Consider the following 144,179-nt stretch of genomic DNA (forward strand, 5'->3'; position numbering starts at 1 on the left):
ACGATTTAATGGCACCATTTGTGGCAGATGTCCCTTGACTAATGGGATGGAAGTTGTTGGGAAGAAATTTAAGCCAAGGAGGTTAGTGTGTCCCTTCAAAGCTTCCATTTTCTATTAGCTTGTTGGCACCTGCAGGGGATTCTGTGGTCTGGATTCTAGTAGCCCAGGAGGTGATAGGGAATAGAAAAAATGGGAAAAGACACCGGTTGAAGGCAAGTTGCTTATAGATCTGATGCTGTAACTACTGGAGCTTTTATAATGTAGCAGTTAAATGGTGACCAATCCTCACTGTTGCTGGTTTCCTCCTAGGGATGTGGGGTTCTGGGTAGCCTTCGGGAGTGTAAGGAAGAAAACCAATGAGGAAACTTTTTTTTTAATGTTTATTTATTTTTGAGAGAGAGAGAGAGAGAGAAACAGAGAGAGAGAGACAGCATGAACAAGGGAGGGGCAGAAAGAGGAAGACACAGAATCTGAGGCAGGCTCCAGGCTCTGAGCTGTCAGCACAGAGCCCAACACGGGGCTCGAACTCATGGCTGGAACTCATGAACCACAAGACCATGACACCATGACCTGAGCTGGAGTCTGACGCTTAGCCGACTGAGCCACCCAGGCACCCCCAATGAGAAAACTTTAATATAGCCTCTGCCTTCCCAACCCCATGGGAAATGTGGAAATCTGTTCTAGAACATTCTAAACTAAGAAACTGTAAATATATATGCATAATATAAAGGATACATGTGAAATTAACAGGTGAGTGATGTATTGATGAACGGTGTCTATATGAGCTGTATTGTTTTGTTTTTGGTGAGGTATAATTGACATACATTAGTTGCAGGTGTACAACGTGATTCAATATTTGTATATATTGCAAAATGATCACCACAGAAGTCCTTAACATCCAACACCATGTATACTGAGAGAGAGAAACAGAGAGAACAAAAACAGTGTTTTCTCAACTTATTTCACATTGAAATTCTTGATTCAAAGAATTCCTACCACATATATCAAAACAGGGTTTGGGAAATGCTGTACTCTGTTGCTTCCTTTGATTTAAATTTTTTTTTTTTTCAACGTTTTTTATTTATTTTTGGGACAGAGAGAGACAGAGCATGAACGGGGGAGGGGCAGAGAGAGAGGGAGACACAGAATCGGAAACATGCTCCAGGCTCCGAGCCATCAGCCCAGAGCCTGACGCAGGGCTCGAACTCACAGACCGCGAGATCGTGACCTGGCTGAAGTCGGACGCTTAACCGACTGCGCCACCCAGGCGCCCCCTTTGATTTAAAGTAATTCCCCTTAAGGTTTCGGGGCTAATAATGCTTTAATAATCTTTTCTGATTATAAAGATAATGCATATTCTCTTAAAAAATAAAAAACAGACAAAGGGATATAGAGCAATACAAACATCAGTAATAATATTTCTGCCCAGAAATAACCACTATTAATTTGGTGTATGTGCTTTCTCTTCTATTCTCTTTTCTCTCATGCTCTTCCTCCCTATACACCTAAACATTTAGCCCAATACTGGAATATCTTTTGTACCGTGTTATAACTTGCTTCATTTAACCATATATGGTAAAAGTTTTTCTGTATCGACAGAAATCTATTTTTCAATTATTAATGGTTAGATAATATATAATTAATAAAATTAACAATACTTTATGGGACTAACTTCCCATAATTTAAATTTAGCATTGCTCTAAAAATATATAAATATTCTCTGCTGAATACTCTTAATATATAAATCTTTGCATCATTGAACACTTGAATATTTCTTTCCTTAGGAAAAATTTCTACAAGTAGACTTATTGGCTCAAAGGGCATTCATATTTGAAGGCTTTAGATATTCATTTTGGAGCTAATATTTCCTCAGCAATATTATATGCTTAATTCTGGGGGAGGGGTTGTACATGAATTGCAATCATGAGTTTTATTGGATACAAATGGCCCTGCTCTGTGCTTTTTTTTTTTTTTTTTCCCCGAAGAGCAAACGTGCCTGCTAGCAGTAAATATTAAACAAAACCTCAGTTCTGCAATCTGGCACTCAATTGTTCATTTCTTCAACATAGCAGGGGGAAAAAGTGGTTTTGATAGTGTAACAAACACATTGATCTATTGAAGTACTACCACAGACATATTTAATTTCTGTGAAAATAATTGGGTCTGTAGGAATAATTATAGCTATCAAATTGTTTCTTCCAAAAAAGAAAGGAAAGGGGGTTTAAACCACTAACTATCAGAGTCATAGCTCTTTTGATCCTCAGGAAAAGAAGCACAAACCTTGCCCTCAAATGGGAGGGTGGGCAGGGAGGAAGAAAGGAAAGGGTAGTCGTTATGGTTCCACCTTCCCCCAGCACACAGAGGGTTGGCAGGATCTCAAGCTCCACTTATCTGTCAGCTGCCATAGCTCTTGGCCTCAGACTAGGAGCTAAGGGGGCATTGAGGTGGGGTCGTTGCTGAGAGGAGAGGCGGCGAACAGTTCTGTACCTTCTATGCTGCAAGGGCAAAAGCCACGTGACCCTCAGTTATCAGGTCCGTTAAGGCACTTTCACATGTTCTCCTGTGTAATCACCACAGCTAGGGAGTGAAGTTGGTACCACTGTATCCATTTTACAGAGGAGGAATGAGAATCAAAGAAAATAGATGTGGAAGTGGTTTGCCGTGGTTACAGAAGTTGTGGGAGAGCAGGAAATGGAGTTGGAAACCTGAGCCTGCCACTCCAAGCATATAATTTTCTGATAACTCACCTGTTCCCTATTATTTTTCCTGTTATCCGTTAATGACTCCCAGTGCCAAGTACTTTCACATGAATAATCACGTATATTGAAGCCTCAGAAAAGTCCTCTGAAATATATTTTAGAATCTGTATTTGTTTGCTAAAGCTGCTAGAATAAGGTACCACAAACTAAGTAGCCTAATGGCAGAAATGCCTTACAGTTCTGTAAGCCAAAAGTCTTAGATCACAGGGTCCAGCATGGCCATGCTCCCTCTGAAGGCTCCAGGGAAGGATCTCTTCCAGGCCTCTCACCTATTACCTACTTGGTTACAACCTTCAGGTAGTTTCTTGACTTGTGGCAGTAAGTTCCCAGTCTTCTCATGGGATCCTCCCTATGTGTATCTGTCTCCAATTCTTTCCTTTTCATAAGGACACCAGTCATGTTGGACTAGGGGCCGACCCTACTGCAGTATGGCCTTACCTAATTACACCTGCCACAACCCTACTTCCAAACAAGGTCATATTCTGAGGTACTGGAGGTTAGATCTTCAACATATGAATGGGGGTGGGGGGCAAGATTCAACCCATAACACCATCCCCGTTTTTCGTGTGACAAAAATGATTGATCTAAGTTTGCTGACCATGGAAGTGTCAGAGCCAAGATTTGGAGTCAGCTTTTCCGAATAGGAGCCCACAGCATTTTGCCATTAGATTCTCCTCCCCCCAAATAAATATGGATTAGATCAGAGCCAATGTGACTGAGACATAAACAATTGTCATGCAAATTGTACATTAGAAATGCAAATAAAATGTAATTACAGAGATGATTTAATCCCAGGCCAGCCTACTCTGTGGACTTGAAAGGGCAAAAGTCACAGGAGACTCCTGATTTGGAGCATACAGGGCTTTCAGACTCGTGAGTCTGCTGGGCAAGAAAATTAGATGACTAGAAGCTGGGAAGAGAAGAAACTGATTCTCTGGCCAGACTGGGGGCTAAGTGGGGCACAAAGAATGCACATGTGAGGACAGGTCTCCCCTGTGAGATTCATGGGTTGCACCCAGGTTGGCCAAAACACAAGGCTCAATTGTCCCAAGAGAGGCAATGATAGTGTAGGCCGGTTACTAGATTACTAGAGGTAGAGTGACCAATGCCTCGCTGGCTTGGGGCTGAGGGGTTGCCCAGAAGGGGATTTTCAGTGTTAAAACCTAGACAGTCCCAGGCAGAAAGGCATTGTTGTCAGTACTGGGGAGTGAAGCCTGAAAGGCTGTCATGAGCCTGATTCATTAGTTAAGTGGGGCCTCCTGGTTTAAGTACCACACTAGTGAGTCAACAATATGCTATAGGAATCCTTCCACTCCTGGTGGAAATCAGAATATTGTTAGATATCACCCCCAATCAGTATCCCCAGAAATACACAGTGCACTTACGTAATACTGCTTTCCCACTAGCTGAGTTGGCAGTGTTAGGAGACAGGGGTTCCACCAAAAGTGAAAATCATAGACAGGCTTTGGTCCTTTGTCGGTAACTGAAATATATCAAAGGCGAAGCCCACCCTCACTGAAGGACTTTTCTGTTTTACCCCCTTTGCTCCAATCGATGCTCTGGTCCCTCGTGTGAACAGGCAATGAGTGAAGAGAATTTCTTAAATTTTTCTGACTGAAAATTAACTAAAGCCCTTATTAAAAGTACAGATGCAGAGACAAATTTATTCAGAAGCTCCAGGGAAGAGCCTGAGAAGCTCTGTGTGTATGCATTTTAAAGCATATATATATGCTTAAACAAGCTCCCTGGGTGATTATTAAAAGTGGGCAAGCCTTGGGAACTCTTGCCTGGGAACCACACCAGTGGGAGACCACACACCCATCCTCTTCTCGGAAGAGAGCAGGAGATACCTCCTCCCAATTCCAGAGTCACAGAAGGGGTAGGAACTGGAAAATACTAGTTGCTGCTCAATTTGTCTGTGCCTGTTTCCAAAGGAATGTTTTATTTTTTTGTTTCCCAACAAGCACACCTAGGAAAGAGGGTGGATAGGATTTTTTTTCCCCCTAGAGTCTGGCTCTGTAGATCTTCATGATAGCAACGTTTTTGGCAACCCAAGAGAGCTAGGGAAGAAAATGGGGTGGTGTGATGTAGGATGTTACCAGAACCTCAGCACACGGCGGGATAGAGAGGCCTCATCCCTCTGAGTCGTGCTCTTATCTGTGTGGAGGACGAGGAGGGTTCCAGATTGTTAACCAGCAGCAGCTGGCAGCTTTATTGTTTTTTAATTAAATAACCCCCAGCCACACGAGCACACACCGATCCCCCACCTCCTCCTCCTCATGAAACCTCATTAAGCAAGAGGACTATAATTAAACCCGGAATCCACGGTTGACACTCCCACCATCAGTCTATCGCTTCTGCGACTGTCTGTGGGCAAAAAAGGCAGCTCTCTCCTCCACATTTTCTGGGCAGAGGGCGAATAACAGGGAGAGGCCATCTTTATCTGTCACTTAATGGGCAACTTGGCCCTTCCTTCAGGGCAACCAGATGTGCCTTTTGTCCTTAACCACCTCCACTGTGGATGGGTGCCCGTCAAATAAAGAAAGACATCTTCCCTCTTCCCTGGAGGGCCAATTTACCTCAAACAGGTGAGGGACTTTAATCCCAAGAGCAAAGGAATTTTCCTGATGTTACTTAGCTGTGCATTTGGGCCCAATGTCAGGACGACTTCCACATGATTGGAAGTGGTAGCAATCCGCATTTTATTTTTATTCATTTACTTTAATGTTTATTTATTTTTGAGAGAGAAAGAAACAGAGCACGAGCTGGGGAGGGGCAGAGACAGAGGGAGACACAGAATCCAAAGTAGGCTCCAGGCTCTGAGCTGCCAACACAGAGTCCGTTTTTAGGCACGAACCCACAAACTGTGAGATCATGACCTGAGCCAAAGTCGGAAGCTTAATGGACTGAGCCACCCAGGCGCCCTGAGTTCCAAACCTTTAGACCTCCAGCAAAATACTGTGGGCTTTGCAGCAGTTACTAAGTTAAATTAATGGAAATGTTTTCTTTAGTGTTCCTCCTTATTAATGGATAGTATCTCTATATCATTTGCTTTTTTAAAATTGTCATGATTATAAGGAGAAAAACCAGGAAAAACCAGCTATAGGGTGATGGAGTCTCTAAAAGAGAAAGAATATTAACACTAATATTAACACTAATAAAATATTAGTATATGTAGAGCATTTAAGGCTAAATTTATTTCTCAGCATGTTGAAGTTAAATTTGTGGGAAAAGAGGAAACAGAGTCACCCAGGCGCCCCGCCATCAGCATTTTAAATGTAAGGCTATTTATGTCTTACCAGGGGCATGTGGCTACAGATGAGGCTGATTTTCCTACCTTGCCCCTCCTTCTTTTCTGCTTCCCTCAATTCTTTGGCCCCATCCTGCACCTTAACCCTGCCCCAGCTCTGTCCTTCGTCTTGGTGAGCCGTCTTCTGTTTCTGAACTCCCTTTTGCCCAATTTCTAACTGCAAAGCCTATTAGTACGTGGTGGCTCTTCTCATTGATATCGGGAAACCTCCTTAACGTAGGAGCAGACTCCTTTCAAAAATCTCCTACTTGGGCAGAGGGTAAGGGAGGAAATGAGCACAGAAAGGCAGAGGTCTCTTCAGGTGTCATCTATCCTGAAAAGCTAAATTCCCCTCCCCGCCCCCAGCTTGAGCAAAGCTCTGGTAATCCGGTTTCCTATAAAGCCCCCAAACCCGGTGAAAACGAATTTATCATTTACATCATTTCTCTTTGTAGCTCTGACAATTCATATTACCCCAGAACCTGACATCTCCACTTTCCTCCAATTGATAAATAATCTCTTTTTGATTTCTGTAACTGAGAAACATCATAAGCCCAACATACAAAGGAAGATTCATTGGTCGTTTATTTCACATGTGAGCTCCTTGAAAAATTGAGTCTGCGTCACCATTTGGGCATTAATTCCTGACACGCCACTTATCATATTTTGATTGTTTCCAAGAGAACACCACATTTTAACTCTTTGGGAATAATTTAACTGATCAAACACATGGCATCTGGTTGTTATGGTAACTAAAGTTCTAAAAATAATATAAAGAAAAGACCACCTTTAATTGAAATCCCAAGAAGTTGTTATGGTAACTGGAATTTTAAAAGTAACTAGGTTAAACTACGTTTCATTTCATCTAGCACTTTACACAAACAAATTCTGATTAAAATATCAGGTTTAATTTAATCAGTTAATTAATGTCACTAAATGTCATTTATCTTATAACTCTCATTTACATTCACTGCTGAATTATCCAACTTGCTAATTTATAACCATTTTGCCTTCCATTTAACATTCTGGAACCTGGGGCAAAGTGTGTAGTGAGAGAGTGGAGGTAGGATTGGATATCAACCTAAATTCTGTTTCTGACTCTTATTAGCCTCCTGAACCATCCATTTCTTGATCTGTAAGGTGGGGATGATATTACGAGCCCTGCTTCTGCCACGTTATCCATATGGCTCAAATAAAACTATGTATGTGAACAGGTTTCAATATTTGAGAACCCACTATAATGGAGCCTGTTATTATATTATTTTGTTCGCACACGTTCCGGTTATCCAATTTTTAAAAAAGAAAATCATATGAAAATAAACTAGAAATGTTTACACTTACAGCACTGAGTACAGAATTTTAAGTCCAGTTAATTACAGAATGATATTTATCTTTTTCATCTCCCAGGTCAAAACTCTTAAGAATTGGAGGTTGTCTGGACGATGAGGAGGATGATATCCTTGCCCCGTCACTGATATCCCCTGTAGTGTCTTCAACAGAGGAGGTGCCCGAAAGCTACTTAATAAATTTATATTCATTCATGATGTGTTAGTACTGGATTCCACATGTATAAGGATTTGTGCTAAAATAAACTCTTACACCAGTCAAGTTATCCCTGTTTTGAGAAGGGACACAGATATGGAAACATGTTCTCAAACTTTAGGGTCCATGAGAGCAGAGGAATAGATCAAGTCTGTAGGAAGGTGGGTGGTGTTTATGGGTTTAACAAAACTAGATAAGATGGTAAACCTTAAAGAGTATGCACCAGGCCTGGGAGTGTGAAGGTCATTCTATTCATTGAGAGCAGCAGGGTTCTGGACCATTTTTGTCATCTGGCACTATAAGAGGCACGGGACCTAGTGTTTGAGACCTGGGAAAAAAAAATGTACTAGCTTCAAAAAGAAAACCGTAAAATTGAGTTTAATACACGTTTAAACATCTACAAAATGTAATGTTAGGCCAACTTCATTAATATCGTGTTTACTACTCCTAAATATTTCATTAGATTTAAAACAATTTGAAGGTTAAATTTTTCTGAATTTGCAAGAATCTCCAGCAATACAAATACAAAGTAATTGCCCAGAAATCATAGCCAATCTCAAATTAGCTCTCTGTAGCCAAATTATTTCACAAGCAAAATTACATTTTTTAGCCCCAAAGTAGGAGTATGTTACTATATTTGATGTGGTATAGAGTGGAATCTCCAGAAGCAAGAGTTCCAAGAGTCTATAAGGTTTTTAACAGGACAGGCAGTTCTTTTTAGGGTATAACTTAAGAACTTAAAAACAAGAGGAAATGACTAGCAAAACGATAAAGATATGGATGGGTATGTAGGTCAGAACAATGATAGTACAAGTATAATGAGGAGAAACAAAGATGTTGTAGAAAGATTAGTAAACTGAGACTAAGACCTGAGTTCTATTTCTGGCCCTATCTGGAGCTCAGTTTCACATGTGATTCAGCGCCATACGCAGCTATTATCTTCACCAGCGTTTTTCAAAAGTTCTTGCCCCTAAATGGCCAAAGGAATCTTGGAAGAAAAAAAAAAAAGCTGGCAATATCACAATTCCAGACTTGAAACCATATTACAAAGCTATAGTCATTGAAAGTTCTTTCAACTTCTTCAATCTGAAAGCTAGTAGCTGAGGTCATGTGGTGTCTTTCTCTGTTCTTCTCCCCTCCAGCCTTTGCCAACAGTTTTATGATTACCCAATCTCCTGTATTAAATCCCTATTTGAAAACCTGGAGTTAATTCTGTTTTTCTGACTGAGACCTGACTGATACACTATTATCATTACGGTTACCATTATTGCTAGAATTATCCCCCACTAGTCTTAGGAACAGGATCTTGTCTCATGCACCACAATATCCCTTGAACCAAGTATGGTCACGTGTGTAGAGAAGGCAATGTGCCTTTGTGCTGCTTCCTCCTTCTCCCTTCTTGGTCCAGGGAAGGATTCAATTGCATATCAATCTATATGAGTCAGGAAAGCATCTTCCTTCTCAATACAGAGTTCCAGTTAGCTACTACCAGTCAATAGGAAATGGCATTAAACATGAAATCTATTTGTCATTGGTGGAAAAAATTTTTTTGTTGTTGTTGAATGAATAAATTAATGCATAAATGTAAAACAACCTTTAGTTTAACTCTTTGCTCTTTTAAGGACAGACATATATCCTTAGCCTACTGCTGATAGCTGTGGATGCTTTTCAAAAGTAAGCAAAAGTAAGAATTAAGGTCCTGGAGAATCATGTACAAAGTTATTTTCTTGTTTTAATTCAAAAACAGAAAAGTAGAAAACAGTTAAAGAGATGGAAACTGTAAAAATAAGGTAACTGGCATTTATAAGAATGATGTGATTTATACAGTATCTTGCAAAAGTTATTTCCAGTCCTATCTGCATTTACATCTTTTGATGTCCCAAATATATAAATGTATCTTAGAATGAAGAAAAGACTTTGCCTTTGCTCTTTCTTAAAAACTGGAAACAGGATATCTATAAGGTGATACTTTAGTTGGTGGTTTATAAATGAGGCCTATTAACGCAATAGCTTTTAAAGTTTTTGTTTTTAATCATAGAATCCTTAAACCAGAAAAGTTCCCAACGGTTCTGAGGCTCTACCCTCTGCCTGCACCTAAATGTTCTCAGACTAATGATCATCATTTCTTCCCCTCAGTGACTTGCTTCAAAGTAGTCAATTTTTGTTTTACTTTTATCTTTAAAAAAAAAAAAAAAACTTTTTTCACCGTTTCCCTATAATTAGCATATATTTTTTTAATTGGCTTATGTTCCCTCTCTCAATTGGATTTTTCTTTTCACTGATTTTTAAAGGCTAGTTACCCAAATTTGAGTTGAACTTTACTCATCAAGCCGTCCTACCTCCACTATTTTTATAGGTAGGCCTCAAAGATCTGGGCAAAGGTAGTTAATTTCTATGTTGTTTTTATTACCTTTGTTATAAAAGACTCTGAATTATTGATATTGTATAGTTTTTGAAACATAATATTACCTCCTTTTGGGCTAAGATTACCTACAAGTGTATTGGCACTGGTAGAATGACTATGTTTTTAAAAGTAACTATCTTGTGATTTTCATTTTTGGCAATATTGTAGTTACTAGTATCAGACTTCCCCTCCCACACTAAACAACTAGAAAGCGAGACATATTTTTCAGTTATTTTCAGACACTCGAGAATCGACAGTACAGGATTGCACTCCATTATAGAAGACAAACAAAGTGACCCCAAGAATCACACTGACCTTCTATCTATAGGCACTTTCTGGACTGTGGCACAGGGAAGGGAAACCAGGCAGAGCACACTGGTCTTGCTAAGTTAAAAAGGCAGAGATTGGGGCACCTGGGTGGCTCAGTCGGTTAAGCGTCCGACTATAGCTCAGGTCATGATCTCGCAGTCCGTGAGTTTGAGCCCCGCGTTGGGCTCTGTGCTGACAGCTCAGAGCCTGGAGCCTGCTTCGGATTCTGTGTCTCCCTCTCTCTCTGACCCTCCCCTGTTCATGCTCTGTCTCTCTCTGTCTCAAAAATAAATAAACATTAAAAAAAAATTTAAAAAAAAAAGGCAGAGATTGAGGTTTGCACAGGCTGAGGCAGCTGGGATTTATGAGACACATTACTGGAAAAGAGAAGGACATGAAGAAAAACAGCTTTAAAAATCAGCAGCATCTCCACTATTATTCTCTAAGCTTTATTTATTTTTATTTCCTTATTTTTGAATGGTCGCTCTAAGGTTTATAATATGCATCCTTGACTTATTCTTAAAATAGGACAAAAGTAATATATACAAAGTAAAATGTATAATGACCAAATAGGGATTATCCCAGGATACATGTTTGATTTACTGTTTGAAAATCTGTTAACACAATTCACCATTTACAGAATAAAAAGGGGGAAAGGCAAACTCACAAGAGTGTCTCAACAGAAGTGGGAAAAAAAAGAATTTTGATAAAATTCAATACCACTTCATGATAAAACCTTTCAGCAAAGAGAAGAGAGAACTAGCTCAATCTGCCAAAAGGCATCTACAAAAGAAAAAAAAAAAAAGAGCAAGTATCATTCTTAGTGATGAAAAATAAAATGTCCCCTATATCAGTGATAAGACAAGGTTGTCTGCTTATCATAGCTTCTACTTAAGATTATACTGGAAGACTTAGCCGATGTAATATGACAATAAAAATAAAGGAAAAGGCACAGGTTAGAAAAAGAGAAGAAAAACTTGTTTATTTGCAGATTTTATATATAGAAAATCTTAAAGTAGCTGGGTAAAAAGCAACTGGAACTAATAAGTCAATTTATCTAGGTCACAGTATATAAGGTCAATATTAAGAATAAATCATATTTTTATATACAAGTGACAAAAAACTGAAAAAAAGAATTTAAAATGTACAATTAAAAATATCAAAGGGGGCATCTGGGTGGCTCAGTAGGTTGAGCCTCTGACTCTTGGTTAAGGCTCAGATGATGATCTCAGGGTTTGTGGGACCTAGCCCTGCATAGGGCTCCACACCGATGGCACAGAGCCTGCTTGGGATTCTCTCTCTCTCTCTTTCTCTCTCTCTCCTCTCTCTCTGCCCCTCCTCCCGCTCACATGTGCATGTGTGCGTGCAAGTGCTCTCTCTCAAAAAAAATAAACACTAAGAAAACAATATAAAAGAATAAATTACTGGCACTTACAAAAATCTGACCGAATCTCGTAAGTGGTATGCTGAGAGAAAGAATCCAGACACAAGACAATACACAATATATGATTTCATTGGTATGAAATTTTGGAAAAGTCAAAGTAATCCATAGTGACAAAGTTAGTGGTTGCCTGGGGCCAGGGTAGGGTGTGGGACACATATAAATTTTAGGGGGTGATGGAAATGTGTTATCCTGATTGTATTGGTTGTTAAATGAATGTATAAAACGGGTGTATTTGTTAATATGCATTAAATAATGCACTTAAATGGGTTTATTTTGGTGTATGTAAATTTTATCTCACTAAATTGATTTAACAAAAAGGAAATATTCTTATCCTGTTATCCTCCCCAATTCATTCCTTTTCAGCTTTAATTTCTGTATGAAAGCAATTATTTCATATATAGCTAATATACCTGTTTGAGGTAGGAAAAGTCATATCCATTATATACACATTACACGTGGGTATATATTATATATGAGCATATCTTTTGGGGAGCAAACTTCAATTCATCATTTTCTGTACTGTTGGATTTTCTTGTAATTTTTTAAGAGAAAAATACCACATTAATTTTGCCACATATAATTGAATACCTTCTACTAAAATTAATAAGACCGTGCAGGTCTTTTCCCCTCCTTTAAGGTGTAAGCATCCAGCAGCTATATTTTTATCACATGATTTTCTCCTTTTGATCGTATCTGATTGGCCTGACTTAGGTCTTTTCAATCAGTTATAGCCTAAAGGACAGGACCACAGGGTGGAACCATGATAGCTGAGAAGCCCCACTCCCATAGGTTGGAGGAGTTCTCTTAAAGGACATATAGAACTCCTTTTGACTTTTAAGAGATGGGTTTTCTAAAATTTTCTACATACCCAGAAAGGAACACCCCAAATTTCTGCCATTTCATTCCTCGATGGCGTAGAACACAAACACAATTCTAAAGATGCTTCTCCAGATAATTGTAAACACTTGCCAACAAGAAGTAACCCAAGGTGATACAAAGAGCAACATAGACACAGGACATGTCAATGTGCCACCATCTTCGAAAACCATGATCTCCCTGATATATGCATTTCTCCTGTACTTTGGTTGTCATTCCATCACTGTTTTCTTTAGTGAGGAAGTCAAAAAATTATATGAACACACTTTGTATACAATAGATAGTATGGAGAAAAGGAAGAGAAAAGATAGAGAGCAAGGGTAACTCCTGATCGAAAGAGGAAAGAGAAAAGGGAAAGTGGGTGGAATAATTAAATCTTTGGGCACTAGCAACAAGACACAGAAGTGGAAACTATAATTCTTGATGCTGCTGGCAAAACTAATGACCTCTCGTCTCTCTTTCCCACTCCATTGCCTTCTTACCTTTAGTCAAAACCTTATCTTACCTAGTTTCTTTCCTTGGAATTGTTCTGAGCCCTGAGAGACCCCTATTTATAGTTTTTTACCCCTGGGGATGATTTTAACATCCTAACAAAATCCCCAAATTCCATCAACATGGTATATAGGAGAAACATTTTTCTTAAGAGCCTGCGTCAATAATTTGAGGGAACAGTATATATTCCCATTAAAGAAAACTTTAATTAAAAAGGTCCTACAAATTAGTACTACAAAAGTACTACAAAATTACAAATGTTTATTGTAAAAAAAAGTCAGTGTAGAATTCTGTCAAAACAATCCTTACAGATAGAAATAAAAAGCAAACAATAAGAATGCAGCAAAACTCTCTTCAATCCCATCCCCCATCTTCCCCCTACAAGTAGACGGTAGCTACCATCAAGAGTTTAATGTAATTTCTTATAGGCCTTTTTTGATGCATACACAAATATGTGTATATATATATATATATATATATATATATATACACACACAAATACATGCATATATATATATATATATACACACAAATACATGCATATATATATACACACACAAATACATGCATATATATATATATATACACAAATACACGCATATATATATGTATATATATATACATGTGTATATAAGTATACACATGTATATATATATATACACATATATATATATGTATATATATATATGTGTATATATATATATATATGGGTGTGTGTGTGTGTGTGTGTGTGTCCCTTGGTAACATAGCAAAGGCTCAGGGCTGGTTGCTATTGCTGCCTTTGATATATGTTTACAAGCACTAAAATGGCCAAAGAGTAAACAGTGGGAGGTAAATGTGCATAAGAAAGCACTTGGTTAATTTGGTTAATCATAAGCTCTATCATAAGTATCCAGGCCCTGGCTACAGGGCATGCTAGAAGCTCCCAGCAGGGAAGAAGGAGGGAGCTAGTGATGGCGGAAATTAACTGATCATCACAACCCATTGAGTCTGATTCATGCTGTTGTCTATGTCTGAAGGGTGTGATTGGAGGGAGTGGGGTGGGAGCAGTTGTAGGTCCTTCAGGACAGCAGCTATTGTTGGTTTTAATTTTACTTTCCGGAGACGCACCAAGTATGATGCAAGAGACATTGAAAACATTAAAGAGACGTGGAGTGAGGGTCTCTGTCCATTTGGCTCGGGATCAGAATCTCATACTTGTTGGCCTGGGCTCTGGATTGCTTCACTTTGCCCAGTGGCCTGATGACACGAGAGAAGGCAGGTCCCAGCAAATAACAGGATAATGGAATCTAGAGATTTTGTAAATTCTTTTTTTTTTTTAAATTTTTTTAACATTTATTTATTTTTGAGACAGAGAGAGACAGAGCATGAACGGGGGAGGGTCAGAGAGAGGGAGACACAGAATCTGAAACAGGCTCCAGGCTCTGAGCTGTCAGCACAGAGCCCGACATGGGGCTCAAACTCACGGACCGCGAGATCGTGGCCTGAGCCGAAGTCGGCCGCTTAACCGACTGAGCCACCCAAGCGCCCCGAGATTTTGTAAATTCTTATTAAAGATTTTTAAAATAAATTTTAGGGGCGCTTGGGTGGCTCAGTCAGTTAAGCGTCCAACTTCAACTCAGGTCATGATCTCATGGCTTGTGTGTTTCAGCTCCACGTCAGGCTCTGTACCGACAGCTCAGAGCCTGGAGCCTGCTTCGCATTCTGTGTCTCCCTCTCTCTCTGCCCCTCCCCTGCTCGTGCTCTCTCTCTCTCTCAAAAATAAATACACATTTTTAAAATATTAAAAATAAATAAATAAAATAAAATTTGATTTTTAGAAAAGATTTCTAGGGGTGCCTGGGTGGCTCAGTTGATTAAGTGACCAACTCTTGATTTTGGCTCAGGTCAGGATCTCACAGTTGGCAGGATTGAGCCCTGCGTCCGGCTCTGCACTGACAGCTTGAAGCCTGCTTGGGAGTCTCTCTCTGCCCCTCCCCCCTCCTCTCTCCCTCAAAATAAATAAACATTTTTAAAAAAAGAATAGATTTCTAAATGTAGATTTACAGGAAGCTTTTGAAATAACAGAGTTTTCATATATCCCACACCTAGTTTTCTCTATTATTAACGTCTTTTATTTGTATGGTGTATTTGTCATGATTAATGAACCAGTATTGATATGTCATTATTAATTAAAGCCCATACTTTATTCAAATTTCCTTAGTTTTTGGCTAAAGTTCTTTTCTTGCTCTAGGATCCCATTCAGGATATCACATTACAGTTAGTCATCATGTCTCCTTAGACTCCTCTTGGCTGTGACAGTTTCTCAGACATTCTTTGTTTTTGGTGACCTTGACAGTCATGAGGAAATGACTGCTTAGTTATTTCATACAACGCCCTTCAGGTAGAATTGTCTGTCTGTTGTTTATCTTTTAGGGTTATGGGTTAAGGGGAGGAAGACCTCAAGAAGGTACCTTTCTCATCATGACTTAAGCACTGTTGATATTAACCCTGATGACCTCACTGAGGTAGTATTTGCCAGGTTTGTCCACCATAAAGTTACTCTCGCCTCCCTTTCTGTAATGTGCTCTTTTGTGGGAAGTCACTCTGCACAGCCCACCCTTAAATAATGGGACTTGTAATTCATGTCCTTGGAAGAAGATATGTACATACACTATTTGGAAATCTCTTGGGAGCATTGTCTCTTCTCTCATTAGTTATGATCTAATACTACTTTATTTATTTTGTTGCTCTAAAATCATTACAGTTTTGGCCATTAAGAACTCTTTTAGTTGGCTCCTTTATCTCTGACATTGTGCCATCATTATGTTTTTTGAGCACTTCCTTACCCCTGGCATTATAAGATGCTCCAGGCCCATCTTGTAGGTTTCCTTCCTCAGGCCTGGAATAAGCCATGTCTCCAAGGAGCTCTAGTTCTGTTTACTGGAGAATGGTATTAGAAATGGGTGCTACATATGCTTATTGCTACTGGGGTATCATAGTTTCTAGGTCCTGTCAGCTGACAGCAAAGAAATATATGTGTGTGTACTAACCCACGTGCATACACATATCTATAAATATTTCTCTCTCACTCGAGCCAAGGATGAATTCATATTGATGTCTCCAACTCTAATAGATTTCCACATGGATAATTCTAGCCTTCTCCCCTTGTTCTGTAAAATCACACTCACAGGTGGGAAACCTGGCCCCCATCATCTGCCATCCATTTACTTAATTGCTCAGTTTCAGTATACACGTACATTGTTGCATATTTCCATGGGCAACAACTTTATCAACTAGCATACAGTGCTAGCTTTGTGCAGTTCCATTTGTCTTACAGATTCCACTAATTTTCAGAGTTAGGTCAAACTATTACAGTACCATACAGAATGGTTTCCCCAAGCAAAAATCCCCCTGTGGCTCTCCTATTGAGCTCTTGCCCACCAACAACCTCAACCCTGCCATCCACAGATCTATTTATCTTCTCTATAGTTTAACCCTTTCCAGAATGTCACATAAATGGAATAACATAGTATACTGTCTTTTCAGACTGCCTTCTTTCACTTATGACATGCATTAAATGGTTCATCCACACCTTTGCATGATGTGATAGCTCATTCCTTTTGATCACTGAAAAGTGGTATTCTATTGTATGGATGTACCACAGTTTATCAATTGATCTTTTGGAGAATGTCTTGGTTACTTCTAGTTTGGGACAGTTATGAATAAAGCTGCTCTAAACACTTTCCTGGAGATTTTGGTGTGGGCATGATTTTCAATCTGTTGGATAAATATCTAGGAGCATAAATACTATATTGTATAGGAATAATACCTTCAGTTTGGAAGAAACAGCCAAACTATTTTCCAAAGTGGCTGTGCTTTTTTGATTCCTATCAGCAATGGATGAGAGTTTTTGTTGCTATGCATCCTCATCAGCAATTAGTGTTATTAGTTTGTTGTTGTTTGTTTTCTTTTCTTCCCCCCCCCCCTTTTTTTTTTTTTTTTTTTTTGCCATTTTGCCATAGGAATGTGCTGGTATTGCTTTGTTGTTTTAATTTAAATATCTCTAATGACAAATGATGTTGGACATCTTTTCATATGTTCACTGGCCATCTGTATGCCATTTGCGGTGAGGTGTCTGTTCAGATTTTTTCCCCATTTCTTTAAGTGGTTGTTTTCTTATTATTGAATGTAAGGATTTTTTGATATGTTTTGTATAGATGCCCTTTATCAGAAATGTGTCTTGCAAACATTTTTCTCCAAGTCTGCGGCTTTTTTTTCCCCATTCTGTCCATAATGTCTTTTACAGAGTAGAATTTTTTAATTTTAATAAAATCCAAAAGTATCAAAAGCCTGATTTTAATAAAGTACAAAGTTTTTCTTCATGAATTATGCTTTTGGTATTGTATTTAAAAACTTATCACCAAACCCAAGGTCATGTACATTTTCTCCTGTGTTTTCTTCTATAAGTTGTATACTTTTATATTTTACATTTAGCCTTATTAAAGTTTTAACTTGCTCATGAAATGAGTTTTTAGGCAGCTGGGCTTGTTGAAATGGTAATTTATTTAACACAAAGCATACTATTCTTTCTGTGCCTATTTTTCCTCTTCAAAAAAAAAAAAAAAATGGAGTAGAGCAGAAAAGACATGATTAGCCCACATGAAGACTGATGAGTTCCAAAAGAAGCTATATCTGTTCCGGATTTACAAATGGTACTATAATAATTTCTCATTACTTCTTACACATCTCCTATACTAATTAAGCTTGACTTAATACAAAAGATAACAGCTTATATACAAATCCCAAACTTTTCACCATTGACAGAAGATTGACAGAAGAACAGTGAGAAATATCACTAGGGTTGGTATTTGAAACAAGGACCTTTTCTTTGGAAGAAGGAACATTAGAGGCAGAGGAAGATTTCATATAATGAAATCATTATGGCCCTCAACATCGACCTAACCACCCCCAGATTAGGACATTCCTCTCATAGTCTCATCAGTTATACAGCACTTACTTTGCCTTTTCCTCCTTTGCAAACAAACAAAAACAACAAAAACCCCCCCAAAATAAAAAAAACCCAAAAGACAATAAATAAAATACATTTAAATCTATGACTTTTCTTCGAAATACTGCTTTCGCACATCCCATAAATTTTATGTACTACTCTTGTTAATTTCTAAATTTTCTGCAGCATTAATTTTCTCCTTGGCTCAATAATGACCTTACTTTTTAATCAGAATGTGGGCTATATACTTTTGAAATTTTTATTGCTGCATAATCCTTTTATTTATTTATTTTTGGTAGATGTTTTATTAGTATTGGAAATAAAGGTATATTCTCTGCTTGTGTGCTATAAAGTTTGATTTACATTTTTTATCACCCATCAGAAAGAGAAAGAGTTATTATTAAAGTGTCCCATTAGTACTGCACTTCTGTCCATTTGTTGTAATTTATAGCAGATTTCACTTTTGTATTTTGATATAATGCTACATGATGCATAAAATTTCATGACAGTTTTATATTCACTGTGAAATATACTTTGTGACAGTACATCTTCATTTCATTTAATATTTCTGCTTTAGTTTCTATCATATTTGTTATCGGTATTATGATTGTTTTTTATTGTTTTTGCTTGATATATTTGCCTACTTTCTAATCATTTAGTGCTTTTACTTAGTAATTTTGTCTCAGATGGGGCTTTAGAAAATGTCACATACATGGATATCTCTTTTCTTTTCATACAATCTAAAGATAATATTTTTTAATGAAGGAGATTTTCCCAATTGCATTTATAGGCTTAATAAATATATTTGGTTGTATTTTGCCATTTTATTTTGTGACTTCTATTATGTTTTCTTTCCTCCCCTCCTCTTCCTCATCTTCTCGTTCTCCTCTTCCTCATTCTGTCCAAGCTCCCTGTCCTCTTCCCTCTTTATTTTGTTTACTGTCTTTTACTATATGACTGTATTTTCTTTGCTTTCGTCATCTCTAATACTTTGGAAGAGATCTGTACTGTTTTTTTAAGCCACTAATAGTTACTTTAGTTTCAAAATCTACTTGAATACAGGAGTGGCCAATGTGTGATGTAATTCTCTTCCCTTCCAGTGGAGATAGCGTAAGTGGATTAGAGCACTTTCCCATTGAGTCTGGATATGACCTCAACAAAGCCCTCAGGCAGTCATTGCCAATTAACAAGAGTTGGAACAGTAAGCTGAAATCGTTTTGCCATCCTTGCTTTTTCCTATTGAATGAATTAAGCCAATGGTTCCCAACTGTTGCTGCACATTGGAAGCAGCTGAGGAGCTTTTAGTCGCACTCTGCACCAATTAAATGAAAATGCCTGAGGGTAGAAGCCAGGCATCAGTGTTTCATAAAGATCTCTAGCTGATTCCAATGCACAGCAAAATTTGACAACTACTGACTTTAAGCATAATTTTACTTTGCACCCCTCTTTTCTTCCCATTTGCCCATTATCAATGTAATTAAAGCTCTCTCCCTATCTCCCTCCCTTTTTCCCTTTCCTTGTCCCTTCTCTTTTTCCTTCAAACCATCCCATATCTTCTAGCTTAAAAATAAATTTTGAAATTGGCATCCACTTTTATAACCACACATAAAAAAATTAATTTGAATATCTCTCAGTTCTAATTTTTTTTTTTTTTTTTTTTAGCGTGTATTTATTTTTGAGAGACAGAGAGGGACTGTGCATGGTTGGGTTGGTTCTCAGTTTTTAGTACCTACAGTTTAGAATTTGGCTTTCTCAGATCTTTTAAGTCAGTTTTCACACATCTGTTTGTTTTCCAGTGTCAAAAGTTTACCATTATTTTCTTTTCTATCTTCTCTACCTATGTGGAGACATATGTGTGTGTATGTGTGTGTGTGTGTGTGTGTGTGTGTGTACAGTTTTATAAGGGCTTTGGGAGGAAGCAAAATGAGATGTTAATTCAAAGTTCCACCTTTGTCCCATTATGTTTTTAGATCTTTTGGGATGCCTGTCAATTCTGATGATTTGAATTTTTTTAAAAATTTTTTTTAATGTTTATTTATTTTTGAGACAGAGACAGACAGAGCATGAACAGGGGAGGGTCAGAGAGAGAGGGAGGCACAGAATCTGAAGCAGGCTCCAGGCTCTGAGCTGTCAGCACAGAGCCCCACGCGGGGCTCGAACTCACGGACCGCGAGATCATGACCTGAGCTGAAGTCGGACGCTGATGATTTGAATTTTAATCTCACCATTAATTTCAGCTTTCCATCTCCTTAAGCTTCTGAATTATGGTGGCCTGTCTTCTTGCACTTTTTTCAAGGATTCCCAGTGGTTTCCTGATGTTATCTTTTGAATCTCACAGATCATTTTCAGAGATAAGCTCCTTCTTTGAGTTAAATGTTTCATTTTTTTTTTTTTTTACAGTGGAGTTTTTTTTTTTTCATGAGTCTCATTTATGTTTATAGTGTTTTCATTCCTTCTAGAGCAAGGGTAAATATATCCAGACTTGGTGTTTATCAATGGACAGGGAGCTCCTATCCTACTCTTTGAATCCCGTTGGCCATGATTGGGTCACATGTCCAAGGGAGTCTGAGAGACCCAATCAATATCCAGCATTTTCAGCCCCTGGTGTGCGTACGGGTGATAGTAGAGAGGGGTGTTCGAAGCAAGGAAGAAGGTGACAAGGAATGACAAATAATAAGCAACAAATTGTACTTGTTCCCATTTAGTGATAATCTTGATTGTATTTTCTGTAAGTAAGCTGTGGATACTGACTAGCATAAATGCAAGTCTTTATGTGAGAAAGATGTGCATAGTTTCCATGCCTGGTATAGCCCTTCTTTTCCTGAGTGAGATCAATATGGACATTGTCAATCATATAATAAACCAATTTTGCCTCTGCTTTTGTGCTGGCTTCCAGAAAGCCCCAAGAAAAATTTATGTCCCACACTGGCAAGCATTATTTCTCACGGCATATGTTCTCTGAACTTATTTCACTTCCAGCTTCATTTGAACTTCCCCCACCCTTGATTTTTCCCCAATCCCTTCTCACGTAATCCTAGTTTATTTCATTTTAACCTATTGCATGTATTTTTGCTAGTACTCTTCTATCTTAGATCCTTTTGGAATGAGACCAAATCTAAATAACAATTAATTACCTACCGATGTTTTTATAGCCCGATATTAAATTATACTTGAGAATTGGGACTATGTTGGGCTGATCTTTATATCTCCTATATTTGCTCATATACGGCAATGCCCAATAATTGTTCCTGGAATTAGACTGATGCATCCCGAGGGCCATGTGAGTCCACCAGTTCTCTAAAGGTGGCCTGCCTTTTATTTTCTAAGAGATCTTAGGATTACAGGTATCAACCGGTTGATGTGTTCACAGACAGATAACTAGAAAGAAGTCATCCTTGTCCACATGGTTCAATGTGCGAATTCCTGGAATAGCTTGAGATTATCATCAGACAAGTGCTTCAAGGTATTGATCTGATTTGACTAAATAGCAGCTCAGCCAAGCCAGCACACAGATTTCAGAGTCACACTGGGCCACAACAGCTGGAGACAGGCGTAGGAAACTAGAAATTATTCAGTTGTAGCCCCTCCAAACCATGTTTGACATGCTATTTATCTTCTCCCGCTGAAACTCTCTCCTTCCAAATAAATGGGGGTGGGTGATAGCTTGGGGGTTGTTTGCCTTTCTCCTGAACAAACAAGTCTGAATTAGGAATTAGGAGCAGCGAGTCTAAAATGATGAACGCGCTTACCCTGGCATTACTTAGAAAATGGGAAAAATAAATTAGATTACTACTTGGAAAAACTCATTGGTTTGGAGAGCAGCAGGGACTTAATTGCAGGTCTACAGCAGCACAGCCCCAGTTTTCCTCAACGAAGCAAAGACCTTTCTCAGGGCAACAGGCAGAAAGTGGATCCCTTAGAGGGCTCTGTGATTTGTGGCAAGCCAGCAAGGACACAATCAGCTGGGTAGGATCTCAGATCGTCCCTTTGACTGACATGATGATACTCCATTTTTGTGCCCATGATTATTACCTGGCATCTTCTGTAACACGTTTCACCGTCTTGGAGAGCCTCGGGGCACATCTTTGTGTTCCGTGGGATATGTTAGGAGTGGCACGGTGAGAGAGCTTGAGAAGGGAGTGCAAGCATTTTTATTTCTTCCTCAGAATAAACAGGATGCTTTACTCCATCAACAGCTGTCCTTGATGTGGTACATTCTTCTGGAATAACACACAGCAACATAATGCAGTTTGCTTGAAATTCTAATTAAAATGAGGTACTTGTCTCCTGCCTCAGCCAAATGAAATTATGGAACAAGACTTGCAAGCACCAAGGACTCATTTCAACAGCGCAACTAGCCTGAAAAATAGGAATCCCGAACCAGTAAAGTCGGCTTTTCAGAATCATGGAACGTGAGGGGACTAGTGGTCCCGGCTAAAAGTGTGTGTGTGTGTGTGTGTGTGTGTGTGTGTGTGTGTGTGCCTGTGCATGACGGTGCACACAGGATAGAACGCTAAGGCCTCTAAAATTCACATAGCGGTGATAGAACACGTGTTAATATTGACATGCGATATAATACACCAGAAGCTTCCCATAATGCCAGCCTCCAGTTATATGGCACAGAATGACCTTTTAGGTAAAACCACCTTATAATTAGGTCCATTTGTTACTTTAGAAATGACTGCTCTGGCTGAGGTCCAAGGTCCACTGGTTGCATGTTGCCTCATCAATAAAATCCCAACATATTAATAAGGAATGGCATTCCATGTCTCCAGGGAGTTTTCTGTGGACCTCGGTATATTTTTAAACCAGACTGTGTCAGAAACTGAAAGGGAGACTGCAGGAATCCATGGTCACTCGCACCAGAGTGAATTTTTTTATGGACATGGCACAAATATCTTGCAATTTAGCTTACCAAAAATAATATGAACTGATATTACATTGCTGAGCGCTTTCTAAATGCCAAACACTGCGTACTATCCGCTGCTTCTCTAAAGAATCCCCTGACGTACAGTTATCGTTCTCACTTAAAAAGGGAGAAGCGCCTTCAGGAAAGGTGAGTAACCTGCTTAAGATCACCCAGGTAGTAGGTGGCAGACCCAGGATTTAATTCCGGCAGCCTGTTCCAGACCCTGGGCTCTTAGCTGTAAATACCACTACCCCTTATTTGCATAATACTTTGAGGGGGGGAGCACTCGTGCTTTACATTTTTGAGACATGTTTGATCTTTACATTGACTTTATGAGGTGGATTCTGAGACTAATCCCATTTTATTGGTGAGATGAAGGAAGTGTGCAGATACAACCTGCCAAGGTCATCCCCCTGGCAAATGGTAAGGCAGAGGGGGCCAGAGACTGTTTTCACTGGGTTGCTCTTCTCCTCTTTTCACTGTGCCGTTCCAAGCATCTAGCAAGGCTTCAGAGCACCTCTGCCAAAGGGCTTCTGCAGCTGCATCTTGTTGGTTTTGAATTGTATCTTTTTTAACACACACACACACACACACACACACACACACACACAAAGCCATTTTTTAAATAAAGGGGCGTCCCATAAGCATCCCTTTATATTTGCCTTGGTTTTTCTTTTTCAGATGGCAGCTGGAAGTTAAGAGAAACAAGTAAATAGGTGAGGTAAGGTTAAGGGCAATGGGGATATTACTGGACGTGGAGATTTGGAAACCGTTCCTCATCCATAAGCCCCAAATGATTTCTTTGCAATAAATGAGGAATCCTGCCTTAGCTGTGACTTGGGTTGATATGGCAGGTATTTCCATCTACATCTGAGTGATAGGGTGCAGGGACAGTTTTACTACAAGAGCTGAAAGCTGGGACTCAAATGAAGTAAATTAATTTAAAAATAGCTACTCTCGGGGCGTCTGGGTGGCTCAGTCGGTTGAGCGTCCGACTTCGGCTCAGGTCATGATCTCACGGTCTGTGGATTCGAGACCTGCGTCGGGCGCTATACTGACAGCTCAGAGCCTGGAGCCTGCTTCCAATCCTGTGTCTCCCTCTCTCTCTGCCCCTCCCCCACTCATGCTCTGTCTCACTCTGTCTCTCAAAAATAAATAAATGTAAAAAAAATTTTTTTAAATAACTATTCTCCTGGAAGACCCCCCAAATATGAAAGGCAACTGGTGCCAGCAATCACACCATAATACAAAGCCAAGAAGCCACAGAGGCAGTGGGAGGTGGTCCAGGGAAAGACGACATTCTTCGTGAAGCAGGAGTGATAAATTGGGTTGGACATCTACATCAGTGTGTGTTCAGCGAATGCCAGTTAATCTTAATATTAACCTGGGAACAAGTAATTAACACAGCATAACTCCTTGCATAAACCTCCACGTTATATAAAATATCCAGGAGTAAACGAGTGATGCTGTCTGCACTGAATTTACTTCTTGAGACTAAAGGGCAGATGCAGATCAAAGACTGAGGAAGCGAATACAATGAGCAGCTTTCCATGTTTTTAATAAGAAGGAGATAGAAACACTGATAAAATTCAAAACCAACAAAATGCGGCTCTTACGTATATAGATTCATCGGAGGTTTTTTGTTTGTTTGTTTTAATCTTAGATGTCACTTCTGTTTCTGGAAACTGCTGGTTACTGTTCCCTCAAGTAGTGCAATTCAGCTCATGTCTGAACTCATTAATAACCAAGCCTCAATGGACACCTACTGTGTGCTAAGTGCTTTTTACATATTATGACACTTATCTTCCCAAAGCCCTCAAGGATCCGTAACATTAGTCTCATTGCTTGTTCAAGGTGACTGAAGCTTAGTGGGGTTACCTAACATGCCCAAGGAACTAGGTGCTGGAACTGACGGAGACGAAAACTCAGCTCTGTTTATTTCCAAAGCGCAGCCTACTGTCTTTAAGGTAATACATTTGGAGAATACCCTGACCATGAAACTACAAAGCTCCCAGTGCAATTAGAGAGCCTTTGGGGAAGGCGAGTGGCCACAGTTATTAAAACTGTAAAAGTACTTTTAATCTACAAACACAATCTAAAAATATATTTGCATATGGGTTCCAGAATGTTCAGCGTTTGAAATTGGAAAATTAAAGTAAAATCTTAAATAATAGTCAGTAGGATAATATGTAAACAAATGATGATTCATCTTTAACATGGAGCGGTAGGAAGGCTGTTAAAGAGAATGGGGTAGTGCTATATGTACTGATGTAGAAAAAGAATCTTCAGATCATATTTAATGGCCAATCAAGTTGCAGAACAGTATGTATGGAATGATCCTACTCTTTTTAAAACTATGTACATATGTGCATGGGTATTATAAAATTATAAGGAAAGACCTGGAAGGAAGCATCTGTTTTCCTGGAAAGGATGTGAGAGTTTAGATAGAATGGAGAGGAGAATCACTAGGATGGCTTAGTCAGTGGAGTGTGCAACTCTTGATCTTGGGGTTGTGGGTTTGAGCCCCATGTTGGGTGTAGAGATTACTTAAAAATAAAATCTTTTCTTTTAATTAAATTTTTTTTAATTTTTAAATTTATTTTTGAGAGACAGAGACAGAGCATGAGCAGGGAAGGGGCAGATTGAGAGGGAGACACAGAATCTGAAATAGGCTCCAGGCGTTGAGCTGTCAGCACAGAGCCCGACGCGGGGCTAGAACTCACGAACCATGAAATCATGACCTGAGCCAAAATTGGACGCTTAACCGACTTAACCACCAGGCGCCCCAAAAATAAAATAAAAAACAACAACAACAACAAATAGAGGGGAAATAAAGGGAACTGTCAAATTTTGCTTTATAAATGTACACAAATGTTTGAAGCTTTTATAGGAGCAAGGACTCGTTATTTACTTACATAATTAAAAAAGAAGTAGATATTTCAGGAACTATAGTCATCTGGCAAAAGTGTGTTTGTGTTTTCATAAACTTTTAAGATATGTTAGTGCGCCAGATATTTTCTTTTTTTTACGATTTTTGTTGTTACATCCTTTCCACCCCTCCTCCCCAGGCTTTGGCCAATTTCTGCAATTTAAACACAGTCCAGCAATGGATGATGAATAATCATTTCAGATAAGAGTCTTGGTGTTGTTCTGTGACATGTTACGATGTAAGATCAACAAACACTAACAAAAATCAGCAAGTTTAGGTCCCCTGTTCAATAATTCCACAAACTGAATATCCCGATCCAGAACATTGTATTGAGGACTCTTTTGGCCCCCAACCCAGGCAAGTGGCAACTGACCCGTGTTTTGAGATGTCAGTGGATGAGTACTGAAAATACGAGTCCCTGAAAGGGACTGAAAATAGAGTACTGAAAATAGAGTCCCTGAAAGGATCCAGCTGATCTCCTCTGCAGAACCCCAAACAGAGAGGAGGTAGAGGGGCAGGACAGTTTTCCCACCCTGGGCATTCACAGAATCCATACCCGTGGGCATCCAGTACCTTGGGAAAGATTTACAGGATGACCTTGCCTTCCAGCCAGGGCAAATGTACCGTCTGGGCAGGTGGCAGCATTGAGGGCTGGTGTTAGAGGTAGATTCTATGTTAGATTGGAAGGTCGTGGGACTCAGAGATGCTTCTATCATTGCATTTACCAAAAAAAGGAAAGTGTGACATTTTCTCTCTAAATGGCTGATCCCAGATCTGTCTATAATGTTGCCCAAGTGACAATCCAAATTGACTAAAAGATAGTTGAAATTCTCAGGCAGCCTGGGCCACAGTCTCATTATTTTGATAGCACAGACATGGCCTTTAATAGCATGTTGTCATTGTTGTATTCGTCTCGGGAACATCAGATGATGATGGCTATTAGTTTGCATTTTTAAAAATATATCTGGCTATCTGACAAGGTTTATATACAGATTAAAATAATAACAAGAATTCAGGCTAGTGACTTGTCCTGCAATTGTCCAGAGCAAGATTATAACCTATGCTGACATTTCCCCCCCACGGTTAGTTCCTAAAGCTATGGTAAAAAACAAAAAAAAAACAAAAAAACAAAGAAAGAAAGAAAGAAAGAAAGAAAGAAAGAAAGAGAAAAAGAAAGAAAAAAAGAAAGAAAAGAAAAGAAAAAGAAAAAAAGAAAAAATCTGTAGTAATAGTTTCTTTTGTTTTTAAAATATGAAATCTTTAAATAAACAAATAGAATGTGGCATTTCAGATACAGTTCCACAATACATAAAGAGGCTTTTTTACCTTAGGAATAAAGACCTGGGTATGAAAATGTGTCACTCTTCTCAATTCTAACGTATCATGCTCATTGCCCCCAAATTTGGCTTTTGTTTGGTTTGCTAATAATATTTTCTTCTAATATGCAATATCAATTTGCCCGTCCTGTTTTACTTTATCCTGATATCCATGTAAGTATCACCTATTTAAAGTTATTATCTCCTGTAGAGCCCCCATCAGTAATGGTTTTACATTGCGTATTAGAAGGGAGCGTTTGAGCAAGAATGGGATGGAGAAAACAAGGCAGGCAGTGGTTATAGTTGTCATAAGAGGTGACTACATAGACAGGACCTCCCCTTGCTCTTGACAGTCTAGCGGATGTGGCCCAGGCCAGGGTAAGAAGGGAAGACCTAGGAAGACTTGTGGCAGGCAGTAAACCATGTGGGGACCAAGCAGTATCATAAACCAGGGTGCAAGGCAGGACATCCTCAATACTGCCTTGAACACAATCGCTGTCCTCTGCCAGTGAGGCCAGGGCCCCGTCTCTCTTATCTATTTTGTGCAGCATTCAATGGCATGCCATGCACCGGAGGTTTGTTAAAATACATAGGATGATGGTAAATACAGATTAAAATAAAGCGCCGAGAAGCCAAGCCTATTAACTCACCTTGAGGTCCCTGCCCTGATGGAGAAGCCAGGCAGAACAAATGGGCCTGTAACGCTCCAAGCCAAAAGCCCCCAGTGGGAAGACTTTGCGAGCAGCGTGTGTGGAGGAATTAACTACACACTTCCTTTAATGTTCATCAGAATTGAACACTGCTAATTCACAGCACTTCAGCATTTCAGGGCCCCTTAGAGTCTTTCCAATTATGCTAGTGGGGAGGTGACTGGCCCATCCACGGTCCCCGCGGTGAGACTGTGCGAGCAGAACTTAGCAACAGAGTCCTGGGGTTCCCGTGCGCCTGTCCTAATGAAGCCACATTGTTCACTCCACTCTTCGTCCACAACCCTGCACAGGCTCGGCGTTTCCCCCCTCTGCTTTCCCGTGCCCTTCCTGGAACGGAGAAGCGGAGCCGTCACGCCGCCAATTCTGGGAGCAGAGTGTGGGTAGCCTTATATCTGTAGTTAAAAAGCAATAAATCTTAGGTCAGGTAATGAATTCCATTTTGAGTAATCTCATTATGGACATCTATTCAGAGTCTATACAGCACAAGCAGAATGACTGGAAAACGCAGGGTAATGTGCTGGCTTTTTTCCCTGGGCCAAATTAACAGTGAAGGCCTTTAAAAGGATGCTTCATTTAGGCTCTCTTATTATCAGAAATATTATAGAAGCTGGAATTGGGGCCTGAGTGGAGTTGGACTGCTGAGATAACTCCCACTGTCGGATCAATGGCTGGCAGGATTCCACCGTGAAAGGAGCTCTGAGTGAGACAGGCTTCTTTCTAAGGCCCCAGTGCACAGTTTTCTGCTGAAGCCTAGGAGAAGAAGGGTTGAGCAGGGGGAAAAAAGTCTGGGGAGGTGTAAGTGGCAAGCGAATTTTCTGTGACTATCCTGCAGGCTCAGATAAGGTGGGCTGCACAGGATCTGCTTTCTTTTATTTTAATTTTTTTAATGTTTACTTTTGAGAGACACAGAGAGACAGAGCATGAGCAGGGGAGGGGCAGAGAGAGAGGGAGACACAGAATCCGGAGTGTGCTCCAGGCTCTGAGCTGTCAGCCCAGAGCCCGATGCAGGGCTCGAACCCACAAACTGTGAGATCATGACCTGAGCCGAAGTCAGACGCTTAACCGACTGAGCCACCCAGGCGTCCCAGGATCTGCTTTATTTAATTGACCTTAAATACAGTTATTAAATAGTTCTCAAGCCTCAGTTATGTCACCACTCCCTATTACCATCTAAATTAGTGCAGCTTTATCACCGTGAAATTTAAAGTGCTTTCCAAACCTTACATACCCATCACCTGAGGATCTTATTAAATTGCAGTTCTGATTCATGGATTAGCCTTGGGGTGAGGGCCAAGATTTGACATTTGTAATAAGCTTCCAGGCGATATCTGTGCACTGAGTCTATGTACCACACTTGGAGTAGCAAGGCTCCAGAATATTGGTTCTCAAACTTTGACTTACGTTAGAGTTACTGGAAGGGTTGGGGCACCTGGGTGGCTCTGTCAGTTAAGCGTCCTACTCTTGGTTTCAGCTCAGGTCATGATCTCGCAGTTGGTGAGTTGGAGCCCTGTGTCAGGTTCTGCACCGACAGCAGAGAGCCTGATTGGGATTCTCTCTCTCTCTCTCTCTCTCTCTCTCTCTCTCCCTCTCCCTCTCCCTCTCTCCCCCTCTCTCTCTGCCCCTCCCCTGCTCATGCTCTAAATACATACATACATGCATACATGCATAAGAATTGCCAAAAGCGTTTGTTAACACAGAGATTCTGGGCTCCACCCCTAGAGTTTCTGATTCAGTAGGTATGGAGTAGAGTGTGCGAATTTGCACTTCTCACAAACTTCCAGGTGACGCTTGATGCTCCTGGTCCTGGGGCCACACTTTGAAAACCACTGCTCTAAGGTAATTGTTCTCACACTTGACTGCACATACATATCATCTAATTTAAAATATGAAGATTTTAAAATGTCCTGATTCCCAGCTCTACCCCCAAACTAATGAAATTAGAATCCCTGACAATAGGATCCCAGCATGAAAAACTCTTTCAACTCCTTCAGTGATTTTTTTTAATTAAAAGAAATTTTTTTTTAATGTTTACTTATTTTTGAGAGAGAAACAGAATGTAAGCAGGGGAGGGGCAGAGAGAGAGGGAGACACAGAATCCGAAACAGGCTCCAGTCTCTGAGCCGTCAGCACAGAGCCCGATGCGGGGCTCGAACCCAAGGACGGCGAGATCATGACCTGAGCCCAAGTCGTACACTGGACTGAGCCAGCCAGGTGCCACAAACTCCTTCGGTGACCCTTAATGTAAATTGAGAATCGCTGCTCTAAAGCATGGCTTCCAGGATCACCTTTCTTCCAGTGTCCAGATAGGAAAACAAGACTATGTGCTCATCCCCACATTAGCTTTTTGTACTATTATATTTCAGAATTTAGACTTACTCCCTGAAATAAACTCCTATATCCACTGTCAAAATTCCATCTGTCTTTCATGGTTTATCTTGAACACCATGAAGGCAAGAAGCCTTCCTCTAGGCCCATGGCCAGCCGAGAGCTTCTTAATGTACTGCTTCCTAATTCCAGTCACGAACGAGATTCTCGCCTACCTCACCTCATCCCTCTTTTCTGTTCCCACAGCCCTCCTGGGAGCCTCTTTTGTAAAGCCTGTGCCTGCACTAGGGCTGTTTGTGTGGCCACTGGCTCTTCCCCACCAGTCTGCAAGCGCCTTGTGGATAGAAGAAGCTTTGCTCGTTCATCCGGCTCATCCTTCCCAAAGCTTTCGGTGCACGGGTCCCACCCTAGAGTCCCTCACTTAGTATCCACTGAGTTGTTCTGCATTTGTACCCCTGTGGCCCTTGACATATACATTCTCTCCCAATATTGTTACTTGTGTACTTGTCTTAATCTTATCTGCTAGGTATGCTCTTCCTGAGGGCAGGGAGGGTACCATGCTCGTCTTATTAGCACCACCCCCCCTCCCCCGCCCCGAAGTCACACACTTCTCTGAGTTCCTGCTGCTCAAAATGTGGTCCACAGATCAGCAACACCGGAATTGCCTGCTGCCTGTGGGGAATGCAGATTCTTGGGCCCCTGCTCAGAACGGCTGAGTTACAATCTGCATTTTAACGAGATCCCCAGGTAATAGGTGTGCACATGATAGTTTAAGAGGCACTGCCTCAGATGGTAAAATAGTAAAGTAATGAAGAGAATGGGTTCTGGACTCCACTTTTAGGCTTGGCATCTTGAGTGAGTTCCCTAAACTGCCCACACCATAGTTTCCCCATCTGTAAAATGAGAACAGTCTTCATCTCATAGAGATGCGGGAGCATTAGATCACGTAACATAAATAACTAAATAATGCCACGTAAGTCAACACTCGGTGCATTCTAAGCCCTTAATAATACAGTTTGAACTATTATTACTCAATTAAAACTGGTTAACTTTAATTGAATTTAAACTGCCACCCAGACTAGGTAAGAAAATGAAACACAATTCTGCACGGATTTCAGAAATACGACATGTAAAAGGTAATAAATAAAAAAAAAAAAAATTAAAAACCCTTTAGCAAGTGTTAAGGAGCATGTCAAATCATTCCTGTGTTGGACCTTAAGCAATTCGGTGGTTGGAGCCTTTAAAATTACCATCCCCCAAATTTCTGCTGTGTCACCAGGTTTTTCTGTACTGCGCAATTCTTTCAGGCCACCTTTCTCCTGCTCCTACCTAAAGAACAACTTGATAAGTGAATTTTGTTTCTCAGCCCCACACTGTTGCTGTGGCAATTACCTCAGCGGCCGTAAAACCTGCGCCTGGCTTGGCTGAAACATGTGCACACACTGCCCCCTAAGGGATCTAGTCTGTCATGACCCACAAAACCGAGAAAAAATCCAAAATCTGTTGGGCTGGGATTGTAGTCAGCTCAGAGGAAAACAGCGGAACCCTGGGTGCAGCTTTGGAGTTAACTACTAGCCGCTCTGTTAAGTAATAGTACTCTGTCCCAGTGTGGGGCCTCACGAGAATTCGTGAAATGGAATTTGATGTGTATGACCCGGGTTTGATTCCCTCAAATGTTAGGAATCAAGGCAGTTGACTGCCAATGACAGTCTAGAATGACAACCAACATTTGAAATGAAACCTTAACTATACTGTCTCTAGTGATAGGAAAATGATACTATACACCTATACAAATGATACTATACCCCAAACCTTAACTATTCTGTATCTAGTGATATGAAAGTGATTCTATATCCCATTTAAGCTGTTAGGAGAACAATAGGACAAAGTTAGCAAATGACTACTGAAAGGCCAGGCACTTGTGGTCCTCACTGAACAAGAGAGGTGAAGGGTCCTGCTCTCACGGAGCTGAAATTATAATTAATATCAGACAGCATCCACTCTTGTCTCCCTGCTGTCTCCTTCAGCTCAGGTGACCTTTCCTTGGTTCCAGGGAGGCACTGAATTGCCTTGGAATCAAAGACAAAGGCTGTGGTCACTCCAAAGGTGACTCACAGACAACCCTGCCTCTCTCCTGTGACCTAATAGGGATTTTTTTTCTTTTTTCTTTCTTTCCTTTGTTGTTTCTTGTCCCTTGCAGGATTTTGTTGCTTGTTTTGAGAGTTGTAAATAATTACGTTTTGGGGAAGGTGCTACATACAACACATCCTGGTACCCGATCCTTCTCTGGGCCCTCTGGTGGAGGACAGAGAAGGTCTATGAGGTTCCTTAGAGCAAGGGAGCTTTTACTATGAGGCACTCAGGAGAATCAAACTGGCTTCTGGTTATAGGAGGCTCCAAAAGTCAACGATGGTTTCAGTTCAAAGGTTCCATTTGAACCCACAAACTTAGTAATTTTTCCTCTGAAACTGTTGTCACTGTTCTCATTCTGCACTCACCTCCTGGTCTCCCAAACTGCCTCCTGATAATTCATAATTGATTCCTTCCCCATCACCATTTTGGAGACACGCTGGCCAGCACCCTTTGCTGTTGGTTTGCCCCGGTGATGGCTGGAGTCCCTTTGCCTCCAAAGTTGCAGTGACCACTGAACCCTTCCCTGGGCTGTTCCCGAGAGAGAGTGCACAAGCAGACAGTGAGATCTGAGGGGACATCATGCCGCCCAGCACTGCCTCACGTGTTCACATCCCCCCGGATGATCCTGCATATCTGCTTCCCTTTCCCTCCTGCTTGCTGGCTCTGGGACTGGGAAATCAGAGTGAAAGAACGTCTTCCACCGCAAAGTTCTCAGGTGTCGGTTACTGAATTTACACACCGTTCCCACCAACCAACCCCCCTGGATCGGTTCACTGCACGCTGTGTCCTGCTGTGCGTCGGGCTCTGCCTGCCCTGTTCTCTGTGGAATCTGCAGCACTGGAAGAGTGCTGGCCACATGGGAAGGCACACCATAAAGGAAACTTGTAGGCACATCGCCAGAGTACTGCCTGTGCATGAAGCACTGTTTATTTCTTATTTCAATCCATGTCGAGAACAAGCCCCATTTTGCAGCTGAGACACATGAGGCTTGCAGAAGCTAAGATCTGCTGTATGTCCCACAGTACTTAGTGAAGACAGAATTTACACCCAGGAGAAGAACTGCTGAGTAGACAACCCTTGCAGTGAGAGTCCTTATTCGATATGCTTCTGCCTCCTTGTTTGGTAAGTAAAACCAAGAGCGCAGTTCAATTGTTAGGAAATCTTCCAGTACTGGAGGAGTTAAGGACTGAATCAATAGTTATTTCTCATTTCTCCCATGTTTCGCTCTAGGGCTTAGGGTTCGGGCGTTTCTTCCCAACTCTGCCTCTAGAGCAGTGCAGCTCACCAGCAGCCTCCTTCTCGCTCCCAAAAGGCAGATGACATTAGCAGTGGCTTCTTAGCGTGAGACAGAATATACACTCTGCAGCAAACTGAGCGCCCCAGGAACCAGCGGCAGAAACAGCTCCACTACCAAATACTTTAAGTGCCTGTCAGCGGTTTCCTAACAAATGGGTTCGTTGAGACTCTCTCTCCTGCAGGTCAGCCACTGCGTGTCCACTCGAGGCTGCGAAAGGCCACGCTCCCGTACCCTCTTTCCTGCTCTGGAAAATGACACTGAAACCCATAATGAGCCTGGAGGAAGTCAACCAGACAGGAAATAAACCCACTTGGGTGCTTAGGCTCGTGGAAGAGTTTTGGAAGACCATCTGTCCCGCGGGAAGGTGCCTGTTTGATGCCATCGCGGCCACCAATTCTTTGCTCTCTTGTTGTTGGGAAAGGCAGGTGCAGATTGATTTCAAAATTAACTTTAAGCCACAAGGATAGGTAGGGCCTGGCACTGAGAAGCTGCTTTGACCAGGGCTGGTGGTGGTGATGTAAGAGGAGCTTTGGGCAGGATTTCCTGGGGCAGGAGCAGAGTCGATGGACTTATTTTTAGATAGTGTTGATATTTTTAGTGAAAGTCCACTAGCATCTCCATTGGGGGATGGAGGACTGGAGGGGGTGGGAGGATGGTTTCCTGGGGTTAGTCATTTCCTCTCCTATGTCACGGGAAGTGCCCAGTGATGGTAAACACTGCTGACATAATGGGAACTTACACGGCTGGTGTGTCAGAGCACACACGCTCCTTCCTGGTCCGTGCTCCAGGTGAGTGGAGGCTGCTTCCTGTTTTCAGCTCTAGGAGGAACTTCCAACTTCTGAGAGCTGTTCTGGAGAATAAATCACAAGGACCGCTGTGGTAAGCAGCCGGGACCAGACACCGGAAAGCGATTTGGTAGCAAGAATTGTTGGATGTGCCCTGGCAGCTCCCGGAACTGCTGAGTCATTGTGCCCTCCGTGAGGTGGATACGGAAGCCAAGTGGGTTTGATTCCAATGTCATAACGCGATCGTGATCGGAAACTTGCTTGCCAGCCAGAGACACCCTTAGTGCCTGGATTCGATCCATTCCTGAATTCCCTTAGCAGGTCCTGCCAATTTCACCTCTGAGACTTCTGAAGCTGGTTCCTCCACTCTACCTCTGTGATGTCTGTGATGTCATCAGCTCTTGCAAAGATTAGTAAAATCACCTGCTCTTCCTGACAGTGATCTCTTTCGTGTGGTTCCTCCTCCACGTTGCTGGTGGATGCAGCATTGGGAAACACAGAGCAGCTTTGTCAGTACCCTTCTTACCCCTTGTCCGTGGTAGACACTGGTAGACACTTCTAATCGGTCATGGCACTTTAACTGCTAAGCCCAGACGTGGGTGACCGCACGGTCTTTCTTAACATTGTCCTTCAAGTTTTCGTGACCAATCAATTGGAACTGGCATTTGACATAAAGTCAATTTGCCATCTTGGTGCCGGTGTTATCTTCCTAAAAACTAAATCCATTGTCTCTTCCCTGGTGTGAGACTTCTTCTGTCTCCCAAGTGCCTTCTTCAGACTCCCTGGCACGGTGCACAGGACCTTCCACCGGCTCTTCTGTCTTTCATCTTCTTGCCTCCCCTCTCCCAACTTCCCCTGGCCCCAGACGCAGACCCCAGGGAACTTCTTACTCTTTCCCAAATACACTTTGCTTTTGCATGACTCTTTCACTTCCACGGGCTGTTCTTGCTTTCTAGATTCTCCTTTTTCCTTTCTTCATTCTGCAAACTCTTACTTGTTTCCTCAAACCCTCAAAATTCCTCTTCTGTTATGTTTCCATGACTCCGCTCAGCAAAGCCAGTGCCCTCCTCTTCTGTGTTCTCATTGGCTTCTGTTTTTACTTCTATTAAAGAATTTGATATTGTGATATATCATGTGGTATATATGTTATAATGTACTATGGTTATAGTAATTATATTTGTTATAATTATGGTCAGATATTTGCTTATTTATTCAACACATCTATTGACAAACTTCTATGTGTTGTGTTAGTAATAGGTAAATTAATACACAGAATAGATGTTTAATGAGTTTATATTCAATGAATGGATAAATGATGGTATTTTACTGCTAATCTAATCTGTCTTTTGCCCTTGTATCTCTAGACTAGCTTTCTCTAAATTCCAGGAGTCTATGAGCAGGACTTATTTTTCCCTAAGTCCTAGAGAAACTTATGAAAATAAGTACTTAAAACAAATTTTTAATGTTTTATTTTTTTTGAGAGACAGAGAGAGCACGAGCAGGGGAATGACAGAGAGAGTGGGGGGAGACACAGAATCCAAAGCAGGCTCCAGGATCCGAGCTGTCCGCACAGAGCCAGATGCAGGGCTCAAACCCACAAACTGTGAGATCATGACCTGAGTTGAACTCAGACACTCAACAGACTGAGCCACCCAGGCACCCCTGAGAGTAAGTATTTTTACAACTTATTTTTACAAATATCAACCCAGATAAATCACTTTACATGAACATATATATGATTACACAATTTTAGTCATATCATTTTTTCCCCTTTTTTTTGCTTCCTTTTCCCTCCCCATTCCATCCTATAGTTGGCACCTTTACATTGACCAACCCAGCTTACTTGAGATTGGCCCCATTTTAGCAGTGAAAACCCCATATCCTCCAAAACCCTCAGTCCCAGGCAAACCAGGATGCTTGCTTATCCTCCTTCATCGTACCTTTATGTTTCTTCCCTAAGTAAGCAATTTTAGAAATGTGTGTTCTTCCATATTTTTCTCTGTATTAGTATAGTACTCTTATAATGGTCATTGTTATGGTATAAAATGAAGTTATATTCTATATTTTATTATATTCTGTATATCATATTTATTATATATTACATTATATTCATTATATTATACTGTACACTTTTCCTTATCCTAACTCACCCACTAACAAAACTGCAAAAAAGTTCAAGTCGACTGGTATAGCTCTGGGTCATCCTGTTTATTATTCTGTATTGTGAATATTCCATAATATTTTGCTCTTCGCTTACTGACGGACATTTATTTTGTTTCCAGCGTGCTTTTTTGAAACAATGATGATACACTTCTGTGCACATGCACATATCTTCATGTACTGGTGGTTTTATTTTTATGAGATAAATAATTTTCAAGAGTGGAATTGCTGAGTTGAATAGTAAGTGTAATTTCAATTTTTATAATTATTGCTAAATTGCTTTCCTAAACAGCTATAACACATCACATTTCTTTCATCATATGTAAGAATACCCTTTCCATCACATCCCCACCAGCCCACCATCACTTGGTGTGATAATTCTTACTAATTTGTCTGTCTGATGGTTATAAAATGGCATCTCATTGTTACTTTAATTTGCATTTCCCTGACTACTAGTGAATTTGAGCATTTAAAAAAATGCATTTGGCCATTTAAATGTGCTCTTCAGTGATTTGCCTATTTGTATCTTTTACCTACTTTTCTATGAGATTGTTTGACTTATTCTTGACAATTTTAAGAGGATTTTGTATGTTACAGATACCAACTCTTTTAAAATCCGTTACCTTTTTCCAGCTATATTTGCCTATGATTTTATTTATTATATCCTCTGTGATACAAATACTCTTGATTTTTATGTATTTAAATGTGCCCATCTTTTCTTATCTAGCTTCTGAATTCCTAGTCTTGGCTTGGCAGTTCTCCTCAACCAGTAGATTATATATGTAGTAACATATTTTCTTGAATTATTTTTGTTTTATTTTTTCCATTAAAGTTCCCTATTTTTATCTTACATCATCTGTTAGGCTTATCCCATTCACTGGGAGGCAGGTCATTTATAGACGTTCTCCTAGGTATCCAGAGCCCCAGCTGAGTCTGTTTGTCCAAGCCGCCTCCCTCCTTGTGCCCATTCCCACACCTCTTGCATTGAGCCTCAAACCCAAAGGCTAGTAGTATTCATTAAGATCTCTCAACACTGCAAAGAGCTCTACTCCAGGTTCTCTTCTGGGTAATAGTTCCTTTGGCCAGTCTCAGTCATATGCTTCTGAGTAGAGTTGACTCCATCCCCAGATCCAGGGGTGGAACAAAGGGCAATTCAGTACGTTGCATCGCTCTGGCCATATCATGACAGCTCAAGGAAGTATCCCCGTCATCATTAATGAGACAGATGAGGATATTTTTGCCAGGGCTTCTGGGAAATAGTAGTTTTTACCTTCTCTTCTTCCTGCTGGTAGTACATGGTACAGCATCTGGTAGAAAAGGATATAAAACCAGGATATGTTGGCAGCTACCCTGGTACCAACCAGCCTGATCACAGAGCCAAGGAAGCGGAGCCAAGAAATGGAAGGTGAGAAACTGGGTCCTGATCCCACTGTCTGAGCCCTTGGTCAAGCTCTGTAGAAATGGATCCTTTTGTTTAATTTCGTGAACCAGCAGATTTCCCTTGTTTAAAAAAGTTCTTTTAGATCAGTGTTCCCACCTCTTGCAACTAAGAGTTCTAATACATAAGACCTTTCTTCTCAGCTGTAGTCACTAAACGGGGCTTCTTAAGGAATTCTCCATATCATGTCCCCAATTACAATGCATGGGGGGGAGGGGTCTCAGCTTAATGCCACACCCACCTCAGGGACCAAACTGAGATATGTTTGTGTTTACACAAGGGCCCAGCTACACTTGAAGGATGAGGAAGCCAGGCATACACGCTTGGCCTGCTTTGGGGTGTGGAGTGATTTGAGGGGTAGCATGGGGTAGTCCCTAGTTCCCCATGTTGGAGTCTTCAGAGAGAGAAGGAACTATGTGTGAAAATGGAAATAATTCCTCCCTACAATTCTGTAAGACCACCCAGTATGTTTGGTACCCTCTACAACACATGACACAGTTACAGGGACCAATCCTGATGCTTCCAAAGTTCGAGACATTAGAGCATCTGAAAGAGGTAGGGGAAATAGGCACAGTGGAGACGAGATCTAATGGCGGCAACATCATTCTTCAGGAATCAGGAAGTGCTCAGTTGATCTTATCTGGATCTTATCTTGAGTACAGCAGAACTCAGCAGAACTGCTGGTGGTGCCGAAAGACTCAGCACCACCCAGCAGACCTAGGGCTGCCCGGCAGTGGAGGCTGGAGTGGAGAGGAGGAAAAAGCAGTGCGTGCTATATGATAACTCATCGGACTTCTTTCACGTGCATACGAGATACCTCCTGGAGACTCCATGAAAAACTCTGGATGGGGGTGAGGTGGTGAGTAAGGAGGGGCCTGAGGTCCTGTATTGGTAGACGGGAACAAGATCTTGCAAAAGAAGCAACGGCCATAAACAAGCTATAATAACAGGTCAAACGACATTGTGATTTTCCTGCTGTTTCTATCTTGCCTGTTTCTCTCCTGGCTTGCCTTCCTTAGTCACATTCTCCTTCCAGAACCCTACCCTCCCTGGGAGAAGGTCTCCCCTAACATCCACTAGGCAAGCCAAGCTTACCCTCTACATCCCCTAACATTTTTGGATAGTGCTCTTATTCTTAATGCTTTCCATGCATTCTGTAATTTGCTTATACATGTCTCTCCCACTATATTCTGAATACCTTGTGCTCACATTTCATTTTCCCTGAACTGACTACCATATAAATGTTTGTTGAATTACCAACTGGATAGTTCACACACACACACAAACACACACACGCACACATTATATATACAAAATAAATCTATTATATATATATATATTTTTTTTTTGTTTATCTAGGTCTGTCTTTGAGGTAGAACATATTTAGAGCCAGAGTTTCATTGAGCTGTTACTCCATTTCATTTGTAAGATTTTTGCGAGTCCAATATTGAACTTCTCTCGTTTCTGTTTTGCTGGAGAATCACAGTTTCTCTTGTTATTTTTCCAGACAAGAGGGGATGTGGCTAAAAACTGAGGGCCTCTGACTATGTTTTTTGATCTAGTGACCTTAATCTCCAATGCCAGAATTAATCTTTCTTTTGTGAGGACCACTTAAACTGAGAAAGAGTTAATACTCGTATTACTTCATGAACAAATTGCCTCATTCAGGAAGGAAAAGAAAGTTCTCCCAGAAAATTGAATGTCAGTGGATGATTCCCCCTCAGATCCATGGATTAGTGTGGGGGGGGGGGGAGGGCATCCGAGTGGAAAAAGTGTCGTGTCAATGTGTTTGAGGGCAAAGGCTTCTCTTTCACATCGCCTCAATTAAAGGCTTCATCACGAGCATCACATGAGGCGTGTCATATGCTGCCTCCCTCTCTTAAGCCTATTACGGAATTTTGTTTGTTAAATATTTGAGAGCTCTTTAGAATTAGGATACACGTACATCAGCGTTGACCAAATCCACGCTCACATTTTTCCCTTTCATCCGAAGCCCGGCAATTCAAAAATTCTTGAAGACGAGGAGGACCTTAAAATATTATCCCTTACTTCATGGCCTTTTGTCATAAAAAACAACTTTTATGCAGTGAAGATATACGGCCTATGTAAACTACGTAAACAGGTATTTTTTCTTAACAAGATTTGCAATTTATGACGCTCATTGAAAAAGATAAATATTAGGTTTAGCAAGCCAAGAGTGAAGTTACTGAATCTTTAAAAAGAAAGAGAGAGAGAGAGAGAGCAAGAGAGAGACCTTTGAGGTATGAGTGCTCATTTTCCTTGATCATTTAAATAGCCCTGGACACTTTGTAGAGACCTTTTAAATGCATTCTTCATCACTAATGACATTTTCATGAAAGCAGATATTTCTTATTTAACAGTCCATCTATTTCCTTAGCATGCTCTCCAGCTTCCATCACAAAAGGCCGAGGACAAATTTAAGTTTTCACAAGATGACTAATAAAATAATAGGCCTGATGGATAGCCCGGGACCTTGGATTTTTCTCTTAAGTTCACGGACTCAGAAATGCTAAGAACAGTGGCCAGAGGAAATGTCTGCCAGTTTTGAAATAGATGGGGGATCATGAATGCTCTAGGAGGAGCCACAGCTATTGATCCTCAGGGTTCTGAACATTTCGGGCAGAGTAAATGGCTTGGTGGCACTATCTTGGGTGTTTGAAAGCCACGGTCAGGGTGGCAGGTATGATCCTGGGCTGCTGTCTTGAGATGATGATGACACATGAAGAAAACAGGGCTTCCCTAAGGAGGGGGCAAAAGACAAGGTTCAGATGAACACAGAGCAGGCCCTTGGACTACAGGGTGCTCCCGGATGTTCGTAGGGCCGAGAAGGAACTATGTAACGTGTTTTCTAAATTGGATGATTTTTTTTTCCCCAAAATGCCTTTAATGTGCCAGGCGTTCATGTGTACACGTAAGAGTGGTTTCTCAGGTGCAGCGTCCTCTGAATCAGGGAGGTTCTCCAGTAAAACGCTTCAGTGGTCATTGGATGTTGGCACCAGGAACCCCCACCAGCCCCGAATGAACGGCCACCCCAATTTCTCACAAGGCATACTGCCCTGTGGAAGAAGAATGGCACGTTACCAGCTCCCTGGCATCTGAGCGGGTTCAGACATAAATCTCACCAGCAAGAGGAGATGAAAGTGAAAATAAAGTGTGAGGAATCAAAAGGAAGTCGCAGAACACATGGCAGATGTTGTGAGATTTGTCTAGCAAAACCCATGTGCCAAGCACATGATTGATGACATTAGCAAGAGAGGTTAATAGCTCTGGACGGTGCTGCTTGGGCTTTTGAAAAGTAAGCACAGAACAAACGCTAAGGCCGCAGCAGGAATGGCCCAACTGAAGCAAGTGGGGTTTTCACAACAAATAGCATGTCATCTGCTTACATAACATGGATGGTTGAGGCAAAGGGAAAGGAGCAAAGTCGCCAGCGGTCCCTGAGGCGGCTGGGGAGAGAAGGTCTTCCCTCGCTGAGTCCTTTGAAGGTGGCCGATTGTGAGTGACAAGCAGGTGACAATGAATTCTGCAGGAGGCAATGACATGCCTAGTTTACATCGTGAATATTTTGGCCTTAATTTATGCTGTGAGCAGTGGCTGAGCCCGGGTCCATTACGTGCCCACTGAAGATGATTTATGTGAGTTTCATGTACTTGGACTTTAATTATTCACATGATTATCAATAAAAAATAAGGGCAGAGCAGCGTTGGACGTGAACAGGTTGGCAGGGGCAAACAGCTGATTTCCGAGACGAAGTGTAGATAAGGTCAGGAGAACACTGCCTTTCTCTTCACATCAGGTATGAGAACAAATTCATAGGCAGAATTTACACTTTTCCTCCCTTTTTCACAAACATGCAAACTGCCAACCTGTTAATCAACTCCCTGATGGCAGACAAATGTCTCCGGGAAACATGTGCCAAATATCAATTGTTATTGGCTGAAACTCAATAGGATGAAATGAATTGATGCTGCCATTCTATTCGGTGCAATGCAATCACTGATCAATAGTGAGTAATTGGACATCACTGCGTGAGGAGAGAATGCTGAACCAGGGATATCGCAATGAGTTATGGCGCATATTAATCACTGTCTAACCGTTTCATCAATGCAATTTCCTTCCAACAACCTGCTATGGTATCCAACTCTGGGAGAAGGAGGACTCGCATTTTTCCCAGCAAGTATTAATCTGAAGTATGAATCTGCATGATTCGAGAGATCCCAGTTTCAGGCCCCTCCCCCCCTTGACTCTGTCCCCAGGGAGAAGGGAAAAAATGAGAACGAACTAAGCAACAGAGATTCATCTGGAATGGGGCTCTTCCCCAGAAGTAGCATTTGGTTTAGCTCTTGTTCTCCTTTCTCACCTAAGAAATTGCCAAGGGACCGGCGGGAAGAGACAAAAAATTTTTTGAAGACTCAGGCCCTAGAAACAAAATCAAACTATTCTAGGATAAAAATAAAACTCCTCAGTGGTGTTCCCTTTGGAGATTAAGTTGTTGGCGGCAGATGCACGTTCTGACTTTGGGAGCAGGTGGGGGCTCTGGGGAGCTAATGCTGCCCATTTCCGGATGTGCTTGGGAATGCTCTCTCCCCACGACTGTTTGCACGCTGAACTTGGTGGGTTGTATAACACAGGTGTTGCCAAATAAATGCCCTGTCATTCTTTAACTTTGCCTTTCAGGGAGCAGAGTTTTCCTGAGCTTGAAGATGAATGGCAGTTCTCATAACGGTTATGTATTAGCCCATGCCTTCCATCAAAAAAAATTTTTTTTCTTGTTTCTTTGCCTGGTATTTTTGGGATAAAATACATTTCCCATTAGCAAGAGGAAAGCCTGAAAATAAGTGAGACTGGATTTTTCTGGAGTAGATCTGAATGAAGCTCTTCTGGTAAAACAACACTGATACTGTGGGCAGAGCCAAGACCAGGGCTCCAGGAAGTTGTTTAACGTTTATTTATTTTTGAGACAGAGAGAGACAGAGCATGAACAGGGGAGGGGCAGAGAGAGAGGGAGACACAGAATCGGAAGCAGGCTCCAGGCTCTGAGCCATCAGCCCAGAGCCCGACGCGGGGCTCGAACTCACGGACCGCGAGATCGTGACCTGAGCTGAAGTCGGACGCCCAACCGACTGAGCCACCCAGGCGCCCCTCCAGGAAGTTGTTTAAACAGGGGAGGCAGTTTGTGTGTGTGTGGGGTGGGGGGATGGGGGTGGAAGCCAAGGTGGCAGGAATACATGGTGGGGGGTGGCTTAGCTTCCCTTCTGTGTGAACCCCAGGCCTGCTGGGAACAGGACCTGAGGCAGTGATGTGGTTCCTTAATCAACACTTTCCCAGTTAGTCAACACTCACCAAATTAAGGAGATGTTGTAAGAGGAGAGAGGAGAAGGCTGAGCCTCCAAGGGCACATCTGCAGGCTCCTCCAACAGCTTCTTAGCCAAACAAGTGGCGCCAGCATGTTGTAACATGAGCCATTTTCCAGAACGTGTGTTGGGACCTCTTCCATTTTCCTTACCTGCTTCTTAAGCCATGTGACCCACCCCAACTCTTTCCTTGTGAGAATCATTTGGGAACAGTTGGAACGAGATGATAGCCTGTTCACCTGGATCCAGCTGAGCCAAATGGCTGATTGGGAGCTCAGATGTCTGCCCAGGTTTGAAATTCTAGTTGGAAGGCCTTGGGTTTGTCAGACGATCAGGAAATATTCCAAGGGCAGACTTCAAAGTGCAGTTCTCTAAACTTTCTTCTTGACAGCGGGCCAGAGGTGTGGCAAGAGCCGCCCAGCTGTACCTTGAGAGTTTAGGATTTCCTCTGTCAAAGCTCTTAGTAATTACAGAAATAAAAGAAATGTTGAGATGTTTATAGAAAAATACCTTTCCATAATGATGTTTTTCATTTGCATAAAATAATTATTTCCACTGTTAAAAGCATTCTTACTCGATGCTCATAGTAACTTGGTGATGTGAGCTTATAGGTATTTGGGGCTCCAATTGACAGATGAGCAAACCGACACTGAGATAATTATTCATCTTCTCAAGCACAAATAGCTTAAAGTGACTGAACTATAAGCAAAAAATGTTTTTACCTTAAATCTTGACGTTGCTTCCATTTTAATATGTCTTCAACATGAATTTTATACTTCATTGACAAAGGAAAATCATAGAAAATACAAGTCTATGTTTAAGCGTCTTACTTAAAAAAAGAAGCACTTTTGAAAATTCCTTTCTAGTTTTTCAAAGCAAAAGATATTCTGCAAGAGATTATCTGGTCACTTGGCCTCCACCCCCGAAGTGTTAGGCAGGGCCTTTAAATCATTCAAGACAGCTAAGAAAATTTCCTATTTTTAAATACCCTGAGAGAAAGAGATTCCTCAACCCTGTGGGTAACTTTTCCTGATGTTTAACATTTCTCAGTCAGGAAATTCTTTCTTGTGTCCTAAATCCCTAATGCTGTAGCTTGAACCCACTTCCTCCCAGTCGGTCTTCGGTGGAGATGCTGAACAGCTGTCTGTGTTCCTTAGCGTGAGAGATCCTTCCAGGGAGAAGGTAAATGCCGTTAAACCACTCCTCAGCCTTTTCTTCCATGGGTTCAATAATCCCTACTACTTTCACTAGTTCTCAGAGGTCTCATTCTCCAGTCCTTTAATGGTCTCTATGCTTTCTCCCACATAACTCAAAAGTTTCTTGAGTTGAGCTGGGTTTCTAGCTGTTGAGCTATGGGCTGGGGGGGGGGGGGGGGGGGGAGGGGAGGGGAGCCTTTATTCTTGAGGTAGGGATTCTGGAAAGGGGAGGAAACCACTCATTAGGGCTGGCCAGCACCCACTCCCCAACCTGCATCCTGATGATACCCCTGGCACTCAGAAATCCAACATCTCAAGGACTTGAATGGATAATTAGTGAAGTACCTCTAGAATAGTAACAGGATATTTGGCAAAATCTCTGATACCTCTATTTGTACCCAATGTGCTCACTTCTTCAAGCTGAAAAAGTCTCTAAAATAATCCCAAAAGCTGTCTAAAAATGACTGCTGAAGAATTTTTCTGGGGTAGAAGGGTCCAGAGCACCATTAGTTATTTAACACTTCACATGCTTTTTACATCCTTACTGTAATACCACATGGACCCGCTAAGGCACAGGCTTTATATAGTCCCATGATTTTGCTCCTGTGTTTGATACTTAGCCATTGACTTCATGGGTAATTATTATAAAATTCATGTGGTGAATAGGACCAAGATGTCAAGCAGCTTTATATAAAAGAACAAAAACTATGAGATAACTTTGAACTTGAAACCATTTCAGGCTTTTGCTGAGCCTTGAGAAATAGCTACAGGTGTTCCTTGAATGAGGTCAGAGTGTCGTATGAAGGATGTGGTGATGGGAATGAATCCTTTAGGGGTAGTTCCTAAGTACGGTGTGCATCTGTTATGCATCTAGGGTTGGCTGGGTAGGTAGCAGGTCTAGAAGTCTTAAACTGGACTTTGTGATCGTGAACAGCCACTTAATAACTACAGGTGGGGATCAAATTGGCACCTACCAATCAACTAGGCCTGAAGGCCACTGGCATAGTGTTTGGGATAAGATAATGGAAGAAAAACAGGTGCAGAATGTCTAAGATTCCAGCTCAGAATGATCCCAGCTGGCCTTGTTAGCTGGTGGTAATTTTCACCAAAATATGCACCCCCCCCAACACACACACATTGAATTTATTTATTTATTTAGCCAAAAATGGCTACTGAAAGCTTTTTGAAAAAGGGAAATAACATGTGCCCTATAGAATTTTCATTTTTATAAAATAAAAGGTTATTGATAAGGAAGACAAAATGAAAATTAAAAAAATATCTATTTGCCAGACCTATTCACAAGGTCACCCAAGTGACCTTTCTCTAGGCAGGAAACAATTACCTACTTTGTTTACCTTATCATTAGGACCAAATGACCCTCTTCAAATAGTGTCATGTTATTTCCATTGGCGCTTTGTTCCTCTAGGGGATTCAATAGAAGTAATACCCTAGGGTTGCTATTAACAACCTGAAATCTTATTCACACAACCCCCTCCCTACCCTCTGCTCCCAGTCCAAGACTAACTGTGGGGAACCAGACTGTGAGGATAGGGCCTTGCCATGTCTTCTAGACTTCCATTTTTTATACTTGCTGCTGGGGCCCTGGCTACACCATGTACTGAATAGAAAGTAAGGCAGTTTCCAACGCAGAGTTGAGGATGGTCCTACATTAAGACATGGCCCACCTGCCACAGAAAACAACACTGAGGGCAGAAATCTTATGGAGACATAGGAGCATTGTCAGAAGAGGGGATTGTCTGCTGCCCCATGAACCACTGCAAAGGTTCCCAACTCTGGCTGAACACTGGATAACCTAGGAATTTATGAAAATCACCCATGCCCTGACCACACCCTCCAGAATGGTGATTGGAGTCCCTTGCAGCCAAGCTTGGGAACCACTATGGAGACACTCACTGTCGAGGGGATTGCAGAATTTGGGGATTGGGGTAGGGGGAGAGCCTTTAAACATTGAGAGATCTCAAGAAATAACTAGATTTCAGAAATTCTTAAGTAGAAAAAATCAGCCATAAACCAGAGGGGAATGCCCAAGGTGCTATCTAGCAGGCAGTAGATATTAGACTTGTGAGTGATTGCTAAGAAGCCAAGCTTGGGGTCTAGCTTGAATCAGAGTTCAATCACTAACTACCACAGTGACTTAGCAAGTTACTCAACTGTCCAACCCTCAGTTGCCTCTTCCATTAAAGAATCTAATAAGACTGCCAGAACCTTGCAAAAAAAAACTCAAGGCACTCTGGGTAAAGTTCTTAACATATTGCCTGGTGCAAGGTAAGGGCTCAGTAACAATGTGCTATTATTATTAAAGTGTGTGAACCTAAGACTATCTATCAGCTGGGCCATGCCTTCCCTCCTGTGCAGCCCCCACCTCCACTTCCCTCAGGCAATATGGATGAGAATGCCCTGTCTTCTGGATGCAACAGTCTTCCTATTGTCAGCTGTTCCTTGCTCTGGGGGAGGCGTCCTTACCTCCAACAGCTGTGTTGGTCCTCAATCGCTTCTGCTTACAGACATCGCTCATGCTTTCATGATTTCAGGCTGTGTTCAGCTTTTGTCTGAATTCACCTGAATAAAATGCTACCGTGTGGAGAAGGGGCACATAGATGGGCTCACTCTGTACCTTATTCCACTTTGTCACGATGCGGGTGGTCAGATTGGCTTTGAAATCCTGACATGATTCCACATCTTCAGTTATTCCTTACTTCCTAGAGCATTGACTTTACTCCCACTGCATTGTAGTAATTGAGATAAATGTCTGCTGGATATTCCCAAACTGCTGGTAGGCAGTTTGCATGAATGAGAAAGAGGGAGGACACCATCTGAAGGGGGACAAGATGGTACTAAGTCAGCTGACTAGCGGAAAGGTGGTGCTGAGACATATATCTCTCCAGAAATCTCCCTCAAGTGACATACATCTTTCCTGACTTCTTGGGAGAAACTCAATACAGCACTTCTCATCCAAAGGCAAGACATAGCTAAGGACACACTGGGTCTTTACATCGTCTTTTCCTCCATAGATCTGTGATCAAACTAGAACAATATCCCTGGAGTTCAGGGCTCAAGGGGTGCTGGAATTTAGGAACAAATCTCTTCTTAGAATCTTCTCTAGACACTTCCAGGGGAAATAATTTATTCCTGGTATAAGTGAAAAACTTGTTTGGGTTTGACCTGCTTAATTCTCCTTGAGTTAAACTGCATGTGAATGAAGATGGTTTTAAAGGTTTTAAAGCAGATCCAGGCGATATCAGGAAACCACAGCTCATTAAGGAAAAAGGAGTCCCTGACAAGTTTCCTTCCCACCACTCTTTTTTGCAAACTCATTTTCAAGGTAATAAGAAAGTGACTTTTCAGGATAACTTCACCCCCACTTGGGTATAAAGGGCACAGAAGATTAAACCTTTTGAATAGAAAAAAATTAAAATCCAGTATCTTGGACACAAACGTAATTTTTTTCTTTTCCTTTCTGATGTAACAGTGCTTCTGAAACTCATTTTAATGGGGGTGAGGAAAGGGGTAGGAAAGAAAAAAAGTCCTCTCTGTTATTACTGGAACACCATTAGGAGTTCACGGGCTTTCCTCAGATTTGCATATAACTTCCACTTAGTGATACCTCCTCTTTATTTCTTTCTTAATAGTGCCTTTTATTTAATCCTATCACATTGCGTGCGCATGCACACACACACTCTCTGTCTCTCTCTAGACACGTATACACTGTTCTCCCCTCTGTACCTTCCCTATCCTAGGCATTCATTCCACCCAAAAGCAAGGGCACATATTCTATACATTCTACTAAGAACAAATACACACAGATACTTCTTAAGCTCTCTGATTTTAAGACCACTCTAAACAGAACTCGTGGAAAGAAGATGAAGTTTGCACTTCGAGAGATAGCGGTTTGGCCTATGTCGTGAGCTTGTACAAAGAGCGTCATCTTTCCAAGCTTCGGTTTTCCCCTCTGTAAAATGGAGATAATAATAGCGCTGCATTGGCCGGGATTCTGAGATCCTTCTAGACTCCTGCCCTGCCACCTTCTCATGGTTGGTTGTGAGGTGGCTGCAGTTCCTCCAGGCACCTTGGCCCCCTTCCATGCAGAAAGAAGGGACCAAGGTTGGTGGCAGGCAAAAGGCACACGGCAGCTGACCCTGTCCTGTTGTGTCGGAAAGCAATAGCTCCCTGGACTGCTCTCTGGCCAGAGTTCTGCCACGTGGTCTCCCAGAGCTACAAGGAAGCCTAGGGAGTCAAATTCGTTGAGCTGGCATGTTGTCAGTCTGAACAAAAGCAGGCTGTTGGTTTGGATAGAAAAAATGGGGGAGAATGGATGCTGGAGGCCAAGGCAGCGTTCATACCGATCGACTTCACAGAGTCGTTCTGGAGACTCAGCAAGACATGTGCGCAGAATTCCTGCTGCACCAGAAGTGCTTGGTAAGGGGTCCCTCCACCGAGTGACTTTGCTCGGGTCGCATCCTTCCTGTGGACCTCGGGGGGAGGGGGTGTGTGCGGGAAGAAAGTCAAGCACGCATTGATGGGTTCCACAGGGACCCTGGTGCCTTCTGTCAACACTCCTGACCCCTATTCCTGGACGCGAGAAGTCTCCCAGTCAGGGTGGTCCAGCGCCTCCCCGTGATGCCAATCCCGTGGGTGCAATAACTGTGGGTCTGCCAAGAACTTGGCTGCTTTTGAAGGCCTACACCCATCCTCTGGGCTCCCCTATGCCTGAATATAATAATATGTTGATAAAATACCTTGTCAGGCTCCACAGCAGTTCTCTGCCACACAGTCTCATTACACTCCCGCTTCATAATTAAAGTTGAAAGAACACAAGCCCACTGGACCTGTCGTTACTGTGTGGTGTGGCTGCCATGGAGGGAACATCACGTTTCATTTCTGGGTCGGGTCCCATATGCTGGCAGGGGCCTGGGGCCTTTGTTCAGTGTGGTGATTCAACCTCCTCCAATTTCTTATCAAGCAAACGTATGTGCCAGAAGTACTGTTTTTCTGCTCTCACTGGTGAGCTGTAGGATAGAGAGCCTTTGCGTTGATCTGGGAAGTAGGGGGCGATTAGAGAGACTTGTGAGAAAAGAACAACCCAGGAAAGAGACTAAACTAGAGTCACACGCTGGTAAGAAAACTGCAGTTCTTCGAACATTCCCTTGCAATTTACTCAGAGGTGGAGTTATTTGGAATATCCTATAGCTTACGTTTCTGAAGTACCCAGAGAGCTGGGAAAGAACAGAAAAGCACACATGTACACATATTTGGGGGAGCTCATTGCTAGCATAAACTGAATACCCTTGGGACGTAAATGACCCTTCTAGGTTTAGAACCCATAAATCAAGCATGAAGCTGCCAATCCTAGGCACTCCATCTGGCTGGCTGCTGGCTCTGCCTGCCCCTAGGAAAAGAGAAAGCTGAAGCCTCCTGCATTCATCTACAGCATTCTGTCCTGCCAAGAGCCCAGGAGAGTCAGAGTCTGGTTAGTTTTCTCAAATGACAACAAAGCCCCAGCCCCGCAGATGGACTCCAAGCCATGTCCTTTGCAGGTCAAGCTTTGCCACATCTGGTACAGGACAAGGGGAGGACAGATGTGACAATTTATGTTTTTGAGAAAACTTCAACTGTAAAATCTTTTATACCTTCTGAAGGAGTATCTGGATAAAAGCCAGGTATTCAGGTGCTAGAAAGGCAGTGTGGGCAGCAGTGAGAAGGGAACTCAAGAGGCAGGGAACACATCAGATGTGGTTTACGCGACTCATGTACTAGTCTGGGCTATTCTTGTCTCAAGTGACAGAAACTGTATTCAAACTATCTTAAGCAAAAAAGAGGAATTTGTCGCGTTGTGGCCAGAAACTCCAAAGGTAGATCCAAATACTTTAGACAGCAGCTGGATCCGTGGGCCCAAATGGATTTGTTTTTCTGTCCGTCTCTTGGTCCTACTAGCAACTGCCTGGCCTCGTTCTCAGCTGAGCTGTCTCCTCAAGATAGCCACTAGCAATCTGAATTCACGCTTTCCTGGTTTAGCAGCTCCATGGAAGGAAGAAAGCACTTATTTATCATCAGTCTGAAGGTTGCGGAGACTTCGCTTCAGTCCGAGGTAGCCGGAGTAGCTCTGTACCACTCGTATCCCTTCTCGAGCCCAGGATGACGGGGTAGTAGTAGCTACCCTCAGGAAACCGTCCTCAAGACAAAAGTGGAAGTACAAATGGGCAAGTCCCAAAGCACAAGCATGTTTCAAGCCCTTGCTTGAAACCCATGCATCATGCATCATGTTTACTAACACCCCATTGGCCAAAAAGCCACATGGTCAGATCCGAAGTCAGGGAGTAAGGAAATACATTCTACGTTTTTACTGAAGAACCTGCAAAGTTACACGGCAAGGGGTATGGATGTAAGGAAAGGCAAAGAATTATGCTAATAATTCAATTAACCCCAGAGACATCTTTTCCAGGGGCCCGCTATCCATCCAGCATACACGCAAACGCGTCTTCTTTCAGTGGCATGACCATGTCTGAACCAATCTCTGGGGTGGAAATGGGAACTCAACAGCCAGCCTGAGTAACCCAGTGACCCAGTGTATTCTGTGGAGGTAACATTAAGAGCAGCACAATGAGGCATCATAACTGATAGCTCTCTCAGACCACGTGGAGCCCGCAAGGAATTCTCCAGAGGAAGGAGAAGGCACATATAAAAGCGTGCCTAATAGGTAAGAGTCCTATCTATCACTGTCCACTAAAAGAAAAAAAGGGGTGTGAACAATCACATGCCAGAGAGTCTTCACTTCCGTATCCTCTAGAAATGTCTCTCCGAGATGGGGGGTGGAGAGGAACATATGCCTATACTTCCTTGTCCTGAATTCTACCAGCACTGCATTAGGGTCTCCACATTTACGCTTGCACATGCATATGCATAGATACATATGGGAATGATCTTACTCTTTATGCCAAAGTCATGATTCTAAGTATAAAGTTGATATATTTTCTGTGATTGTGGCTATTACTATGTATGGGTACATAACACGTTACCCCAACACATCGTGGCTTAAGACAACAGCAACATTTATTTTCTCATTGATCTATAATTTGGACCTGGTGGGTCAAGTTCATTTCTACTCTGGGTGGGGCCGGTTGGGGCAGCTCAAAGATGGCAAGCCGAATCATCTGGAGGCTCTCTCAAAGGGAGGCAGCCAAATGCTGACTACCTTTTATGACCTACCCCTGAAAATCTCGCGGCATCACTTCCATTGCAGCTATTCATCAAGACGGTCACAAAGTCCCACGCATGTTCAGGGGAGGGAATACAGACTCTGCCTCGCGATAATAGAAGCAAGGTGATGAAAGGGCGTGTGGGATCAGGAATATTGCTGTGGCCAGTTTTGGAAAATACGATCTGCTGCAGCCACTTTCCCCTCCCTGTTCTGACCTGAGTCTGAATAGAATGAGGGATTTGAAGGCACTCAGATGAGAATTAAAATTCTTGCTCTACCATGAACTGGCTGTGTGATTTTAGCAGAATTTTTCAGCCTGTCCAAGCTTTAGTCTCTTTGTCACAAAATGGAAACACAAATACACTTTATGATGGGCATTTGTGAAAAATAAATGATTTCGGTAAAGATCCTAGCCTAATAGGAGTACAGTGCCCTTTCCTAGCCTCCTGACCTGCCCTCAGTGGTTTTCGTGAGTCATTTATGACTGTTGGGGCTAGGGCCACAATTTCTCCCCAGACTTGGGGAATACAGAGTGTAACAACTCAAATCTGACCAGTAGCAGAGGGGAAGCAGTGCCCCTTAGATCTATAGATCTTTTCACAAAATTCGGTGAAGTGTAGCCTAATAAGCGCTGGAGGGACACACAAGGTGCTAGGAGCTAAGTTTAATTTAGTACTAAGTTAAGTACAAAAATCAGTTTAAAATTGACCAGGGCTCTGTCCTTAGTAGTCCTGTAAAATAATATGAAAACATGGATGTCACAAAAAATCAATTTATTCAAACAAAGTCACGGTCTCAAAAGTATTCTGACTTTCTAATACTTTTTTTGATATATGTAAGTTAGGAGGAAAATGTCATCTATTGGAAGAAGCATCATGCATTTTGGGGTTGCTGCTCTTTCTCCCCTATAAAGAGCTTTTCTTCTGAGACTTCTCAAAACATGTTTTCCCCAAAAGATACAGTTTTCTTTCATGGGAAATAAAATCTTATTGCCAGTTGCTTCCCAATCCACTCTCCTGTTTTAATGAAGAATTACATTCTTCCAGCAAAGGGTGACTAAATCGAAATATGCATTCCTTGTTGATGCACTTAAGTCGGACTTTGGAGAGCTCACAATCCAACTCTTTCCTCAGACCTCCATTCTTGCAAACCAAACTCCCCAGTGACAGTCCCCGCCTGACCCATTCAGACCCAAAGGACTTCAAGGGAAAAATGGGATTTTCCCAGGTCATCTTAAGATTTTAGTTCTGGACCTCCAGGTAGATGTTCCAATCTACTCTGAAAACTAAATACACCAACTGACCTGGTCCCTTCAAGGTCTTTAGTTTGGGATCCACCTAGAATGGGCTGAGACCCCAAGGGCTAACAAACAGTCAAATTGAGGGTAAGAGATGTTTTGAGTCAATGAAAAGGAATTTGCCTTATTAAATGCTCCTCTAGACAGAATCCCTATTTTGTTCCCAGCAGGAAGGCAAAGCCCCACTGGGGAGGCTGGCTAGTTGTGAAATGACATACATGCAGGAGAACTGTTTTCCAGATATCCCTCAACAACTAATTTGTCTCCTGAAGCATGAAATTTAATTACCCGTATTGGACATACTTGCATAATCACATATTTTTATTGCACAAAACCGTTCAGTCTTTTAAAATATAGGGACCGAATCCTGGTTACAGAAATGTCTTTGACATCAGAGATTTCCACAAGTAAATACTCGGTGCAAACAATTGTTTCCTGGTATTGATTCTTGTTTGCCGCCTTCTGATATTGTTGAGCATTCACTTGGACTCATATTTTGCTGTTATGTTGACTAAGAGGGACCAATGAGTTTTTATTAAACTACCATAATGCTGAGTCCTCCTATCAAATTCATCCTAATCTTTAGCTAATCCTATTCTTTGCTGCTTCTCATAGCCCATAAATCTTCCTCAACCTCTGAGTGAGATCATGCCCTTCTCCAGCATTTTTCCATCTCAGTTCCACTTGTCTTGAAACAAGGTGACCAGAAGTGAACATGAGACCCCCCACAAGGACAGAGGCACACCACCTCTTCAAGGGGAAGTCAATTAACTGTGAAATAACCAACAATAGTTTTAGCACTCTTCTCACTTTTATAAGAGAGATTGAGATATCACATTTACTTGGCTAATAGCTATTGTTCTTAAAATAGGCTGAATGTAACTTCAAAGTGGCGAATCATGACTATCACGACAAAGGGAGACTTACCCCACTAGGGTGCCAGGGAGCCCGTTTGAAGTTTGCCTCCTAAGGCTCTTTGGGAAATCCTTTCTGGATGTTAGGAGAGACAGCTCCAGGGGGCCAAGCACTGTGCTGGGGGATGGGAGAGTAAGAAGAGAAAAAGGGAAACAGTCCAGGGAATGGGATAATAAGGAGGCTATAAATACCTAGTATTTATGTAGAGCGTCATATGTGTTGGGGGCTATTTGTAGGTGCTATTTATAGACTAGTTCATTTAATCCTCTCAACAGCCTTAAAAATTGGAAATTATGAGTATAATCATTTTACAGAGGAAGAGATGGAACCTTGGAGAGATTTTTCTGAACCCCTCTAAGCCTATGATCTTAATTTTAATGGCTTTCACATCATTAAGCCCTTATTTTAATGTATTTTCTCACTAAACCCCACAACAATCCCATGGAAACCAAGTCCCAGAGAGGTTAAAGAACTTCCTAAGGCTCACACAGTTGGCCAGCAGCAGAGATGAGGTCCAAACCCAGTCCCATCTGATGCGCCAGGCAGTCTTAGGGAGCACTGGTCTCCAAGGGTGCTGGGCAGTGTCAACGGTTCTAACTCCCTTCCGCCATCAGAGAGCCATTTGCTGCTTATATCGCAGAGTGTCAGATTAGCATGAGACCTTAGGGGCCTGGAGAGGAGACATGGGGAAGGGAAGTACCTGGCCTGAGGATGTATATGAAATCCTGGAGGCTCAGTAGATTATCCATCGTTCTCAGTTTCTTGCTTTTCTGTCTTTGGACCTCTTTAGGCCTTGACTGACTCACACCTTTGGCATTTTAATCACCACCCTTGCATTCTTGGAAAGCTCAAATTAGCTTGTTAGTTTTCTTGAGGGAAGCTGAGTTTGTAAGCAATCACAAGTCCGGCAACAGAATACTATCAACAATCAATAAAAACAGAAAAGCCCAGAGATGACAGGAATGTGGTTATCTGCAGGTGGGGTAGGGACTTCCCAGCCCACCCTCACTCTGTTCTTGAGATCTCTAACTGGTCACGCCCTCACAGCGATGTCACTGTAACCCACCTGTGTAGTAAACTCTGACTCTCAGATGTTAGGGACTAGAGAGAGAAGTTGCCTTTGATAACTGTTCACCATGTGAAGACACAGATATGTTCAGCTTCACATAAGTTAATTGTCATGACTATTTTATAGGTGAGAAAACTGAGCATCTGGGAAATGAAATGACTTGCCCAAAGCCAATGATGAACAGTCAATGTTATGTCACACTGTCCACATTGAGCATATCACTGAGCCTGCCTTTGAACGTGGGCCCAAGTCCGAAGCCTGCGTTCTGTCACCATGCTACCGGATAAAGCAAACATCAAAGTCCCTTCTCTACTACTTTTTGCTACTTTGTCTCTCGGGGACAGCTCTCTGGATCCTCTGTTCTCTATTTCCATACTACCTTGAGGATTTGCCCATAATGGAGAATAAGACAAGAACAAAAGCCCTGTCACTTACCAACACTTTCTTTAGATTTCTGTTCTCATGGAGGATATAGTTATCAGCCTTTGTTTGCTGTGGCTGCGGCTCAATTTCCCATACCCGCTCACTGGAGTCCGTGTATGGCCAGCCCAGTGACCAACAGAACAAAAAGCTACAAATTATCTCTATAGAACATTAATCGAAGGTCTCTGCGCTATAGAATCCTTCTCTCAATTAGAGAGCTGTCTCGGGAGTAATGTTCTCTCTAAAAATCATGATATACACAGCTCTATAAATCGATGAAAGACTTGTGACCATTAAACTTAATTGATACTGAATTTAGAGGAATGCATTTCAATCATGTTGCCATTTTATTTGAAAATTAGTTTCTGGCATTACCTCTTTCCTTCTGTCAGCATGCAGGGTCACGTAGCACCCTGAAGTGAGGTATCCAGGAGCCAGGGAGAAGCAGCTCTGAGAGCAAAGCCTCACAGCCGGGCAAGCATGTTTCAAGGTGCTGTAAACAAGCAGACATAAAACAGGAAGTAAAAACCGATTTTAAGTAAAATCAGCAACAACTCGGTTTTATATAGTACCCCATATGTTCCGCAGGAATCATACCCCATGGCACTTTATAGTGAAACGAGGTTAAAAAAAAAAAAAAAAAAAAAAAAAAAAAAGTAAAAAAGGCTGCTTCCTAGGACCACGCTAGGAAAATAATTAACTTCTTGAATATGTTCTCAGGCTTGAGTAGGTGCAATTCTTTCCTTGAGATTATTGTCGACAATAGTGCTAGGGAGCTGTTGTTTTCTGTAATTGGCTCTGGACGGAAGCCATGCCGAAAGGAAAGAGCAAAGACAGCTTGTAGTTACAGTGCTTGGAGTGAGAGAGAGTGGGAAAGGGTGTGTGTGCATGTGTGTCTTTGTGTGTCATGTGTGTCCGTGTACGTGTGGATTGCAGGAACTGGTCTCAGTTATAGACACCCTCCCAAAATGTGATCAGATTATCTAACCTAGAACCGTCATTGGCGCATTAAGACAAAATAATAGAAGGGATCCTCCAGAATTGATCATGTCTAGAGTACCGCAATGCACTGATCCCTTCACTGTTTTCTAAATGCATTTATGTAGGAAAAAAAAAAAACAACTGGAAGACAAACGTAAGTTTCTGGTTTTAAAAACAAAATATCCAGGGGCCCCTGTGTGGCTCAGTTGGTTAAGCGTCCCACTTTGGCTCAGGTCATGATCTCACAGTCCGTGAGTTTGAGCCTCACATCAGGCTCTGTGTTGATAGCCTGGAGCCTGCTTCAGATTCTATGTCTCCCTCTCTCTCTGTTCCTCCCCTAGTCACGTTCTGTCTCTCTCATTCTCTCTCTCTCTCTTTCAAAAATAAATACAGTTTAAAAAATTAAAAAACAACAACAAAATACCCGTAAGAAGTAAGTTTTATACAAAACCTTCCAGAAATGCCTTATATGTCTAGTAATTTTTTTCCAAATAGATCATACTTATCCATCTCAAAGAGGACCCTTCTAGACACAGGGATTCTTTTTGTATCTCTTCTTTGCTATTCAGCAACTCTATTTTATCCAGATTAGTTATTAATGCTCTCCTTCAAATCTGTTGCCTCTGAGAAATAAAACACATGAACATGGAAAACTGACTTTCTTCTCTAAAATTGTCCAGTGTTCCTTTATTCCTTTCTCTGAGACTCTATGTACATCAAAGGACATGTGAATATTACTGGCTAGGAACAATCTTATTATGGCAAACGTTTGCCATGAGAACAATGCTTATTCATTTATAGACTGACCCCAAAACTCCACCTATAGACACTGACTGTTTGCAATATACCTAAAACATCCAGTTAAATAAATCAAAACCAAAATAGTTACTTCTTCAACTCCTGAGCACCTAATTGTTAATGTTTTTACTTTTTAATATATTATTTCCTTATCTAGGTAGAGCTCATAGAATATCATTTGAAAAATCATGACGTTTTATTTTTTTTAAGTCAGTCAGTGAGTGAGTGGAATTTTAGAGACATAAAAAGTTGCATATTTAAAAAGCTGTATTAATCTCCATTTGTATAAGAAAGATATGTGCATATCAATTTCATTTTTCAAATGATTTATGAATTGAAAGATATCCGCTAGAAAATGTACACGTATAAAAACAAATAAGATACATCTTCTAGAGTTTATTTGTTAGAGCTCAGTGTCTAGAAGATATTGCATGCAAAAATAAATGACCATTTTTTTCTGACATGGAATATGATATTCAACATAAGAAAAATGTAAAATGCTATAAGAGGTCAGGGAAGATCAAGGTCACATCTGTTTTCCATGGGTTGGGGGCAAACGGGGAAGTCTGGGTGGGGGAGTTGGAATCTGGAGGAATCTGAAACCTCTGATACCTATAACTGTAACAGATATTAAACATGGCCTGACTCCTAGCCAGATTAGCTTGGATCTGAGTGATAGGTGGGCCTTTTATAAGCAAGGAGAGTGATACACATTGAGGCACCTGATTGGAAAGTGTGGTCAGAGAATGTTGGCTGAGAAGTAGAAACTATAAAGACTCTCCAGTCTGGCTGGAGAATAGAAAATGTAAAGAAAAAAAATACAAGCCAAACTGAGGAAGACATTTATTTGTCCCAATTTGCTGGGATGAACAGGTATTTATCTTAACACATGATCCGGAGTGTGATTTTCTGCAGAAGAATGACATCATCAGCACTGAAACTTACTGTTTGCAAACAAACAAAAAATTTGATTAGGTCCAACTTAGGTTCAAAAGAGCTTTATTGGAAGCATACTTGGTATCTCACAGAAGCACCAAAAAGACTGAGAAGGAGCCTTGGGGAATGGGCAGTTGAGGAAGCTGAGACACAGCTGATCGTGCTGCGGGAATAGTCAGGGTAGAATGTCCCAGGATGAGCTTCCTAGTGGGCACCGGTGAACTCCTAAACCCACTGCCACCACTGCTTTGAACGCTGCTTGTCAATCCACTGCTGCCACCACGATGAATGTAAAACGGTTCTTGCTTCTTTGTACCCCTTGCTTCAGGCTCAGAGTTCTAGATGGGTCATCATATACCCTCACCCTAGCTCCCATGGTTCCCAGGCTCAGAGTTCTAGATGGGTCATCATATACCCTCACCCTAGTTCCCACAGTTCCCAGAGAAAAAGTATCTGGCCTCCTCTACCTCTGCAGTGGGTGTCTCCGAAAAGGATTTTGGTCTGTAGGAAGAAAAAAAAAAAAAATCCAACAAGTGCCCATCATAGAGTCATAGATAAATCCATGTTTGTGGAAGGTCAGCCAAGGGTGGACATAACTTCCACGAGAAGAGCATGAAATCTTTCTGTGACATAAAAGAAGTAGGAAAATACAAAGAAGGAAAAAAATGTCATGGGGCATTATAGTGGGGAGGTCATCCATGCCCTAGAATTTTTTTTTTATGAATTTCATTAGCATATACACTCAGAGCATATAAATGCATATTCAAATCACATGATGTACGCAAATATGTAGCTTTAGTTATTTGCTATACAAATTTACATTTTAAGACTTCGGTATATCATTTTGGGAGGGCTATTAATTCTTTCAGGCCAACATAGAACCAAACATCTACTTACAGGTATGACTAGGTCTGGGCTTTGAATGAGAATAAGAAGTTGAATAATCCATCCGTGTAGGGCTGTAAGAGTATGCACAATGCCGTGCCCTGTCTTCAGGCCATGGTACACATAAGGCACCCAGGAAGGAAGCTCTCGTTTTAAAATATCCTCCAAAGCAGCCTCCACAGTCTCCCTTAACAATCATATAACCATTCTAGTCTCTCTTAAGAGAGACAAGCAAACTTTGTTAACACTTCCTAATTTGAGTGGAAGGTGAAGCTGATGGCAAGAAAAAACTCACGAGCATGTTCGGAAAACTTACAACATGAAGCACCTCAGCAATTGCCAATGTTTAAAGGTTATGTCCGTCACGTTGGGAAGCGGCATAAAGTTTTCACCCTTTTCGAATAATTGGGCATCATACTGATGGGTAAAATTGTGCATGTCAGTGATTCCTGTGCTGATGAAGGGAAATTGACAGACACTGTTTAAAGGAAGCCAAAATTTTTGTGCCTCAACATGTCATGCTGGGAATAATCAGACAACTGTTTTGTTACCTTTGGCACTGCGTCATATATTATAATATCCACTGATTCTTCTAAAGTTTTCTTTTGTTTGTTTTGCATAGTGCAGGAGAGCTGGAAAATATATTTTTATAAAGTGGTTGATGCTATTACGCTTTATAAATGAAGACCAAAGCTCAGTAATAGCGCTACACATCACTGTTACTGCTAAGAGGGGTGCATCTGGTATGGCCCTCACTCTATATTCATTCGATTTAACATCATCGACAAGAAATCATAGGCTAATAGGTCTGGAAAGGACCTCAAGAGGTCAACGCTGCAGCCACCAGGTAAGCCTGCATTCAAGTCATCCATCCTCATGAGAATCATTGTCAATAAATCCTTTAGAACCCAGTATGTGTGGATCTGTTTTCATGTGCATGTTTCCACGTGTATGTGTATGCGTGTGTATATGGCTATTCTAAGTGCCGAACAAAGTCAGGAAGGGCCCACTGGCTCAAGATCTTTTCAGTACTCTCTGCTCATGTAGCTTGTTATTATTTACCTAGCATTTCATATTTTCAGAGGGATTTTCCAGCACTTATCAATCCTTAGAACATTATTGTAAGAAAGGGCAGTCCCAGTCCTTCCACACACAAAGGCACAACCATTAAGAGGCTTGGAGAGGTCTGTAAACTGGTGACTGAATAAGGATTAGAATCTACATCCTTGACCCTGAATTCTTTTCAAATCCACTCCCCCCACCCTCCTTTTTTTTTTAATTGACCTTTCAGTTTGGGTATTATCTTAATTAGGTCCTGACAAATCTAGCAGGACCAGGGGACTGGGCAGGGGAAACCGAAATTAGGCGTCTCAAGTCAAAGGCATATGTTTACCAAGTGACTTGACTACTAGAAGGTTCACATTGTTGAAATGGTTTGCACCACTTTGCGCCATGGCGGGGTCGGTTCACTAGAGACCCTGGGGAAGGGACATGTGGGAAGGCGAGTGTGAACGGCCCTGAGCTTCCTCCCCTCGAGGTGTGAGGAGTCTGTCTGCAAGTATATTCTGACAAGTCAGAGCTAGGAAAATACAATACGTCCCCAGTTAAAAAGAGAACGTATTGCAATAAAGACCTTTCTGACTTTTGTCATCAACGTTAATTAATACTGCAGGTTGGGTGTATTTATTGAGCCTACACAGGTGCATTGCAGGGCTGGGGATGTTAGTCCATATTGCAATGATTATGGCCAGGCAAACTGGTTGGAATGAGAACCGGATGCTTCTTATTCTTAAAACCTGCTTCAGATGTCCCTTTGGAACTGACAAATTGCTCAGGTGAAAGTCATCCCCTGCCAGGTTTCTGCAATTTTCCCAGCTTCATGCAACTTTTCATTTTCTTGTTTCTTGTCATGAACCTAGAAAAAGAGCCACCTAATACCTTGGGGATGGCATTTGCAGTTTGACTGCAAAGTGGAAGTGCCGGACAACTCAGGAGAGGGTTGTCTTTCACAACAGGATTTCGGGATTTGTCGGCTGCATTGCAACGAGCTGACAAATAACCACATGGGGTGACTTCTGCCACAAACAGGAAGCGTTTTTGTTCTGAAGGAGATCGCTAGGCAGCACCGATTCAACTCTGTGCCAACTGTGCGTACCTCACCCAGGAGGTGAAATCCTAAAGGTATCGTACCACTGGGGCAAAAGGTAAAGACTTACGGTCACAAATTAGACTCTTCAGGTTGAGAAGATAAATCAAATAATCCCAAAATGGGGAAGCAAGTGATCTCAGGGATTTGACGGGTGATTTGTTGTTCTGCTCTGAGGCAGGCATTTTCTGCTTTTGTTGATGAACTCAACATATTTGTAAATCTGTGTAGCTGTGAGAAGAAAGATATAATGCCGATGGGCAGTGTCCCATCCATCGTACGATACCTCGGTAGGGGTGATCAGCATGCATTTGGGCCTGGACACTGCAGTTCCACAGAAGGAATGGTCAGACTGTCATTCATTTCCTTGGTGACCAGAGCAAGGGGAGAGTGGCCCGTCCAGCCCAATGCCCATCATATTGATTTGCACAATAAAGCGAATGTTAAAGCATCTTACTGACCAAAGTATGAGAGGCTCTTGTTGGGCATCAGTGAACCTTTTCTGGAAGGGGCCTGTACTGGTTACAATGTGTTTGGTACAGGTGATAGAAGACCTAACTAGAGTGGCTTAACCAAATAGGAGTTTGTTCTCCTCGTGTGATGAGGAGCCTAGGGGGACAGGGCACTGGGCCAGTGGTTCCGGACATCACTCAGACGTGCTGCTTCCGCTCATCTCCAGCGCACTGCATTTTGTCCTCGTGTTCGTTGCCTCGTGATCACAAGACAGCTGCTGCATCTTCAGTCTCCCCTCCTGCCTCATTTCTCCCTCCCTCTCCTCTCCTGCTGCCTCTCCCCGCCTTCCTCTTCCACTTTTAAGCGTTCTTGTGATTACATTGTCCCCGCCCCAATAATTCCAAGATGGTGGCCCTATCTTAAGGTCAGCTGATTAATAAACTTAATTCCATCTGCAAAGTCTCCCAGCAGTTCCTAAATCAGTGTTTTATTGAATAACCAGGGAATGGGAATCTTGGGAGACATCTGAACTCTGCCTATCTCAGCGAGCCTGTGGACTGTAATTTCTGCTACCTGAGAAGATCCTCCCAAGAAACAAAGTGGTAATCAAATGACTATAAAAGGCTAAACCACAACGTACCCCAATTATACAAAGCCAAACAGAGCAGAATGCTTACAGGGAAGCCCATTGCCACTGAATATGTAAAAATAATGTATCAGGGAGACCTGGGTTCTGTTATTTCTGGTCCCACTGGACATTTTTACTCATTGTTATGACACTGGATTAATTTTAACTATGGCCACGGGGGAAAAAAAAAGTAGTATCTGGACAAAAACACCTCAACAGACATCTTCTGGTCCCTAAAATGGGGTACACATACCAGGTGGTATGTTGGTCAATTTTAACCTGCCCTAAATAATTTTAGTTTTGACACTCATGTATTTATTTTTTATATGTGATTTCATAAATGATCTGGTTTAGGAAGATGCTAAATATGGATTTTCCTGAAAGTCACAACAAAGAGAGTTCACTTGAAACGGTGTCTCACCCAGGAAGCAGGAGTGAGGGTTTGAGAAAGTAAAACAGGGATCTAGGGAACCCAGGTGACAGATGCATGGCTGAATTGACTGCTGCCAAGCACTGCTGGCATTTGATCCACAGCACCTTCTGAGGTACCTTATTCCATGAGTTTCAGAGGATGAAAGGGGCAAATGTCTATCTGGTCACCCCTATCCTCCACCAATGAAAGATGGCCCCATGGGTATTAACACCCCACACTTCAAGCATGAGTGGCCAGCAGGTTCTGGCAGGTGTTCTGAGGTGCTACACAAGTTGTAGCTGGGCAAAGTTGGTTGAGACTTACCTGAAACTGGTTGTTGTAGGAGTGGCTGGAGTAAGAGGCAGGCCCAGGAGCAACTGAATGATGAACTGGGAGTGTCCCATCTGTTACCGTGAGTTTATTATAAAAGTATGCAAAGTATATTCATAATGGAATACAATGATTAAATATGGAACTGTGTGTAATTGTGTACCGTTATATATATAATGCAAGTGCGATTACCAAATGTGCTAATCTGTGTCCTCCGTGAAGCAGACACAGAGGTGGGATTAAGTGTGCAAGAAATGTATTAGGAGAAACGCCTATAAGAGGAAATGGAAATGGAGCCAGGAAGGACTAAGAACCATGAGGGTCATGTCAGGTCTGTTCCCGCGTGAAAGAGAGAGGGAAGGAGGGAAGGAAAATCAGGTGGCCAAGTCTCAGACAGTAGTGCAGTCTAGAGAGAGTTTGGCAAGGCTGTCTTTGGAGTCCTCCAGCCCAGTCACACCTGTGGTCAATTCGGTCATGCATCCATGCCCTGCCTTACGCCTTTCATGTTTCATGTTACAGACCCCCACTAGGATACCTTTCCAAGTGAACTCCCTGCCAACCCTTTGCATCAGTCTTCAGGGAAACCCATATTTAGCCTCTTCCTATACTATATCATCTGTGAAACCATACATAAAAGTAAATACACCAATTTAAAGTTATGTTTTAATGTTTATTTATTTATTGTGTGTGTGTGTCTGAGAGAGAGAGAGAGAGAGAGAGAGAGAGTGCTTGAGCAGGGGAGGGGCAGAGACAGAGAGGGAGACAGAGAAGCTCAAGCAGGCTCTGTGCTGCTAGCACAGAGCCTGATGTGGGGCTCGAACCCATGAACCGTGAGATCATGACCTGAGCCAAAACCAATGGTCGGACGCTTAACTGAGTGAACCACCCAGATGCCCCACATATTCAAATTTACATAAAGGAGAAACATATTCAGCATAGTACCTAAAATCAATTCAACTACCACCTGGTAGGTAGACCCATTTTAGGAACATCTCCCAGGAATGGGTCTGCCTCAATATCCCTGACGTGCTCAGTCACTGCAGGGAGCAGCCCACGGGAAGTGGGGCTGATTAGAAATGAAGGCAGCAGCTGGGACCCTTCATCCATGCACTCCCTGAAATTGGAGACCTAAAGGCCCCATTCTCATGGACACCACTGTGTACCTATAATAAAAATTACGAGAGCAATAAGTACGCAACTGAAGTTTTAGAAACCTGGTCCCATCATAACTGCTGAGAAATGCATGTACCATTTATATTGTACCATGTACATTGTATTAAAATTCTGACTACAAACACAGGTCAGTGTCTGTTCCTCAGGCAGAGGAAAATAAGTTTGGGGCCGATTTCTTCACAAAGCCGCCCTAGTCTTAGATGTTTCTTTTTCTTTGATTGCCCTAGTTTCCTCCTCACCTTCTAATGTTTCCCCACCAAACTACTTAAGTGTTTCTGCTCTTTGGCTTTCTACTTTGCCCTTCCCTTCAACAGAGGGGCTCTTTAGACATAAGCACAAATGAAGAAAAAACAAATTCTGTTATCTAAATACTGCGAGTTTTCTAAAGGATCTGAGTGTTCTGGACTTTGGCTGTGTGTGTGTGTGGGGGGGGGGGGTTAGTGACAACAGGTTTATCGAATACGTCTTTAATGACTTCGCCTTTGAAGCAGGTATTTTGCTATTCGCTCAACACTGGATAAATCCATTTTACCCATTCTTTCTCTCTTCTTTTGCAGTTAGTGAAGTGGCATCCTAGAACTGGCATTTCCACCTTTAACCCCAGTTAACACAAAACCTTTAAGCATAAAATAAGTCACAAGAATGGTGCTAAAACAGACATACAGATGCTCTTGGGTTTTCCTTACCGAAGATGTTGAATTGGGAAAAATGTTGAATGATCTAGAAAGTCTCTGAATGCTTGTGGTGGTAGGAACATATTGTGGGAAGCATGTATGTATTAATGCACCAGCCAGCCAAATATGGAGGACAGAAGTGGGTTTCAGCAGCCTGGGGCTTTGATGAGGGTGAGGGGGGAGATGGTCAATTGCACTTGTTTCTGGACACCATCCCGGAGCCATCACGTTATTGCTCCTTCTGACGTGTTATGTGGACTCGTAGAAGATGAGGGTATGATTTTCGTAAGGCAGCGCATTTTTAATCCCTTCCCTGTCACACTAAATAAATAACTCACTGTGAAACACTTTCTGGGGACGACTCTAAACAGCAGTAGGAAATGAAGCAACGTAAAAATTTTCAGATGTGAAAATTAATAAACCAAGCCAGGGAGCATGGCTTAGTGAGTTGTCAGAGTACCAGAAACATGAGCGCCATTTAATGTAAGTTTTATCCGCATGCCTGATTGTCTCTTAAGTTGTAAACCCGTGAACCCGCTGGAAGGAACTGCCTAGAAGCAAACGCTACAACAAAACTCACCTTTCCCTGACCTGAAAGGACTGTTCACTTTCGGCCAAGCCCAGAGTTATGGATGTGGGCCTGTACTAGCCCACCTCTCCCTGATGACGTGACTCTGTTTTCTGCTTGGGGAGTAGCAAAATGTTGAGTCCTGGAAAGGTAAAGAAGTTTGTCCAAGGTTAACCTGAGGGGCTGGGTCAAATATAACAGACCAGGAGTAGGACTCGAGCTTCCTGCCTTTTATTTCAATATTTCAGGATTTCAACCTCCCCCTTAAACATGACTTACGTATGGTACTTGCATACATACAGAGATTTCTCAAATAGCTATATTTAAGGGTACTTAGTTGTAGCCCAGGTATTCATGGGTCCCCGCTAAAGCTACTGCAGCAAAGAATGAAAACAAGGGGAGAATTTAATGCCTATTGAAAGCTGACTCAGAGCGTGCAAAGGTGAAAGTGTGTGGTCGGAAGGCTTAGCTGCCTGTTGAGTTCTTTTATTCAATAACTCATGTAGCCTGTTGTGAGCTGCTTTCGCGCTATTAACACATCTGGAGCTAGTGGTCATACATTTGGGACTTTTTAGAATGTAAAAGTAGCTTTGTAGGCAAACTTGTGTTAGAAAGAAATACTTCTGAAGAACAAAGGCTAACTTCATAGACTACACCCCTCTCTCCCTGACTCAATTCCACGGGGCTTTTGATCGAGTGTGTGTTAAACCTACACACTTATTTGGAGTAATAAAAATGGTCCTCCTGTTCTGGATTGTGTTTGCTTTCAAGCAGCCCTTTAGGCCTCTGATCGGATCAAAAAATCACACAAGCCAACAAAACATCCAAACGTGTGTGTGGACTCTATTGATGTTCTTCACCTGCGCCTCTAGTCTTCCATCCTGTTCTGGGCCCCAAAAGGGGATGGGATGGCAGAGGTGGGTTCCCTTGCCCTCTACTTAGTGATTGGCTGTATCCAGCGGAAGGCGCTAGTAGGAGATCAGAGGGTAAGATGAGAGAAAGGGCATATTTTAATTCTATATATTTGGTGTCATTATCATCTCCTTTAATCTTTTACATCTTCAGATTTCTAGAAGTAAACTGCAGAGGAAGAGTCCCTCCTGCTTGTCAGGCCACAGTTTGGGGATGACTGTAGTCATATATTACAGGTCTGGCTGCTGTCAGACGAGCCAGCCCTGTCTCAAAATATACTCTCCACTGGTTCTTGGGGTGCCTGGGTGGCTCCGTCAGTTAAGCATCTGACTTCGCCTCAGGTCATGATCTCACAGCCTGTGGGTTCAAGCCCCATGTTGGAATTTGTGCTGACAGCTCAGAGCCCAGAGCCTGCTTCAGATTCTGTGTCTCCCTCTCTCTCTGCCCCTCCCCTGCTTGCTTTCTCTCTCTCTCTCTCTAGCTCTCTCTCTCTCTCTAGCTCTCTCTCTCTCTCTCAAAAATAAACATTAAAAAAAAAAAAGATTAAAATATACTCTCTGCTGGTTCTGGCAAATGCACTCCAAAACTAAATCAAGAGGGAAGCCTAAGGCCCCAAAGAAAGGCAGGATCAAAATGGATCAGGGCCAATAAAGTGAAAGAGTAAAGTGACAAGTTATCGTCCACGTGCCTTGTTGCTGGTCTGTGCATGGTGCATAGTGAACTCCCGTGAAGAAAAGTCCAGGGTGTGGTGTCTTACAGTCATAATCCATTCTCTCTTCCCCTTTCACCTGGCGTCTCCCTCCTCCTTTCCCCCTGCCAAGGATGAGGGAGGGCCAAGGGCAAGAGGGTTCACTGGACCAAAATGCCAACAGTTACAGTTTCCCCTGCCAGGAACAAAGGGATGGGAAGGCAGTCCATAACGGTAGACTCTTACTCTGGAACTTGCTTCCAGAAATCTGAAGACATAAAGGATTAAAGAGATGATAAAGCCAGACATAGGGAAGACATTCTTTAGACGGAGTAGCAGTTAATAGATATTCTCTCTCACTCTTCTCAATTAACCACCTTGTTTTTTCTCAGATTGCTTGACACTACCATTCCGGTGTGAAGAATATGAAGACATGGAGACGGGTAGGCACAATTTGCTTCTAGAACTGCCTCTAGCCAAGCAGAAGACATCCTCCAGTCTCTGAGGTCCCCTGCTGGGGTTCAGGGTCACTGTCACAGGTGGCTGTGGTAAAGGGCTCCTTGTCGAAAGAGAAGGTGACTCTGGCAAGCAAACCAGGAAAATAGCATCATAGTTTCATAACCCCTTAATGAGATTTGCAATATCCAGAATCAGTCTCAGCAAGTTTTCGTCAGATCTGACTGACTAAAACATGCCATAGAAGCCCTAAGAACTTCAATCATTTCCTCAGCCAAGACTGGGGATTTGTGTGCCAGAGACAACACGCTACGTACTAAATCTCGATGGTTGTTTCCACTCTCCTGACATCTGAGAAGGCTGGAATTTCTCTCAGTTGACTGCAGGTCCTGTCTGATTTGGACAGAGAAGCTTTGTCTCCAGGGATCTCTTCATTGGGGTATCAGCATACGGGCCCTGAAGCACACCTCACTCCTGTCACGCCGACCTCTCCGAGACCCCAAAGCACATTAGGATCGTTGCCTTTTTAATGTTCTTTTCTGCAAACTCACAAAGCAACACACACCTGGCCAGGAGTGTAAGGCCTCAACTTACACCTTACAGTACTACATGCCGCAGATAGCGTAATTTCCCACCCCAGCCCAGCCTGCTTAGCTGCTGAGATCCGATAGGATCAGGGCAGAAGGCGACATGACCGTGAGCTTAATTAAAGGGATGGCTTTGCTCAGCCCATGCTCATCCTTCCCCTCTTCCCCTAGTAATGGTCACACAGGCCAAGAAAATCAGGTTGAGGATGAGATTACGACCTAGTGATCTCATTCGGGATGTGGCACTATCTCATGTCGACGGCCTGGGAAGGGCGATGTCATTTTCAGCTGTGGGAGAAAGGCGACCAGCGACAGAGCAAAATTTTGCCTAGACTTTTCACTTTCCTGTTGATCTCCAAGGCAAGGGGTCCCCAGCCAGCTGTGTCAGGGAATCCTAACACTTTCTAATCTCTAGTAAACAGCTTGCTGGCAACAGAGACTTCCCCCATCTCCTTCTTTCCACAGGTTAGTGGAATCCACATGTGTCCTAGAAGTGAGATATATATATCCAGGGAAGGAAAGAAATTATATAGTCTTATCATTGCAGTATCTCTGTGCACCCCCTCCGTCCCCCAAATGCAGAAAAGTTTTCTGCCTTCTTCACAAAAAAGGTGGAGATTTCACCTCTTAAATCTATTAGTCAGTATTTAAAGGATGTGACTACCGAATAGCCTCCTTAAAAATACTTTCCTCAGCCCTCTGTTCCGATCTGCTTTTGGTCACTTTCATTCATCTGCTCATGGCTGGCTGCCTGGATTAATTTTCTGGACTGAATACATTTCCTTGCATTACCAACATATGTGACAAATAACTAATCTGACTCATCAAAATGCATTAGAATGCAATGTTCCAGTTACTGAAGGACATTTGAAATTCAGCAAGTTGTCTTCTTTCTCATACTGCCAGAGATAGTGAAAAATTATGAAGAGGTAGAGAGGTGCTAAAGCCCACTTTGTGCCCAGAATTTGTATCAGAATCTGTGTTATCACTGTTCCAGCCGTCTGAGAAAACTTGGACCCGCCTCTGTTTGTTTTGTACTTCTTAAAATATTTTGCAAATTAAAATTTGAAATATAACTGGAATAATTTCTAAGAAGCAGAACATAACCCAGACGATAAATCACCCAAAACAGCATTAAGTGGATATACTAAATATACCTAACAGTGTTTAGAGGATCCTAAATATATCATTCCTTTCCAGGACCATTTCCATATTCTCCTTTCAACATAGACCTTCTAAATCCAACGATAGTTGGGCCACCCAAGTAATAACCCTAAGTAAAATGCAGAAGATGTGTTGCAAAGAATGTTCTGTAAGTACCAGCATTTAATTGGGTGTAATGGACCTCTTTCAAGAACCTCCCAATATGGAAAACAGTTTCACACAGTGCCTCTTTGAAGGAAACAAAAAAGGGATTTTTACTCTACTGTAAATTATATATCTGAAACTGTATTAGCACAAAGAACTCTTGTGGCGTCAGAATCCCAAGAACATTCCACATGATTGGTACACATAGAAAAATACTTTAAAACATTTTTACCAATAGACTAGCATATGACTTGTCATTTCTTCTCCTGCATTTATATCACGTTCTTTTTTTTTTCTTGTGGTTTTATCTTGCTTCTTTGGGGGGGGGGGGGTGGTCTCATAGCCCTGTGTTTTCACCAAGGCTTGTCTGGGTATCTGTTTGGAGGGGGGAAAAGTCTGAATTAAGAGGCTGTTGAGAAATCAAGGGGTGCAGACGCAACCTTGGTTTCCCCACTGACTTTCTTCCTAAACTCGGCTGATCTGCTTCTACTTTCTCTGCCTTGTATTTATCTCTGAAGGAAGATTGTGAGTGATTTGCCTCTTTGGACGACTGTGAAGAAAAAAGCACAGATTATAACAATGTGATCGAGTGCACTTCCAACAGAATATGTGAAACTGGGTAGCCAGACACTCAGTTGGTTGCACAGGGAGGCTGCAGACGTTCATTAGCACAGCACAGAAGCTCACTGATGATGCCTCTCAAGTGTTTCTTGGGGAGAAGTGTTCTCCTTCCACAAGCCAGCATTGAGCACCTCTGGCATTTTGGCCAGCTTAGCCAGAGAGCAATGAGGGAGCCCGGGCAGCATGGTGGTTCAACATGTGTGTTCTCTGTCGTGACTGCCTAGATTCAAATCCTCACTCCGCCACTTTTTAGCTTTATGCCTTAGTGCAATTATTCTAACCTTCCTAACCCTCAGTTTCCATATCTCCAAGGGTAATTGTAAGAAACAAGTGCAGTAATGCCTGTAACCACTCAGTGCCTGGCAAATAGTAAGCCTTCATTTATGTTATTATTCCTAAGAAATATATGCTAAGAGTTTGGGGGTGTTTAGGAAGAGGGGAGCATACAAAGGGATAAAAAGATCATTCCCCCATCTCAGAGACTTGCAATCTAATTTGAGAAAAAGCGTATGTATCCAATATATTGAGATCACTTTAGGATTTGTATGGGCAGACGAGCAAATTTTGGTTCTTGATTAAACTTCTGGAATTGTCTTATTCAAGGACTTAAGAGGATGAGAACACTGGCCACATCTTGGATAGACCTAAATTGGATTTGGATTAGCCAAGACTAATGGTGGGTTAGGTCAAATTTTTTATTCTGTGGGGTCACATTTTAGAAATTCTTAAAAGGGAAAAGTCCCTTTAGAGAAAATTCACTTAAGACTGTCAATTTGTGTGCTTTCCATGAGCAAACTGTCTTTAATGTATATTGTGTGAGGATCTTTAAAAAATTTCCCCCCACAATGAAAGTTAACCCTTTTCGAAGAGGAGGAAGAAAATCTCCCATTGGAAATGGCTTTCGATCCACTTCAACCTCCTTGAGGGCTGAGTCACATTTCACATTCTTTATATGTCTAGCCAAGGAAAGTTTGAGTTGAGACTCAGCAAATTTTAATGCAACTATAACAAATTGGACTTCATAGTTCAAAAATTTGTTATTGGTGTTTTGAGGTTGCTTGATGAGGGCAAAATAGGATTGCATGATGGCTGTGATTCCTTTGTCTCTCCTCGTCATCTTTATGCTGGAGAAAAGGCCTCCTGAGCAAAGAAAGTGACTGTTCCAATTTTAAAACACACTCCCAATACCCTGGAGCTACCCAAACAAACCTTAGGTTCCTACAGACTTAATCTCTAGTCTTTAGGAGAGTTAATTCCTAGTCTATAAAGAGTTTTAATTTCAAGACAAGTATATCAGAACTGAGGTATGTCAGAATCTTTGACAGCTGTAGAGAGTTTGCAGAAAACACCCAGAGATTCCCTACCATCTCCTCCACCCACAAACTCCCAAAACACGGACACAACTGCTCCGAAGTAACATCTTTATCTTAAGTCTGAAAGTTGACTTTTTTTTGTCAAAACCCCTGCCCCTGTGTGACTGGGAACGGTGAGGCCATCTTTTTTTAGTTGTAAGAACATCCAAAACCAAAATCTCTATTGTGCCCGAAACATTTGGTGAAAACAAGAACATAAATAGAATTCTAAAAGGATGGAAGAAAAAACAATAGAATATGGGATACACAATAACATGTGGAATAGAATTAGTATGTCAACCTTGCCTGTTAAACTGAGACAGGGTCCAGAAGTGGTTTGACAGTGTGGGATAGAAATATCTGCATGTATACAGAACATAGGGAAGGCCAAGTGCTGGATTTAAAAATAAGATTCAGAGACTGCTTTTAGCTACCCACTCCCACCCCCTCATCATTCTATTCCCAAGAAGGGATATTGTCTTTCATCAAGAATGCAATAAAAGCCTACGAATCCCCACTTGAGTGGTGTCCTTGCACAAGGAGCTCTTGAGAAATGAATGAGAGGGCTCAAACTCCCTGCGGCCGAATTTTCACTTTCCTGACTTAAACTGACATAGGTAATGGGGCGCCTGGGTGGCTCAGTCGGTTAAGCGTCCGACGTCGGCTCAGGTCATGATCTCACGGTCTGTGAGTTCGAGCCCCGCGTTGGACTCTGTGCTGACAGCTCAGAGCCTGGAGCCTGCTTCAGATTCTGTGTCTCCCTCTCTCTCTGACCCTCTCCCATTCATGCTCTGTCTCTTTCTGTCTCCAAAATAAATAAACATTAAAAAAAAAAATTTTTTAACTGACATAGGTAAAACTTGGTGTGTTTTTTTTCTAAGAAGTCTTTTAAGTTGAGAGGGTAAAGCAGGTCAGAGTGGCAACCAGGGGAAAGAAAAGATGGTGGTTGCCCAGTGGGGATGTGAACTTAAGGGGAAGATTAACAGAAGCCACTGAGGTTTCCTCTCCAAACAGAAGAACAGTGAGAGAGTTGGGCAGAAATCAAAGCAGGACCAAACAAAGAGCTGTGGCTGGTATCCAAGCACCCATAGAATCCCTGAACATGGCTGAACAATGTCCAGTCTATATAACCATACACCATGGACATTCCTCATGTACTCAAGAAGCTAAAGCCAAAGCAGTGGGGCGACTGGATAGGGAAATGACTTTAGCAAAGTTGAGGGGACCCCGAACCCTGCTTGATAAAGGCAAGCACGCTCCATTGGAGCTAGAGAATTCAGGGTGAGAGAGCAGTTTTGATCTGAAGAGAAAGGATAGAACTGACACCGATAGCATGAAGAATGTTCAGCAATGTTCTTATGGAAGTGAGTTTGGGGGAGAGGAAGAGAGAAAAGAAGAGGAGCCTGACAATAATAATACCAGCTATTAATATTTATTGAGCACTTACTATATGCTATGGTCCTCACAACAAGAATTGGCAAACTTTTCCTAGAAAGTCTTCTGGACCATATGGTCTCTGTCACACCTACTCAGCTCTGCCTTCCTAGTGTGAAAGCAGCCATAAACAATTAGTAAATGAATTGGCAGGGCTAGATTTGCCTTATGCCAGGCCAGATTTGGCCCATCGGCCATAGTTTTCCAACTCCTGCTCTAAGAGGTGGGTGGTATGGTTATCTCCATTGTAGACATGAAGACTGAGGCTTAGAGGGGTTGAGAGAGAGTGAGTGGTCTGGTTCCCCCTTGGCAGGGAAACTCAGAAAAGGCAGCATGAGCTCACCTGGAAGAGTCTAGTAGAATGCCAGGCACACTGGGCAACATGACACTGTGTAGGGCTAACCAGCACGCACCCGGTACTCTTTCTCCTTTTTGTTTTTTTTTTCAAGAATGATTTTTTTTTTTTAATTTTTAAAAAACGTTTGTTTCTTTTTGAGAGAGAGAGAGAGAAAGAGACAGAGGGTGAGCAGGGGAGACGCAGAGAGAGAGGGAGACACGGAATCTGCAGCAGACAACAGGCTCCGAGCTGTCAGCACAGAGCCCGATGCAGGGCTCAAACTCATGAACGGTGAGAGTGTGACCTGAGCCGAAGTCAGACACTTAACCGACGGAGCCACAGAGGCACCCCCCGCCTTGTACGCTTCAGATATTCCTCACATTATGACTGAGAAAAAATCCAAAAACAAAAAACACAACTGTTATCAAACAGACTCCAGGAGCGCAATATTTCAGGAGTACGTCGGTGTTGACCATACTGGGGAAAAAAAGGAGCAAAGCCTGTTGAATCCCTCGGTCACGTTCTCTGGGGGAACGTCCCCTCGATTCTTTGCTCCTCCAAATGCTGGCAATACCAAGTCATCCAGGGGAAGATGTGATGGGCTGGTGCCATCACCACACTGACTTCAGAGCCAGGCAGCCCTGCCTTCAGGCTCCTGCTTGGCCTCCTAAGGAGTCTACCGTCTTGGGCAGTAGACAGATGGGTCCCTGGCTGTTAAGTGCTTGAAATCTAGAACAGAAGGCACGTAACAGATTTCACATTATCATGGATCTTCCCAAAGAGGTTTCGCTATTGTATCTCCGAGACCATCATATTAAATCGTCCGCTTGCCGTGGAAGTCTTGTGTTAGCCACTCCTTGAAGGTTATGGTTCTGCTGCATCACTTGGGGTATTTACAACGCTGACGCTGATAAAATAAATGCCACGGTGACAGTGATAGGTTCTGTATTTTATTTGCCAAAGGACTGCAAACCTTCCCTAACAGATAAGAAAATGTGGAGGAAAAGAGTCATGGCACAACACTTACACATTTCTGTTTCAGTAGAAACCCTAAAATCTCCATGACGTCACCCTTTTTAGCTCTTTGTTTGTTTTTGTTTGTGCGTTTGTGTGTGTGTGTGTGTGTGTGTGTGTGTGTGTGTGTTTACAGCTGTGGATGTTCACAGATATGCTCTGTGATCCAGACAGGCTCTTCCTTAACCTTCCTGAGCCTCCACACCATATTTGCCTCTTCAGAACAAAACAGGAAATAACTTGTAAATCAAGACAGTGCTGGAAAACCCGTGAACTTTCCTGAGAACTGTGCTGTGTGAGTGAGAAGCAGGCACTCAAGACTGGCTCTGGGTGAGCAGGAAGACTAGGGCTTCAGCCTGCAGCAGAGCTAAGGACCTCACTTGCGGACAAAAAGGAGCTACCAAGGAAGCTTATTAAAATGTCTTTCCATTAGACTTTTCCCATCTGAGCCTTCGATGATACTTCTATTATCCGTAGAGGGGAAGGACGTGTATTCATGTTTAAGCGGTGGCTTCTCCTCATGGAACTCGTGTGAGCCCTGCATGATCCACTATGGCAGCCAGTAGTCACATGTGGCTATTTAAATGTAAATTTCTCAAAGTTAAACAAAATTTAAACTCTCTTTCCTAGGTGGCACCTATCCACATTTACAGCGTTCAGTGTGTTAGTGACTAATTACTGGATAGGCAGATATAGGAAATTTCCATCACTGTAGAGAGTTTCTTTGGAAAGTGCTGTCACCAAAGAGTGGCAGCCGTAGACAGCCCGAGCAGGCATCGCGCACATGCCCTTCTGACATTTCCCTGCAAAGACTGTGAGTCAGTGTCTGGACACTGACGTGAAAATGCACGCGTTTCTTTACTGCATCTTCAGGGCACATTAACTGGCTTGTTTGAAAATTTATCAATGAGCAAGGTAAAATGTGCCTGAAAGAGAGATAAGAAATTATACCCAAATATCAAGCATGATTGTTTTGAGTGATGGAAATATGGGCTATTGTTTTGTCTCTGCCTATTGGTAGTGAACTGTGCAGCCAGAGTTTTTGTCTGCTTTTCCCACAGCATGTGACACAGGAGACACAGCTTAATTCCTGGAACCAGCTATGCCTGAAGCCATCAACTCCAGTTGGATTTCCTCCTTACATGAGCCAGTGAAACAGATTGAGCTGATTTTTTCTTTTACTACCAAACAAATAAGGACTAATTGTGCTGCTTTTATAAATTTATGTATCTTCTCTATCGTTCATGCATTTCTCCTAAAAGTGGAAAAAAATAACTTTGAAAAGTGTATGTGATAAATGGCATTCTATTTTATGTGTCATCCGTGTGTTGATATTCACGAACCCTTACAAAGCAGTGTATCCAAATAAGCTAGAATTGATCTCCAAAAATCCGCAAGGAACACAGCATAAACATGCCAAAATAACTTTGTTTATTAAAAGGAAATCTGAGGCAACTGTTACTGCTGAACTGTTTGGAGTTCTGGCAGAAACACTCCCCCAAAATATGATTGGAACGTCTTCAGTAACTCCTGTTGTCAGACTTGGTTGTAAAATACAGAGTAACAGCTCACTTGACCAATGAAACCCAAATTAGCACAATTTATCATTAGAAAGCATTCTCATTTGCTAATCTGGCCAGTTCCAAGGATACTAAATCACAATTTGCCATTTTAACAAATGAGCCTATTTGCAAGTACTCTAACACCCATCGGTTTGGCTGATGGAATGCGTTCTTCCAGACTTGGCTCTAAACGCAAGCTGGAAGAAATTTGCCGGGGTATAATATTTTAGTTGGTGATGCTGTCGAAAAGATTTCAAACTACCCCATTCTGCAAATCCTTTCCCCCGCTTAGTGGACTAGCCAGCAACAGAGTCACACAGGAATTTCTGCCTGCCACATGTCTGAGACTCCACTAAGCATCAGCTGCCAGTGTCTCCTCATCTGTCATTATTGAGACACTGGTGAAAAACGGAGAGCAATGGCATGTCGCTGAGGCTGTGCATAATGGGTCCTCTCCGAGCCATTTCTCTGCGTTTTCTCAGCTCTTTGTAAGCCTTCTGGCGGTGGGCTTGCCTGAGACTTCAAACACATTCATCTCGTCCTTGAAGTCCTACATTCCACAGTTTGCTTCGAGGAGCCTCCGGCGGCAGGATAACGTCCCTGGGAATGTGCTGCCTGCTGACTACCCGCTGCCCCAGAGGTTTGTCGCAGCAACTGTGCCCCGGTGTTGTCGCCGCCCCAGGGGGAAGGCTGGCCCTCCAGGCTGGCCCTCTGCAGCTGTGCCCAAGGAAGTGTGAGACATTCCCGCATTGGATGCTCTTGGTACCTGCCCCCTGGGCGGTAGCCTCTCTTCCTGCCATCGTGATTTCATGCAGTTCCCCTTTCGGTCTCCAAGAAGCACAGCTTCTCTTCTTCCCTCCCTCAGACTTGCTACCTTTTTTCCGGCAGCCTCTGAGCCCGTGTCTGAGGCCCCCAGGGCGGCTCTCCTTGCTTACGGTGTGTGTGTGACTGGTGCACGTTTGGGATTTCTCCGGGCCCCCAACCCCTACGGATGATACTGCTTGATTCGAGTGCACGGTTTTCAGAGCGTCTTCGTATTTGCTATCTCACTGGAGGCTCACGCAGTCTCTGAGTACTAGATAAGGTGGGATTATGATCCGTATTTATAGAGATGAATGAAGAGGCTCTTACTTTTTTCCCTACTTAAAATCTAACAGAACTTCCTTATTCTTTTCCACTCGCTCTTTGGCTCTGAAGCTTGCCACGAATGAGCATTGCAAAGGAGAGAAATGGTTGCCATGTTTCACAGTCACAGGAAGAATGGCAAATAGTACAGAGTTTATCAGTATTCCTCGTCATACACAAACGAGGTTTTAGTAACTGTAGCTGGGTGCTCTTGTACAGCTGCTTTAAGGTAGATAAAAGTGTGTTCTTCTCATTCTGTTTCCCACTGGGAAAAAGTCATGCAGCGTGAACGTTATTACAACCAGTAATAATAGTAACTAATATTTATCGTGGTATTTTACTGCGTGCGGGCACTGTGCTAAGTTCCTCACGTAGAGTATATGACATAATCCTAATAACAACCCTAAGAAATATTTATTAAGGAAAATAAAGACTGAAAGGACAATATTAAAGACTATGTGAGAGGTAATTTAACATCCTATCTAAGAGCACAGAATTTGGAACTACATTGTCAAGGTTTTAAATCCTAGCCCCCCTACAGTGTTCCCTTGGACAACTTCCCTGTGCCTCCACTTTTTCATCTGTAAAATGGGATAATAATACCACTGTTGCGAGGAAAAATGTTTTATTCTATCCTTCTCGGTTTTTTGGCTGGTCTAATAATCAAATTAACATAAGACAGATAAACAAGAGAAAAACAAACGTGATTATGTATGTATATGTGGGAGCCCCATGGACAAGCCAGGCAGTTGAGGCCTATGTGGCATCTTGAGCTAAGGAATGAGAAAGGGACCAGGGGAGGGGGGTGATTCACAGGACAATAAGAAAAGCAGATGTTTGGTAGTTAGATGTTTGTCCTGCCATCCAGACAGGTCATTCACACAAAAAAGTAATCTCTTGGTAATAGTTTTCATTCTGGGCCAGGCCCCCTATCTATATCCTTTTAGGTAGTCGAGGGAGGTAAAAGTGTTTCTTGAGTCTGCTGGGCCTTGATTGCCTTCACCTCCAAACAGTCCAACATGAGAAACTGGCACATTTTGGGGACACTCGTTCTGAACACCTTCACTACGCACCTTCAGGATCACTGTGAGTTAACATGTTTATACATGTTATGTGCTTCATAGCATTTAGAAGAGTGTCTGACCCAAAGTAGCAGGTTAGTTAACCTTCCCATGTCCTTTCTTACTCTCTGCATTTGTAAAATAGGGATAATAACATTGCCTACTTAATAGGGCTTCTAGAAGTACGAGGGAGATACTAGTGTCTGATAACCTTGTAAATGCTCAATAAATTAGCTATTACTGTCTTAGGTCCTAGCCTGATGGATTTGGAGGCTAAGGTAGTCACAAAGAATCCATATTCCACAAACAAAGCTCTGGGTGCCAGACCACCCCTCCTGGGATTCAAATTTCTGGGTGCATTGAATTTTAGATATAGCTGTACCCACGCTCATTTTAGAAAAGGTAAACAAAACCATTTATAAAAATTGCTTGTGAAAAGAAATGAAAATAACCCAGAATGTGATCACTGTCGATTACCTTTGTCCTCCTGCTTCTCCCTCATGAGGCAGCTTGTCAGCAGAGCTTCTCTTCTAGGTTAAAAACTTTTTTTTTTTTTTTGTAAGAAAGGTGGTCTTCAAAGTTGCTACTGTCTAACTGAGGCATTTGGCTCTTTGAAAGGTCACAGCCTTCCACAGAAAAGATGGCATTTCGGAAATTTCTAGAACTTCGGTACCAAATGAAAGCATAGATGCCCAGCTAAGCCTCCTATCAGAAAAGCAAATTGTAGGAGGGGAATGTGGGCATTGAGAAGGAAGGGAAATCTGAGCATATTCCGCATTCTAAACAGCTCCTGGGTTCAGAGGACCAGTGCGTGTTGAGAAAGGGTTGTGTAGGGGCGACCTCCCAGCCAAAGCACATCTTGGAGCTGAGGGAGCAGGTGTCTGGCACCTCTCAGATCTGGAACCGGTTTCTACCTCAGCTGACATTTAGAAGGCATAATGGCAGTGCATATCCCTGCCAAAGATTGCAAGTATGGGATTTATATAGCCTGTGCCCATCTACTTGCTCCATGTGGAAATTTGCTCTCCCGCCCACCCAATTAAGAAAATAGGATGTAGAAAACCAGAGGAAGGATTGTTTTTCTATTGCGGTTGGTTTGGGTCACAAAGTTTGTTTCGTAGCAGAAGTCTGGATTTCCGCCTTCACCCAGTGTTCCCTCCAAAGCTTCCCAAATTAGGAATCTTCGTTGGCTACCACCTGCAGTGTCACCAGAGTGACCTTTGGCCAGTCAGAAATCCAATGCTGTGACAGCATCAACGAAGGAGATTAGTCTGTCCTCTTTCTTGAGATCTGGTGTGAATGAATAAAAGTCCAAGGCAGAGGCTTGCTCTTCTTTGTTTAAAGCCATGTCAAAGCATGCTTTGAAAGGACCCGACTTCATGCTTGACAGAGTTTGCTCTGAGCCCAGGCTCTAGAATGGATTGGTACTTGCGGGCTGTTCACGACTCCTGCATGGAATTTCATTACTGAAATTCTTCAGGTCATTTCCCATGGAAGTCATCACCCTAATGACTGCACACCATTCGCACTCGGTAGGGCTGACTCAGCGAGCCGCCTTCCCACCCAGGGCTGTGAGCAGCACCTCCCAACTCTGCAGTGGTGACAGATCTCTTGGAAGAGAAGAGGTGCTATTTTTCTTGAAATAGAATTTGTCCCCCTGGAGATATGAGTACCAGCAGCCTGTGAAGGTCCCATGACTGGAACAAAATGCCCATTAACAAAGATTTGGTGGGACCCAACGGGGAGACCCAAATGTGTCCCCTACATGAAAGTTTAGATGAGCCCTTGGTTCTTTTCACCCTGCCTAGCAAGTTCCACAGGCCTTTTTATTGCTGCAAGGAAAGTACATAGAAAACACACTGGCAGAAGCACTTCCTTAAAAGATCACAGAGTCACAGTGCAGCAAAATATCTAAATACATGGCAAAACTCTTCCATGGTTTAGACCCAACACAGGCACAGAAACCACCTTCGTCTAGAAGCTTCACACATTCTAAGCACCACAGTGCCACACGGCTTCCTCACGGAAGTGGTCCAGGCTCCCACTTTTGGTGTTCACCTGCCAGACACGTAATTTGCTTAACATCAGTTTCTATGGATACAGTGAAATCTGTAGCTTTTGCATTAAGGGGGCCATTGAGAAGTTGGGCTCTGGAGCCCTGCGCCGACGAAACCAAGACTTTTGTCTGAGACGTGCTGACTGAGCCGGCCTCCCGCCCGGCAAGCCCTCACCCGCTTCTTTTCCCACCCAGGTTGGCAAGAGAGACTTGGGATTTGATGTTGGTCAGTGAATTTTTCATTTCATTTCATTTAAAATTCAGGAGTAAATGCTTTTTAGAGGCAGAAATGGATCTTTCCAGAGCTGGTGTCCGGGCTTGAGCTGTCACTTCAAAGTTTCTTTGATCCAAACCCCACCAGGAACTGCTGTCCCCAGTCAAGGTGCGCCGAGTGATCAGTGGTGCTGTTTGTCCATAGAAGACCCTGGGTCACGGAAGAAGCACTGGGCGGTCCCCGTTGGGATAGAAAACACCCCATGCTTTCAAAATCGGGAGCGGTTAGTGTGGCTGCAGTTAAGAAATCGCTTTGTGATTTTCATAGGTCTTAATGCAGAAGAATTAAAAGAAACAAAGAAAGCTTCAAGTGGATCAAAAACGGAAGCATGGGGCGCCTGGGTGGCTCAGTCGGTTAAGCGGCCGACTTCAGCTCAGGTCACGATCTCACGCTCTGTGAGTTCGAGCCCCGCGTCGGGCTCTGGGCTGATGGCTCAGAGCCTGGAGCCTGCTTCCTGTTCTGTGTCTCCCTCTCTCTCTGCCCCTCCCCCGTTCATGCTCTGTCTCTCTCTGTCTCAAAATAAATAAATGTTAAAAAAAAAAAAAAAAAAAACGGAAGCATGTTTTAGAGCCTCCGGTACGTAGGAAGCAATTTTTGTGCCACTTACAAAATTATTCAGGAGACTGAGCTCTCTGAGAACAAGCACGGTAGCAGTCTCCTCTGAGGTCTTTGCTGTATAATCACGAAGCTGCCTGGCCTGTGCTCAGGATATGTTTGCCGTATGAAGAATTCATGCTTTGAAAATATAATGCTGTAAGGTCTCAAGCACTAAGATCTTTTATATACAATATTTACGACCTCTGAATGTCTTGTCTTGTTGGCAATCTGTTCCAGTTACTGAATAAACTCGGACTACTAAAGCGGCATTTTGTTAGTGCAGAGTCCCGATCCCTTTCCTCAATGCTTGGAGGCCATATGTATTGAAATTCAAGATTTTTTAGATTTTAGAGATGGAATAAATATGGTGAATATGCCGTCTATTACTTAACACCTCAGGGACATCTGGAGTCCCCTAGAATCAAACATTAATATTTCCACAGTCGCGTGTGTCAATAGCCTCACTCGGTAGGATAAATATAAACAAAGCCTGTAAATAGCCTCGCGTCAGTTCAAGTGAAGTTGTCTGCCAAATGGGTTATGAAAAACTTTTATTTGTCACAGCTCTTTGGATTTCGGAATGATGAATAAGGAGTTGTGGACCTGTATTCCACATGGAATCTGTGTCCCTCCCTAAGAACATAACTGTCAAAATTAGAAAAGCTTCGCTGGGCTCTTTTTGCTTATTTCCCCGTATTGAAGTATTTTTAAAGTATACATTAAATCAAAGTCTTCTTTACATGCAAGCTCCTCAAAAGAGTTAGATGGCACTTTTAGGAAATTGTGCTTTAAGCTGCTTTTTTTTTTTTTCATCTGCAAATAGGCTAAACCAAATTGCTATTTTCCAATGCAGAACAAACCTTGTATTCATTCATTTCTTCATCGATCCATTTGTCTATCTATCCACCCATCCGCCCATTCATTCATAGCAAAACGTTTATTTAACACAGATACGTACAAAACACCATACCGGGTTCTGACATAGTCTCTGAATGGTGTGGAAGCTGAAGTGGGTAAAAACCCCTGAATGCATGGATTTAAATTATTGAGCATCATATTCATGAAAAAGCCATACTTTGGACATAGTCACTTTGAATCAAGGCAGCTAACATAATTGACCCAGGAACTAGGGAAGGAGCTGGCCTCTTGAATTCCCCAGAAATCACAAGCTGAAGGATACTTTTACTTTTAGCTACGGTCAGGAGGCAGTGAGAATACTGAGGGGTGACCTTTGGCATCTAAAGAAGAAAGCAGGAGGGCGAGAGACACTTAGCCAGATGTCACCTTCACATGGAGGCTCAGCACTGGAGGAGTTCATGCCAGAACACAACAGAAGCTGCTATTGGGGGAATAGGAAGGGATAAAAAAAAAAAAAAAAAAAAAACAGCAGGAAAAAATGCTCATCCCTAACACCTGGGAAGCTTGAAGAGGGCCACTCAGATTAACCACAAACTGTATTCCCCGGGTGGATAAAATGTTCTCAGCCCTTAATTCTTACGTAATCTTTGCCTACAGTGTGTTGTAATTAGTATCTATGTTTTCCTGAAAATTCACTGAGGGAGAAGGAGAATAGAGAGAGAGCATGAGAGAGGAGGAAAGATTCCTTTCCCTGAGGTTAAACTAAAAAGGCAGTGAGATAAAGATTTGAGAGATATTGTGTGCCACAAAGGTGGCTCTAGAAAGTATGGGTGAAAATGTAAGAAAAGGGTACTGGGGTAAGAAGAAATCATTCACCTTAAGTGGACACACCCACCAACGTATATGTTAAGCGCACCCTTCTCTGTCCGAGTTACAGAAAACTCTGGTTCCTTCAGGAATGCTTGGGTCACAAATGGGGCCGCACGGCGGGTGATAACAGAGTGGATTGTTCCCAAGCCCTGGATGCTGCCCTGAAGCGAGCAGATGAGGCCGCAGCAGTCCCTCAGCTGCCATGTGGTGGGCTGGCTCAATGAAGAACTCTTTGTTCTTTCTCTTAGTAGCCACTAGTGTTGGTCTGTGTTTTATTTTCAATTAAATTTCCACTAATCCTAAGCTACAGAAAAACATAGCTGCTGGAGCTCCCCTTTCCCTTCCAAAAGCAGTACAGATTGCAGAGAAAGCTCTCGTGGTACAAGCCCTGTCTTGTACATGCTATAAAACACACATATGCCACCAGCTTGCCCACAAGTGCTTTCAGAAAGGTGCTTCACGCGCCCCGGACCCCGGGCTTCCAAGATAGCCTGTGAATAGTGCCTCTTGTTAGGATGGTTGCCATAGCGAGCCCTTGTTTTTAATTCAATGGCACAGTAAATGATACTTTATATATTGTGGTGGGGGCGGGGGGATGGTCACTTTAAATTGCCTTCTCTTCATTGATCAGAAAGGAGCATTTTTAGGGGTAATGGAGCAGAGACCTGCTTCTTCAGCTTATTTGGTGGATTTTGACTCTTTCTGTCCTTGCAAGGTATTGAGGTTTAACGTGTCCTAAATATTTGGATCAACACGAGCATGGGATTTTATTAACATTTAAACGTAATTTTAAAAATAACACTTTAAACTAACACTTCCCCTACGTGTTTGGGAATGACATCCAAACGGGAAGTCGTGTTTCTTGCCACCAACAGACCCTCTGAGGTCCGCATTCCGCGACATTAAAAAGATGTTTGGTCGCATTTAGGGGACTGTGGGGAGAACACTGGAGCACCAAGAAACAGAAAATGTGGCCTAGGCAAGCATTTACATCACATGATGAATAGGTGACAGCTTTGGGAATATCCGATCGCTCTGGAAACACAGAAAAATGGGAACGGAATGGACTGAAAGAAATCAAAGGGGGGCTAGGGAAGGGGCGCCCGTCCTGGTGATGCACGGCCGGGGGTCGGGAATGACACATTGCTGGGGGATAAAAATAAAAGGAGCAGAGAGGTTAATAAAATGGGGACATATTCCTCTCTCCAGACACGGTGAGGTGAAAATTACTTATCACCTGCTGGAGTGGATGTGAGAACGGGCCAGTGACCAAGTGTGTGGCAGGGAGTGTTTTGTAACAAGCAAGCGATCCACAAGAAGCCTGCAACAGGCTTCCTCCGGCTTCCTAGCCGCGCGACTCTTGTGGCTCCGTCTCCTCATTAGAGGACAACAGCTGTTTCTGACTATAATTAGCTCACAGTTCAATAGTCAGCTCCGGTCCCTCACACCTGTACCACACACAACATGGAAATTACAGAAGCACATGTTGTTTTTTTCTTAAATCACCTCCACTTACACACATTGTTAGGCATCTAATAGAAAACAGCCAGAACCTCCCTAGATCCCTCCCTTCCTTGGAGCACTTTTTAAACGCAAGTTGGGAAAGTCTTTGTTTTTACGGGCCCCGGGTCCCATTTCCAATCTCACCTCCCTGCTCCACAGCCCCTCCCTGAATGAAAGAAGGTCTCCAGTGCTGTCAACCAACCCACCATGCATCGGGCCATAAAATCTTATTTTCAGCCACCTGCAGGATGATGATGGAGGGAAGGGGAAACTGCAGTGAGAAGAGGGGGAGGGGGGGGGGCTCCAGCTGGCTGCTGAAGATGGTTTCAACAGAATTGGGGGCGGGGGGTGGTGGAAGGGTGCAGAGTCTGGGGTCATTTCCTGCCAGGTCTGCGCCGCATGGGGGGAGGACCCATAATCACACTGTCTCACAGCTCCATTAGTGTCAAACCTCATTAGGAGCCCAATGCACTTGGCAGCAGTGGGCACACAAAAGAAAGAACCGGCCAAGTCTGCAGAGTGCAGAGTCGACCATCACAACGTGGGGTGGGGGGGGGGGAGGGATTGTAAAATTCCCGGCTGGGTAATTAGAGTCAGCGGGGAAGCAGATAGGCCCTCTCGGGTCTCTCATTTCTGTCCTGGCTGTTTTAGAGGATTGGCAGGGGCTGCTGTCTTCCAGGGGTGAGGCGATGCGCCTGTGTCATAATTCACAAAGAAAAACGATCGTCAATTTGCGCCCTGTTCCCGAGGTAAGCTGAGGATGCGGACTGTGGTTGCAAGTTGTCATTAGCGTCCAGGTAGGGCAAGGAGAGGAGGATGATGTAGAGTGGTTACCTTGGTTGTGGTTAACGGAAGAACCAGGCGCTTGACTCGTCGACTTCTAATAAGTTCACATGAACAAGTTCACATTGTTTACATGTCGTGTAAAGAAACTTAGGAAGACTGTGGATGTGTGACGGAATATGGTGGTATTATTACCTACACCAACTTGCTTTGTCGTTCCAGGACATCATTCTGATCTTCTTCAAAGTCAACTGCAGCTGAAAAGCTAATGTGATAAAGGCAAAACAGACAAAATGGCTCATTCTAGCTGTTGTGTTTGACTTTTATGGCAGTTTTATAAAATACAGAAACGTATCCATCCAAAAAGGATTTTAAAAATTTGTTTAATTGAGGTGTAATCAATGTGCAATAAAGTTCTTCTATTCTAAGTGTACAATTTCATGAGTTTTGACAGTTTTGTGTAATTGTGACTACAGTAATGTTCAGAACTTTACTATCTACCCCAAAAAATTCCCTCTTGTCCTTTCTCTACCCCTCCTCCCCCCAGCCTCGGACTACCGCTGACGTGATTTCAGTTATTATGTTTTTTGCCTTTTTGAGAATTTTATACGAATGGACTCATACAGCATGTAACCTTCCGAATCTGACATCTTTCAGGTTCTTCTGTGTTGTCGCATTTCCATCGTGTGACTATACCACAATCTGTTTACCCACTTACCAGCTGATAGGTATTTGGGCTACTTCTAGTCTGGGGTTATTATAAAGAAACGTGCTATGAAAATTCAGGTACCAGTCTCTGTGGAGACAAGTCTTCATTTCTGTTGGCAATCTTTGCCTCTGTCATCAAATAGGGAAATAAATAAATCAATCTCCTTGATTGACCATCCAGCAGATGAGGGAGGAAGGGGCTATCGGTTTGGCTAAGGTGCAGGATCAAGCATAATTCTATATGTTTCAGGATGTGACAACGAGAAAGGAAAGAGCAGTGAAGGAATGGGAGCGACAGGTGCCATCTCTCATGTGGGTATCCAGCGGGGACCCTGAGTTCCAGGTAGCTTCTCAGTGATTGTGACTGTGCATCACGCAGTTAACTTTGAAGCCAGTGAAAGAAAGCTCATGTCAGTTGCAAGACAGTAATACTCCGTTTGGCACAAAGCTCGAACACAAAACTTGCCTTTGTTAGCTCATAACCTAAAAAGGCTAGCAATTATAAAACAGAACACAAGATCGAGCGGAAGTGCAACAAGTGAGCAGAAACAAACCTGAAGTACTTCCCTAGTGCATCATTTGAAGACATTTCTGAAGACCCTGGGGAACGAACTACCGTGCACCGATCAGAAAGCACCGATAGAGGTCCAAACACAGAGTAGGCCATCTGCGTATTCCGAGGCCGCCGTTCCCATGTCAAGTTGGCTGGGTGTGTGTGTCAAAACACAAAGGCCAATCACCCTGCTTTGCAGAACTTGCCTCTTAAAAACTCAAACTCTGCTTTCAGCTTCAAGATACAGCAGCCAGGTGCAGGCTAAGTGTCACTGTGATGGCGCATGCGTTACTGAGCCATGGAGGAGAACGGAAGACAGCTTACTGTCCTATGGCTTTGCCCCGGCCTGCTCGGTGGCCATCATGAAAGCTTATCTTTTTGCCAACAGAAGTAATTTCTTTCATTCCCCAAAAGACTAGACAAGTACAGAAATTAAAAAAAAAAACAAAACTATTTTAAGCATCAATTTTTAAGCCAGGGCTACATTTTCAAGAACACCTGAAACCCCAATGATTCTGATTGCATTCTGTTTTCCTAGTTCCTTTCTTAAGGGCCTGACCTTCACTTTGCTATTACACATTTTGGGATTTCTGGAGTCCAGCTTTACCCTGAGGGAAAATAAGGAAACAAATAAGCTTAAAAAAATTTTTTTTTTGACCTAACCCTACATCCTCAAGTCACCGTTGAAATACATGGGACTCAAAGTCTGCAAGGTCTTAAGGCCAAGCTCACAGGAAAGTCAGGCAAACTAGAAGCTGTGAAGGACGGGGATCTGCTGAATATATTAAGCTTGCATATGTGTGTTTGTGTGTTTTCTAAGCCTCTAAGGTAAATTTATACCAATCCATACAGATGTACTCTTTTCTGTTTATTATTCCCAATTGGGTGATGGAGGTTAATGTTGTGCAAAGGAAAAAACTCTGGAGCTTGACAGCACTCCACCAATTTTATTTTAAGGCAAAACAAAGAGCACAGAAAGCTTGTTCTTTCAGCCAGCATTTCTTGCTGGCTCCCTCATTCTACTCAGACTGGATTGTCTTAAATCTGATTTGGGATTTGAGCATTATTTGGATTAGCTCATTAGTGGGGCACCGCTCTGACAAGCCACTAATCTGGGGCACTGGTGCACAGCACCATGACAGGATTATGCTGAAAATGAGAAATCTAATGAGATTAGAGGGATCCTCATGCACATGGTCTAAAGGTACTTTGCATGGAGATCCAGGAGCTTGGAAATGCGGGAGGGTGACAGATTGAGGCATCAGACTCAGCCGAGCTAGAACACAGCTGTTGGAATGCCCAGAAGTGATTTTGTTCCCCAAAGGCAGCAACGTTGCATCTTTTCTGAGCAGGTTCTGTGGAATGTCAAGCAATCGCTCAGGTTAAAAAGTAAGAGTAACAGGGGTGCCTGGGTGGCTCAGTCGGTTGAGCGGCTGACTTCGGCTCAGGTCATGATTTCGCGGTCCATGAGTTCAAGCCCCGCGTCGGGCTCTGTGCTGACAGCTCAGAGCCTGGAGCCTGTTTCAGATTCTGTGTCTCCCTCTCTCTGACCCTCCCCCGTTCATGCTCTGTCTCTCTCTGTCTCAAAAATAACTAAACGTTAAAAAAATTAAAAAAAAAAAAAAGTAAGAGTAACAAAAGGGAGGAGCGGGGTGTTGGAGAGGGCTGTGAAGAGAGAAGAAGTTTTAAGGGGAAACTCTGATGCAGTTTCACGTCTCTGTGTGAGAAGCAGAACAAGCTACAGGTAGGGACTAAGGAACCAGCAACCTGGTAGGTTCTGAAGTTACTCGCCCCGTCCTAGCTGTCAAACTCCACTGATGTTTTCTCCTTTGTAAAATGATTTTCTTTCTTTCCTTTGTTATTCTAGTTGTTTTAAAGCTAAACAGAACATGCTGGTTCCTTTTTGCTTAGAATGAGGCTGTTGCTAAGATCAGAAAATGCTGGCTTCCAGCAACGCAATGATTTATAATGTCCAGATGTGGTTATGGGGCAGCGCACAACACACAGTGGAAGGGGGCTTTGTGCCTTCCCCATCCCTTTCCCTCCTCTTTCCCTCGAAGAGGGAAACAAAAGTTTCCATGGCATTTTCTTGCTCGTAAGTGGAAAATCAAGGCATTAACAGAGACTACAGAGTTGGGCCCCTGGGACGCGATTTCTTTTTTCATGTTGTGCTAGTGTGCCACCTTGTGGTGACTTTCAGGACTCCATCAAAGACCTACGTGTTAATACAGCTGCCCCCAATTTAACATTCTTCCTTAAGCCTAGAAAAAAAAATCCTGTGTCGATCCATTCTGTTAATCATCTTGAAAATGAGCTTGTGCAAGACAAAAGCAAATGTATTTTCAGCACATGTTAATAACATAAAATCAAGCACGTGGTTTCTTTTGTGTTCTTCCTTGCCAGACAATGAATACCATTTTAACTTAAAGTCAAGAATTATTTAAGTATTTAGAACCGAATACAAGACAGAACTGGTTCCACTTTCTTACTTTACCTTTTCAAAAGTATTGGAGGATTTAGAGAAGAAAGTGAGCCAGAAACTAATGGATGACACATTTTAAGGAGTTTCTCTGTTTGTTTTAAATATCTTAATCAAATGTGGATGAGGACCTTCGGTATATTAGAAAAAATCAAGAATCCTAGTCCTGGCTCAAAAGGATAAAGAGGAGGCACAGACAAATTCCAGGTGTCACAGAATTGTAAGAACTTTCAAAGTCTGAGAAAAAGATTCCAAAGGAGAGAGAGGAAAAAATTTTACCTGAGAAATTTGTCTTCAAAACTACATTTTAACCATTCCTGCTAGAAAACACAAGGCACAGTCCATAACAGTTGTCAGAATCTCAAAAACCAGACTTGTAAGAATTACTTGGACATGGCATTGGACACTGTGTTAGGTGTTACTTTTGTGAGCCAAGTGTGGGCTGTATTTGTAGGGTTTCAAGTATTCCAAGCAAAAATAAAGAGATAAAAAAAGTAGAGACATAACCCAAGTCCTCATGAGCCTGGGCACGGGGCTGGGGGTGGCGGGGAATGGTTCATGATTCAAGAGATCAGTTTTTCAAACATAACTGTTTATAAGATTTCAGGCGAGCAGAGAAAGAGAGGTTTATAAGCTTTTTCTTTTCAACAAAATCGATTGTAGATTTTGTCTTTTGCCTTTTCTTCTTGAGAGTCATCAGACCCCTCCGTCATTCAACTGTGGTTGAGCAGTAATCTGTTATTTCACTCAAACACACACTGAAAGACGTGATGTTGATTAGTCAAAGTGGAAGAAGCAGACATGCTTTGGAAATAAAAACTCTGTTAGAGCTTCAGAAGGAACGTCCGTTGGCCATTGGAGCTCTGTTGCTAGGGAGATGGTTACCAGGTGCTCTTGTGGCAGCGTCTCCCCAGGCCCCTGAAAACCTGCCTGATATCCTGGACTAATGTCATGAATGAAGGGGTTTCAAATGTTTAATTTTTCTTGTGTGTCTTGGAAAGAAGGGACCGTGCTAGAGTGACTGCTTTGCAAAGGCAAAATTAGGAAGAAAGAAAGGGAGAGTGGGGAGGTGGGAAAACAGGACCAGAGAGCCGTGTTGAAAATGGGACGTGTGGGGGGAGGAGTGGACCCTGACGTGAGCCCAGAGACAGCACAGCCCAGGAACCAGTGAGTCGAGTCCTGGGTTGGTAGCAAGGCCTGCCCATGAGGACATAGAAGCCAACACGATGTGTTTTCTACTAACCGTATCCTATTGACCGCTGACCACGACCAGCCACTCGGCTTGCTCCTTACACACCCCAGTCTCTTCATTCCCACACCCACCCAGCGCAAAGCCTTATTATCGCTATTTAACGTGCAAGAGTACCGAGCGTCAGAATGGTTATGGAACTTGCCAAACTCTAGTGCCCTCTATTTATTTATTTATTTATTTATTTATTGGTCTGATTTCAAACTCTTGCCCTGCCTCCAAATACCTTCTTCCTGGCGGTCTCTTAGGACTTGAAATTGCTAAAATTTAATAGCAGAGATTTACAAAACGCTGGCTCTGTGCAATGAACATTTCTGGATGGAGCATGTGTGTATGCGTGCACACACGTGTGTGTGCTCGGTGTAATTGCAGAAAAGGGTCTTGCCTTTAGTGGAGTTCAGAGCCTGGCTGGGAAAAAGAATTAATGCAAAAACAACAAAACAATCTTTTTATCTGAAAAACTGAGGGGTGAAGACGTATTGAGGGTAGGTGCTGATTTGGACTGGGTCATCTGGTTGTTTGCTTTGTGTGTGTGTGTGTGTGTGTGTGTGTGTGTGTGTGTGTTTGGGTATGGGTGTGAGTGTGTGTGTACACACAGTGGTGAGCCTGGATTGGGGGTAAGGAAGATGAGAAAGGCAGGGAAAAGTCACGGGTTATCAGTTGAGCCTGCCTCGCTATTTGGCCCACAACCAGGTCAGGTTAAACTTAAGACATATAATTCTGTCATGGAAGTTTCTGTCCTTTAACTAAGAAAGGAAAACGAAACTATAGAATGTTCACATTTTTATTAATTCATGAAAAAAATCTCTCTATAGGTATCTTGGTGTATCACAAACAGAAAGAAATGTATATAAATATATACATTTCCCCCAATCCAGGAAGAGGCAGATGTCCTTCAGAGTGGTTCAAGTCCTTGCTCTTCAGCCCACAGGCACAAGAGGGGCTGGAGGGACTTAGCAAGGGCTGTGGGGCTGCAGCTGCGGCAGACAGACATGAAAGCACCAGACCATGAGGCCCCATTAGGAAAAGGTGAGGCAGTGAATTATTTTTATAGCCTGGAAATGACATATCTCATTCATTCAGTGAGTTATTTACCCTCTGGATTGAGTTCATGGACCTATGAGTCATACAAACACGTCGGTTTCTTTATCTTTGGGGACAGGAGGAAGGTAGAAGGTTATGCCATGAGAAGCGAGGGAGGGGGAGAGGACTGATAGATGTTTTGGGGCCTCACGGAGCAGGTCTGCGGAGGCAACCCTATCCCGTCTTGGTAGGTTCTATCCCGCGTGAGGGTTTAGCAGCCGGGCCTGCTTCCTCTCCCGTATGAAAGCTTGCCAGCCAATCGCTAAAACCTAGCCCGGGGTGCATTCCAACAGGGAAAAGGTTTCCTCTTCCACAATTTGACCATTCTTTCATCTGAGGAAGGTGTGTGCATGTGCGCGTGTGTCTGTGTGTGTGTGTGTGTGTGTGTGTGTGTGTGTGTGTGTGTGTAAGAGAGAGGGAGAGAGAGAGAGAAACAGAAACAGAGAGAGGAAGAGAAAAAGACTGTTGGCAATGAAATCACTCTTGTACTTTTATCCAAATAACACCAAATTGGACAAGTAATTTACCGGCCTCCATGTGGAGCCTGCCTCACTGATAACTACCTACTGGTCCATCTTGCTGTATGAAACTCCCATCTAGGGGAGAAAGGACATCGTGTCTATGCAAATTCTTCCCAGCTCTGTTTGGGTATCTTAGTAAAAAATCAAACCTCTCTGCCTTCAGTCCCATTTAAATAAAAACATCACTTGCCTCCAACCAGTAGAATACATTTTCCCAGCTGATTGATGCTTTTCCATTTATTTTATAATGTATTTTTTCCTCAGCAAGAGATTGTTCTCCAGAATGTCAAGGAGGAAATATTTCCCAAATCATGTGCTGTGATTGGCTGGTTTGGGCTTAATCAGACAGAGAGGTGGGGAGGGGGAGAAAGCAGTGATTTGTCACACTGTTGCTCAGGTTCTGGATAAAGAGGTGCTTTGTAATGCCAGCCTGCCTAATCTCTAGGCCACAATCAAATTACCCCCCCCTCCCCCATTCTCCTCCCACCCTCTCTCTTTCTCCATCTCTCTCTCTCTCTCTCACACACACACACACACACACACACACACACACACACGCACACACACTACCTCTTCAGATCTATCACTGACAGAACAGTTATTAAACAAAATCTCAGCCCAGGGAATTAATAATGTCAAGGATTCATTTCTTTATCAAATGTTGTGCCTGAAGGAAGAGCACTCTGTGCTTTGCAGAAAGACCAAAGTACATTAATCACCTGAGGGAAAGGGATGGGTTTGTGATTTTTAATACTTGTCAAATGAGTAGCACAAGAGACCCAGAGAGACATCTCTGGAAGTGTTTGCAAACACAAAGAGGTTGTAGGCTGTTGTTTGAAGGATTCATGGTCCCTTGGGACCTGCAGAGGTCCTACAGAGGTTCTCTGGGGAGGCGAGGTAGGAGATAGGGGTGACGGTGGTGGCCAGCCCCACCCTGGGCTGAAAAGGAAGGACCCAGAGTGTCATCTGCAGGCCCTTCTGACTGAGAGTTTGATTGTTCCGCTGCCTTTGCAGTCAGGCTGAGAAGGAGCCTGAGGGGTGTGGGGAGAGTAAGGGAGGCAGGGAAGACAGAGCGGCAGGTCAGAGCCACAGTACCTTTAACCACATTACAAGGTGGGTAATTCTTAAAGCCTGGCTCTGCACTCACACTTCTCCTTGATGGTGTCTGTCATCCAACAGCGTGCGGTTACACACGAAGACTACAAAATTTGGGCAGGAAATAGCCTCTCTTCATTCCTCTTGACCTTATTCACTGGGGTGCCTGCAACTTGTCACTCCCCCTGATAAAGGAGGAAGAAGAAGTCAAGAGGCTCATGGGAGAACCAAAATCAACGCGTCTCAGTAAGAAACTCTGGGCAGCCTGCTCTGTAGTTATCTGCATTGCCAACTTAAATTGTCAATTTGAGCAAAGCCATGATCATCATCACAGACAAAGAGTGTCTTCATCTAGTGTCTGCGTTTCCTATTCTGAATTCCTGATTATTGTATGAAATGTGCTGCCCTAGAAGTTTCCTTCCTGGTGGCGGGTACAATTACAAATCAGAGCCGCTTGTTCACTGCTACTCCATTACCATCACGTTGAACGTCTGTGGGTGGCACTCAGCCTGATGTCTCAAGTTGTGCGGGCTGGAAGCACAGGAGAGTTCATGCCCATGGGGTTACTCTGAACCAAGGGTGGGGTACAAGCCTGCAGAGAAATGCCCTGTCTCTGTCCTTTGACAGACATTTCGAGGAGGCATACTTTACACTTTCCAGAACTCCTAGCCAATCGGAACCCCCATTGCCTCCAGTGGCAACCTTGATAATGTTGGCTTGTCCTTGCCTGTCTCAGTCCCCCTGCTCCTTTGCTCCTACTTCTGTCATTATCTCCTAAATAGACTACCTTCGTCCAAGTCCTTATGTTGGGCACTGCTTTAAGGGGAAAGAAAACTCAGCACCAATTGGGCAAATATATATATATATATATACATATATATACATATACATATATACATATACATATATATATATACATATATATATACTATATATATATATGTATATATACATATATATATACATATATATGTATATGTATATATATATGTATATGTATATATACATATATATGTATATATTTAAATATGGTTTATCACCAAGACAGTATATTTATATATTTAGCAAGTTCAGTTTCTTTTGACACAGCAGGTAACACGCTCATACATTGATGAATCCTTTACCAGTGCTTCCCTTATGCAATTTAAGACCCAAGCTGCCAAAGTTGTCTTGCTACCTCAATCCATGACATGACGAGTAGAAGGTAACCAATGTGGGAAGTGCGCAGTGGCTACCCAACATCCAGGAGTGTGTGGGAATCTTCAAACGCCTCCACAAGTATCCTGGGAAGGGAGCTAACTTAGGAATGTTCTCTTAATCCTCCTGTGTCCAGGCTGGCATCACAAATAGGAATGAATTCAATCAGCCATGAACTCATCAAGTATTTATTGAAAACCTACCATATGCTCAAGCATTGTGCTAGAGTCTGAAGACACAATGGTGAACAAAGCAGATGGTTCTTGCCCGGTGGAACTTAGTATTTTATGGGAAAGACACATATTTATCATATAGAGTATAATTATAATCTGTAATAAGTGAAGGGAACCATAACAGGGTCTGATCCCTGCTGGCGGGCCTGGGAAGGCTTTTCTTGAGACGCGATGTGTCTGAGGGATAAGGAAGAGCTGGGGCAAGTGTGGGGTTGGGGGGAAAAGTTTCCAGAGGGAAGAGTGTGTGTGAAGTCCTTAAAACTGGGAGGAGGTGGAGGAATCATTTGTTGAAGGAACAGCAGGCCACTGTCAATGAAAAGCAGAGTAAGAGAGGTTGAAAGTGTCAGTTGAGAGTAAAGGCAATCAGGGCCAGGTCATGCAAGAATGTCTGCTTTGCCTGAAGAGTAACGGGAATCAACTGAAGGTTGGGTTGAAAAAAAAAAATTCTTAAATTATATCAGTAACAAATGAGTATTCTATTATTTTTAAACCATGCAAAATACATATGTAACTCAAAAGTTTGTCTTTTTCAGCTTCCCTATTTCAATTATATTCACAGATGTTACCTGCTGTGTCAAAAAAAAAACCCTGAGCCTTGGTGAGAGCAAACAAAGGGTATGATTTTAAGTATCAATGCTATGCATTTAAAAAATCAAAAGACATATTCTGTCACCATATGTGTACTAATTCAGAGAAGGCTAAGGGATATCTTGGGCCACTAGTAAAATAAAATGTATCTGAAAATATTGTTCGGTTCATTTTTATCTTTTCAACATTTATTTGTTTTATCATGTGTATATAATTTAAAAATAAAAAATTATGCATATAGTGTGGATGTGTGCTCAATTTTTCTTTTACTCGTGGATCTGTGAATAAAACTCTTGGAGACCTCTGTAACAGTGGTTTAAAGCATGATTTCTAATATTGATTTGCTTGGGTGCGAATCTTGGACTTAACGTATATAAGTTCGTTGTTCTTGGCAATTTACTCAATCTTACTGTAACTTACATCTTCAGTAGGGACCATAACAGTACTTACTTCAAGGGTTATTGTGAGTATTGGATTAAATGAAACCTGCAAAGCACTTAGAATAGGGTCCACCACATTATGAGCACTTAATAAAGATTAACAATTACCATTAGCACTGATAGTATTGTGTTGAGTTCGTATCCGACCACCTTACTAAGTTTCTTTTAGGTTTTAAACTGTTGAACCCAAACAGTAAGTTGAGTAGTTGGGATTTTCTTGGTCAACGATCATTTCCTGGCAAATCATGACAATTCCAATATTTGTTCCTTATTTCTTTGTCTTAGTTTACTGCCCTGGTCTTACCTTTCACACTGAAACAATAGCAGTGAAGGCAGGCAACCTGGTTTCTGCCTTTAATGGAGATGCCAGTACTGTGTCACCATTCATTGTGATACTTGCTATAGATCTAGCATGTTTCTTTTATGAAGCTAAGGAAGACTACTTCTACTCTTAGGTTGCCAAAAGGTGCTATTTTATATTGTGGAGGGAAGCTATCAGCAGTCAATAACTGAAACAAAACCGCTGAATTCATTACTTAAATAAGAAAGAGTATACTAGTTAGCCATAATCCCTCTGAGCCAAGTAGCCTGCTGATCTTAGTGGGGTTTGGGGTCAGGGATTGTTCTGGGATTATGTTGGTGACAGAGGAAGCAGTTGGTTGACACCAAATTTAAAAGTACGTTTTGAAGAAGGAAGGCTTGTTGACTGGCTATTTTAGAATTGTCACTGGAATGACTCTTCTACAAACTGGTTGACCCTCAAAAGTTCGGGACTGCCAATGACTGGTTGGTATTCAGATGTGGGTTCAGTGAAGTAGGTGGCTATGGGTCAGTTAGATTGTGGGGAGCTGTCATTAATCGGTCGAACAGCAGCTTGGACACAGGATCTAAAAATTATATGGGAGGAAATCAGTGGTTGTCCTGGCAGGCAGCTGTCTTTAGAGATGTACACAAAAACATTAGGAAGATTGCACATGAGAGGAGAATTCTGATCCTAGGCAGTGGATCTGGGGTTGCAAGTCCAGGGAAACAGGTAATAAATGCCATCTGGAGAATATCGCAAAAGCAATGGGTGGTCATCCTGGTTGAACCGGCAAGCCATTGTCTTCATGGATATAGAGTCAATAGTAATAAAGCAGAAAGGAAACCAAAAGCAGGTACTATTTAGGTAACTAGGTGAACATACTGAGAAGAAAAGTTTTCAGTGGGAATTCAGACTCCAGGGCTTGGGACAGGGGAAGTTATCAACATGAAAGCAAGTTTCAAGCTCTAGAAGGTCTGGAGTACCAGGCAAGGTGTCCCGTTCAGAAACAAGGCCAAAGTTCACAAGACAGGCAACTAGTTAACAGAATGGGGCCACCGCATGATCTCAGAGGGATGCTGAGTGATTTACTAGCGGCAAAGACCCAAGAACAGACCAGACCAGTAACAAGGGGGACTTGAAGCAAAATTCTCTTAATATTAAAACCAGAATTCTGGAGGCAGGACTCTCAGCCCAGACAGGTGGTTCTACCTGCATCCAGGGGGAAACAGAATTTGCACACAGGTTCAAGGGAAGAGCCCTAATTGGAGGGACGCTTTGCATGGGTATGGACAGAATTAAGGGACAATTAAAGGATGGCGAGGCATATTGGCAAATCAAGTACTAAAGGTTAGTAGAGGAAATGTTAGTACAAGAAGTAAGCAAGAGCTGGAGCCTAGGAGGAGGGATTTCCTGGTGTGTATTTTTAATTCTGGAGGAACATAACTACTCCAGGAGGCCAAACACTGAAGCTGAAGAGTGAAGGAAAAACTACTCTGACCCCACTCTCTCCCCACCAATGACTGCCTGCGGGGTTTCTCCTTGGCAAGGAGCCTGGGTGATGCCATCCACAAGGGGTCACACTGCTTGGGTACAAGGGAAGACAGAGAGTGGTGGAGAATGAATGAAGGGAGGTGATTAACAGAAAATAACCACCATACTACGAGTGGCAAAGAGAGGTCCACTGATGTCAAGTGAGCGGTGTTCCAGAAATGCTTTTGGGGATTTAGGTGCATGGCATAGACTCCCCGTGAAGCATGCAGGGTTCCTGGTTCAGCAGGTACATTTTTGCTGGGCTGTGAGCTGAGTGAGCCTTCCTGAAACTTCTGTAACATTGAGAAATGGTGGAGAATCAAAATCGCAATGGCATCTCCATATTTTTCATCATTGTGTCAAATTATGATACTCGGGGGAGGCAAGAAAGAGAGCAAACTGGTATGTTTTGTGATGTAGATTCTGAGGCAGAAAACCCCAGCATGTGAGAATCAAATGGAGCCTCATTAGGAGATACAGCAAATGCAGGAGTTTGCCCCTTTATGCATAACCACCTTGAATCTCTGCCTCAGACGATAGCCAGCGTTTTGTGAGTTAATGGTGTGTGACGCAGAAAAGGAGCTGTGAAGGGAGCAAATCTCTCTTTAAAGTGAACATTTTCTAGAAATCCCATTTTCTCTGGGGCTCAAAGCCAGACCGACTTAGTGGATTAAGCTCTGAGGTTTCACTACGGGGATGGATTTCAGGTCAAGGCCAGCCCACAAAGCTATGTGGGGGATGGGGAGACAGCCACAACGAAACTAACGGGTGATATCTAGAATACCACCTCAGGACGTCAGGGGGCTGCACCACAGAACCGTGCTGAATTAACTTGGAAGGTGGTGAGGAATGGAGAAGGGAGTGTGCTAACAAGATGATGCTAATAGTCACTATGCTATCTGTTGAATTTTTAACCTGGGGCAATCAACTGCCTGGTGCCGGCTCGGAGGAGGGCACTCGTAATTGCTTTGTGCCACTCAAATGTATTTTTTGTCAGTTCTAGACAAAGTTACATAATGATTTCTGTCACCTCAGGATGATTTTTCCTCCAAGTCACTTCCGATGAAGCAAGGAGCGGGTGTTTGTTGCCCTAGCTGCACCCTTTTCAAGCATCCACGGCCTCCAACACAACCAGCTGCCGCAGTCCATATGTACACACATTTGCACTTTTGGTGTGACAGTGTATTATGGATAGTTCCTGGGGTGTCTTGAATTCAGTGGGATTCAAGTTAAGACTGTACGATAGGCCTGGCATGATTAAAGTGGCATCGTGGCATGAGGGATTGCACACTGCTTTTGTTCCACTCTGTCACCTCTTAGCTAAGAAACCATTTCTGGGTCTGACAATGGGGAAGTGGAATGGGAAACTACAATCCTCTTAGTACTCAGTTCAAAGGTGTAATGAAAGCTTTTGAGCGATCTCTTTAATTAACAGTGCTCCTATTTTCTTTCTGGGATCTACAATACCACCAACCTCATAGGTATAGGTATTAGAGAAAAGCCTCCAGATTAGATCTTTCTGATGTGGTCAGGGTCAGGTTGACATTGTGGAGGCCTTTTTAAGTTATTATTACTTTTGTGAGTGTTTGTGGTTGAGTTTTTTCCTTTTGCATCATCCTTTGGAGCCTAGAAGCTCCATGTATGTGACTAGAATAGTAGCTCATAGATAGAAAAATTGAATGCTCTCTGTTCTCCATGCTGCTCTTTAGCTGGGCTGTGCCTGAGCTTGAATGATGTGGCTCATATTCTATCACTCAAGTATCTCAACCTGGTGAGAATTGTCTGATGTTCTTTCAGGGCTTTGGGGGGGGGGGGGGGGAAACCAACACAAGTGATTTCCATCCAGGGTTCAGATTTCCATTTCTTTTAGATATTATTATTATTCCCACAATGATATGCTTATTTATCTCATCATAAATATTTGAGTGCTGGGCTAGAGTTGAAGCAGGAAGACCAACTGGGAGGTTATTGCCTCAGTCCAAGGAAAAGATAATGGTAGCTTGGACCAGAACAGTGACAGTGGGGACAGGGAAGAGAGTACACATTTGAGATGTATTTTGGAGGTACAATTGACAGGATGAGCTGTATGCCAAGCATTGGGCTTAGCCCTGAGGCTACAGTCACAAAAATACAAGTGAGATGCCTGCTTTCATGGAGATCATATTGCAATGAGGAAGAGATAATAAATAACTGTATACATTTAAAATATGTACATGTTGTGATAATCTCTAGGAAAGAAAGAAGCAGAGTGGTGTAATAGAGAATAACTGGGGTTGGGGGAAGTAGGTGGCTACTTAAATTGGGTTGTCATGGAGCAGACTCCCGTGAGGAGGAGATTTGAAGGTTGAAAAGGAGCCAGATAGGCAAGGACCTGGGGAAGGGCAATCCAGGCAGATGGAAGAGCCTGCGTGATGGTCGCGAGGCAGGATGAGCTTGGCACATCCTAGGAATTGTCAGAAGGCTGGTGTGCCTGGAGTTGTCAATGAGGGGGAGAGTGAGTGATCTTGGTGGAGTTGCCAAGATCATGCAGAGCCTGAGTACGGTATTTAGATTTCATTCTAAATGAAACTAGAAGCCAGTGAAGAATTTGACATAGGGGGAAAATGAGATCTAATTTTTGTTTAAAAATACTACTCTGGCCCATCTGTTAAGTACGGACTGTAGGTAGGCTAGTGCTGAAACAGGGAGACCACTTGCAGTAGTCTAAGCGAGAGATAATAGTGGCTTGGGGTAAGGTGGCGACAGTGAAGACAGAAAAGAGAATGTATTCCAGACATATTTTGGAGGTCGACTGACAGAACTTAGTGATTTATTGCATATTGTTGGTGGATGGGTGGAGAAAAAGGGAAATGTTTCCGGCTTAAATAATTAGGTGGAGAGTGGTGACGAAGAAAACTGGGTGGATCAGAAGTTAAAATATTTCTTTCCTTCCACTCTTCTTGTTCCATCTCCTAATATCACCTTACTTATTCAGCACTGGGAAGAGTACTTACTGGGCTGAGACTAAAGAGGTAAGAATTTTTGTCCAGCTACTGCCCACATGCAGTGGTATGACCTCGACGACATCATTTTCTCATTGCTACTGTGGGTCTCAGAAGACCTACTGTGTTTGAACTGGACCGATTCATTCTTTGTGGGCCTGGGATTTCCTCCTGCTTCTAACACCACCTCCAGGGCACCAAGTCCAGAGGAAGGGACATGGGGCCTTATGACCTAATTTCAATTTCTGTAGTAACAATGACACTTGGAGAGGCAAATTTTTTGGCCCTCAAGCTAATAATAGTTGTTGCTCACCTGCAAAAGTGGTAGATGTGTTGTTAAAGGTATAGAACCAAAGAAGTTGATAGATTTGATTGTTTTCTTAGGCACCCTGAGCTGTGACAATTTGTTATGGGACATTGTTTAGATATTGTCATCCTATACCTTTTCATCGATTCATTTGCATAAAATAAAGCTGTGAAGTATGTGCCTTCATAGAGTATGTTTACACATACCCTTCTGTCTCTGAACCCTCTTAGAATAACATTTTACAAAGGTATTTGAAAAGTTTAAACTGCTATGTAAATGTAAAGGCTTATGAATATTGACCTACAAACTAATTAGATGCTGGTGTAAAGAGAAATTTTCTTTTCTGGTAGGTACTACTTAAAAGTCCAGGAACAATTTAGAGTTTGGATCCTTCCTTACACTTTGGCACAGAGTGTTATATCGTAAACAAGGTACACTAAACATGTCACTTCTGGGGCTGACCTCACCCCTGCTCTTGCTGAAGGGATAGCCCTACACTGGAGATAGGTGCCATACCCCTAGTTACAGATAATTGGATCAGAAGAAGCACTTGACCCAAAGGCACAAGTCCATAGGTTGACCAACAAATTGTGATGTCCACACATAACCAAGATGAACTTCTAGAACTAGTGAAATTTTTTTTTGGTGGGGGGGAGGGAGGAGGGTATTCAAATTGGAGCATTCTGAAGAAACATGGAAACACTCAGTAGAGAAAACTGAAAAAGTTGAATAGAGAGAAGCCCTGAGATGAAGCCAAAGTCATTGGAAACTCAAGTTATAAGGTAACAGATATATGAATAAACAGGGGCAATGAGGTAAGGAAAACCCACTATCTCTTGAAACAGCTCTCATTAAAGTCCCCAGTAGCCTATGAATTGCTAGTTCCAACAATGTCTCAGTCTTCAACCTCTTCATAGACTTTGGGTATTTTTGTGTTTTCTTCTGAAACTTTCTCTTCCCCCAGTGTTTTATCCCTCCTCCCTTTCTGTTTCTATCCTTGTTTTTGCTTGTTTTGCTTTGTTTTGTTTTTGAGAATCTCATCTTCTTCCTTGTGAGTCACTGTATGGAGATGATTTGAGCTAAGTTCTCTCTTGGGGAGAACCCCATTCTTTCAATTTCTTAATTATCAGTATCTGCACCTACGTTGATCTCCTAACACCTAAACTTTTTCCATCTAAAGCAAAACGTATTATTCCATAGCTATCCTTGTCACCTTTTTCTGATAATGATACTTTATTCTCTCACTAACCCATGCTTTAAACCATGACATTATCGTTGATTTATCTTTCTCCCTCACTCCTTGAGGGGGTTAAAAATGTATATATACAAACCCCTTCTACTCTTTCCATTCTCACTGACACACTGATAAGCCATTCTTCTTCACATCCAGAGGATCTGTTTCTCACTCTTCAAAATCTATCTTAAATAACTTTTTCATGTTGCATATAGTTCATTTATCAATCCTTCCAGTTACACGGTCATTTCTTTTAAAAACAAACAAACAAAAAAAGAAATTGTCTTACTTATCTTTGTATTCCCATCTCCACCTCACCCCCCAAAAGTGAGTTTGGCACAATTTCATTCACATAGGAGGTAGTGAATAAGAGTTTCTTGATATGTATTAAGGGACTCTACTGAATGCCTGTCTCCAATAATGGCATTTGAATCTAACTCCATTGGCTGTTTACCTGCAATTTCGAGTTAGTGAACTATTTTTCTTCTGCCAAATACCTTTGTACTTGGCTCATTTTGGAGGCCTGCCCTATTAACACCTACTTGCAGTCCTCACTCCTCTATTAAAACTTTTAATGTGTGCAAGTTTATTCAAGCAGGGAGAATTGCCAATTGTAGTGCAGTAAAAACAGATCTTGCGAGGGTTGTGCTATCTTGGGCATGTCAGATGGCTAAGAAATAAATAGGCTTAAAGAAAAAAAACATATCCTTAGATTAGAAGAAAAAAGTTTGGTAAAGAAAAAAAAATCTTGAAGAAGGAGGAGGGGAGGGAGATTAGAATGTTCTTCAGAAAGTAGCTAGATGAAGATGAGGCCATTAGTATAAGATAGAGCCTGGCCTGACACTTACCCTTTCTTCAGAGACCTTAATTGGGCTCGCAAGCATTCTAAAAATGGTAAGATGTCATCACTAATGAAAATAGAATCATTTATCCTGGAGACTTCTGTATCAGATACTTTTTAATGGTGTTCTTGCAAAGGTTCACAGAGAGAAGAAAGAAAGAAGTTATGTGTTCCTGTTGAAAGGAGCAGTTGAACTTGAGTTAGATATTGCTAAATATTCCCAGAACTGACCGAAAAGGACAGAATTGGACTGGATGTTAACTAAAGTCTCTCACAATGTAAATATTTGGTGATTCCACTACTTGAGTAATGAAGTTAATTTATGGAGGCTCAGTCTAAGTCAGACTCTCCATAGACAAGACTTTGAATTTCTCTGGACCACAAGGCTGCTTCTGTCTTCTATACTCTTAAGCCTACTGTATACTTATCCCTTGCAGTTGTTCAGAGATTATTTCTTAGCGGTGCTCAGGAGGCACCACAGGAGGGAAAAATGGGAAAAATCACCAGGGTGCTGGGGAAGCAGGCTGGGGAGGTTTTGAGTTCTTCTCCCACACCTCAACCATGGCAGCTCCACTTTTATGTTTGATATAAATTTTTGTTTGAGGAGAGAGCTCTGCTGTTTTTTTTTAAGACAGAAAAAGATAAAGAGGAAAAAATGAACTTTAAAAATCATAGATCTAGCAGCTTGTGAAGTAACCTGTGCTTTTTCGTTTCCCCAGCAAGCCTTCCAGGATGAGGCAGAACTATTGAGCATTGCCCTGGAAATATGACCCAGAGGCTTGGTTTTTGAACCATCTCTGGTCCCAACAATAAATGAAAATTCTCTAACACATTTTCTAGAACCTTGTGATACAGACAGATACTCTGCCACTAGGGTTTTGGAGACCCAGGAGAGGTTGGGAGTATTTAGCACTGGTTATTATACTGAAGTCTATGCTCGTTGCAGGCATCATTCATGAAAAGAAGATGTGTGGGTTTACTGAAATAGAGACTTTTGTTTCAAGTTTTACTTTGTGGGGATTTACTTTGGAGGACTAGGAACAAATGTAGAGTTGGACGGTAAGACTATATGTGGGATATTAGGATAAGGCATAGGGAAGAGTGAGGGGAACAAATAAAAATTATACCTCCTTATTTTGCTAAATGCTTTAGAACTTATAAGACGAATTGCATGTATTATTTTGCTTAAATAATCAGATTTCTCATATTCTACAGCTGGAAGGGGGGGAAAAGCAGATCTTTCATGTCCTTAACTCTCCGTTAAGTCCACCTATAAACACCCCATTCTGAGTTACCTCTGCTGTCTGCCTGCTCAGCTCCTGCCTCCAGGCTGCCAAAAGCTGCTGGAAAATCATGCAGTCTTGGCCTATGAAAAATTCATGTGTCCAACTCCTACTTGGCCATCATCTCTTTTCAGTAATCACATTTATTCTTCTATTCCGTGCTCCAAGCCTGCTTTTCTATGTCAGTTAATCCAGACCATTTTTTTCTCCCCTTATAATGGGTTGCATGGTGGTCCTAAAAAAAAAAAAAAAAAAAAAAAAAGATACATACCCCTCTAATCCCTGAGTCTGTGAATGCTACCTTATTTGGGGAAAGGGTGTCATTAAATTAAGGATTTTGAGATGAGATCATCCTGGATGATCTGGATGGTCCCTAAATCCAATGATGAACGAGACAGAGTGAGATGTGACATATACACCAAAAGCCATGGTGTAGAGGCAGAGGCAGAGATTGGAACAATGCAGCAAGTTAGGAATGCCAACAGAACTGTGAGAGAATAGATTTATGTTGTTTTAAGCTGCCTAGTTTATAGTGATTTGTTGCAGAAGCCCGTGAGAACTAGTACACTCGTTACCCTCCTGCATTTCCATCCGTCCTAGCAGTAGATGGCCTTGACTTCTACTTTTCCGAAGAGATTGAGACCATTCCCCCTAAAATCCCTCATTCACCCTTTCCTTTACAATACCCTGTCTCTTTTCTTCCCTAGATCTGTCTTTGTAGAAATATATCCCGTTTTTTTTTTTTTTAATTTCTGTCAGTTTGTTTACAGGAAAGATGCCCATTCTCCCTTCTTTGCAAAGGTTGAGTTCTCCATCTTCGCTTCTGACTCCTTCCTTTGCTGGTCTCAAGAGACCTAGCTGTCTGTTGCCCAGCCCTCTCAGTTCCAACCTGAGGAGGAGGCAGAGTCCAAGGCTGTCAGCATCTTCCAGACGTGCAGAGTCATTATAGAAAGAGAAGTCTGAATTAAAGGATGTATCAGAAGGCAGGAAGATAAACTTTGGACTAGCAGTGAAGCAGAAGAATTAGTTAATGGCATCACTAAATTAGAGTAGTGAGCGATTAGAGAAATCAAGAAAGGACTAAAGCTTTGGTGTTCTCACCTTCCTCCATCTCTAGTTCCTTTATTATTATTATCTGTTTTTCCTTCTCAACTTCATCTATTCCTTTCTGCTTTTAGGCATATTCCTCTTTTGCTTAATCTTGAAACCATTTGTATTTCCTAACTACTTGCAGTGGACATACTGTTTTGTCTGTCCTGTAACTCTTCATCTGTGTTCTGGGAATCAGTAATCTTCTCTTTTTTGGAAAATGTCTTGTCCTCTTGTGCCTTCCTCATAGTCTGCTTCATTGACAGTAGCGATGGGCCAGTCCTGCCTTGAGATTATTAACATTGGAATTAAGGAAAAATTTTTTTGTGGCAAAGCTAAGGTGTAAGAGCTATCAGCCACAACTTCCTGTGCCAAGTATAAGAAGCAGTGGGAGAAAATGAAGCCAAAACCCACAGGGAAGCAGAGATAGAATGGGGAAAGAGTTATCATAATATTCCAGTCCCTGGTTACACTAATTCCTGAAATTACCACACCTATGACCCCACCTACGGTTTGAACAAGTCAGCCAGTGAATTCACCCTATTGCCTATGCTTGCTCAAGTTCAGGTACTATCACCAGGAAACTAAAAAGCTCTGACCAAGCATCCTCCCCTTTCAACTCCCAGAATTCTCCTGTGCTCAATGACCACTGCATCCTATGAGGCTTCCATTTTAAAGTTAGCCTACTAGACAAATTTCAGAGCCTTCTTTTTGTTTTCTTTTGTTTTTGTTTTGACATTATCTCCCAATAGGATTTGGTTGTCTCCTTTCAAATATGCTCAGATCCTCAAGCCCTCTTACATGATGCTATTCTATTCTCTTATTGATTTGGACCTTCTCTGCCTCTTTTTGCAGTGTTTTCTCATCTCCCTATCCCCTGAATGTAGGTGGTCCCTAAAGGTGAGCCCATGATATCCTGCTACTATTTTTGCTCCCATTCTCAATAATACACACTTTCTCTTCGCGCTCTGTAGTTCAAACTCTTGTTGAATATGTCCAAGACCTAGGGGAGCTGAGTGACCTTCCCAAGCCTGGCCAGCTGGTTAGTGGCTGCCCTGCTTTCAGAGGAGACTCCCCTGACAATATATAATGATTTTTTTTTATTCTCAGCACATTATACACTTGTCTATCTTATGAGTGTTTATGATTCACAATTTGGTGGTTTATTATTTATATTGCTGTATATATGGGCAGATTGTACAAAGTTGTTATCCCACCATTTTGACCATTAGAATATATTGGCTCTATATTTATGAACACAATAATTTTAATCAGAATTATATCACTATTGCCAAGAAGGATTTTTTTGATTCAAACTACATTAAGCCAATTGCATTGTTTGATCAATTTTTCTATATAAATAATTCAGTTTCCATTTTTTTCCTTTTCATCTCACCAAAATTATTTTTCTCAACGTCAATTCTTTCTCATGAATTCTATGATGAAGACTTGATTTATCAATCAGGTTTTTTCCCCCAAACATATCAAATGTTACCTGTTATATGGGTTTTCTTTTATGACATTTACTTTCACCACAAATAATTGCCCAGGGTCAAATTTTACAGATACAGATTTTGTTTAGAAAATGTGGTTCTCCTGCCACTTTTTAGTCAAGGGCAAATTTTTCCATATGCAGTTTTAGCCATCGTCTGTTTTGTGTGTATCAATTGTTTCAACCAAGTATTTTTTTCCTCAGATCAATTTTTGACTTTTCAGTGTTACCAAGATTGATTCTTTAGTCAATTTTTCCATTTATGATAAATTTTATTGTGTGCAAGTTTCAGTCATTGTCAATTTTGTTTTGTGGGTTTTTTTTCTGTCATATTAGCTATGAATTAGGCCAAAGACAGATAGTTTGTATTTCATTAATTCAGTCTCACATGTCAAAGGGGTCCCACTACATACTAAGTGCTGTTCTAGGCACTTGGGGTGTAGCCGTGAAAGCAGGTAAGCTTCCTGCTCTGACATAGTTTCTTTTCCAATGTGCACTACATGAGAACACTCAAGCAAACACATAAATGCAAAAAAAGGAATTTCATATCGAAATAAGGACTGTGAAGAAAATTAAACGGTATAATGAGACCAGGACAGGTTCGAGCGCGACATTGGATGGCATTCTCAAAAAAGGTCTCTCCAAAGAGACAACATTTGAACTGAGATCTAAATGACAAGGTTACAGGTGCAGGAAGATAGGAAAATCGCTTCCTTAACTGTTATAGTGCTAAAATTATAAAAAAAAAATGTGTTCATAAACTTCCAAACACACTGTGTACCACTTTCCCACACCACATGAGGAACCCCGGAAAAACTGTGGGGTGATAATGGTGGAGTTGAAACATACTGTTTTTGCATATTGCTTTCTTGCACACAGCCACATATGGCAAGTAAGAACTATGCAAATGAAAATGGCTGTGCCAGGGTGGGAGGAGAATAAGTATATTTTTATTCCCAAAATTATTTAGCATTTTTGGTATATCTTTTCAATAAAGTTATTAATACATGTGCCTTGTACACAAATTTTTCATTAGTGTGAAGGATGTCTAATCTCCTTAGTGAGGTTGGAAGATCATTTGTGGGGACATATTTCATTTTTTTCAATTGTTCTCAATTTTGAGAGAGAGAAAATGAGAAAGAGGGCCCACATGAGTTGGGGAGAGGGGCAGAAAGAGAGAGAGAGAGAGAGAGAGAGAGAGAGAGAGAATCACAAGCAGGCTCCATGCTCAGTGCAGAGCTTGATGTGTGGCTCGATCCCACGAGCCTGGGATCATTACCCTGAGCCAAAATCAAGAGTTGGCCTCTCAACCAACTGAGCCACCCAGGTGTCCCTGGACATACTGCATTTTATTCTCCTTTTGTCTCACCATTGAGGACTAGACATTCAAAAAATAGAAAAATATTGCAGATTGATGGCTCTTAAACATTTTCTCTTTTTTAAATTTTATTTAGTTTTTCTTTTATTTTATTTTAGAGAGAGAGAGAGGAGAAAGAGAGAGAGAGAGGGAAGGAGGGAGAGAGCAGGGGAGAGGGACAGAGGGAAAGAGAGAGAATCCTAAGCAAACTCCATGCTGTCAGTGCAGAGCCCCACTTGGGGCTCAATCCCATGAATCGTGAGATCATGATCTGAGCTGAAATCAAGAGTCAGATGCTCAACTGACTGAGCCACCCAGGCACCTGGGCTCCTAAAGATTTTCTAGCTGCAAATATAAGTAAAAATTTAAATATGTATTTTCTTTTTTTTTTAATGTTTATTTTTGAAAGAGACAGAGCATGAGCGGAGGAGGGGGCAGAGACAGAGGGAGACACAGAATCAGAAGCAGGCTCCAGGCTCTGAGCTGTCAGCACAGAGCCCGATGTAGGGCTCAAACTCACAAACCCTGAGATCATGACCTGAGCCATGGTTAGGCGCTCAACCAACTGAGCCACCCAGGCACCCCTAAATATGTATTTTATGATGAAAAACAGAAACTGAACCTCTACAATAGTAACTTCTTCGTACAGTCATGGCAGGATCTAACCATTGGAATCAAAGTGCATTCCTGTGATGGGCAACTGTAGAATTTTCTCTCAGTGAAACTTGAGTTAAAATAGTTGAACTCTTCTTACAAGATGACATTAAGCCAACTCCTCTCCTTTTCAAATGGGAAGAACTTTTGGATGAAGGAACTTGCCAAACAACAGAACAAACTCTCCTACAACCGTGAGAGGACAACAAGCAGCTGTTCACACAAAGATTGAGACAACCCGGACCATCTGCAGTGTAAATGGCAGTCACACTTATGCTTTCTTCCAAGGACGGGTGCTCAAAAATGGGCTCTTATTCTTGTCACAGCCCCGGGTGGGACCATCATGAAGAACCAGTGGGAGTTTAGCTGCACCTTTACATTGGAAGGGGTTGGGGGAGGGTTTTTCTGCCTCCCCCTCCCCCACCCAAAACCCTCTCCATTCCATGATGTGTAAATAAATACACACATTCACACCCACTGACACTGGTAACTTCAAGCGAAGTGTAGGTTTTGTTTAGAGAGCCCATTTTAAACAAACAGATGAAGTGCACATAATATTTTTACTACTCAAAATCTGGACTACTTAGCATTAAATTGAATCATTGAAAGAGCTCCAAGTAAAACTGTATAATATAATGCACTCTGCCAATGTTTGAATGTGTTTTTTTTTCTCCTATGGAATCTCAAGAATTATGCTTAAAATAAATAAATAAAAGTCACTCTCTACCCAGGAGTCTAGATTTGTGTAGCATGGTTTCATATAAAGTGATGGAGACAATACGTCAACCTTTTTGATGTGGCACTCTCAGTGAAAATATGAGTCACCAAAAATACCACATCCTAGGGGCGCCTGGGTGGCTCAGTTGGTTAAGCGGCCGACTTCAGCTCAGGTCATGATCTCGCGGTCCGTGAGTTCAAGCCCCGCGTCGGGCTCTGTGCTGACAGCTCAGAGCCTGGAGCCTGTTTCAGATTCTGTGTCTCCCTCTCTCTGACCCTCCCCTGTTCATGCTCTGTCTCTCTCTGTCTCAAAAATAAATAAACGTTAAAAAAAATTAAAAAAAAATACCACATCCTGGAGAAAATGCAGCATTTGGGAGCATTCTTATTAGTATGAAATCCTTGAGCAAGTCATTTATCCCCTAAATTCTGACATTATCTTTGTAAAACAAGATTTATTCATCTAGTCAGGCTTTCAACAAATACCTTTTGAGTATCTACTATGTACCAAGGACTCTTCTAAGAACTGAGAATATAAAGATAAAAATATATGGTCCTCACCCTCAAGAAATCCATTGACTAGCAAAAAGACAGTCATACAAATAAACAGTTATAATACTGGTATGCTATATCATATGTCAGAATCGTTGTATTGGTCTTTGCTGCTTTAACAAATTACTGTAAACTCAATGGCTTAACACAATATAAATTTATTCTATAGTTCTGGAGGTCAGAAGTCTAAACTTCAGGTGTTGACAGAGCTATGTTCCTTCTGGAAGTTTCAGAGGAGAATCTTTTTTAATGTTTATTTATTTATACTGAGAGGGAGAGAGAGAGAGAGAGAGAGAGCACATGGGAGAGGGGAAGAGAGAGTAGGAAAGAGAGAGAATCCCAAGCAGGATTCACCCTGTCAGCACAGAGCCCCACTTGGGGCTCAATCCCATGAACCACGAGATCATGACCTGAGCTGAAGTCAAGAGACGGATGCTTAACTGACTGAGCCACCCAAGCACCCCAAGGAGGAAAATCTTTTTCTTTCTCTTCTTTCTTTCTTTCTTTCTTTCTTTCTTTCTTTCTTTCTTTTCCTTCCTCCCTTCCTTCCTTTATTCCTTCCTTCCTTTATTCCTTTATTCCTTTCTTCCTTCCCCCCCCCTTTTTTTTGTTACTTTTCCCAGCTTCTAGAAGTCTACATTCTTTTGCTCATGGCCTCTTCCTTCATCTTTGAATTGCATCATTCCAGTGTCATATCTCCTTTCTCTAATTTTGACCCTCTTGCCTCCTTCATATACCCTTCAAAACCCTTATAATTACATTGGCCCCACTTATACAATCCAAGATAATCTCCCTGTCTTAGGGTGTCTGGGTGGCACAGTTGGTTAAGCACCCAACGCTTGATTTAGGCTCAGGTCGTGATCTTGCAATCATGGGGTCAAGCCCTGTGTCAGGATTCTCAACTTGGGAATTCTCTTTCTCTCTTCTCTGTCTGCCTCTCCACCCTCTCATGCTTTCTCTCTCTCTCTCTCTCTCTCTCTCTCTCTCTCTCTCTCAAAATAAACAAACATTAAAAAATAAAACATTAAAAAAATTTTTAAAGAGGGGCACGTGGGTGGCTCAGTTGGTTAAGCATCCAACTTCGGCACAGGTCATGATCTCACAGTCCAAGTGAGTTCGAGCCCAGTGCTGAGCCCAGGGTTGACAGCTCAGATTCTGTGTCTCCCTCTCTCTCTGCCCCTCCCCTGCTTACACTCTGTCTTTCTGTCTCTCTCTCTCTCCCTCTCAAAAATAAATAAAACATTTAAAAAAATTTTTAAAAACTTCCTGTCTTGAGATTCTTAATTTAATTATATCTGCAAAGTCCCTTTCACCATGGAAAGTAACATATTCACAGGTTCTTGAGATTAAAACAATGAACATCTTTGAAGGGCCACTATTTCTTCTACCATAGTATTTATTATGACATAAAATCATCCTCTTTATAAAATAAAATATAAGCTTAGGAGAACTTGTCTTAAATCTACTGAGAACCCAAGAAGAGGCAATGTTTGAGCTGGGACTTGAAGACTAAATGGGCATTTGCCTGATAGAGACATTGGAACAAAGCTGAGCAGGGAGAACAATGATATCTTATATGCTTGAAGAAAGAGGATCATTCTAGAGGACCAGAAACTTATAAAATAGCAAAATATCTTAGAGAAACTCTGGTTCCAAACACAACATTTAAGAGTTGAGGAAACTGGAAGCCCAAAGTGGTGTGATGCCTTGAGGAAAGACTGAAGGCTAGATAGTGGCAGGTCACAAAGGAACTAGAACCCATGTTCCTTTCTCCCACCCAATCTCTTATGAAATCTTCCAATGCTAAGATATATGCTAAGGTCCAGATGTCAAGGACTTATGTCTACTTTCCTATTTGAATAAAATCAATGAGAATTTAATGCCAAAATCAAGCCATGGTTAACTGGCAAAGTACAGTGTTTGATTTTGACTGGAAAACACTTTCTTCCCCCAAAAAAGCTTCAGAGGTCTTCTGGATTGATAGTTTGGAGCTGTAAAAAGTATATAAATAAAGATAATGAGACATATTCATTTTTTAAATGACAACTCTATAAGCTCAGTGATTTCTTCTTAGACTATGAATTGGCAGGTGTCTGTGACAAAATTGTCTGACTACAAAATGGATGTTTGTTGAATAAGACCCATTAATGCTTATAGAATTTACTGTCTCAGGGATGAGTTCATGACAATGTGATGTTCACAGAGATGTGCTAAATGGGCTTTTATGCATTATTTTAGTCACTGGTGGGAAAAAGGCCAGATTTTGGCTCATAATCTGCAGCCTGAGCCTTCATAAATACTGATCTAAGTGATTGGCCATAAGGAGTCCTAATTGTGTTGCAGCACAATGACATTATTTAAGTGTGACTGCATGAACACTGTGACAGCTCATGATCACTAGTGCCCTTTCATGGAAATTCAGAGAATTAATCCTGGTCTCTTCCCCAGATTTCCTTTTGGGAAGTTATATTCTTCTACAAGGTTTTGTTTTGTTTTTGCTTTTAATTAATGGCAATGAAGCAGTGGATGGTTTTGCCTGATTCTGTATTTTTGGAGGCCTACTGACTCTCCTTCAAACTCCCCTTCAATACTTTTGTGCTTGTTGTTCAGTTTGGGAGAATCCTACAACGGCCAGTCAGTTTCTCTATATTTCATGTTTTACACGTTACGTAGCAATATATATTTGGTGTAAATGCATGGGGATTTAGAATAAGACACTCATTGAGGCTAAGATAAGTTAGAAGTTTGAGAAGAAAATATCTCCTTCACCAAATTACTGTGATTTGAAATTTAAACCATATTCTACTAGAAACCCAGAGGGTGATCACTTATAAATGTTTTTTGAGAATGCTAATGTTGCAAAGAGATAAGAATGATGGGTAGTCTGTCATAGGTGCAGAGAAAATGATTGGACATAGACTAAGAAACTTGTAGGTTAAGCTGAAGGGAGGATATTGGCTGACAAATTAGTTAGAAATGGGGACCATCAGTTCAGGAAATTTGTCAAGGCAAAGAGAAATAGCCTAGAGAATATGAGGAACTGGGAATGAGGAATTATGGGACCCAAATTGGCTGGGTGCCCAAAGCAAAATTGATTAAGCTAAGAAGGACAATGCCAGACAGGATATTGAAGAAAAGACCAGCACATTCCAGTGGTGGCCAGACAAAGGACATAAGAATTCAGGGACAGGGTAATTGGGGTGCCAGGGACTGGAAGGCATGCATTTTGCTCCTAAAGCACTGACATGGTTGAACCTGAGGACTCAGATCAGATATGGGTGGATCCTGCTCTCTCTATGTTGAAGGGTGGGTGGGAGAGGCTGGTGTTTTAAGTACATCTGGAACGGATTATCTGTAAGTAATATTTACACTACTATTAATAGCAATAACAGAATAATTTGGGCTAGATTGTACAGCTGAACAGATAGGGTTCAAAGCTGACCCCTCATAGCCAGGAAACTGTGGCTCTACTTAATCTCTCTGGAATTCAGTTTCCTTGTCAATGAAACAGAAATCATATCATCTCATGGCTTATTGGTGAAAGTGGAATGAAATAATGTAGGTAAAGTATTTGACTCACAGTTGAACTCAGGGAATGTTGGTTTCCTCTGAGGCTGAGATCCTACTACTCTCTCTAGGCACAAAACTGAAGAGAGCTCCTGTGCTCATTGTCTCCTTATTCTTGGTTCTTTTGTGTCTTCTTGTGTCTTGGTTCTTTTGTGTCTTATGACATCCCCTACCTCTACTTCTTATGCTATGAAGAAGCATTACAAAAAACTAGTTGATGGACATGGATTTTAGCCACAAAACTCAGGGGAACAAGGAAAAATCTAACTTTCTTAATTGTTCCATAGAGCTGAGCTCAATTTCTACCACAAGCCCGTATGTGCCCATAACAAATTATTCTTGAAATCTTAGTTGCTTAACACAGCAAAGGCTGGCAGAAGTGGGGGAGAGGCTCTATCTACATGGTCTGAGTGATCTGGGGTGATGCAGGCTCTGTCATCTTCTAGCCACACTAGCTTGTAGGCATGGCCTCTTAGTCTCTGCAACAGTAGAAGAGAGGACTGGCAGAGGCACACCATCTCTTAAATGCCTCAAAGTTTGATCACTTCTGCTCACAATCTATTGACAATAACTAGTCACGTGGCCCCCGCCTAAGCTACAAGGAAGGCTGGTAAGTATGGACAATGTATAGTCTTATAAACTTCAAGTGTATTAGGGCTTTTTGGGAGTGGCAAGTAATAGAAGAAACTCAACTAAAACTACAATAAACAAAAAAGGAAGTTTTGTAGTTCACAAAATTGAAAAGGAGATTTATTACTAGAATCAAGTATGACTGAATTTTGAGATTTAAACTGGGTAATGAGCTTGGTTTCTCTCCATCTCTGAGCTCAGCTTGGCTTGACTTTGGTCTTTAGGATGCTTTTCTCCATGTGCTTAATAAAAATGGCTGCCAGCAACGTTTAGCCCATATCCCCCCATCTTAGTAATACTATTGGAATGAACCAGTCTTCCCTTAGAGTGCTCATGGAAAAGTCCTGAGGAGGACTATGATTGGCCCAGCTTGGGTCACATGACATCCCTGCAGTCAGGGTTGGAGGGGGAACAGATTCATCACCACTCAAACCACATGACACACGTTTCCAATTGATATACTGAGTTCTGCTAGGACAAAGGAGAAGAATTTCAGCTGCCCATCACAATAAGGAACATTCTTTAATTCTCCCTCTTTCCCATATATCACTTGGGGCTGATAAGTTGCTTCTATAATACATGTCCAAGGGAGTTACATTGGAAGTGATAGGCACTGATAGGCAAATGGCCACTCATTCTTCCAATATTTTGTGAAAATAATGGTTTATTTTTGTTGGTTTGTTTTATGAATTTGACACAGAACACAGCTGGGAGATACCTGAAATAGAAAAGCACCACAATCAATGATCTATGCCAAATCATAAAATAGTTCTTCTTTTAAAAGTAAAAAAATAAGGATGCCTCACATGGGCAGAAGGAATTTCTCATACAGGCTTTATGGCTGCTTTATGGCCAGCCTGGATTACTACGTTGGTGTATCTCAATCACTTACAGGAAGCCATCACTCCATCTCCCACTGCCCATCAGCCCAAATTCAATCCTGCGCCTGCCAGGCCTCCATCTGAGTGGCCATCTACAAAATAACCAATGACATTAGTGACTGTGGCCTCTTGATGACTTCCCCAGTTCTGTTTCTAAAGCCCATTTAAAATACATTTCTCGTTTTACTACACATTCAAATTTTATTCCTCTGGTTATAGAACTATAAATGTCTGCATTTCATATAGACTAAAAATGAAGGGTATATAAGCATGTATAAATCACACTGCAAAAGTTGCATTTTCTTCATTGTACTCGATATTTGGCTGGATGAAAATTATATTATCTGGCGACTGCTCACATTCTTCTGTATCTAAATATGCAAAAGAGGCCCACACACAATGCATTTTTTTTCACAATTAGGCTACTATAGACCATATTTTAAGGTGAAATAAAATTCCTTCCTGAAATCAAACAATGCTCTGGTGGGTATGCATATTCTTTATGCCCATATGATTGGAGTTAAGTTTCATCATATAAAAATTGAGGAAGTTCTGTTGTTGGGAATTGAAAATTGATCTACTGTGCAAAATGTGAAAAATGGGAATAATAATATTGACCCTGCCTCAGGAAAGTGACTTACAAAAAAGAAGGACACAGCCTCTGATGACATAGTGGGGGGGCTCTTCAAACCTGGGATTTGATAGCTCTCTGTAGGGAGAGGGCCTCTAGAGTTTTATGAACCTGGGAAGGGAATGCCTTTTCTCACTGCCTGGGAAGAGAGAGCCTGTTTCTTTGTTCCCTTAAACAAATAGTAAACAAATAATGACCAGGTGCTTGGGGCTAGATCAGAGACTAGAGTGACATGAGCTGTGTGGCCCCCCATCCTCTGCAGCTGTGAATACTACATAGCAGAGGTGCCCTAACGATCTGTTTATTCTGCAGCAAGGGAAACAAGTCTCATTCTGAATTTGTTTGAGAAGTGAACTTAGGATCCTTGAATTTAACCTAAACTCTCCCAACATCATGCCTAATTGAGAGGTCCTTTGAACCCTCCTATATTTGCAGTTTCCCAAAGCCATCTGTCAATGCACAAAGGTTTTTGCAAACTAGTAGGATCATCTCCAACAAGGGGGTAAAGCACCCACAGGGAGTACTTGAAAGAAAAAGAAATCGTTTTGGAAAGCGTCTCCCTTTTCCTTTAACATCTCCACGCACATCAACTTTCAGAAAAGACAGAAATTCCCAACCCAGGTGTGCAGTTTCTGGCGGAAATCAGAAAGCTAGATCTGGAATCAATAACTCCCCGTCTTCTGATTAAGCAACATCTTTCAGGATTCCACTTTTATGTGTTTTATTCAATACAATTACTCCATTTGAGCACGTGAGAAATGTCATGAACACACATGAGGAAACAAATTCAGGGATGATTGGAATATCTCTTCAGTTGTCTCATGGCTGGCAAGACTGGACGAGTTTCTAATGCTTGCTTCCTTTCCTTAAACTTTGACAAGCCAAATAAGAGATTCTCAGCAAATTATATTTCTGCTTAAAGAAGAGTTTTACGTTTCCAGGGAAAGAGATATGTGGTCACTGCTAACTATGCTAAAGTTACGCACTTCCAAAATCCACATGGCAGAGTTCCCTAAACAACGTATAGACATAACGTAGAATAAGCATGTGGCAGTTCCACACCACTGGTACCAGAAATTGGGTAAGAAGGCACCTTTTGAAGAGAATTTCACCTCACGGTCCTAAAATAATATTGGCTTTGTACATATGATAATACCAATCTCCATCAGCCAGCCCCCTGTCCACTTTTTCTCTTTTTGTCCCTTTTTCTCAGTACTTCTTTCCCAGCTCTTTTATAGACCTTCAGCTCTCCCATCCATTTGCTACTCTAAGATGTAGTCCCTTTGGTTTTTGTTCATTTCCATTTTGACTTCGCCCACTTTGCTTCTTTTCCCTATGGTTAGAAAAGTTGTGACTTAAAGGTTCAGCCCTTGTCCCACCTCTAAGTAAATAGCCTACTACTCTAGTATCTTACAACCATTGCTTTTCAGAGGTACCATAGAGCGTATTGTGAACGACATTAGTTTGCACCGACTGCCTGTTTAGCCTATGTCACCTTTTTATTTTTGCTGTGTGTTCCCTCTTCCCGGCTAGGTGGTGAAGGTGAGGGCAAGAGAATTTCAAGTTTACCTTTCAGTAATCCCAGCACCTGGAATTTGCACCTTTTTTTTTTTTTTTTTTTTTTTTTTTTTTTTTTTTTTTATTTTTTGAGCTAGAGACAGAGACAGAGCATGAATGGGGGAGGGTCAGAGAGAGGGAGACACAGGATCCGAAACAGGCTCCAGGCTCTGAGCTGTCAGCACAGAGCCCGACGCGGGGCTCGAACTCACGGACCGCGAGATCATGACCTGAGCCGAAGTCGGCCGCCCAACCGACTGAGCCACCCAGGCGCCCTGGAATTTGCACCTTTTATAAAGCCGCTTCGGAGACACTAAATGCCTCTTCCTGCTGTCCAAAGCAGAGGGTCATCTATAAACGCTCATCCTTCTTCCTTCCCCATGATGGAATGTCCTGGGACATAATCAGATGCGCATGAGTTGTGTTTGGTACCAAATAGAAACCAGCTCCATAATACACCTTCTTGTTGGCCATCCTTTCTTTCTTGCCTCACTCTTCCCCCACCCCAGTTTCTGCTTCTCTAGGACTATACTCCTTTATACAACAGTGCATATAAACTTTTGTCTCGGGTTCTGATTTTTGGAGAACTGAAGTGAAGACACAGGCACGGTGACCTCTCTAAAGAAGGACTTGCTGCCCGGCTGCAGGGAGTGAGGTCAGCAGACATGTCTGAGCTGTCAGCTCCTTCAGGCTCTGCGTTAGCTGTAGAGAACTGCCTCACTCAGATCCATACCTTTCCTGGGACAGCTCCATCTGGAGACTGAGCAGTCAGGCTGTGAAGTTCTGGCCACCTTGGCCTGACATGGGATACCTCTGACAAGCAATATTCTATCCAGAGCTCACTGTCAGGTTGGCTGAGGCTTCACTGGGCCTGCAAGAGGCAGAAGTTTGACCTCTTCCTCCACCCAACCCTGCTTCTTCCCCCTCCCTTTACGAATGTATCCTAATAAACATCCTCTACCCTAAACCCTGCCTCAGTACTTCTCTGGAGAAGACAGTCTGCAACAGCACTAGTTAGAGCTTTTGGGGGTTGCAGAAACACCTAGCCTGAACTGACTTAGGCAAAAAATAGTAGGGGAATGGGTTAGGCCCAGGAACTCCAGTGATTTAGTCAAGACACCCTCAGCTCTGCTCTCCTCTGGCTTCATTCTCAGGCAGATTGTGCACATCATGGCCTCCAGAAGCTCCAGGCTTACCACTTCAATAGAAAGTAGAACTTTCTCAAAAAGTCCAGCAAAGTTCTGGAATTGAGCCTCATTGGTGTAGATTGTTGCTTTATGTGCTAGGACGAGACCAATTACCAGGACCAAAAACACAATCTGTGGGGCCCAATGCAAAATGAAAATGTAAGGCCCCTTGTTAAAAAATTACTAAGAATTTCAAGATGGCAACCACTGAACATTTAATCAAGGGTGGGACCTTTCTCAAGTCAGGGTCCTGTGAGACCACACAGGTCTTAGGCCCATAAAGCTGGCCCTGTCAGTCACTGTGGCCAGGGGACAAACACTTTTTTGATAAGATTTGGTCATGTGCCTATTCCTGAGGCAGGGATTAGGATTCCCCAATGAGCACTCAAAGGAATTGATTCTGGGTGTGGCAAACCCACAGACACAGCATCACACATTCCTACCAGTCGTATAATAGCTAAAAAGGTATCACAATGGGTCACTTGGGTGGCTCAGTCGGTTGAGCGTCCGACATCGGCTCAGGTCATGATCTCACGGTTTGTGGGTTCGAGCCCTGCACCCGGCTCTGTGCTGATGGCTTGGAGCCTGGAGCCTGCTTCAGATTCTTTGTCTCTGTCCCTCCCCTACTCACACTCTGTCTCTCTCAAAAACATAAGCAAACATTAAAAAAAAATTTTTTTTTAAGGTATCACGATGTAATGGAAAGGATAAGTTCCAGTTTGACAAAGTCTTGAGTTGGAACCCTGAATTTGACATTTCTGGAGACATGGCTTCAGGCAAGTCACTGAAACTTCTCTGAAACTCAGTTTTCTTTTCTACAAAGTGGGCACAAAAATACCTACCTGCCTTGCAGGGTTGTTGCGATGCATGTAGGAGACAATGTGTGCAGGTGATTAGCCCAGCGCCTGGCAAAGAACAAGGCTTTCACAGATAGTGGTCACGGGGGTGGTGATGGTGGTGGGAAACAGCACAGAACCGTGTGTGGAAGGAAGTAAAAGAGAATCACTGGAATTCAGGCCCAGTCTGTGCACAAACGACTTCAACTTTCTAAGTCATGGGTTCCTCACCAACCAACCAAATGAATATTTCATTCTTCCCCAGTTAGGACTGGCCTGCGCATCGTCGGCTTTGATGTAAAATGCCTGGCATCAGTGTTGCCCCCCTCCGTGAACCAGGCCTTTGGAGGAAAGGGAGAAAGGAGTCCCTCCCTTGAAGAACTGAAGGAATGCTCCCTTCCAGACCTGAAGAAGGGACTCCAGACTTCTCTGTATGATGCACAAGCCAGGTACAAGCGAGAGCACTAAATCAAAAGCAAGCCAAAAAGAATCCTTTTGCTATCTTTCTCAGAACTGGGTAAAATTCATATTAATTAACACGTGAAACCCTTAATGTCTGTCTTTACCTTGTCTTATTAGACTTTTCTTCTTCCTTTCCCTACTTCCCACACCTGCATCAGAGGCACCAGAATCGTGTTCATTTTAGGCCTCACATTCAGAGACAAATTGGAACATTCAGTTAACTTTCAAATGGTCACATTTGCCTTGAAACATGGGCCTTTTGAAGAAAATACCATCACCGAAAAGAGTGTCAGACCAAAGGTTCTTCGACATTTCTGGACCATCAGACCGATAACTCTGATCTTGAGAAAGCTGCTCAAAATGGAGTGATCATTTGAATAGACCATATAGATGGGGGAACTAAAGCATTCACTAGGGGCACTTATTTAGGACTGACAGCTTTGGAATTAAATTAGAAAAGTATTGTTGCACCATGCTGGGGATGTAACAAGCATGTCATATTTGCTATTTTTTTTTAAATTATAAGAATAAAAATAGTTGGAACTAGTTACTGAATGATAGAGAGACATAGCACTGGATAGCTAACAACATGTAGCTATGCTCATTTTCTTGGAGATAGTTTTAAGGTGCCTAAGGAGGAAATGGGCGGTGTTTTTAAAAAGTTATTTTTCCAAAACACTGTGTCCTTCTCATTTATTCCCTTGATAAACAGCTTTCCTTTGTGTAGCGTGAGACCAACGTCAGGTTCCCAGGGATACTTAAGAGAACCCTGAATTAGGGGCACCTGGCTACCTCAGTCGGTAGAGCATGCGACTCTTGATCTTGGGGTTGTAAGTTTGAGCCCCATGTTGGGTGTAGACATAAACAAAAAAACAAACAAACATGTATGTATATATTTATTTAAAAAGAAAGAAAACCTTGAATTAGTTTCTTAATTCTATAGTCATCGTAGCAGATTTCTACAGTCATTCTGTACAATCTACCACGTAGGTACAGTAGATTTCTGTAGTCATTTTGTAAAAACCCCAGTGTTATCTGTCGGCTCAGATTTGCCAAGAGAATGCAAGTGGATACCAGGGAATGATGATCTGAGCAGTAGTGATTCCTGAATTCCTAAATACAGGTCCCCTCCCGCCTCCGCCCCCACCCCCCACCCCCGCCCCATCTTGGAAAACAGAAGTGAAGCACACACGGAGCACAAGTGGAAAGGTGTACTCCTAGCAGGAAGTTTCTAGATTTATTATGAATCTTTAAAAACAAGCCAACTAGCATAAAGCAGCAATGAAAAACTCCAACTAGGATTTTGTTTGGATTAGAATTCGTAATCAAGATCTTGAGTAAATCACAAAGTCATGGTTAACTCGCCTGGATTTTAGAATAATGAGGAGAAAGGTACACTTGATGCACCACCCCTCTCAGACCTCCAGACCTTCCTCCGAGAGAGCCCAGGTCCCTCCACCTAGAAGAGAATCCTCCAATCTGAGCCGGGTTGGCAGCGTGCTAATCCCGTGTAATTGTATTAGTCTCAATAGCACATTAGCTGTAAATGCCCCACAGAAAGGGAGCTGTCAGCCCCGTTATTGTTTTCCACTTAATGTGATTCCGGGCAGCAAAGAAGAAAGGCAGCCAGAGCCCTCCGTCTCACGTTACAGACCACAGTTTCTAAACCAATTAAGGAAAAGGGATTTACAGTCCTCAGGATTAGAGACTCTGTTTATATTATCCTATATTTCTTCCCATAATACCTTCCATTTTATGTCTCCTAAAAGCCTTCCCTCCATCTCTGGAACGCTTCTTTCACGTACACATACATTTCCCTATTTACCTCTCTGTGTTTGCTATTTGAGTGGAGGCACCAAACCGGCTAATTCCTGCTGATTGTTTTAATTGTGTTGCAAAATCCACATGCATTTGCTGTTAGGAGAACTCAGGAACAAAAATGCTGGGGCTCAGCCCAAGCCTGATATTCAAGCAGACCTTGATAAAGCGGTACATTTCTGTGTAAGCAATCATTCCAATTAATTGAATAAAAACATCCTGCAGGATGTTTATCGGAGAAATAAAGCTTGGCTCTCAGGAGGCAAATTGGTCAGTATCCTGATATCGCAGCAAGAAGTGCCAATTTTTTTTCTTTTTAGGATTACATCTTATGTGGACGTATAATGAGGTTTCACTGAAGCAAGGGGACAAATGAGAAGATGCTATTTAAGAAAGCTCCAGACCATTTTAAACAACTCGTGGCCTGATCTGAGGGTTGGTCTGAAGCATCTCTTTTCTCTGACTTCTCCAAGGGAAGCTTGTGCCACAAGAAGTCCAGCGGATTTCCTCCTACCGAAACCTATGTGTAATTTTTCCCTTGGCTGGCGCGGTAACAATGAGAACGTCATTCGATGGGTTTCCATTAGAACTAAATGGGTTTGGAAAAGCATTTTTATTCTTAATGGAGCTTTTCTATTGAATACCATTTTTCAGAATTTTATTTTAGTTTCAGTTGAATATTTAAACAGGTTTAAATTTTAAATATCTGTGCTGAACAAGCCCTGATATATATTTTTTAAATTGCTGTAATACTTCACTGGGCTTCCTTTTTAACCCGATCCAATATGCATAATCCATTATGTTAGCATTACGTAAGTTGGGTATGCTCAGACACCAGGCTAAGGAACCCTTTTTACAGCTAAGTGACACCATTGCAACGGTCTGTCTTATCAAATTATTTTTATAACAGCTTTGTTATTAACAAAGCATAAAGAGGGTTCTAAAATTCAATCCAGGGCTCATTATTGTGGGAAGACTCATTCTGATTAATGAGACTTTTATTTAAGGTTGTCCTTAAACCAAATGATCGTATTCTAGTCTTTTAACATGATCAGGAAGAAGAGCTCAATCTCCTTTGGGAGAATTGTATTTCTAGGCCTGCTGGTTTTATATTGTTATTGGGGCTTTTCCTGGAATTGCTTTGGCCCTTTAAAATTAACAAATATTTGGGTGTTCTGGGCACACAGGGGGAAACAAAGGCGCATAATGAACGCCCAGCTCTGGGGAAGCTGTGTCCAATGTAAAAGTCCAGATACAAACAGGAACGTCCTGAATGGGTTTAGGCTGAGTGTGGATCTAAACTGCAGCACTCACCAGTGCTATGACTTTGGCCTAGCGATTTCACTTTGGCCTTAGTTTCCTCATCTAGAAAATGGGAGTGATAATTCTACCTATTTCTTAAAAGTGTAGGTATTAAACAAGATGGTCCGTGTAAAGCATTTAACATAGTGCCTAGCACACAGAAAGACCTCAGCGCCTGTTATGGTAAATAGAGCATCTCATAGCAACAGGAAATATTTCATAGCATAGGGAGGAGTTCGTGGATATTCTCTGAGAAAGAATGGGAAGAACTGAGGAAACACTTGAACACGAATCATTATAATGGGTCTCGGGGTTCCTATTGAATTATACCTTACGCTACCTTCTTTTAACCCAAATTTGTACACAATGATTTCAATACATAAAATTATGTGTTTTTATCCAAAGTGCACATTTTCTTATTCAATTGCATCCAAGTACTTGCACAGTGTTTATTTTTGATACGTGTGGTTATCGGAATTTCACTTTCTCTGACAACCATATTTAGTGAACATAAAGTAAGTCCTATACGGTTTCTCAGAAAACCAAATTAGCGGCCAATTGGTGAAGTTGTAAACCATCCATACTTGGAAGGGAAAAAATGTATTTGTCAACTTAAATGAAGGTATTTAAGTCAGTATCAAAGTTTGTTATGTGTGCTGGAAAGTTTTGGAAAATTTGTTAAACCAGAGTAAGTGATATAGGTTATAAAGTCCTTCATGAAATGACATGGATGATTTAAACTGCACGTACACAGTTTTAAAATAAACTTTTAAAAATTCAAAAGCGTACATTGAGCTGAAGGCCAGGTGGTGCATTTGAAGATGGAGATGGGGGTTCAATAAGCAGAGAGATGAGGGGCGAGCCCTGGTGTCTGGGGACAAGCTCTGGCCTCCTCTCCCATCAGAATGAAACCGAATCCAGGTGAGAGATCGCCAAGGCAGCCTTTGTCCAAGAAGATTGAAACTGGCACAGGTAAAGAGGGTGGCGAATGAAACAGCTGTGACTTCTTACTCCTTCATGATATTTAAGCTGAGGACTCAGTGTACATTAACAGAGCTTTATAGAAACAAGCCTGCTCCATCCATCCAGCACAAAACCCACACTCACAATTCATTCGCTAGGCTTATAAGGTTCTCAGGCTATAGCAAATTGGAGAAATTGATGTTTACCCTGAAAGCTTGTACCATACGTTATTTGCAGCTGCCGTTGCCTTGGTACACGTCTGCCAGCGTGCCCGGACTTAAATCCCTGCCTGATAACCTTTAGCTCTTCGCTAGGAGGCAAAATCAATCCAAGGTAGAGTAAGTGGGAGGCCAGAGGAGAGGGAGGTGCTGCAGGGACTCAGGGGACATGCGCCGCATCTATCTATAGACTGGAACATATTCTGGGCACGGGTGGGAGAAACCAGTCGTGTTAAATAGCCACATTCTCTAAAGTCCTTCCTGTGCTGACACTTCTAAAGAGTTTCTGGTCAGTGGAAGAGAAAAAGCATTTCTGGGAAATAAGGCTGATCACCTTGGGAAGGGATGAAAAAGCTGAAATAAGTGTATTTCTGACAAGTGCAGAAGGCACTGTTCCTGTGTGAACACTGCAGGCCACACGACGGTGGTTACAGGAGCCCCCAGCCCGGTCAGACTCTCCCCGTCTCTCTCTGTCTCAGTGTGTGTGTCTCTTTTCCTTCGAGAGCTTGCATTGATTAACGCCTCGGAGAGCTTGGGAGCTTTCTGCTTGCTCGTATTTGCTGCAGGTGTTTCACTGGCTATAAGGACAGTGTGAGACATGTTGATGTATGTAAATTATGTTCAGACTCTGAGCCTAATCATTATTATAAAATTTATAGAGGATAAAACACAGGCAGCCATAAAAATAGAATTTTTAGTTTGATCATGCAAAGTTATAGGTTCCCTTGGTAATTAATCTTTTATGGGTCTTAAAGATCACTGCCAGTGTAAAGACTTAACAGTTTCACTCCTTTCCAAATCTCCTCAAACAATAGAGGAATAAACAAGACCCACTCAGGATAGTGATGACAGAGACAAACAGACGTCTGAGTGGGTGTAGGCCCAATACTAAGGCGGGGATAAAATGAAGGTACTTTTCACGAAACAGTGGTAGAATTAAAAATCAGAGATGCTTTGGATAGTGGATCGTGCATGGTAGATAGCAGAGAGCCATTTCTTATCGTTGTGCTCGTGAGCGCATGGCAGGGGGGGACCTTAGGCATATCACTGAGCCTCCTTGGACTGTAAAATGGGAGATTGGCTTTTAAAAATCACCCAGGTCCATTCTACTTCCATCATTCTATAAATATCGTGATAGAGTTTCTATCGTTTCAGATGGGTATGAAAAGAGGAAATCTACCATACTGGACAGTTGAGGGAAAGCTGCAAATAAACACCCCAGATGGATGTGACTGAGCGATTCACCTGACTCCTTAGGATTACATCCTGTGAAACCTGTTATATGGGGCCCAGTAGTACCACTGCATCCATCCCATCAGGCAGCAAGCGAGAGGTAAGCTCTGAATGCACTTCACTAAAAACAAAGCACGGTACTGTATGGCTTATGTTGTCATTGTCATTGTTTGTGTTGCTTCTCTCAGTAGTAATATTGTCACAAGAACAGGAACCTTTTCATGGTTTGTGGTATGGCACAGCATATAGCAGAGCACCAAGCATATCATACATGTTTAACAAATAACTGTTAAATCACGAGAGGATTAAACAGGGATTATGTTTTCACTAATGAATCCTAGTTACTAAACTTAAAACTTGAAGGATTAGAAAAGACCAAATCCTTTTTTTTTTTTTTTTTTTTTTTTTTACAGAGAGAGACAGCAAGCGAGGACGGGGGGGCGGGTAGAAAGAGAGAGAGAGAGAGAGAGAGAGAGAGAGAGAGAATCTTAAGTGGGCTCCACACTCAGTAGGGAGCCTGACATGCAGCTTGATCCCACAACACTGGCATCATGGGATCATGACCTGAACCAAAATCGAGTCAGATGCCCGATGGACTGAGCCACCCAAGTGCCCCAGAAATGACCAAATCTTGGAGTTAGAAGTGAGGTAGGCAATATGAGTAGAAGGCTGAGCAAGGGCCATGGCTGTTTCCCAGGAAAGCTCTGGGAACATAGGGATCTCCATTCAAGTAAGCTGGGGAAACACATTCTCTTCTTGGAGAGTCACAATTCACACTGGCATATTAAAGTCTTTGAACAGCTCTGCAGCAAACTGACCATAACCGCAGTCACTACTATTTCATTCTGTGGTCCCCAAATTTATCTGTGCCCCCAAAATCCTCACTAACATTTATTAACATACTGCAGCACCCAAGTTTCCAGAACGCAGCTAGGGAAGGGATCAGCTAAGAGCCTGGACAGACATCTTCATTCTGTCACTTGCTTGGAACTCCAGACCAGTCATGTAATCTTTCTTCTACTCAGATTCCTCTTCAGTAAAACCATGGTCTTCACAGGACCGTTGTGAGGATTATATAAAATTATTAAAGTTCCCCTTTGTAAGTGATTGCTACGTGCTGTCCCTGAAAACCTGAGCGTGTACCACCAGACTTGCCCACCTCTCCCAACATGAGAGTCATTTACACATGCATTCGCTTCTCTACCTCTCCTTAAGCCTTTGGGAAGTCACCTTGCATCAGGCTACCATATTCTTGTTCCATCCATTTATCTACGAGACAAATACTGACTCCCTGCCATGTGACAATGAACACAGTGCAGGAGATACAGTTGTGAACAAGATAGGTATAAAGCTGCTATTCTCGTGGAACTTTCTGTCCCTTTCGGAAGACAGACAATTAAGTATGCCATTTAGTTTGAAATTATAATAATGATGATAATAATAATAGCAGCTAGTATTTCTTGAGTACTTAGTAAGTATTTTGTATATATCAACTCTTTTAATCCTCACAATCATCGTACAAGGTGGATACTCTCGTTATATTCAATTTATAGACATGGAAACTGAGGCAAGGGGTGGTTACAAGAAGCATGTGGTACTGGGAGAGCACATATCAGAGGCCTCAAAGATGTCTTCTGAGACCTGAAGGTAGGGTAAAAGTCAGCCAGGTGGAGAATGAAAGGGCGGGCCTATGCCGGCCGACTCCATCTTGTTCTGTGTCCTTTACCTTGACCACGCCTCCTCCCCTTGAGTAACCTCCTGCTCACCTGCCTAACAGGACTCCAACCCTTCCCCAGCCAATCAGCTGAGGCCACAGCCATTACCTCACCAACTGTCCCTAGGCTCCAATAAAACCTTTGTCCTTTTGAAACTCTCTCTCCCCGGTATCTCACCGCTGCGTCGGTGCGTCGGTGCAGGTAGGGGATTGAGCTCGAGCTAGCTCAAATAAAGGCTCTTTTGCTTTTACATCGGACTCGGCTCCCTGGTGGTCTTTGGGGATCACGAATTCTGGGCATAACAGAGAATAGTAGGATGAGTGTTCCAAGCTGAAAGTAAAGTTGGGGGATGGGAGGGAGGGTGAGAGAGAGAGAGAGAGAGAGAGAGAGAGAGGCACAGACTGGTGCATTGCAGGACCTCAGAGAAGCCCCAGAACCAGAGTAGTGTGCCCAAGGGCAGTGTGTGGCCATGTAGTTGGGTGGGGATTTAGAGCAGGTGATGGTGACAGATTAGAAGGCAGAGAAGTTCAAACAAGAGCTATACCACAAAGGGCATTTCAATCACTTGAAAGACTTAGCTTTATACTTAAAGCAAACAGAAATCAACAAAGGATTCTGCAAAATAGTGTTAAGATCAGTTGCTTTTGCTGCCTTCTAGAGAGATCACCTGGCTTGAATGTGGAGAAGGGATTAGAAGCAGCAACATTTGGAGAATTAGTTTGGAGACTGCCACACTAATCAAGGTAAGAGAATATGCCTCAAGTAAAATTGAGGCAGTGGTAATGAAGGGACATAGATGGGTTTGAAAAGCACTTGGAATGCAAAAGATAATTGATGGCTTGTGGTGAGAATAAATCATCAAAGCCAAAGCCTAACTTCTGGCTTTGGTATCTGGGTAGATGGTAGTGCAATTCACACTACCACTAGAGAGGAAGTGGATTCAGGAGGAAGGCGCTAACCAGTTTGGGACATGATGGATTTGAGGAATCTATGGGACATCCAATTGGATGTACATAATAGACACTTGGAAATGTGGATGTAAAACTCAGGAAGCAGTGTAAGTTAAATACAGCCATTCAGTTGGCATAGAACACCATGGATTTTATGAAAGCAGAAAGATTTTAGAAAGCAGACAAAGCAGGGAAATCTTCCCACTTGAACACTTCTGGATCTAGATATAGTTGGCATTCAAAGTGTTAGAGACCATGGGTCAAGAAACAAAGAAAAGGAATAGAACATATATAGTCAAAGAGGCATCAACTTCACTTTCCCATGTAGTAGATGCTCTCAATGCCTTGCGGCATCTCTTTGGCTCATCTGTAACTTTAGCACATTGATAACTTCCTATGTTGAGCACCTGAGTTGTGCTTCTCCACCTCAGTGTTTTCTCCAGTTCAACAGTTAATGCTCCCAGGGCAACACTCAACAAATGAGAAAATGCAACTGATAAATATCTCAGCTCCCCATTTCTTCAGTGGACTATTCTGAGGAAATGAATGTTCTTTTCTACAGGAGTTTTTATAAAAGGTCCCCAGGGGATTGAGCTTGTTGCCCACAATGATAAGTAGGCCACCAACACAAATGTGTTTTGCTATTCCCCTTTTATGTCTCAATTTCCTGGTCTCTTCACTTTGAATTTTTTTAATGTTTATTTATTTTTGAGAGAAAGACACACACACATAGAGTGTGAGCAGGGGAGGAACAGAGAGAAAGGGAGACACAGAATCCAAAGCAGGCTCCAGGCTCTGAGCTGTCAGCACAGAGCCCAATGTGGGGCTTGAACTCATGAGCTGCGAGATCATGACCTGAGCCGAAGTTGGATGCCCAACCAACCCAACCACCCAGGGGCCCCATGGTCTCTTCACTTTGGCTTCCTGAGATCAGCTCCTAAATAACTTACCTGTTTTGAAGTCATTGCCTGAATTTGCTTTTGGGAAAACCCAAACTAAGATCAAGATACCAAAGCACAATCATTTATTTGCTTCTTTATTTCACATTTCTTGGAAAATATAAAGATGAAAAAGTTTTGAAGGGAAAATGAATAAAACCTAAACTGATGTTGAACAGGTGAACCTAGAACATTTTATAGCTTTAGGAGGCAAGGAAAGAATAAAAGAGACATGAGGTTATTTCAGAGAGACTAGAAGACAGCTTGAAAGAACTCCCACTGGTAATATCTGTGACAATTTGAGAATAAAAAAGAAGATAAGCTGACTTTAAGATGTATGATTAAATTGTAAAATAGAGGAAAATAATGCTGCTTACCATAATTGGAAGTGACTCTCCCATCAAGTTCTTGATATGAAAATGGTTAACAAAAGACAAAGAATAGAGCATGTGTTTGAACATTTTAGACAATAGGTTAATGAGAGAAAGTTCTTGTTTACACAGAATTTTGACCTAATAAATACAGGAGCAACTCTAAAATGAAAACAAAAATTCCATTTTTCACCCTCCAATGGAATAAGTTCATTCAATCATATCACCACTGGATGGTGAGCCCACGAGGTGAAAAATCGCAGAAGGACTTTAGGGATAACAGTCAAAGGCAATGCCTGGTACATGGTTAGCTCTTGGTTTAAAGAAAACAGCTATAAAAAGTATTTGGGGAAAAATTAGAGAAATTTGAATAGGAGACGGGTACTGGATGATATCGGAGACTATTGCTAATTTTGTTCAAGTATGATAATGTTTCAATCATGGATTTAGGACAGAGTCCTTATTTGGAAAGATGCACACAATAGTATCTAGCAGTGAAGTATCAATTTCTAAATTTTGGGGAAAAAATTATATATATATGCATATAAAGTAAATATGTTAACAAAATGGTAACAATTTTGAGCTTATGCTGTGTGCATGTAAAAGTGTTCACTAGTATTCTTTCTACTTCTCTGTTCATGTTTGAACATGTTCATAGTAGGTCTTTAAGTTGTGTTTTAGCTTATTTTATCATTAAAAAATTACTCAGTTTGTGAAATAGGACTTTTCACTTTTCACTTTCTCTTTCAATGATCAAATTGCTTAATCTTATGTTCCTTTTGAGATATTTTTTTTTTCCTACAGGTAGAGCGTATTGGACTAACCTACTTGTTTACATGTTTGTCTTAATTGTTGATGTCTAAATTCCAAATTCCTCTTCTGTTTTGGACAGCCATGGTCCTGGGGTTTTCTGTAACTGCATTTTTTGTTTCTGTTGCTGAGGTTTATACCAGTAAATAGGATGCTTACTGATGTAAATCTCATTGACAATGGGTAGGCCAACATGTACTTTTCTTGATTTGCCTCTGTTATACTTCTTCTCAAGGGATAAGTGTGTGTACATGGTAGGAAGTGGGGAGGTGAAGGTGCAGGGATGGTGAGAAGTCACCAGGCCTTAGTGATATCTAAAAAGACTGTATTTCTTGCAATAAATTGAAAGTAAAATTAGTCTTATATGGCTAGTGGACATGTAAATTGGTAAGACGTTTCTGGAGAGCAATTTGGCACTATTTCTCAAAGGCTTTAATATTCTACACGCTTTTTGATGTGTCAACGGATATGAGAATTTACACTAAGGGAATAGTAGTGGACCGTGTTGAGGCATAAACATCTTTGTGGTAAGAACCAGAAATCAACCTAAATGTCTAAAAATAACAAAATTAGTATACATCCTATTGTAGACTGAATTTTGGCTCCCTAAAACTCATAGGTTGAAGCCCTAATCCCCAGTGTGACTGTATTTAAAACTAGGACACCCTTAAGGAGGTCATTAAGGTTAAATGAGGCCATAAAGGTAGGGCCCCAATCCAATAAGACTAGATTCCTTCTAAGAACAAGAAGAAATACCTAGAATATGCACACCAGAGAAAAGGCCACATGAAAGGCCATGTGAGGATACAACAAGAAGGCAGCTGTCTGCTAGGCAAGGAAAGAGTCCTCACCAGAAACCAATTCTCTTGGCACCTTGATCTTGGACTTCCACCTTCACAAATGTGAGAAAATAAGTTTCTTTTGTTTAAAGTACCCAGACTGTGGTATTCTGTTATGGCAGTCCAAGCTGGCTCAACCTCTCCAAAAGGAATGATAATGATGATGGTGCAAATGGATGCTTCTGTGGTACTTCACTATGTATCAGGCAAAATTCTTGGTGCCATGCAAATACTGATTGATTTAATCTATACAGGAACCTTATGAGGAAAGGACTTCTATTATTTCCTTTTTATAGATGAGGAATCTGAGTTACACAGAGGTTATACAATTTATCATGGCCGTGAATCTAATAGGTAGTGCAACTAGGACTTGAACCTAGGTAGTCTGGCTCCAGAGGCCATGCTCTAAATCACAGATGCTCCCTCTCTGAGAAGACATTAAAAATTATGATATAGATGGTTATATAATTGAATGTAAAGGTGGTATTAGATATTATTTTTAAAGTAGGTTAATATATACACAGTTATATATATAATTTCTTATAACCAATACTTATATATATCACTATATATCCATGTTATGTATATATATGAATGACATGGTATATAGATAGTAAATACTTCCAAAAATTACCTGTGATCATTTCCAAGTGATAGAAGTAATATTTTTATTTTTTCCTTATTTTGGCTTATGCAATAAATATATATTTAGTTTCATTTGAAATTTGTTATAACATGGTTTGCTTAAAGTTAGGATGGAATATTTAAGTAACTAAGTAAAGAGGCAAGGTGAGGAATAATGTGAAAGAAATTAATCCCTCTAGACGAAAGGGAGTAAATATCAAAAATAAGCTTTTGAGAAGTGGGGTAGAATTTCAGCTTAGTCAGAGAGACCAAATTTTAGTATGTCAAATACTCACGATGTAAACTAAATTCAGCAGCTTTCAGATCTTTGTGTGGTCAGTCCATTAATTTGTCACTATATCTGTTGGCCAGTTTAGGATTTCTGGTTTGGCTAAGTCCCTTAAGTAAAATCATAAATGCTGTATAAATTGAGGAAAGGGAGGCCAGTAAGGATAGTGTAGCTATCACAGTTGTTGTTACATGCTCATACTCCCACATATGGAAAGTAGAGTGACATTTTTACCTAACCTGGGTAAGACACTATGAGCGTTTCCCCCGCCCCCCCCCCCCCCCCCCAGCTCCGGAGCTGGCAAACAAATGGAGGACCCAGGGAACCCTTATGGGGGGGTTGCGGGGGAGGTAGTGGGAAGGAAAGTTGGCTTGCCTGGGGGCATTTGAGAATTAGAAAATGAAAGTAATTTTGACTGTCAAGGATTCGATAATCAGAGAAAACTACTCCTGCTGCGCAAGTCACATATTCCCTTGATGCTCAGTGATGGCTCTCTGTAAAAATAGCACAGGTCAAATCCCAGCACGAGGAACTTTAGGAAGGTACCAGATCTTTCACTGGGCTGAAATTTACTGTAATCAACATCATTCGAAATCTCATTGCCAGTACTTCTAGGTCATTTTGCTAAGGTCAAGGGCTGGACATAAAACAAAACAGGAGCCAACTTCCCTCAAAGATGGGGTGGTTCATTAAAGCTGCCCAAGCATGCAGGGCACGGCAGAAAGGCGCCCCTGCAGAAGCCAATCCTCTATCCCCTCTGACATTTCCCCTTTTGGTTTTTCTTGTTCCCCAGAGAGCTGAGCCAATTATAATCCCTTGTAATTTTTTTTTAGGAGAATTATATTTTACTCCTTATTTGTGCTACACTAGCCAGAGCCACTGTGTTGTATTTCTTTTCCAGTTTGCATTATGTCACAGAATCAGGTGTTAGATGTTTTCATTATCATAAGCCACTAAAAGACTGGAAAAAGAGAACTGATTGTACTGAGATTATATATATATATTTCACACACATATATGATATATACAAGAAAATTTCAGTATAACAAGACCAACGAAGTACTATTACTATGGGCAATGGACCATTGGTCAGAGCATAGAAATATTTTCATTGGACTAGATTTTGGGTTTCACTGGTGTTTGTAATAACAGTATTTGTCTTATAATAATAATGTACAACTCCCTGTGGTGTAATAAAAAGCAACATTTCCCAAAGTAGGAACTGAATTGAAAACACAAGCATGAGGTTGCAACACATCAATGATACCAAAAGCTACATGTGTGCATGAGTCAGCTGAGAAAGTTAGTTCTCAATGGTGCATATTCGACAGAGTTCCAGATAATATCTAGGGGTTTCATTTATTTATCCATTCAAGACATTTATTTAGCAGCTTCTATGTGGTTGGTATCATCCTAGGGTCTAGGGATTCAATAATGAACCAAAAAAGAGCTTATGCCTTTTGTGGAGCTTATGTTCTAGTAAATAACTAGTAAATAAATCTGGAAAATAAACACAACAAATAAGAAACTATATACCATGTTAGAGATCTATAATAAGGAAAGAAGGACTAGAAGGGTTTGGGGGAACAATGATTTTAGAGTGGAAATTTAAGGCTGCCTTTATTTTATTTTAAAAAACAATTTTTTAAGGTTTATTTATTTTTAAGAGACAGAGAGACAGAGTGAGAGCAGGGAAGGAGCAGAGAGAGAGAGGGATACCAAATCTGAAGCAGGCTCCAGGCTCTGAGCTGTCAGCACAGAGCCCGATGCGGGGCTCGAACCCACCAGCCATGAGATCATGACCTGAGCTGAAGTCGGATGCCCAACCGAATGAGCCACCCAGGTGCCCCATATTTTATTTTATTTTATTTTTTAAGGCTGCTTTTAGAATATAACTATTAAACAAACACCTGAAATAAAAAGAGGGAACTAGCAAGGATACTATCTAAGGGAAGAGAATTCCAGGCAGAGAGAAAGGAACAAGGGAAAAGGATCTAAGGTGTGAGCATGCCTGTGTGTCTACGGAAATCAGACCCGTATGACTGGAGCAGAGTGACCAAAAAAGAGAGCTGTAGAAGGCCAGAGGGTGTGGTAGGTCATTGTTAGAGCTCAGAAATCTCTGAGGGGCTTTGAGCAAAAGAAACACCAGGAGCCACAGTCCTCCCCAAGCAGAGGTATGGGCAATGTAATGCGCTGTTAGCACAACACTAACCAAGTTATTTACCTTCCTGACTATAGTATGATGATGTATATGAAAGTTATTTTTAAATAACGAAATATCAAGTTTTTATTAAGGAGATTATTGTCTTATTTCTTTTTTTAATTTAAATTCAAGTTAGTTAACATACAGTATAGCCTTGGCTTCAGTAGTAGAACCCAGTGATTCATCTCGTACATAGGACACCCAGTACTCACCCTGAAAAGTGCCCTCCTTAATGCCCATCACCCATTTAACCCATCCCCACACCCACCTCCCAACCAGCAATCCTCAGTTTGTGCTCTGTATTTAAGAGTCTCTTATGGTTTGCCTCCCTCTCTGTTTTTATCTGATTATTCCTTCTCTTCCCCTGTGTTCATCTCTTGAGTTTCTCAAATTCCACGTATGAGTGAAATCATATGATACTGGTCTTTCTCTGACTTATTTCACTTAGCATAATACCCTCTAGTTCCATCCACGTTGTTGCAAATGGAAAGATTTTGTTATTTTTCACCACCAAGTAGTATTCCACTGTATATATAGATATGGATATGGATATAGATATAGCTATAGATAGATATAGATATGCCACATCTTCTTAACCCATTGTGTCCTATTTCTATTTGAGGCTGAGAATAACCTCTTCTAGAAGCTACAGGATCCTTTAAATTGTTGTTAAACCTAAATTGGTCAGATTATCAGAATTCAAACTAGTTAATCCCAGCTATTAAATGGAAATCATAGGATGTATAATAAGCATTCATAATGTATTTATGGTACTGTTTCTCTCCTTTCAAGGACATATCTCATTTTCAAATTATAAGCAAGTTAACTGAATAACGGTAGAGTACGTTGGTCAAACTAACTCACAAAAATAGTTATAAAATCTGGAAAACAATATTTAAATACAAACACACCCAACTATTGAAGGCTCAGGAGGGTGACCAAAAGCAAGCAGAAACTAGAGGAATGTCTTCCCTGGAAAGAGGCACTGTGAACGTTCAGATTTGCAGGTGGCGTTTTATCTAAAAGTACCACCTATGGGGCGCCTGGGTGGCGCAGTCGGTTAAGCCTCCGACTTCAGCCAGGTCACGATCTCGCGGTCCGTGAGTTCGAGCCCCGCATCAGGCTCTGGGCTGATGGCTTGGAGCCTGGAGCCTGTTTCGGATTCTGTGTCTCCCTCTCTCTCTGCCCCTCCCCCGTTCATGCTCTGTCTCTCTCTGTCCCAAAAATAAATAAAAAACGTTGAAAAAAAAAATTAAAAAAAAAAAAAAAAAAAAAGTACCACCTAATCTACAAGGGGCTCAAGTGACAGAAAACTGCAGCCTTACAGGTTTTGTGGGTGGCAGAATAACCACATAGAGGGAAATCATGGAAGGGAGGGAGTCTAAGACAGGCTGAGACCTCAAATCCACGTTAAAAAATCTAACCAGGCCCCAGGCTGTAGACTAAAACACTCATTTTTAGAGGAAACCCTGGGGAAGTCTGTAAGAACAACCAGCATCTAGAAGCTAAAAAATTGAGCAGAGATTTCAGCTCCTGTTTGATACAGAGGAGATAGAATTTGGAGTTTGAGTCCAGCAGAGCTAACTGAATTATTTAACAAATTTCACTTTTCGGAGAGAAAAATAAAACCTTGGGTCTCTCCAACATATCGTTTATAATGTCCAGTCTCACTGAATATGTGAGTCACTAAACGTGTGAACAACTAAGAAAACATGACTCTCAGGTTCTGACACCCACTTCTGACATCCATGGTGTTTTTTTCTGCCACGCCAAATACACGGTGTCTTTTCCAATACCAATCCTCCCGTTCTCAGACATGAACTGTCTGGAGTTGGTGCAGACTCCACAAGCTAAAGGGCTTAGCCTCACAAGCCTGCTCCAACTTCAGATGTCAGTCTTAAGTCTCAGTGGGGGCCAACCACACTTCTGACTGACCAACTATAAATCCAGTTGATAATTCTTCAGAAAGACTCCTAGAACTCAAGAAAGCGCTTTACTTACTATTACCAGTTTATTATGAAGGCTACAACTCAGAAACAGCCAAATGGAAGAGGTGCATAGGACAAGTAATCGGAGGTGGGAGGTGGGGAGAGAGGGTCATGTCACCCTCCTGGCACTTTCATGTATTCACCAACCTGGGAGCTCTCCAAGCCCTAGGGTTTAGAGGTTTTTATGGAGGTTCCATTATGTAGGCACGATTGATTAAATCATTGGCCATTGGTGGTTGAACTCAATCTCCAGCCCCTCAACCTCCCCAGAGGTCAGAGGGTGGGGCTGAAATTCCCACCCCTCTAATTGAGCTTTGCTTTTCTGGTGACCAGTCTGTACCCTGAAGCTATCTAGGAGGCCCTCAGTTAAGAATCATTTTATTGGCATACCAGACACTCTTAACACTCAAGAGATCCCAAGAGTTTTAGGAACTCTGTGCCAGGAACCGGACAAAGACCAAATATTTTTTATTATATTACATACCAAGGAAAAAAAAGCAGTTATTAGAACCCAACCTTAAAATGATCCAAATGTTATAGTTAAATAGACAAAGACTTCAATGTGGACATAATAAATATGTTCAAAGACAAAGAGGGATGTGTGCAAGTTACATAAACAGATGGGAATCCTGGCAGAGAAACAGAAAATTAAAAAAGAGTCAAAAGGAAAATTTAAAGCTAGCAAATACAATAATGGAAAATTTTAAATTACAAGATGAACTTAAGATTGAAGACAGAAGAAAAAGATTGGTAAACTTGAATGTGGATTTAAAAAATGTATCTAAAGAACACAGAAAAAGATTGGAGAAAGATAAAAAGAACCTTAAAGACCTGTGTTACAATATCAAAAAATTAGAATATGTGTAACTAAAGTTCCAAAAAGAGAGAATAGAGAGAATGAGAAAGAAAAAATACATGAAGAATTAATAGCCTAGAGAAATACCACATGATATCACTCATATGTAGAATCTAAAAACAGATGAACATAGGGGAAGGGAGAAAAAATAAGATAATAACAGAGAGAGGCAAACCATAAAAGACTCTTAAATATAGAAAATAAACTAAGGGCTGCTGGAGGGGAGGTGGGTGGGAGGATGGGCTAAATGGGTGATGGGCATTAAGGAGGACACTTGTGATGAGCACTGGGTATTATGTAAGTGATGAATCTCTGAATTCTACTCCTGAAACTAACTAATTAATTAATGGCTTTAAACTTCCCAAATTTGGTGAAAGACATCAATTTACAGATCCAAGTAGTTCAATAAACCCAAAGCAGGATAAATGCAAAGAAAATCAGAGAAAAGTATGTCACAGTTAAACTTCTGAAAAACCAATAATAGTGACACAATCTTGAATACATGCCAAAAGCAATGATACACTACATACAGGAGAACCATGATAAGAATGATTTCTAACTTCTCAAAAGAAACAGTGGAAGCCAGAAGACGATGGTACATTTTTGAAGTGCTGAAGTATAAAAACTGTTAACCCAGAATTTAAAAACTATTAAATATCCAGTTAAAATCTTTCAACATTGAAAGCTTATTTTAAGATGAATAAAAACTAACATTTATTACTAACAGATTTACATGTCAAGATATACTGAAGAAAGTTCTACTTGGCTAAAAAGAAATGACACTGTCATTGAAATAAAAAAATGAAGATTTCAAAATAGCACATATGTGGGTAAATCTAATATATATATATGTATATATATGTGTGTGTGTGTGTATATATATATATATATATATAAAACATATATATTGCAGAAATATATACAGATATATATGTACACACACAGATACAGTGCTTTCAGAAAAAACACTATATATTTTGTGTGTGTGTGTATATATATATATATATATATATATATATATATATATATATATATATTATACGTTCCATATATATAATATAGATATAGTAGATTCTTGTTATTCACAGTAGTTGTATTCTGTAAACTAGCCATGAACACTAAATTGGCAAGTATGAAATCACTGCTCCTAGGAGAAATGCAGTTGGTTCCAGTGAGCCTCTGCTCAAAACCTTTTCATCAACCAATCAATACATAATGTTGTTTTATGTGTTTTTGTTTAAAGACAAATTACTGAATATATATTTTTGATCCATTAGCATTGAACTCAACTGACAGCATTATAACTCATCCCTGAATAAAGTTTGTTTATCTAACACACATATTTTCTCATCTCCTTCTTTCTCTTAAGAACACATACAATGGAATGGAGAATCGAGAAATAGATGTACACTTATGTGGCCAATTGGTTTTTGACAAAGAGCCTATATGTAGAATAGTCAAAGAATTCGATTTTTAAAATGCACAGAGGACAGTCACTTCACAATACAAATAATCAAGAAGTACATAAAAAGTATTCATTATCGTTAGCTATGGAGGAAAAGCAATTAAAACCAGAATGAGATCCTACTACACACCCACCACAAGGTGTGCAAGAAGACGGGCAAACACCAGATGTGAAACAGGGTGGAGCACTCAGAACCTTCCATACACTGCTGGTGGGAATGTAACTTCATATAGCCATTTTGGAAAACCGTTGGGCAGTTTTTTATGAAGTTATGTGTGTACCTATTCTTCGACTCCATGATTCCATCCCTGGTTACTTGTCCAACTGAAATGAAAATAGATGTTCACCAAAAGACATGGTCAAGAGTGTTTATTGTAGTGTTCTCTGCAATAGCCAACAAGTGGAAACAGTCCAAGTGTCCCTCAAGAGAAGAATGGATAAACAAACTGTGGTATAGTCATACAATGAAATACTACTCAATAAAGTAATGAACTGCATATATATGTAAGCCTATGGGCAAATCTCATAGACATTATGCAAAGTGAAGAAAAAAGACAGAAAAATACACATTACGTGATCCTGTTAACATGATGTTTTAAAACAGACAGAAATGTCTTTTAAAATAGGCAAAAGTGTCTGAGATGACTTCGTAGTGTCTTGAGGGGACTTTCTGGAGAGATGAAAATGTGGTATTTATGATAGAGGCAAGAGTTGCATGGGTATATCCGTTTGTTAAAGTTGTGCAGCTAATATTTGTGCATCTCAGGATACATTCATTTTAGCAAAACCATACGTAGAAATTATACTCAAGTAAAGGGGAGGAGGAGGTAGAGATATAGACGGAACAAGACTAGCAAAATGTTGACGACTTAACACAGAGTTATGGGTATACAGAGATTCCATATTTAAGTTTATTTGCTTTGTAGATGTTTAAAATTGCTTCTGCAAAATTGTTTCTTAAATGTTTAAAAGCCAGAAAATCCAATAATTTAGAACAGAGACACTAAAATCAGGCCATTGTCCTCAATTTGAAATACTTTATCTATGACTTTCTAAACTTTTTATTTTTAAGTTCTTTTAAAGAAAACAGTGTCCGAGTTGACCTTTTTGTGTGTGTGTGAGGTCTTACCACTAGCGTACCATCAACAAATATCTCAGTGCCCACCATGTCCAGGTTCTCTGCTCAATACCTTTTAGGAAAACCCTCAAAGGTGTGGGTGTCCCTGGGAATGGAGAGCTGAACAGATTTTCTTGGGAAAAGCATTGAAGTATTGGGATTAAGTCACTTAGGGACTTCAAAATGTCTGTTGTCTGAGGGGTTTTACCTGAAATAAGGGCACCCAGGGAATGGGTTCCCCAGAGACATAACCTGCCCCACCTGTTGCCATCCTTGGATTTCCCTGGTGGCACCTGCCCTCACAACCTAACCCAAAGAGAGGGTGTGTGGTTGGTTTTTTTTGTTTTTCTTGGAACTTTATAGACTCCTGTGTTCTTTACCCAAATCCTGTGAGGATATAAAGCGTTCTTTGTCTTGCCAAAGCAATTTTTTAATATTCGTAGGGCTTCCCCTAAGAGATTTTTCTAGAAAAAATAAGGGATGAGGTCTCTTCTGTTGACATGACATGAGCATTAAGTTACAGCTGGTTCCGAGCTCACACTTCTTTCTCATCCACTGTCCCCAGACCTGGTCCTCCTGGAAGAAGGATGCAGCCTGCAGGCCCCACCCTTCCAGGTGCCATCTGGTCCTTGCATAGTAAGAATACAAATGGAAGTAGATAAGGGGACACAGATGGCTGATGTCACATTTCGTGGTGCACAGTTTGGAGACAAAAGCTGTTATTGCCAAAACTACTTCCCTCAGAGGGACAGGGAGAGAAGAAGATTGGAGGGAAAAAAAGAAAAGGGAAAGACTTGACACAGGGTCAGCATAGTAAGTCTTAGGTACATCCATCAGTGGTACCAAAGGCTTATGCACACGTTCAGATGTAATAGAGCAGAGACACTCGCCCTCCCTCCCCAATGGAAAGAACATTTAGCTTTCCTGGGACCTTTGCGTGTCTCTGAATCAACAGGTTACAGCATTTGAGGTGAAGGAGAGAGGGCATTCCTAGCAATGCCCAGAAATCGCTAAAAACAAGGAAGCCTTATCAGTTATGTGGTCAGAGATGTGCTTTTTTCTCCGCTCACACACTTCATCTCTGTACCAGCGATTGTGACTTCTGCAGTTTCATTTGGCTTCAAACCATAATTCACTTTATAAAGCAAGAGTTTATCCCTTTTCCGTCCACTTCCTCACCACTAAAACCCCAAATATTTAATTAAAATTAAGTTAGCTTTTCTAAGAAGGTTGAGGGAATCAGAGAAGGAAAGGATCTAGGAGAAAGATCTAAACACCAAAAAGAGCAAAGAAAATTGTTTAAAACCAGATAGAAAACTGTCCCTCTCATTTCCTCTTTCTTTCTCTTTTCTTTCCCCTGCCAAGTAAACCTTTGCCTGATTACAGTAAACACCTTCTTAACAGATCAAAAGGAGCGATTTTAAAGTGAGTTGCTTACTCACAAAATTCATTATGGTAATGCCTCATCTTATTTAGCTGAGCCGGCTCCCCAGGCCGCTTCCCTTTGATCTGCCACTGTGGCCTTGTGTCTGTTCCCGCAGTTCATCTACATTTTGTTGGCGTCAGACTTTTTCAGTACTTATGCCTCAGGTTTGTGAACAGCCCGGTAGAATAAGAAGAGCCAGCCTAGAGACAGATTTTTTTTCTCCCAATACCCTCAAAATATATGTATTTTGAAATGTCAGTAACAACACATGTTAGATGTTTAACTCTTCCTTCCCACCCCTGCCCCCAAGAATTCATCCTTTCTACTACTTCCTATGAAATTCACCCCATGGTGGATCTCTTTTTCACCGTAGCTCATGTCTGCAATGCAGGTTTCTTGCAGAGCTTTATTTATTATTAATGATACAACAATTTATGGTGTGCCAGCCTCCTAAACCTCACAGTACCTTACAGATGCATAACGAAGGCACTCAACCCACTAGTCTCTGCACTGAAAGAAGCCACCAGATGTGCAAGAAACTACCTCCAAAACGAGAGTCATTTTGCCTGTGTGGTCCCCTAGGATTGCTCGGGCTGGCATCAGTACCATGGTGGAGACTGCAGACAAGTGACTGGGACTCTAATTTGCAATGACATAACTTGACCTTTGGGAAGGCAGAGCGTTTTGATCTGATTTCTGCAAATGACTTACCTGGGGGTATTTCTCTGTTGCTCAGTGTCCTGCTCAATAAAACGGATGGAAAATAACACGCTTCGTTTTACCATCTACCTACATCCCTCGAGTCACCAGTTGCTCAGCTCGGCCTCCCGGATGCCATTTCTCAGTTCTCACTGCCCTTGATCTGTCTACAGCATTTAGAACTACTGACCATCCTCCTCTCAAAATCTGTAGGAGTCTGAGCTCTCCTGGTTTCTATAATGCTAGACTCTCTGTCTCCTCTCCTCTTGGCCATTTGTTTATTTGTCAACACTTCCCAGTTAGGCTGTCCATTTTCTGGTCCCCCTTTCTTATCCCTCCATGACTGTTAACACAACTCTCCCCTCGCTACCAATGAGGATATGATGGTCAAGTCAATTCCTTTATGGCTAGGTGAGCTTTCTATTTCCAACATTTCCAAGTTATCTCCTCATACGTCACAGAAACCCCCTGAACAAAGGTGGGACACTTCATCACATCTCATTGTTACCACTTATGTAATGTTCCATTTCTCTAGATTGTGTTCTGTGGGGGGTAGGAACCATATCTGTTTTCATTCATTTTGATAACCCACCTGACCCATGGTAGAAGATGAAGGAACAGATGGGTTAATTATTGGCCTTCTTTTATAGATAACACTGTATTTTACACATAACCCCAATATTTAGAGATTTGTCCATAGTCACAAAGCATAGGAATGTCAAATATCGTCTAGGTCTCTGACCCCAAGTCCTTTATCTTTATACCTAACCTAAGTTGCAAAATGCAGCAAAATCTGAATTTCTCTCCATCACATTATGTTACTAACAGTCTTCATAAAATCATGGGAGAGAAACTTAGAGTTTCTCTACTACTGTTTCCTGGGTTTACCTGGTCACAAGTGTCCCTTGAAGCATATGAGAATAATGCCCGTTTCTGGACCCCTCCCAAGTTCTACTGTATATGAATATTCAGAGGAAGGGCCTAGAAAATTGGATGTTTAAACAGCTTTTCCCACTCCATCATTCTGTCCACATCACTCCTCTGGGGCTGCTGGGGCTGGCTTCAACTCCAAAGAGGGGAAATGAAATCTGTGAACCCAAAGGAATCCACTTTACAGCAGAGATAAAGGAAGAGAGACCCAAATCTACATTTGTAGATGATTCTCACCAATAGGAACATTAAGGAAACACGATTCAAAACAGTGACTCTTAAAGTGTGATCCCAAAACCATCAGCATCACTTAGGAACTTGTTAGTAATGCAAATTTTCAGGCCCAACCCAGACCTGTTCTATATGAAGATGAGGGGGTGTGCTTTAACAAGCCCTCTAGGTGATTCTGATGCACCCTAAAATTCAGGAAGGGCATCCTCAAATACCATCTGAAACAGATGAGATTAGTTCTAATTTACAAAAGGACATAACTGCCTCTTCAGTAACTCTTTCCAGGGATTGTCACAAGGGACCTAGCTCCCTCCTGCTCTTCCTGAAGTCCATTTTTGTTGTTGTTGTTCTGAACCCAGCACGTCTAAATTTGGTGTTTATATCTCTTGGGGAATCAGATAGTTCATATTAATATTTCTTTAAAGGTATTTTTAGTACTTAATTGTATTGGTACTCTTGTGAGAATCTCCTCCCAACACGTTAATATCCGATCAAACAATTATGCAGATGTCTTGACCATTTCATTACCATCATATGCAAACATTGTTCAACACTGGAGCTGGAATGGACAAGGAGCTCAACAAGTAATTATTAAATTTAAAAAAAGGGATTATTTGGCTGTGGTATGGTGTTCTGATCAGAGGTTGTCAGGAGGACAGAATTCTTAGGGTCTTACTCTTCTTGATCTGCAGGCCAGTATTGCTGACTCTGTTTTCCTTGTTTCCCATCATGACTATTGCACGTATTTTGTCCTCCCCTGTACCTTCCATTTGCCCCCTGTTGCTTGCTGCAGACTCTAGGACACTGCCTTTTCCTGCCTTTCATTTGGGTCCAATCACTTCAACTCACTTAACAGATTTCTGATTCTGTTTCCCAAAGTGTGGGTGAACCCATTCTCTCCAGTTCACTGTTACCTACAGGTGCAAAGAGTTGGGTGTCTCATCCTTTACTCCAAAGTAGAGTCTGTTGGCTCATCCTTCTTTCTCACCCCCTTTGGAGCTTAAGTCAGTTTCAGCAGACTCAGAAAACTCATGTGGATAAAATGGCAAGGAAGGAGAAAAGGAGTACATGCCAAATTGAATCACATGTATGTGGGTAGTCTGTTATTAACATGCATTAAGCACTTGGGCATGCTAAATGCTTATATATGTCACTAGTTATAATAGTAAGGCACATCTTGAGGATGTGGCATTGTGTTTATACCCTCTCTGCCTGGATAGCTATTTAACATGGTCAGTTGGACATCTGGACTCAGGCCAGTTGGTACCCAGTTGATCTTTGCTAAGAAATGACTGCAGCTGCTACAGCCCATGAAACCCTTGTAATGCTGCCCAGTGCCCAGCAGGGAGATGCAATTGTCCAGTGAAAAGATTTAAGAAAAGGGCTAGGAATAGAGTTTCCCAGGCAGCAGTTGAAAAGCTAATCCTTCCCTTTCTAACAACAACTACAAAAGAAAATGAAGAAAAATGCAGTATACTGTGAGAATCAATTGAGATGGGAAATATTCAATAATTTATAGCACTTTTCTACAGCATGTTTTCCTATAAAATTTATCTAAATTGAATCTTCATTTTTATATCAGAGAATCTTCCTACCACATAACCACATGGCTATTAGGTATGTGCTTAGTTAGCTGGAAGACCGGAAGGAAAAATGATTATTGATGGGTTAGAGTCTTCCCATAGAGAGGGGTGGTACTGAGTCAGTGTATGACATGGGAAGGGAACTTGTTGGCATCAGGACATCAGGGTTTAACCATAGCCTTCCAAAATTACTCATTTTGTAATATTCAATGGGTCTCAAAAGCTTTCTGAGCTTCATTTGCTTCCTCTGTAAAACGATTCCTCCCACACCTATTTTGAGAAAAATGAGAGATAATACAGACATACAGAAATGGATACTCAGGTCTTTCTCTAATAGTACTGCATAACAAATATCCCCATGATTTTATGGGTTTGGGGTTTGGGAAACCATGG

The sequence above is a fragment of the Panthera onca genome, chromosome C1, assembly GCF_046562875.1.
Source record: "Panthera onca isolate mPanOnc1 chromosome C1, mPanOnc1 haplotype 2, whole genome shotgun sequence".
Taxonomy (NCBI): domain Eukaryota; kingdom Metazoa; phylum Chordata; class Mammalia; order Carnivora; family Felidae; genus Panthera; species Panthera onca.